Source organism: Tachypleus tridentatus, chromosome 10 (genome assembly GCF_004210375.1).
Source record: "Tachypleus tridentatus isolate NWPU-2018 chromosome 10, ASM421037v1, whole genome shotgun sequence".
Taxonomy (NCBI): domain Eukaryota; kingdom Metazoa; phylum Arthropoda; class Merostomata; order Xiphosura; family Limulidae; genus Tachypleus; species Tachypleus tridentatus.
The window spans coordinates 46,159,179-46,303,357 of NC_134834.1; the positions used below are offsets into that span (position 1 = coordinate 46,159,179).

Genomic DNA, 144,179 nt, shown 5'->3' on the forward strand with positions numbered 1-144,179 from the left:
AATTATGTTACATGTGGAAAATAATAACTATAAACTAAAAACTATAGAATTAGCATATATAAAGTAAATATTTTATGACAAAATGTGATATGTGAGAATAGTGAGTAACAGTTAACATCAGTTCTTGTATCTCATCCGATGATGCTAGATAACCCTGATAAAATGTTATGAATAAAATAAACAAAAGTTTTACTGTGTACAACCAATAAAAACTGATTGAATTCTAAAAAATATAATTATAATATTCAATCTTTCCAAACTAAATATACATACCAACACTGTTATCAGTATTGTCATCCCTGTTAGAATCCAATGCTGCAGAATTCACATAGACAGAACACTCTTTGTACCTAACTCCTAACATGCAGTATAGTGGAATTAGGAATGAAAAACCACAACAGCTTTAACAAAGCATATGGTAAATGTTTTGAAAAACATGTGAATAGCGGTAAAAATATCAGGTGCAACAGACTTTAATATATTTTATATGCTAAATGAGAGTGAATGCTTTAACCTGACTCAACTAACCAAGTCTCAGTTTGATAACCTATCTTTCAAAATTCCTCAATACATTTTGTATTGGATTATCAAATGCAATTCTATCTATAGTAAAGAAAAAAAAAGAATGAATGAGTTCTGTTCCTGCACACCAACTTTAAAAGATAATCAAAATACCCATCTTAAGTTCTGACAAGCTCCCAAACTCTATTACTGAAAAGTTTGTTTTTTTTTATTTTCTCTAAAATCATACACTGTGTCTGTTGAATTACTGCCTTCAGCCTTCAGAGGTCTTTATTCAACTGATCCACCTGGATAATTTTCTGAACTTCATTAAGATCACCTCTTAACCTCCTTTTCCTTAAAGAAACTAGTTGAGATCTTAACCTATCCTTATACGACAACACTTTCATCCTCAGACTCATCCTAGTAGTTCTCCCACGAGTCACTCTAAGTTAATAGTTTTTTAGATCACACAAAAATTACACATTATTTGAAATGATGCTTAAAACATTACTTGTAAGAGTTATAACTGATGTATGATAATACACTCTTAAAATTTTGTTAGTTTTATTATTAACAACAGAGCATTGTGTGAATGACTTAAATTTCGAAGTCTTATCTATCACAATGACAAATTTTTTTTTCCATAATGGAAGTCTGATGTAACAAATTCTTTTCAGCATTTATAATAACTGAAATGTTAATAAAATAATGTCTCAAAATAAGTCTGATAATTTATTTTAAGTTATGATTAATAAAACATAATATGCTAAAAACTAAAAAATGTTGGGCCTGAACCTTTTACTAACACGTCAACTAATGTTCAAATAAACACAATTTCAAAACTTCTAATACAACAATATAATGTAATCACAAAAATTTGGGGAAAAGAACCAAAAAAGACAAACTTAAATCCTTATTAAAAATTAATTAGATATCTGTTTGATAATACAATATTTACCAACTTCCCCAACAACCAATTATAAATCAACATTCCTAACAGTGACAAGTTCCAAGGAATATCAAATATTATTTCCATATTCTTTAGCTTCTGGCACATCACTCTCTAGTTCTCATTTCTTTCATATTCATATCTCCTACTAAGTTACAGAATGACAATTCAATAGAGAATGATTACTGCCTAATGACAAAAACTCATCAACTCCCTTGCATGTGACCATGTATAACACCACTATAGATATTGCTGTAAAAATATCAGTGCCATTCAATGTTACTTATTTATTCTTACCATAAATTTAGTTTTACTTTACTTAATCAAAAAAGCTCAACTAACAGTAAAAGACAAGGGAAAAGTACGTAAATATTAACATAATTATATTTTTTAAAGTTAAGATGTACCCTCTCATAATTTATTGACATAATTGAGTCCTCATTTATACTAAACGTAACACTCAAATAATAATCCAAATGCATTACAATTTACATTGTACTTAATATAATTAAAAATAAGGTCAAAACCGATCTACGACATTCTGGAAGAGTAAATGCATACTCATAATCATAACACTAATTCAGAAACTGTAACAATATTAGGCCGTGCCCAGCTTTCCTTCGAATATTAGTTTCAACTTTCATGGGAGAGAATAAGATGAAATTCACTACAGACAAGGTGCAACTTTATTCATGATAACGAGAAACCCACTGAAAATAACCTAAGAAGGTCGAAACGTTATTCCCTACTTTATTTTAATAAAAGTTTTATTAGCTATACCAGCCGTCTTGAGATATAAAGTGCAACTTTAATCATACAAACCGAGACTGAAGTTTTATTTTTAGCATTAGGATCCTGTATATATTAAAACGTAATTACCTTGCTCTCAAATATAGATCCGCCTTTATATACTTGATCAAAATAACAACCTATCGTAACATTTAATCTCTGATTTATACAATGCAATTTTTTCGTACAATGCTAATAATTTAGAAATGCAGCGTCCCCTCATGGAATCACGAAGTAACTTACATTGGTTATGGAGTCAATATGCGAATAATGTTTTAGTATTTATTGTGATTTTTGCAAATTCTAATTTGCTAAAAAAAATGAAAAATAAAACAATTTATATTATATGTAGTTAAATATCTGTTGTGCTCCATGCTGAAATATTAAGCAAAATTGTCATTAGAATATTCGTAGCTCGATAATCGGACCACTTGCAAGGCCCGACGTGGCTAGATGATCAAAGTACTGGACTCGTAATATGAGGGTCTCGGGTTCGAATCCCTGTCATACCAAACATGCTCGCCATTTCAGCCATGAGGGCGTTATAATGTGTCGGTCAATCCCACTATTCGTTGGTAAATGAATAGCCCAAGAGTTGGCAGTGGGTGGTGATGACTAGCTGCCTTCCCTCTAGTCTTACACTGCTAAATTACGAACGGCTAGTGAAAATAGCCCTCGAGTAACTTCGCTTAAAATTCAAATCAAACCAACTGCAAATCCTTAGAAAAATTATATTATTTTTTAATATTTTGCCAGGCATCGTATGGTATGTGATTAAAGCATCTGACTTGGAATCTACTGCTCCTATGTTAGAATACTGTCACTGAACATGCTCACCCTTTCACCGTGATGGTTTTATAATGTTTTCGTTAAGTACACTATCCGTTGGCAAAAGTATAGACCAAGAGTTGGTAATACATGATATTGACTAGCGGGATGCCCTTCCTTTAATATTTCACTTCAAATGTAATGCTGGTCAGTAAACCACAAGAGATTCTACAAATTAACTGAACAAGACTACTTCAAGAAAATACAGATATTTTCTTTCTCAATAATAGAGAGAATAATATTAATTTTTGTTTTCTTGTTTGAAATCAAGCACAAAGCTACACAATGCGCTATCTGTGTTCTTCTTACCACAAGTATCAAAACCCAGTTTCTAGCGGTGTGAGTCCCCAGACATACTGCTTTGTCAGTAAGGGGCGAATATTAATATCAGTTTGGATCTATTCTTATTACACTTTAGTAAAGTCTAATTAAATGAAATGAAATGAAGAAAAAAGTTAGTGTTACATGATTCGTAAAGTCAAAACTGGATTCTACCCAAGTTAGTAATTCTGCAATAAGATAAAGAACAAATAAGTCAGTTTCTTTATGATACATATCTCTAGCTTAATGAAACAAGACATTCTACCAAATAAATAGTAAGGACACAGACGGTAATTTTAAAATAAATACAGATATATATATATACGAGGTCTGTTCAAAAAATACGCGGACTGTTTGAATTGCGCGGCTCCAGTTGGTTCCAGGGGAATCCGCTTGGTGTCGCTAGGTTCGCACAGATCAGCTGACTACGACGCCATTTCCCGATTGCAGATATCTTCATTTGTGTATTAGCTACGCGGTTTTAAGTGAAGTGCGATTTTTTCGTTTGGCGGATTTCAGAATGAATGACCTGAAGGAGCAACGACTTGCTGTGAAATTTTGTGTTAAACTTGGAAAATCTGCGACTGAAACTTTTGCTATGCTTAACACGGCTTACGGTGATGTTGCTATGAATCGTACGGCATGTTTCAAGTGGATGAATGTTTTAAGGATGGTCGACAGTCCATTGAAGATGATAAGCGTCTTGGACATCCTTCCACGTCAACTGACGATCCACACGTCGACAAAATCAACACCCTGGTGCGGGCAAATCGACGTCTGACTGTCAGGGGAGCTTGCTGAAGAGTGTGGGATATCAGTTGGATCTTGTTACGAGATTTTGACCGAAAAATTGAAGATGCACCGCTTTGCTGCAAAATTTGTGCCACGCCTGATGACGGACGAACAAAAAGCCCATCGCGTCCAGGTTTGTCAGGAACTGCTTGATTGTTCAGAAGAAGGTGAAAACTTCTTGTCAAGGATCATAACAGGTGATGAATCATGGGTTTATGGTTATGACATTGAAACGAAGGTCCAATCGTCCCAGTGGATGGGTGAAACATCCCCCAGACCCAAAAAAACTCGCCAAGTTCCATCCAAGGTCAAGGTGATGCTGACAGTTTTATTCGATGCTAAGGGTGTTGTTTACCACGAGTACCTCCCCGAAGGTTCCACAGTGAACCAGACTTACTACATTGAAGTTCTGAAACGTCTGAGGGACGCCATCCGTCCCAAAAGGCCAGAAATGTGGAGGAGTGGCGACTGGTTTTTCCATCACGACAACGCTCCAGCCCATTCAGCCCTCAGAACTCGTGAGTTTTTGGCCAAACACTCGATCACTGTTCTTCCCCACCCCCCCCTTACTCACCTAACCTTCCTCCTTGCGATTTTTTCTTGTTCCCCAAACTCAAAAGACACTTGAAAGGAAGAAGATTTGAGACGATTCCCGAGATTAAGGCAAATGCGACGAAGGAGCTGGAGGACATTACAAAAGAAGCGTACCAGGACTGTTTCAACAAGTGGAAACACCGTTGGGATAAGTGTGTGCGTTGGGGAGGAGAGTACTTTGAAGGGGTCCCAGACCTGTAACTTCTAAATAAAGTACATTTTGTTTTATGACGTCAGTCCACGTATTTTTTGAAAAGACTTCGTATATATATACTGAAGTGCTCTTAACATAACAAACTTAGAAATAAGACGTCCTGAAAATTGAAGAGCTGTTTACAGGAGAACAACAAATAATATTCAGAAATAATAATCACGAGTAGTTATCTTTAATGGAGCTGGAATTCTTTGTCGCACACACGCACTAAAACTATTTTCAAAAATAGCACGGATGTCACATTTTTCATTCGCTGCAAAATTGGAAACAAATAAAGCTGAAATGTATGGCTAGAACAGACAAAATGAAATCGGTAATTCACAGATATATAATGTTTAATAATTATATTCCTTTCTTTTATTGACTCTACATCTCTACTCCAGTTAGAAGTAGTATATTAGTTTTTCTCTGCTAAATGTAAAACTCTCTTTATGCTCGGTCGTAGTGATGATTTCTTTACAGTGGATGAAAAAAAAGTAAAAAGTGAGAAGTGCTCTTGAATATTAATGGTTTCATCTGTTATTTTGATGTTTATATATAATGGAAATAATTATGAAAACGTACAGCTGGTACACATACAAGAGTCAAGACAATGAGTAATTGCAATAACTATTCATTAGTAATACATTTCATAACAAAAAATATAAAGAAATCAAACAACTTGCACAACATACTTGTTTTATATATTTGTTTCAAATAGAGCATTATGTTTTGTTTCGGGAGCTAACGTGAGTTAATCGACGTATACTTGTTAAAATAACTGTTACAATTATCCTGTATTACCTTTCAGTTTCAGTCAACTTGTTTGACTTTTTCACTTTTATACAGTCTTAATAACATGCATATTGAGATATTTTACAGATCAAACATGGTTGCGAGAGCTCCATCGGTCTTTTTTTCTCCCAGGAATTATTTCATCACATCGGAATGGTTGTAATCACTGTGCACTATTTCTAGGCAAACAGGTATGTTTTTAAGGGAGTAACATGATGAGAAAGAACCTGATTGCGCCTGTCAACAGTCAGGATTTCATCATTTGTTTTAATCTCCAGCATGCTTCATTGTAAACTTTGTTAGTTGACCACAATACCATCTTACTCTCTGCCATCAAACAGATTATCTTTGGTTGCTGTAAAAAAGAAATTAATATATAAATATCACTTCTTCCTTATGCTTGTTTCAACTTTTTGATCCTGTTACTCCTCGTTACCAGTGAGTTTTTGAACAACAACACATCTCCCTGCGCTAATCTGTATGTATTGATCTGAAGTGTTATACTTGTACTTGTAGATGTATCCTTAGCAAGATCAATAATGTAAAATTGTATATTCAAACATCTAACACCGCCCTCTACATTCCGACACCCAGTTACACAACCCCTTTCAAATATGTGGTCAGCTTCCAGTCAGTTACCTCTTTCTCTCTTTGTGAACCTGACGATGACCGAAGAAGGTCGAAACGTAGTTCGCTCCTCTACGTAAAATATTTTCTCGACCCAAACGAACCGTTTTTACATATAGATTTCTCTACAAGTGGGTTTTCTCAACATCACTGAGTAAAGAACTTGGTTTTAAGACACTGATGGCATTAGTGACAAAAACCATTAATTTCTTCAAATCACGAGGGCTCAATCACCGTCGGTTTCGAAGTCTTCTTGAACAGATTGAGTCAGACTATGGTGACCTTGTATATCACTGTAAAGTACGCTGGCTGAGTCGAGGGAAAATGCTCAGAAGATTCTGGGAGTTGATTAATGAGGTGATAGAATTCCTCAGAAGAAAGAACAAATACACAGAAGTGATTTCCATGATTGATCCAGCATGACAAGCTGATTTGACCTTTCTGGTAGACATGACAACACTTGAATGATCTGAATTTGAAGTTACAAGTCAAAAATCAGCTTGTCTGTCAGCTTGCAAATCATGTCTCAGCTTTCAGGACAAAGTTGCAGTTGTTCAAGTAGCAAGCAGCATTAGGAAATTTCGTGCACTTTTTCAATTTTCAATCACAGCTACAGATGAATCAGGACATTGACACACAAGTTTATGTTGGGAAGCTAGATACCTTGATTCAATACTTCAACTCACGGTTTCATGACTTTGACCAATACAGATTTTCGATGAAACTTTTTGCTGATCCGTTCAGTGTGTCAGTGGATAACTTGTCAGCAAAATATCAGCTCGAACTTACTGATCTCCAGGCATCTGATGAACTGCGTGCTATTTATCGAGAAAACAGTTTGCTTGACTTTTACAAACCGATGCCTGAAACATTTGCTAATCTGAAAGAGAACGAGCTTGTCTTCACCAGCATGTTTGGCAGCACGTACTGTTGCGAACAGGCTTTCTTGCATATGAAACACTCGCAATCAGCTGACTGATGATCGTTTGGAAGCAGTCTTGCGTCTTTCAACGTCAAACATGAAGCCGAACATTTCTAAGCTCGTAGATGACATGCAGCACCATCCATCGCACTGACTTTGTGAAAGTTGACATATCATAACATGTCTTAGAATAATGTGCAAACTCTTTGATGTAATCGTTATCTGTGTGTTCCTAAATGTTATGTCTATCTTGTATGAAACAACTGTGGGACGATTTTATCTTCACTTTTTGTGGCCCCCAACGGTTACGAGAACACTGTTTGTGGCCTCGACTCAAAAAGTTTGTGCACCACTGACCTACAAGGACTAAGATAAAGTTATGGCAGCTATAAGGAATGTAATTTTTTTTAGAGTTTTGATTTCAATATATCTGATAATAGATGTACTAAGCATGTCAGCAACCAAAAGTCTAAAACTATATTTTATATAAACTATGAAAATATCATTTGTTAGATTACAATAAATAATTGGCTAACAAAGAGGAACGTTCAAAGAAAAATGGATGAAGTCTATCGTGAATTTTATAATAAAAGCTGATCCTAAGTTTTATTATTTTAATCACGAGAAAAGTGAACATAATTCCTGTCATTCAAATGACGGTAGGTAGCATTAGGTTTCTAGTACAATTTATGCTTGATAACATTTATTTAGTGCTAAAGGAAATTCAAGTGTTAGATATGTGGTAATTTGTAGAGCTGTTTAGTAATAGCATTTAAAAATAATCGTAACTGTAATTTTTCGAATCACTTAAATGTGTACATTAGAAAGTAAATCCTTGAAAGCCAGTAGGAATAACAAACTTTTATTGTTTTGAAATAGCTAACACATAAATAAATCAATGAACACAGCTCATACAATAAATATATAAATGTACCTTATTGTACTGTAACACTCTTTTCCACGAAAACATATCAAATAAATTAATTAGTGAATAAATGTTCATCATGTTTCAGAATTACACTTAATTTCAAGATCCTTTTCACTTGGTTACTCGCTTCATCATGGCGTGAAATAACGAATAAACTGAATTTTCATAAACACCGAGAACTCCTGCATTACAACTGTGACATCAGGGAGAATTTTTAAGTGCATGGTTGAAAAATATTTGACACTTACTACAAACAAATGTTTCTTAGCCTCCTCACTTAATGAGTACGTTATCTATAGTTGATTATATACATAAAATGTATTATTATTTAGAATTAAAACACAATTATTGAGTTAACGCTTTAGATTTCAAACACCTTAAATAATGAAAACGGACATTTTGAATAAGCCTCTTCACAGTTTCCATTCTTTCTTCCATACTTCTCAGCGTTTACGTAATCTTCTAGTAATTTGTAATCGTCTGGAACTTTGGATGCTCTGAAAAAAAACAAAAAAAAACAAGGTAAACGAAATAAGAGGTCAAACAGATATGAAGTAGCAGTTGACACACTCGTCCGACAGACAGACAAAACAATTGGTCACTCTGGAATGTATGCAACACAGATTCTGTGAGCTTTAAGCGTACATGCTGGCTTTCATGATAATTGGTCTAGTAATTCTACAGTTAACAGCGGATACACACACACACATTCTTTTGTTAAATAATCATATAGGTTTAGTAAGTCATTTGACTACGCTACTTCACTATGGATTATATAATTAACCCATAGAACTGCTACGATTTTCTTCGTATATAATAAACAATTTGCTATGATAATCACCCAGATTACACTATTTATATTTACTGTACAGCTTATTGAAAAACTTTCTTAACAGTTTTATTTTATATATTTTCTTTAATTTTAAAAAAATGTAACATATAAGAATTGCTCATAAGTTTCTTTTCAGAAAATCGATTTCTAACTCAAACTACCTCTACGGGTTTCATATGTCAGCTCGTACGTTTATCTATCTATTTGCTTGTAAAGCTATTCTGTGCCTACTTGCCAGTCCGACTTCATCTATTTTTGTTTTCAACTCAATTAACATGTCTAGCAAGTTAAATGTGTCCGTTCAGTTAAGTGTGAATTATCTATATTTGAGTTAACCTGCATAGCATATCCCCAGATTTTGCATAGCAATTTTATTTATTCATATTTCGTTAAATGTATTGTTTCGCTCACTGTCCAAGTATTGTGTGCTTTTCTACTGAGGATATATATATATTCATACTTAATTACTTACGAGATAAGCAAATTCAAAACTTCTCCGAGAAGTCCGTCTTCTAATAATGGTACTTCTGCCACCTCACATATGGTCCTGAGAACACACTCTTTTCCATCAATTCCAAATCGCTTTAGCATTGTCTCAACCCCACTAAAAAATCCTAATCTGTTCTCTGCTATACTTCTTGTTTTATAGTAAGTAGCGAAAAATGTTTCAGCGGGTGGCACTGCAACAGCGACAGGAAGTTCAATGCAGACGGCGCTAGTGACTCCATTTGCTAAAGGAATAGGCAACAGCAATTCGGCAGTAATCTCAAGCGTACTGTCTGGTGGAAAGGCTATACGTCTTACCCGACTTTTAGGAACGAGGCCATTCTGATCTGGTTGTTCGGGTTCCAGACCGTTTGTTGAAAATATATAAAGGATAAAGATACAGACGAGCTTCTTTAACATCTCAAGTTAAAATTTTTCTTCAAGATTCTACCGATAGCACGAGAGTGAAAAGCAAGACGAATTCAATAATTTCGGTCTATCTTTCTGAAAAATTAGCTGTAATAAACCAACAAAGAATAATATTTAGAAAACTAAGATTACAATAAATTTAACTTTAAAACACTTCGCTTATTCAAAACACAATTATATAAGAAACAAAACCTTGTTTTTGATGAGTGGACTGGAAAAGACGGAAGGCTTTCGAAACTCGTTCTCTATAGTAGTATTTTTTACAACAGACATTTGCCATTAATTTCAGTTTACTCATCATGAATTCTGTCCCTAAACAATCTACCAAAGAATACCTTGTTTATTTGTCTCGAATATTTGCTCTAAACGATTGTTTGCGATGGTTGTTCGTATCTTTGAAATTACAGAGTACAGGGATTTTTGTTGGCTAACAGCACCCACAGCTAACTATTGGACCATGATAATCGAATACGGTGATTTGACCTTTAATCTTATAACACATACACAGCTTCAATGGAAGGGGTAAGAGTTCCTGACAACGAGACGCAAACCATGGACGTTTGGGCTCACAAACCGGTACTAGTAAATCCATATTAAGGGAAAAAATAAGATATTTTAATAAATTTCTACTATAGTAATCCTATTCTATAGATTGCTAATTTTTCATGCTCGTATTTTGTCTGTCAAATAAAAGAGAAAAGGGATAATAAGGGAATAAAACCAATTAGAAAATAAAATAAAATATCTTTGATCTAACCAGCTTTAATTCGTTACTGACTTTAATATTTTAACATTGTTAGAATTGCTTTATGATCTATTCCAAACCTGAAGTGATAATTATATTTTGTATATACCCTTCTATCCGTCTATTAATCAGTCTATATATCTAGAAAGCTATTAGAAAGTATCCAAAGCCTGGGAAACATACCTCTAACTAAAACTGTAACAATAATCACTACAATACTGAAGAAACATTCAATCACTCCTGATTTTTTGTTGTTTACATTGAATCAACAGTCTACTAAAATGTGCTTTGGGAATGCACATCTAAAGAATGAGAGGCGACCCAAGACGGAAGGATATATATTCTGTCGGGAGCTTCAGGAAGTAGGGGTTATTTAAGTGTCCGCGATGATAAATCAAAAATACAACTTGCGTTATTTTGCCTCTAGCATCAGTTAAAAGACAAATATTGTGCTTAGAGTCAATTCATATTAACGGAAGTTCTTGTAGTTAACTTATTCAAAATTGTGAAATTAGCATTCATGTCCAAATTAATCGTAAAATACACTTTTAAGAGTAACAAAATGTAGAACATATTTATCCAAAAAGAACACACACGCAAAGACGAGTATAATGCGGTAATCACATAATGGATCTTGAAGATATTCAATTATTCATTTGATTAAGTTGGGACTTTACAATCCTGTAAAACTTCCTTTCTCAGAATTACTATACTTTATGTAGGTGTATTAACAATTTATGCCAAAGTTGTCTGCTGTGCTCTATGTACAGCGGAAAATATCGTGTTTTTTGTTGAGTTTTTTTTTAGTAAAGGATCTTCCCTGGAAATGTAAGCTAATCAACGGTGTAAGATATCGTTGATTCAACTGCTCTGTACTGTTTTTATTTACGAACATTAATATCATGGAATATTATTGACTTTACTGCATTATCTATGTACATCAACAATGTAGGAAATAACAGCTATATTAACAGAAGTCAAAGCTCTGAAGTCATCAGTTAATTATTAGTTAATGTGATAACTTATTTGAAATACTAACATAGCTAAAAATCTGGAATGAAAATAAGGTAGCTCTTGACTAAAAAACACTCTAGTGCGTTAGTTAAAAATACTGGAATATAGAATAAACTTTTAGTTAATATAAGAGGTGTTGGTAAAGTAAAAATAAGAAAACAACTAGTTAATACAAGCAATTCTTTGATGTATTAATAAACAGAATATCGGACATAAAAACGTATATGTCTCTCATAAGTGTGTTATATATCACTAATACTGTCTTAAATCGCAAAAACAATACGTATTCACATAACTCTATCGACAAGGACGACTGTATACCTATAAATTATCTTAGAATAATGTGACATTAAAATGTTAGTTACTGTAAGAATACTATGCCAATTTACAGATAATTTCTTACTTTTAATTCAATATAACAGTTCACAGTAGTTAGTCTAAAACTAACTACTTTCTGCTAGTAAATCTACAGAAGTGTCAACATAAGTTTGAAATTAAAAGCTTATATGAAATTATAGCCAATATAAGTTCGTAACCGATAATTAATATTATCCATCTAAATTATTAAATAATAATACGTATGCATCTCTTAAACAGTTACATACTTTCAAAACGTTTTTACAACTTTATATTTTAAGCAAGAACGTTTTTTAAATAAATTCACAGCTGTTAAGATGTTACTGTGAAGATTTGTAAACTTATAACCAATCTGATGCATGAAACTGTGGAAGCTCCATTTATTTCAATAACAAGTAGTAGTTTTGTATTTATAATTTGCTGGTATGAACTTACAGCTAGTAACGTTTGCCATGTTTTGGTAAAAACCGCAGAAAACGGTTTTTGAGAAACGTGCTACTGAGGCCTTAGCAAATATGGAATAAACCACGTTTAACATTGATTACAAACTATAGTTTGTTACCAGTATTTGTCATTGCTTGTTGATAGATCCGGTGGGATAGACTGTCAATGTTTTGCAAATAATTTCTAATTATAGTGATATTTCAGAATCTGTCCATCATGCGGTATTTCTAAACATCAAAGAACAGTTCAGTTGATTGTTCCATGTCTGAAGTCTGAAATTTCTTGAGGCAAGTCCCAGAGGTAGAGGCTTGAAGTAAAATCCACCCTCACTGAGTTCCTATGGCGAAGCTAGTTTTAATCAGTTTTAGGTCTTGTTACTACACAGCTAACTCTTTAAAATTAAGACACAAACCATCCTACATCTTGCATTGTGTCCGTTGGTGACGGAAATCGAATAACCGGCATATCTGTATAGCATTGCATAGATTTCATGTAGGTTTAAACTGAATATCATAGTGTTAAAGTCAATGAGATGTAAAGAACTAGACAATCCGTGTGTGTATTTGCAGTGAATAACATCCTTTTTAGTTTACATTTTCCACGTTTATGACAGACAAATACATAATGTAATTGGAAGTTTACAACAAGTAATTTATGTAAAAATTAAGTAATGAGTCGTGTAACGTGTTTGTAGAGTATCAATTTTATTTTAGAGCTTGTTAATATATATGTGTATAATATTCATATTTCATCTAAGAGGAAAGTCGGTGGTGTGTGAGGAATGATCAGTTTATATTGTGAGTAACATCCTTACGTTCACCTAATATTATAACATTTGTGACTTTATGCTTCTACATGAGATTATATCCACTAATGTAAATGTATTGTGTCTATATGTCTTTAGTCTGTAATAGATGCATAGTTGTACAATACACTGATAATATTTTCCAATACATATATGATCATAAGATTTACGTTTTTAGCAGTATAGTTAATTTTACGTTTCGTCAGATAGGACTTCATTATAATTTATGTCCAATAGTTTTTTGAAGTATAAAGATTTATGTAGCTCACATTTGTATACATCATATTGTTATCGAAATATCAATACGACATCGTCGCCACCATTTTCTATATACTTTTCCTGCATTTATATCAGCATACAGTGGTACCTCGGTTCTCGAACTTGATCCGTTCCAGAGGGCTGTTCGAAAACCGATTTGTTCGAAAACGGAATCAATTTTTCCCATAAGAAATACTGTAAATTAAATTAATCCGTTACAGACCTCCAAAAATTACGCATTATGAAGCATTTTAAGTAAAAAATATTGCTTATTTATACCTGTATAATAATGCTTACATGCATAAAGTCAACCACAAAAACTATAAACACAATAAAAAACAATAAATTAAAATGTAACTGCACTTTACCTGTACTGAGAAGAGCTGATGGCGTAAGTGAAAGGTGGTGAGAAACGTGGAGAGTAGGAGGGTTATTACTGTTTGGAAGGGGAGTCACCTTCCATAAAAACGTCAGGTAACTCTCCTTCTGGGGTTCTTTCTCTTTTCTGTCTCTTTGCACCGCTTGAGACTCACTGGACCTATTTCTCACTAAAAACTTGTCTAATAAGGTTTGTTTCTGCCTGGCACCCTCCCCATGTCTCACCACACCATGTATGCCACTTCTCTTCCTAAATTTTTTAAACCACCCCCTACTATCCTTAAAGCCATCACTTATATCAGCACTCGTTCGAGGGGTGTTTTTCAGGAGGTCAGCATGCAACTGCTTTGCTCTCTCACAAATGATGGTCTCAGAAATGATATCACCAGCTAACTGTTTTTAGTTTACCCAAATCAACAACAGTTTTTCTACCTCTCCCATTGTTTGTGAACTTTGTTTCGTAAGCACTGTCACTAATTTTGCAACATCAGCTCCTTTGATGACTTCTTTATTTTTCAGTATGGTGCAGACTGTAGACTTCTCCATACCAAACTGTGTAGCAAGGTTAAACACGCGAACACCACTCTCATACTTCGCTATGAGATTTTTTTCACCTCTATTGTGTCTCTAACAACTTTTCTTTTTGGTTTGCTGCTTTTATTATCCTTCTTTGGCTCCATGGTCGCTTATTTGATCAGAATATTTAGAAAAAAAAAAGAAAAACGAGAACGTCCACAGTAGATTTTAGCGGGGGTGCGGACTGAGCGACAGGTGCGGTTAAATGTTTTGGGCAAGCTTGCGTGGGCCGAAAATGGTTGAAGGGTCGTTCGGGTCATCAGTCGGGTTATTTCGGGGGTTCGGAACACGACAGCTTGGTTCGGGAACCGAGTTTATGTTCGACAACCGAGACATTTTTTTCTCAAACAATATGTTCGAAAACCAAACTGTTCGAGAAGGAAGTCGTTCGAAAACCGAGGTATCGCTGTATATACATCTAAAGAGTAAATGCAATTTTTCAGCCTTTTTCGGAGCTGTTTTTTCCGTTTATGATAGTGGATTTTACTATTACCCCTATGTTCATTATTTCAAAGAACCAATAACATTATTTCTTAAGATTCTATTAAAAAGTTGTTGTTTTTTTGCCAGCTTAATATTTTTATATTATGTACTATCTATAATATTTTTAATCTTACTTTTTTCGGTCTAAGAAAGCAATTACTCCAAACTTAGTTTAATGTTTTGCATGTTCCATTTGTTTTGGACCATTTGTATCAGTTAGTAGCAAGATATGCTTCAAAGACAATATCTAACATGCATTAAAAATTACATCTTGTGAAAAATAAAGGGACAAACTATAGCCTGAACGCTGTTGCACATATGTAAGGAAAGTAAGAGTCGAAGTGTGCAATACAAGTTGTTGTACATATGTGAAAAAAGTCAGGGCCCAGCTATGGCATAATTCTTGTACATATGGGGGAATAAAGACCGAATTGTTCTTTTAAAGCTTTTGCCATCAAGGTTTTAAAAAGTTAATAATGAATGTAATTAGTAAACTACGTTTATAAACAATCGTTCAAATAGGACTAAACAATGAACAAGATGGAAAAGAATGATTTGGTTAACACTTTAAGAATGAATAAAACTGTAAATAACGGTTTGGGTAAGGATATAAGCAATGGCATAAGCAAAGAAAAAATGTTTAATAATGACTTTAAAAAATAAAACTCCACATAATGATTTAACATTTTTTTTGCATGAGTTAAAGTTATAAAATCTCCAACAGAAACACAAACTTTAACTCTAGAAATACTACTCTAAACTAGTCTGTGGGTGATTACACCTCTTGGGATAATTTCGCATTTTTTAAATGGTAATGGGCATTGGTTCTCATTGATTTTTTATGCAATGTGAAGAAAGTTAAGTAACATTTTCATGCTAAGTGAGTCTCCATTATTTAGCCTTAGCTTAGGTAGCCGATTTTCCTGCGTATATGTTGAGGTTAGAATGTGTGCGTTTTTTGCTGAAAGGATGAATGTCAGCTAAGTCACCGTATTATTGATGAGCGCAGTGAAATTTATTGTGCATTTGTGAAAAAAAAATTCAATTTTTTATATCAAGGTTTTTCTTCTTCATGGTCAATGTGGTAGAGAGGAAATGAGTGTGTCTTGAAGAATGTTTTCGTCATTTGGCTTCATAACTCTTATCGATAAGACTGTAGAAAACTCCTAATGTGTTCTTTGTTCCAAATAGCTCAGTTCGGAAAGCATGAAGTTTAGTAAGTTGAAAAGGCATTTTGAGCAGCTTCATAAAGAATTCAAAGACAAATACATTGACATTCTCAAAAATAAAGCAAATTCTGAAGGCAGGAAAAATAAATTCAATAGGTAATTTTTACAAAGTAATTCCATTGCATTAAAAGTGTCATACCGAGTTCTCCTTTATCATACAAAAATACTCTGTTTGTTCCGTGGTAAAGTCTTGAATCGCGTTTTAGAGCTGAAGTACCAAAAAGCAATATTTCTTGAAAGAGGTAATTCAGCAAAGGGAAAACAGTTTCTCGAAAAGCTGCAAGACAACCAGTTTATTTTTAACTTTGTGTATGTCACATACCTTTATGCAAGGTCAGCTTTCTCAATCTATCGTTTCAGCGTAAGTTGACAAACATGCTTGCAGTCTAAGATATAGTATTTGGCTTTCTTCAGACACTACAGTTATATGAGTGCAGAGTGACTGCTCGTGATATCATTGTTTCTTGAAATGGTTCTCCAGCAGTTTTTTCTTATATGGTCAAATCAAAGGACTTTTAAGTTCGGTTCATGAAACAATCTCTAGTTATTGTTTGGGTTTTGAAACCTTTCTCTGTGGGAGACGATATTTTCCTGGATGATATCGATGCAGATACTAAAATGTTTTCTTTAAAAGAGTACAATATTCTGAAAGATGAATTCAGTTAAACTGAACCAGTAATGTTTTGAATACAAATTCGACGAGAGTATCCACTTCCAGTATCAGGAGCAATAAACATTCAATCACATGCAAATGTAAAGTCGAGCTTTCAGCGCTTGTCGCTATCAAGACCTAGGCGTGAATCAAACATCAAGTGAATGGAGTCCGGAAATATACGATGTCTGTTACGGAACCAAAAATCAATCGGCTAGTTACAAACAGTAGTTTCAGCCTTTCCTCTGAACTGAACAAACATTGAATGATTTGAATGTAAGTGTATGGTAGTTAAAATATCGTCGTATTCATGTGCAACCTCTTTTGCTTTTTATTTTGCATTTTGTTTATAAAACCTTGTGTTAACACATTTGAATGTAATAAAAACAAATTTAGACTGTGAAGTATTGTTTTCCCCCACTTTTGAAAGCTTTAATCGCTATTTAGCTTCAAGAGAATCCACTAAAGTTACAATTCTGAGGCTTACTGAGTAGTCTCATATCAGGTATTTCTATTTCAAACTTTGGACTTTTGCAGGTGAGGGATAATCACTTGTTAATCTGATGGCTATAGGGTACTGTGATTGAAAAGGTAGGGAGCACTGATCTAAACATAAATAAATATTGTAAAGAATTGCTTAAATAGGTGTAAACATTAATAAATATTATAGGTTATTGCTCAATAATGTGTAAATAGTGATAAATATATATTTTAGGTAATTGTTGAATAAGCTTAAACGTGCCAACAGGGATGTTTCATCCCAACAATACATACGTTTTCTTATTATATAGTTTCAAACAGAAATGCCTACACGGATGTTTATATTGGTTTCACCATCATTTATACTTTAAATTTCAAGTCATTGCCTTAGTAGACTCTGTAAAATGCAAGTCATCATTCTGGTGTGACCAGAGTACTTGACAAAAACGTGCCCGTGACTTTGCAGGTAATGCATTTTAAAACCCATTGGTAGACCTGTATTTGTTCGCGTGAACGTATTCGTGGTTTTATTTTACATTACCTATTCAACCAGTTAATATTGGATGCATTATCTTGACTATTATCAATAGTTGTAGTTTATTTTTTAATTTGAGTTTGCATGGAATAATGCAAGTATTACAATATTATCACTATATATATATATATATATATATATCATAAAGGGTCAAATCATCAGTAGATCAATTATTGAAAAATTTCGCAAATGATGAAGGAATTTAAAGAAAATAACGAAAGCATTTTATTCACATGTATTGTCCTTTTTCCAGGGTAATAAGAATTTTATCTGCCAAAATGGTAACTTATTATATCCAGGAGAATGGCTGTGTTTTACTATTTTATTGTGTGAGGAGAAAGTTAACCAAACAGCAAAACCGGTAAATTTTGAAATTTGTTATCACAAACAAATAAAACAACTTATACTTGTTATTTCACCAGATATCAAAACGTCAAACTGTACTTATAGAAATCTCAACATTATAAATTGGTATAAAAGTAAAGAAACTTTTATTATTTTTTAAAACTGGGTGCACAATGTAACATTATTAATACCTACATGACATATAATATTAAGTAAAACTTGATTTTATTTTATGAAAGCTTGAATAAACCGAATAATCTAAATGCTATAAATTACCACAGCTTATTCTTTAGAAATTTAACTAAGTAAGATTTTTTGGGAACGAAGAACAAAAAATTATTAACCTCATAGCTTACTTCTGGATCTCAGCATTTTTCTGTGTGGCGTTAAATACACAAATATTTAATGTACGTGGAATGAAAGAATATTATTGATCGAGTGAAATCGAAACATTAATTATTTATTTGTACTTGTAAATTTATGTAAAAAAATAGTAAAAAAATTCAAATGTTGAAATTTCTGCGACATATTTGTACAAAAATGCCCCTCCACGAAAGCTTGTTAAAATGTTCTTTAAGCTTAGCCACCAATATTAAAGATGGAAAATGGGCATTTTGGATAGGTCTTCCAGCAGTTTCCGTTGCTTCGGCCAAGTTCTTCGGCTTGAATGTATTCGTATAATGTTGCATTATTATCAGCAAACTTGGAAGCACTTGAGAAAACAAAACAGAAACATATAATAGAGACTGAGCATTGCAAGACACGTTATATAATAACATAAGCAAACGCTAAATTATGAATAAAAAATATAAACCTTGCTTCCTAAAAATCTTGAAGATCCCAGGTCTAATAAACAGTCACATTACATGAGGCTTTGAAAATACATAGTTTAACAATTCACCCATGTTTAAAGCATAAACTTCTAAGTCAAATTATGTTAATGTTCCGTATATTGAACGTTTAACGTGGTTAAGAATTATTTACGAATTATCTTTAAAACGTATATTCATTACAATACTCCTCCTGCTTTGTAATGTTCTGAAAATCTCGTGTTTCTGGTAGAATTAATTAGTGGTATAGTCTCATTATATTTCGTTATAATATTCATATACGGATATGTGACTATTACTGGGTCCATTCGGTCATCTTCACAACCAAGTTTGTTCGTGATGTATGGTTATTGTTTTAAAACTTTGATCTAAACCCTACTAGGGTATATAACCAAAGGATTGTAGCAGTGAAATGTTATGATAATTTTCATTATATGACCTGTGGTGGTTCACTTAGTTATTTATTTGCTCTACAAATAGAAATAATACACGTAGATACAACAGTAAAACAGTCTACTTTTCTTTGTACTATAGTTTGAGGAAATAACAGCTGTATGGCATTTTTATTTTTATAAGCTGTAGTGAGCTTTAAATTCTAACGATTACTTACTTATATTTTGGTTTTAACCATCCATTAACTGAGTGTCTCTAGTCTATATTTTTGGGAGTATATATATATATATAAATAAATGTTTTAACAAAATTCAGTGACTAACCATACTTACGAAAGAATGAAACTAATCAGCTCTCCCAGAAAACCGTCCTCATGGAAAGGATTTTCAGCTATTTCACAGATAGCTCTTTTTAGACACATTTTACCATTTAACCCCATTCTGTACATGGACGTCTGAAGGCTTCGGTAAAAACTAAGGACACCTGAGGCCTTGCTGTTGCGATAGTTGGTGTAGTATAGTGAGTTTAATCTAGCAGTGGTTGGTAAATTTATATCAATATTAAATTGGAGTGCAAGGTTAGTTTTAACTCCATCTGTCACCTCAGATGGTAATTTTAACTCAACTGTTAATTTCAACACACTACCTTTCGGGTAAGCCAATCGACGAACACGATGTTTAAGCTGCAATTCTGTCGTGCTGTTTCCTTCTAACGGATGAACAGGTGCCCAAGAAAATAGTACAAATAAAAAAAGGTATTTTTTAGATAGGATGTTGTTGAATAGCTTCATACTCATAGTGAACAACAACCTCACACAATAGGTACACTGTTTGGGAAACTAAACGTTACCGTTCCTCAGTAGCCTTGGTCTTCGAAAAGAAGAAAACACCTTTCTTACTTTCTAGAGCCTCTGTTGTTTTCTGAGTACAGTATTTTTTTGTTTATGTGTACAATATAAAATACCACTGACGACACACATTGCCAAACATTGTAGTCATGATTACCAATGACAAACCTGACATTTCATGTTGTTGAACAACGTAATTCGTAAGCTTTAAGTGAGATAACGAATCATTACATTGTTCCTGTCGGGAGATTTGTCATTCAAAATACTTTTCTCAATGACATAAAGTTTCTTACCTATGCACATATGTGTATACATATCTTTAGATGATATATAGATATATGTTTTTAACATTTCTGTTTTCTCTTGCTTCTTCAGAATTCTGTCTATAAAAAATTTTTACTCTGAATAAATCTGTACCGATGGTTATGAAAACTTCCTTTGAATATCACCTTTACTACAAAAAAATCGACATTAACATTGCACATCAGCTAAAAAAAATCAGTTAGTAGTATTTATCATTTATGACTACTTTTTTAAACAGGAGGTAACTTCAAGTCCATACAAGGAATACTGTATTTAACGAAATAATTGTAAAAAGGCCAGAAATACTTCCACAGATTATGGATTGTACGGCACATTTAACACATTCTAGTATATTTCAACAGGTGGAGAAATGTTTAACAGAGAAATATGGGATACATATATGTATATCAGTTATACTGTTTTACTTCCCTAAATATACACTTTCTCTGCTTAATGTGTTGTCACATTTGTTGACAACATTTTCGACACTCATATTTTGAAAGTAATATCATGATCAGGAGAGGTTCATCTGTATCCAGAATATCACTGACTTTTTTTTTTTTTATCAAGTAAGTCATAATGAGTTTAAAACAAACTTATTATATGATCATGAAGAAACCTACCTTCGCGTCAGGGTTAACACATTGAGGGTTTTACTTTTACTTATGTCTACTATGAAAGTATTTTATGTTTATAACTTATATAACTGAGAAACACATTCAATAGTGGCATACTCCATTGCACTTTGTGTCATATAATCCGATGATATAGCTCCAAGCGTGACATTAGTGGTTAGCTTATTGGACTGTAAATCCAAATGTTTCGAGTTTGAAAACTATTGACACCGAACATGCTTTGTACTTTCTGTTGTAGGCACATACTAAAAATGATAGATTATTCTGTTCGGTTAAAATAGCTCGTAAAGACAGAAGAGTAATATAAACTTATGTATGAATTATTATTCATTTTATCAGATTTTATGCTCATCATTCATATTTTCAACTTCAATAGCACCGTACACTCACAACTACTTAATGATCAGGCTAGAGACACTGTGGTTCCAGTTATTGATCAGAAAAAGTTGCTCAGATTTTGACCAAATAACAATATTAATTGTCACCTACAATTTAAAATACGTACAATGTTTAGGAGTTTTGCAGCACAAATATTGAATAATCTCATGCGTATCCCAGACAATGTCTGGCCAGCAACTTCAGAGATAATTTACTCAAATTTCATTTAATGCAATTTTATTAAGTGATGATATAACTTCTCTACAGAGAACGTATTGTTTAAGCGATCCTTTCAGTATATTCTGCAAAGATACAACTTATTATTTTGTGTAACATTAGAATCAGGCATAGAAAATAAGCGTCAATGAAGATAACAAAGAGACAACTTATTATTTAAGCTAATATATATATATATACGTGTGCGTGCGTCCATCAGTGTGTGTATTTAGAACACACACATTATTTGACTTACAGTATATTTTATTTATACGTAATACTCTGCTTTGGGAACAAGTTTCCAGTGGTGTTGGTGTCTATCAGTGCTTCTATATATTAGGTTGTCCAGAAATAAATGGCGTTTTTCAAATAAAAAGTTTCGAAAAGTGTAAACCAGCGTTGCAAAACATGCTTTAATCAAAGTAAGCAGTATCTGCTTCAACACTCTTTTGCCAACGTGTAACGAAGCTGTTTATGCCCCTGCTGTAGAAATAAGAGTTTCTATGGTTAGTGAACTCCCTGAAAGCTTCTTCTGCAGCTGCCTGATTTTGAAAGCGTTTATCTAAAGGTTGTCAAAGTGCTTAAAAATGAAAATCTGTAGGGAAAAGGTCTGGGGAATAAGGTGGATGAGGCAGAACCTCAATTCCCAATTCGTTCATGTTTTGGAGCGTCATCTTTGATAGGTCTCATAACGCCGAATTTGTTGATCTTCAGTCAGCTCACGCGAAACCCACTTATCTAATTTTTTGCTTGATTTGCTTGTGCCTAGCTTTTCTGCAAGCTCATGTGTGTTGTGCGAGGGTCTGTCTCAAATGCTTTCTTTAATGTGTTTTCATCTAAGGATGGCTTCTTTCCACGACCTTCGTAGTCTTCCAGACTTTCATCTTCATGTCGAAATCTTTGAAACCGACGCTGAACTGTACGTTCAGTTACATATCCATGACTGAATGTCTGGTTGATGTTCTGTGTAGTTTGGTAGATTTTCTTCCAAGTTTATAGCTGTGGAGGAAAAATCAGATGAGTAGAGTTGAAAGAGCAGACAATTAAGGCACCTTGTAAGCGACAAGCGTTGGATTAAACCAACCAACTAACAATAAGTTACTCAATATTCAGCTTTTATATGTCATCGTGAGAATGCGGACATTTATTTCTGGACATTCTAATAAAAAGGAACTTAGGAATATCCTTGAATGTTATTGTTGTATAGGGGGGTTTACAATAAACTACACAAAATGATGGATTTTTCCAAAAGTAATTAGGTTTTATTATAGAAGTACAAGTTTTAAGATATTATTCTGTCGAAACTTATAAATGTTTAAAACATTCGCTAGTTATATCAAGTCATAGCAAGAATCCCGAGGCTTCTCTAACATATGATAATGCCCAGCAGGCATCAAAGAGTATGAATAAAAACAACAAAAAATGAAAATTTCAAATTTACCGTGAAGTGTGCGATAGAAAACAAATAGGTAATAATATGATCTGAGTTGAGGTAAAATCTAATATGTAACAATGATGTGTTCTCTAGAATGTTCAAAAGTGTTACATCACTGTATACGAATAATGCAAATATTATTAACTAAAAAAAAATTAGTTAATCACGTGAGAGCGTAAAAGAATAAGTGGAAATTAGTAGTGAAATTCAGTATGTTAGACTCGTTTAACTTCTAAGGTCAAAACCATCATAGCAAATCCGAAACTAATTTCATGAGTCACTGTTGACACTTCTAAATCTTTCTAAGAACTCAGGGTAATGACCTGCATTGCCCCCACCAGGAAGGATGACTAAGTTACACAAGAAATGTTGTTATCGTAGATTATACTTCGCTACAATATACAATTACCTACACATCTTTATGTTATAGTCTCAAACTACATGGAAAAGAAACGTTGACAAGTTCAGATATAAAATAACCTAAATATTAACATATCAGATTATTCTTAAACGTTGGTTTCTGCTGTGTACAAACTGGCTATTTCAAAGTTACTTTTCTATGTACTTAAATCAGGATTTACAGCAAATTACTGAAAGAGATAGTAATTAAATTACAGGATTGAAATAAAAAAACATTATTCTTATAGTGCATGAACAACCTCAAAGTGCGGAATGTGTTCTTTATGCCATGATTCATCATTACTCTCATGGCCACGACTGATCCCTCCTAAAGGCGATTTTATTTCCAGAGGTGTTTGTCATAGCTAAATTTGCTCTAAACGAGACATCTTCAAGACATGTATTATGTTCTTCTGTAAAGTGGGTGCGGGTTGGTCCTGTATTTGCTATAAAACATAAAAAAATCTGTGATATTTAATCACTGACAAATACATTCCAAATTCAGTTTACTGATATTTTATTTTGATGATAACACGATGTTATTTTCTTATAAACGTTTTTTATTATTATTAATCGTTTCAAAAATAATGTAAATGTATGAACAAATTTATGTTAAACTCAGGGAAAATTATTGTTCTTTTCAGTGTTTAAATATCTAAGATATTTTATAAATTCTGACAATTAAAAAAATATTTGGTGTGTGTGTGTATGTTTTTTATAACAAAGTCACATCCCGCAATCTGCTGAGTCAACCGAGGGAAATATTTGGTACTTTTAAAAAATAGAAAAATATCCATTAAGTTGTATTAAAAAATCAATAACAACCATAATTCCCGAATTTCAATATTGCAAAATACTTTACAAGAAAATAAAAACTTACGTCAAAGTAAATTTAACCAAACTTCCCAGAAAACTTTCTTCTGGCAGAAGTCCCACTGCTATCTTACATACAATCTTTAACACACAACTTCTTCCATCGATTCCAGCTTTGGATAAAACGTCATCAAGACTCTGGAGAATAGTCTCCTGTTGTTTATTTGCTTTACGATGTAACCTGCTTTTTTTATCGGAAAACTGTATTTCACATGACCATTCAATCAATATGTGGCTGGATTGGTCATACGGTAAAGGCACAGGTACTTTCAACTGTGTTAAAAACGTCAAACTTGTGTCCTTTGTTAAAATAAGTTGACGGGCACGATGTTTAACTCTTTCTCTAGATAGTTTCAATTGACTGAAAGATAGAACACTCATTATTAAACAGGGTAGCAAATATACAGAATATTTTATTCTTGTTCAGGATTTCTCGAACTACAACGGAGAGAAAATTAACGCATAATCAAAACACAGATACTGAAAGCTATTGCAGGTCGTTACACATTTTTGTATAATAACAATTTTAATTTTTTTATTTCAATTATTTAAGGGTAATACTAAAATTGTGGTATAATTAAATATTTTTAATGTAAAAGTTACACTTCTAACTAGAAGACCGATAAATGAAAAAAAAATATTATTTTAGCATTTAAAACCAAAACTGAAACATATTTAAGAAGAACAATTCAAATTATGATCTTACTTTACTTGGAACTCTTTCTGATTGTGAAAACTCTTTGTCGCTGCTTTCTTCAAGTATATTGAAATTATTAACTTAAAGGTCTTCTAACAGTTTCTAACAAAACAGGAAAAAACAAAAAATGATCAGGCTGGACTTTAAATAATACCTAATAATACTATTTCTGAAGAAACGCTCTTCAAAATAAACTGTAGTCGATGTAAAATTTTATATTTTGAGATATCAACGACTGATTTTCAGAAAATATCTTTACGGTTGTTTTAAGTGCTCTTCGTAGATAATTTAATTACAATTTATGTTTAATTTTCACATTTCACTAGAATATCTTTAAAGTTAAGGATATGGATAAGGTAGAGAAATTTTAAAATAAAGGGACACGAAAAGAATATACTTAATGACAAAAAGGGTAAACAAAACAAGTAGTTCGTACGTATCGAATGAAAACATTAACACAACAAAAACGTGCTGTGAGAACGGCTCATTTTCCAATAAAACAGGAAAACATACAAAATATTTCAAGTTAACTGTCACTGTTTAAAATTTCTATTTAAATACACTATATGAGCAATCTAGGCAGGAAGAACAATTATGATAATCTACATTTGTACATTGTGTGTAACTCTAAGATATTTATAAAATATTTAAGATAATTTCAAAAACTTCTAGAAATGTTGTATTAGGTTTATGAGAAAGCATGAACATATTTTTAAAAGAAACTTAGAAGACCTTAAAATAGATTCATTGGATGTTGTTTGTAATCAAGCACAAAGCTAAACAAAGGCTATCTGTGTTCTGCCAACTACGGGTATTCAGAAGTATAAGTCCACAGACATACCACTGTGTCAGCAATATTTAGAGAATATTCAGGTCATTCTTAGAGAAAGTTCATCAAGTTTATCTCAACAGAGATTTCAGTAAACAGGGATTTAAAGGAAGTTGTTGAAAGCATTCGGTTTATTTTAACAAGGATTTCAGAAAGTTACAGAAACATTCAGTTTACTTTCACGGAGATTTCAAGAAGGCTATTGTAAACATTCAATTTATCTTAACAAAGATTTCAGTCTATGTAAACAGAAATTTCAATAAACCTATAGAAAATAACCAAATTGTCTCAACAGGTTTTAAGAAACCTGTAAGAAACGTCAATATTATTCTAACAGAGAATTCAGCAAACCTGTAGAAAACCTTAGTTTTATTCCTTTAAAGGTGTAATAAAATTCTCATTATTTATTTTATACATTTCAATGAATTTCGAAAACTACGACGTAATTGTTATAAAATGTTCAATATATTTTAAGGGAAACTTCTAGTTTAAATTAACAGATATTATAAAGAATGTGTATTAAACATTCTTCTCATTTTTAGATAATGATTGTAGCATATTTAAGAAATCATCACATTTGTTCTGCAGCGATTTCATATAATTTTGTAGAGAATCATATGAAATTAGATTGTGTTTACTCAAGTTCTAGAAATCGTCTTCTTTACTTTGTGTAAATTTCTAAAAATATCAAGCAGCCTTTAAGGAATTTTAATAAAATGTTGAGATACATTTTATATATTGTAGGAAGCATCAGGTTTACTGTTAGATAGTATTTTGTATTTTAGAGAACATTATATAATGGTATTCTAGACACTTTTATAACGGTCCTACTTGCTAAATGGTTGTCGACTACAAAAGGTTTTCGCTGCCTAATATACGACTTATGTTTCATAAAATTAGGATAAAGAGCTGCTCCCAGTGAAATTAACTTTACTGGGAAGTAAATGTTTTCTCCTAATTATTGAATCATAACAAATTCTGTCTTGTTTGCATCAAATCTTTTCGAGTTATGTTTTATATCATTATCGTAAAATTCAAGTTAATGTAACTTTTGTTTAGCTTAAAATCATAATTTAAAAATGCACTTTAGTGATAATATGACGATATTTCTGTAAATAAATATTTTTTCTGCATTAGAAATATTACAAGTTTTATACCTATTACATAAAACGTGGAGGAAGCAATTGGTATTTTGTTTTGTCTCAACAAACCTAAAACAATATCTGTAATATAGAAGATGGGTTCTGGCATAACCAGGTGGTTAGGTTCAAATCCCCATCACACCAAACATGCTCGCCCCTTCAGCCGTAGGGGCGTTATAATGAGACGGTCATTACCACTATTTCTTGTTAAAAGAGTAGTCCAAGATATGGCGGTGAGTGGTGATGACTAGCTGCTTTTCCTTTAGTCTTACATTGTTAAATTAGGGACGGCTAGCGCAGATAGCCCTAGTATCTTTGTGTGAAATGAAAAACAACCAAATAGAAGATAAGAACTTTTTTTTTCGTTTAGTATCAGTAGATATTAGGAAGATCTACTTATGCATAATTTACTCAGTTTATATTCGGTACTTTTATTTGGTGATTCTCAAACGTTTGTGTCTGATTCGACAAAAGACCATCTACTGATCCTCCCCACTCCCTTTCACTTGCCATCGCAGAAGACAAAACAAAGAAAAATACCATTAGAATTAATTTGTCTCACTACTTTTATTGTGACGTTTGGACCATCCTGCGGGCTACGCTTTGAGAAGCTTTACTTTGATAAATATACTTTTATAAATTATTTTCAAACCATACAAAAGCCACATAACGTTACATAATGTAATTTACATCCGTGAAATTACAATATAATTGAATAATCATGTGAGCAACAAAATATTTTTGTTTTACTATTTATTTCATTAAAGCTCACGTTATAAAAGCATCGGATATGTGAACAGGCGCTATTTTCAGGTCGAATAACACACAATGTAGAGGTTCAAGTGTATTTAATTAGTATACCATCTCTTCAACATTACTTAGTCACACTACATCTTTCTTTCTTTTTTACTGTGTATTAGATATTTCGTATTGTCATGTATTTATTTTTTTGAAGCTAAACAACATGCTGCAAAATAAACTACCAGTGCTCTACCAACCGAATGGATCAATATCTGTTGTAGACCGTCAAGTTTGCCACTGAACTACCATTTTTTTAAATTTTTACGTTATTTACATGGGAACTAACAAAGCTTGAGAAGACATTATAAATACAACGTTTTTTTCGTTAAAGTTTACTGCCTTATGGAAAAGTTTTATGTTCGCAAAACCATGTCCACGTTTATCGAGTTTCGTCAGTGTATTCTAAATCATGTTAATGTTTACTGATTATATTTCATGTGTTCTAAACTATGCCAGTGGTTGCTGTATCTCACTCTGCATGATGACTAGAAATCCACTTGAAGTAAAAATGTATTCTAAAGACGGATGGTATGGGTATTAAAACATTAATTAAAATAAAGTATAGAAACAATATTTCGGCTTTCTTTGGCCATCTTAAGACTAACAAAGAGAGTAAATTGAGCCAATATAAAGGAACACCTTTATACTTATATTAATTAACAACCTAACATCTAACTGCAGCACTACCTACACTTCGTATGGTACTCCATACCAGCCGTCGTGATTCTTACCCTCCTGTTTCAGATCATGCTTGGCTTATTGAAATTTGACTACGTTTCTGAATTAACGTCACCATTCTATGATGTGCTTCAAATCATGTTGTCATTCACTAAATTAAATATGTATTTTCATTTCTTTTGTCTATATGTATCACATCATAAACAATATTAAACGTCATATGTTCGAAATTATGTGACATTCAGTTGGTATTGCTAACATACCAGGTTAAATAGAGGATAAGATCGAAAGGCGGAAGACTTTCGAAACGTCGTCCTTTACACTTGTGTCTCCACAACAGTCAGTCGCCGTTCATTCTACAAAGTTTCATCACAAACACTCTGCCTAAACAATATGTCAAAGTGGATAAGATCGTTTCAATATCTATAATTAGCGGTGCATTTTTCTTCGTGTGTTTATTCCAATCATAACTACTACTTTTAATTGTATATCAAAAACGTGCACGATAAAATAAATATCCGTATTTGATAGGTTTTATCAGCTATAATATGTAAGTGATTTTTAAGTAAATACTTATTTTATATTTTTATTATAGTTCACTGAGATAAGAAATGTACAAGTGAATGTTTTTGATATTTAAAGATTTGGTTAATTTTACCATGAGCACTAAATCATGTTCTCTTTCGCTTGACCCTGAACTTGCGTAACGAATCATGTCTAAATATGCTTCACCTTTTCCATGTTTAACACATTATGCTGGAGTTGACTTGGCCTTAACTATGTGCTCTGATATCGAGGTTCATCTAGCTATAGTCAGAGGTACAAAGTTATGTCAGTATTGACAATGTGTTTCGTATCTTGAAGGAATTTGTTTGACTCTATAAGGGCATTGAAATATTTTAAAGTTAATTAGCCCTTGAGGTTGACTTGGGTTTTCCAAGTGGACAAAAGTACGTGAGCTATAAAATATATTGAGGTTTCCATACCCTTTAACAAAAGGTGCACAAAATACTCAAGGTTTTTTTTATCCTTAAACATGAGCATTAAATATGTTGGAACTTACTTAACCAACAAAAAGTGCACTGAATAAGTCGAGGTTCATTGACTCTTCACCCTGTGTTTAGTTTATTATGTCTTACTCGTAAATATGTATTACAAAACACAATCTTTGGTTTTAGTGTCTGTTGGTAACTATAAATGTTGAAATACCAACTTTGTATTACTTGTTGTGCGTTGGAGTAGTGTTTGTTTGTCAAATTGATAGTTTTTTGTTTATTTCGGTTCTCTAAACATTCCTAACATTGTATAATAGCAACTGAATAATATACAGTGGCTATAAAGAATAACATTTATTATATTTAAATTCTGTAACCAAGAATTACATTCTATAACAGCCATCTTTATCCTCACGTTATACCCTGAGAACCTTTGAATAAAATTTTATTGAAATGATGCTAATAGCTATTTACAACATTGACAGCCATTGCATAATATAAAGTTTAGTTAACATAGAATAATGTTTAGAGACAACAGAAAGTTACTCCATCTCGGCTATCCCATTCTCCGAGCCAAACTATAACTATTAAATAATATACAAAATTTAAAGTCAGCTCTTATCATTCATATATCTTTGAAGCTTTCTATACAGCTCACTCAAATTTACTTCCTCCACAACATCCGACGGCAATCCATTTCATACTCCAACCACACTATTTGAAAAATAAAATTTTTCTTAGATGAAGACGGCTTATACCATGACTAAATCTACATTTGAGTTCCCTAGTTCTATAACTTTCCTTGTTATGTATTAAAATTATTGATACATCAACATTATTAGTTCCTTTTACAATCTTAAAAACTTCAATCATATCCCTTTTAACTCTTCTTTTCTTCAAGAGAAAACAATTTTAAAGGTCTCAGTATCTCTTCATATGACAGCCCCCTCATCCCAGGTACCTCCTCTGAAATCCTTTCTAACAATTCAATGTCTGTCTTAAGGCAAATAGTCAAAATTAAATACTCCAAATTTGGCCTAACCATTGACTTATACGATTAAATTATAACCTCTTTAGACTTGTATTCAATATTTCTTTTTATATAACTTCAAACCCCATTTGCTGTACTTAGCAACAGCACACTGTTTGTATGGCGTGAGAGATAAATCAACAAAGCCCTTTTCTTTCATGACACTCTTATAGTTATTCTGATCCAAATTATAATTAAAATTATGATAATCTACATGCATATCTTGAATTTATCATAATTAAATCCCATCTCTCATTTATTAGCCCAACTCACTAAATGATCTAAATCCTTTTATAAAACAGCAACATCCAAGACATTTATATCATTAGCAAATTTGAATAATTTATTTACCATTCATTTATCTATGTCATTAACGTAAATCAAAAAGGGAAATGGTCCTAAGATGATGGAGCCCTGAGGTACACCGCATACAACATTAATCCAGTTTGACTGAATTCCGTTTATAACAACTACTTTCTTACATTAAGTCACTTTTATATCAATTAGTTAACTTACCCCCTTACATACATAGAGATAAGTATTTATATAAGCCTTTAAGAGGCATCTTCTCAAATGCTTTTTGAAATTGCAGATACACCAAATCTCAAATCTACAACCTTGCACTCATCTACATACGATGTAACATTTTCAAAGCACATCAAAAGATTTGTTAGGAAAGATTTCCCTTAGTGTAATCATGTTGACTATTCGATAAAATCCCAAACTTTATCGAATGACTTTCCAAAGTACATCTTATCAGACTTTCCAAAATGTTTTTCACAACTGATATAACACTAATAGGTCTATAATTTCTGGGACAACATCTATTACCTTCTTTGAAGCTAAGAGTAACATTAATTAATTTTCAATTTATTGGTACTTGTCCATTTTTATTTTAAAACCATCCGAGAAATATTGTGACCCAGGAGCCTTATAATTCGTTAATTTTCCAAATTTTATTTTAGCAAGCTCAGAAATTATGCAAATGTCTTGTTCAATTTTGTTACGATCTTTTAAAACGAGGAATATTGCTTAAGTCTTCATTAGTAAAACTGAAGAAAAAACAGAATTTAATAACCTATCCACTTTATAATCACCAGATACAAGCCTTTCTTTGGCATTGCTCAGTGGTCCTATACCCATATTAAGATTTTATTTACCATTAATAAACTTTTAAAAATCCTTGTTGTTAATTTGTATGTTTCAGCCACATTCTTTTTCATACACCCTTTTGGATGTCCTGATTTCCTATTTGACCAACTTTTCTAATCTTTCATAAACGCAAGTCAGTTTCAATTTTTTAAAGTTATGATATTTTTCTTTAATTTTATCTCTCATACCAGTTGTGAATGAACCTGTTTTTTATTTGCAGTTACCCTTTTCTTTCTGTGAAGAATATATTTGTTTTTAATATTGAAAAATTGTTTTCTAAAATTTCCACATTTTCTTAGTGCCTCCAAATAACTTAGCTGCCCAATTCATAAAAGATAATTTTTGTTGCGTCCCTTCAAAATTCCCTTTTTTGGAATTTGAAATAAAAATATTATTATTCATGATTTCCATATGAAGTAAAACATCAAACCGAACGCAGCAAATCTCATTGCTACCTAAATGTTCCAGAGTTTCCACCATCTCAACCATTTCAATATTATAAGTTAACAATAAATATAAAATAGCATTATCTACAGCAGGTTGCTTGGTGAAAAAATCTATCTTGAAACGCTTCTCCTTCATGGTTTGACTCTAGCATTTACTAATTGATATGACTGAAATTAAAATCACCTATAATGAACCAACTTGAATTCAGTTTCCTTGCTATTATCATTAATATTCTCAACATGGTGTAACTCACATTTTACATACAGAGCCACTCTTTTCTCTGTCTTCACTATTCTGTCCCTATTAAATAACCTGTCTCCAATAATTTATTGTCTAGATATACTCAAAATAATAGTTTTTACAATTACTTCCACTACTTTTAATCCTTAAACTACCCTTTCTAACTTCCTCAATATAAAAAAAAAAAATTAGCTGATGTCTCCCTTGCATGTAAAAGCTTAAACTCCTCTTGAAGTCATATTGTCATTTTCCACACTTTATACTTTTTTATTTATTTCATCAATTTTATTTAGGATAAGCTCTAACTTACAAACTCTAGCCTCAGTACCTTGTTACAGAGTCCGCAAACTGAGACATTACGAAACTGTCAGTGGACCGTGATAAATACACAATATATACAATAATATTAAGATCTCAGTATCTATAGATTCATTACATGACTGCCTCAGGTAGGATGAGAAATGTTGGGTGGTCTTGTGCAGAGACAGTTTAGGAACGTCTGGCTTAGTACATTCACTGAGCGCTTTATTACAGTGTACTTAACAAAAAGTGGTACTACCTTTCACCACAGTAGTTATCTGCACTTTGCATGAAATTCCAAAATGGGTATTGATAAATTGCAGCCATTAACTTTACTATTATGATTTACCTATACCTAAAGGATTTTGGCAGGTGAGTACTGTGACTTTCATATTAAATGGTGATTATAATGGAAAGAAAACCTATTGGAGTCACCATCATGCATTTTGAATCAATTTTGGACAATAAGAGACTGATGGAGTGTTGCAATAGTGACAGAAATAAATGTGGTGTGGAGGTAATTCAGAACACTCCCATGCAGATTTTTACTGCTATTTTCGTTTTCTGAAATATTTAACGACGCAATCCCTGTCATGGAATGTTTTTATTGCTGTTATGTTATTTCAACTAGCTTTCACTTTAAGATCACTGTTGTAGTTTTCAAACAAATGTATTCAACCACCAGTATAGAAAATAGTCAAATATGATATATCAGACCTCAACACAGGTTTCTAGAGATCCCTTTCTCTAGTTTAGACTTTAAATGACACACTGTATATGTGAAAAATGGTTTTTAACTTATTTTAAACTACCATAGAGTTGTTGTCTTTCCTTAATATAGTTGTTTATAATCATACCTTTACCATCAGGACAAAATATGACGTCTACTGATCTTTGAAGAACTGTCACCAACCATTGATATATATAATTCTTCTGGAGGCAAACATTTTTCCTTCAAGTTATTGCTGATAACAAATGTCTTTCAAAATCTAGTGAAAGGAACAACTTTTAAAGCAATGATATTTTTCAAATGAGGATCAAAGTAGTTTCTGTTCCCACTCATTGTATTACAGACTATTTGTTACATAGCTATAACTGTGCATATGTAATGCTTATGAAAATCCTGAAGTATATTTCAGTGTGTATTTCAAGTGTTTAACTCATTGAAATAGCTAGCCAATATATAAGAACCTGTTTCATAATCACCTGTTGTGCTCTAAAATAAATAACCCTATACTATGTTTGTAGAAAACCGTTTTATGAAATCCTAATATAATTTGTGTAGCATTGGAATAACATATTCAAACAGTCTTTGAATTACACCAACTCAACAGATAAGATATAGTACAATGTATATATATATATTGTCGAAAGTATCCGGCTTCCTGCAGATTATTAAGTTGGTATATTTTAAATGACTATGCCAGTGTGTGTATTCTAAAAATATACATAATCTTCAACCCGGAACTTCTTTTGGTTTATGTAAACGAATCGCAGTCTTTCTGTTTCAGTTTTGAAATACATTACAATTTGCCTATTGCGATTTTAATGACGGGGGTGCTAGAGGAATGTGAAGGGGATTTTTACGAAACCTTGTAAGTTTAGTGAATGTTTACATGATTTAAAATAATAATAAATGAATAAAAAGTAGAAAATTGTGTGGGATAATTTACCATAGAGCCATGTGCGTAAATATTATGAAAATAAAAGTATATATCCAATTTTAAACTGAAATCGTTTCTAAATTAAGGTATTTACTGTTATGTCACCAATGTTTTCAATAAAAAACAAACCTCTTTAAGTAACGAAGACTCTAAATTAAGAGATCAACAAATATTTTTGAGGTTTGTTCTTTATACATTTCATTTTATACTTTCAATACATAGAAACAACAATATTATGTTATACTTTTTTGCTTAGCAACATGACATAAAAGCCATCGTCGGGACACATTATTACCAAAACGTAATGACTTTTCTATATATTAGAAGTTATTAATACAATTGATATGTTAAAGGATGCACTGTGAGGTGGTAGTACTTGTCATTTTTGACGGGATATACATCTATAATAAAAGAACGTATCTGTCTGTGATTTGTATTTGTAATATAAAAAACGACTTCTTTTTTATGTATTATGCGTTTTTTTATTAGCTTACCTCGTTAAAAAGATGCGCATGCGTATGCATGTAGATAAGATAAGTAATAAGATCTAGGTGCACACCCTCAGTGTTCATTTAGTATATGTTTCTAGTTCTTTACTCTTGGAACTATGGCTGCCATAGACACACACACAGATTATTACATTATATTTATTATTATATACATATATTTACTCTTATATCGAGGTCATATATGGGTGGTTGTAATAAATGCAGGTTATTAATCAACAAACAAAAGTAAGCATATTGTCGATGCAAAGATATTGCTTCTTGGTTAATGGGAAACGTCAGTTTTTCATAGTTCCACCAAAAATAATTTTTAAAACAAGTAAATTTACACTCACATCATAGTTTAAGAATCTTTAACTTCATCTCGCCTTTGTAAACACAAACACACACACACACGCCCTACGTAGATTATACAACTATTAGATAAAGACCTACTTCACAAAATCAAAAACGCTTTAACAAATATCACAATTTTGCATGCTCACATCATGGAAAGAATATCGAATATCTTTTAACAGAGGAAATTAGCTTTACTGAAATAAATAAAACATTCAAATCAATATTATATGTTTAATCATACAACAAAAAATTCCTTAAAATTGATTATAACTTCATTTATTATACACATAATCATACATTAAACATAGAATGCAACTTTTTAACAACCAAATATATATAATACAATAGTGCGAAGATTATCAACTGAATTTAATATAGAACAATACCATTTCACAAAATAATAAAACTGAAATCACACCCAAACTCAAAAAGAGCTTAGCAAAATAAACTTTCCACATTTGGAAGTAATAACATGAAATATAAAAAAAACGGAAGAAATACCCTATAAATAATACAAATGCAACTAATATCCTTTAAAACAAATTCAATACTGGTTGACTACAAGCAATAAGTAATAAATAAGTGCAGTAGTTAACATTGAAATGCAGAACTACATACTTAATACACAATATTTTAAAATTAAGTCAAAATGTACGAAAATATACAATTGCCATGGGTCCTTAAAGGTAGTTATGGTCCTATGGTCGATCACAGTGGAGACCCATAAAGTGTTCTGAGTTTTTACCAACACCCTCATAATATACACCAGCCTGGCTCACAAGCAGAAACCTTTCTCCTTTAGCTGCAATGGAGACTTAGGTCTTTGTTGCAGTTGGTACTCTTCTTAATAGAAGAAGGTTTAAATTTCTATCTACATAGCAGCCATTTTCTGGCAGTATCACTTGTAAAGAGCGATCTGATCTAACGTAAGTCAATTAGTTGTTATTGTAATTAGTTGTGTAACGTGTTTGCTGGTGATGCCTTAATAGCTGCTGATATGGTATTGATGGTGGTGTTGAACTTGACAATCAGAACCTGGAATCTATCCAACTTCACTTTCCCAGAGTCTGGTCGACTTCTGAGAGAATCTAGACTTCAGAAAGGTTTTTGAGTTTCATAATATAACCCACGAATAGCGAGAACAAATTTGACAGAACATCGTTTGATTAGTTCATATTTTTTCCTCGATGACACTGGCTTGCCACTAGGTGGTGTCAGAAAGATCAGCATAGTTAATAGTTTGCTACTTGATGGTTTATTTCCTCCTTAGTTGATGAGAACGATGAAACATCCATTAGAGTCTTGAACTTTCTAGGACGTAAATATACTAACAGGATCGACTCAGCCTCAGACGATGCCAGATTGAACAATAGATATGACGTGTTTTTCTAAGTCTGAAGCATCAGCCAGCAGTGCATCTTAGTTCCATGAGCTCTACCATCGTAAATGCTATTCATGCTCTACGAGTCTGTACATTGTCAGCAAGTTCACTCCCTTGCTATGGTAGTAGTCTTGGGCATACTGGTCATCATCGACCAAATTGTCCATCATAATAAGGTTCTTGTGAATAAGCAATAAAATATGATTATGACTGGCTGGTTGAAAAAAGACAGGAAAAGTGGTTAAATTAATCTTGAATAGCAAGATTCTGGCTTGGAGATGAATTCACATTGGTCAAAACATCAGTTAGATTTCAAGCTTAAAAAGGGTGACAGTTGTTTGATTAAAACCATGATTTGTTCTAAAAACATGCAGTAATACTGTCATAACATTGTACAGTTTTCGCCAAAATGTTTGAATACTGTTCTAAACAGTTGTTATTGTCTACATGCAGTTATTGAGGAAATGCTCGAGTAGTAATAGACAAGGTAGTATATGATCTAAAACATTTACAAGCTGTTATTTTGGCCTGTGTAAGTTGTTTTGATAATTTTTCATCAAACCACATATGCACACCTTTTTTATACAAAATAGGTATGCTCTTGGTAGAATATTTTTCTAAACAGATCAATGCTTTGTTCAGACAATTTTCTGCTATTCGTGTAAAGTCATACCTTGTCACATACGAGAATCAATAGGACATTAAATTGTTCAACTGTCCAAACACATTATGATGCAGAAAAATATGCCAAAATAGTAAGGCGCTCCGAATGTGACCAGATTAACACATCAAGGTTGAGAAAAGTTTTGCAACGCCTCATGAAAGGAATGGCGTGAATGCAATCATTCTAGGGTATCCAGAAGAACAGCTAATAGAAGACTAACCAAATAAGGACATCTTGCAAGAAGGAATATCTGCAAACCAATATTAACCAAAATTCACCGCCGACACTGTGTTACTTGGGCAAAATATCATAACAAGTAATAGTTAGAACACTGTTAACATGACATCTGTTCAAAGGAGTCCTATTTTATGCTTATTAAAGCTAGTGGTAGGATGAGAAAAAGACTACCTTTCCCACAGAAAACTTACTGGAGGTTGTGCAGTACAGGTTTGGGCAGCAATTCATCGTGGTAGAAAAACTGCTATAGAATTTCTCCATGGAAATGTCATTGGTAACTCCTGCAGGTATAACATGGAGACGATATTTCTGCTGTATGCTAGGAAGAGGTTTAGCAATAGCTTTGTGTTCCAAGATGATAATGCCACTTCTCACAGTGCATGTATTGTGCAGGATTATCTCGACTAAGACGACATTACAAGACTGCCATGGCCAGCAAAGTTTTCATACTGTAATCTCATTGAGAACTGTAGGGCATAACTGAGCTAGAAAATTGCTACACACGATAATAAAGCATCTACTGCAGTTGAATTACAGCTTTTTCTGGTGAGGACTTTGGTTGAAATTATGGTGGATTACATCAATCATCTCAGCGACAGTATGCTATGTCATCTTGCGAATGTTATTAGAGTTTGTTTTAAAAAGTTACACAAGGACTATCTGCGTTAGCCATTCCTAATTTAGCAGTGCAAGATCAGAGGAAAGGCAGCTAGTCATCATCATCCATCGCCAACTCTTGGGCTACTCTTTTATCAACAAATAGTGGAATTGACCGTCACATTATAATGCCCCCTCCGGCTGAAGGGGCGAGCATGTTTGATGTGATGGGCATTCGAACCCGCGACCCTCAGATTACAAGTCGAGCACCTTAATCATCTGGCTATTGGTTATTAGAGTACGAGGAGGATCAACCAAGTACTGAATGCTTAATACGAACTTATAGAAGGTTAGACGATATTTATAATAATTTGATGTTATACTTTATCCTTATTTATGTTTTGGTAAGGCTATGTTGTAGTAAATGAAGTGCTGAATTACACATCCTTTTAAAATTGTCTTATAAAAGTTTCTAATAAATTATTTGTAATGTCCATAGAAGCTATCTCATTATACAAATTACATAAGTAGATGTTTAATATAATATTAATTTTGAGTTTGACAACACCAAGTGTATTTGTATTGCATCTTAGTAATAATGATCTTATTTGTTACAAAATATGCAAACATTTTCCCCTTGATTTTAATTAAAAAGAAAATACTAATAAAAGTAGTAGTAATATCCTAAAAAAAGAACTACAACATCAATAAAACAATGAAGAAAAGTCCTATAAGCCAATTTGAAAATAAAAAAAACAAACAAATTAGTGTGTGTGTAAATGTTTCTAGTAAAGTTTTGGCCACACAGAAATATTTTACTTTTAACTTGTCATAATTCCTGATTGAAAAATTATCACCGTATGGATTGTATATTTGATTGTTAGCTGTAATTAAGCATAAAGTTATACAAAGTGCTATCTATACTCTGCCCACCACGGGTATCGAAATCAGGTTTTTAACTGTATATTTGGATACAGCTATTTCCAAACTTTATAATTGTGAATACAATAACTTAAAAAATAATTAACGGAATTTATATTCCTTGCCCTATCACCAAAAATACTACTTTACCTCTAGATCAGGGAGATATCATGTTTTACGTATAGACTGTGTATAAAGGGTATTATCAACATATTATTTCATTTTACAATAACAACAAGTAAATACTACTTAAACTGTTTTTCGTATTTTTAATAATGGTGCAAATGTTTGGCTTCTATGAGTAAATCAAAATAATCAGTATATGTCATCTTTACTTCCTTGATATTCACATTTGGGTGAGGAAAAGAAATTCATAAGTAATTAAAAAAAAGAAAAGTCTCGATATGTTGTTATTTCAACCTAATCCACTAGGTGGTGGTTTAACATCATTTCTTATAAAGAATATTTGGTGACAATATAGTAAAACCTTTAGAAGTGAAAAGCCATAACGGTTATTGTACATTACTCAAGTGCAGAAACACTCTTATTATCTTACATTATAATGATTCATCCTGTAATGTGAGAAAGTATGAAAAAATTTCTTATCTTGACGGATGAATATAATAAATAAAAAAGCAACCTTCATACTGCGAAAATAATAAAGAAATATTTACATAAACGTGTGAGAACTTTGTGTATTCAACGTAATGGAGAAAACATTTATATATGACTTCTTATAATTAATAATTATTGAGTTACAGTAAAAAATTAAAACTCAACATATTACTCTCCTAGATATTAAAATCCATGAGCTATAGTTCATAAACATAAAACTTTTCACTCTATGCTCAACACAGTTATCTGAGACTGTGAGTGAATGAATAAAAGGCAGTGTGACAAGTAATTGAAAGAGGAATCGTTTCAACAAGAGTCCAACACATCTGAACAAAACATTTCTCCATCAATTAATGGCGCTGGATGGCAGGGATTATACACAAAAAGTTCGAAAGTTAATTGATTTTGTTGAAACTTATATAAAGTTTGGCATACATTGTGATACAAATATAACAACTACGCTTTCAGTTACGAAATCGAAAGAAAACTGAATAAGTTGTAACTAGCACCATCATCATCACACATTTTCATTATGCCACCTTTAATTAAAAACATTTAAATCGTCTTTAGTAAATTCTATCAAAAAGGGAAAAAGCAGTCAATGTTTAACTAAACACAAAAAAAGCGAAAATTATACTACATCAAAACCACAAATAAATTTTCATTGCGAAAATATGTTTTGTCAGAAAAGAATATGATACTAGAAGTTCCTGTAATTACTGGTAGGGATAATATGTTGATAGGAGTTTTATTTTAATTTTATAACATTCCTCTTTGCTTTCAGCTGTGTCAAAAATATCTACAATTACTATATAGGCTCATAAAGTAAATATATATCTAATTTTAGTTTAACATAATCATGTTGTCGTCCGCTAGTACAGCGGTATGTCTACGGATTTACCACGTAAAATCAGGGATTCAATTCCCCTTGGTGGGCTCAGCAGATAGCCCGATGTGGCTTTGCTTTTAGAAAACACCCACACGTTATCATGTAAAAAGTTCGTATTTAGTTAAATTACATTTGTTAGTAATGAAAACCGGGTTAAAAGTGCACGATCTTTAGTGCAAAAAATATTTTTTCCGGTTTTAAAGTTTATGTTTATTTATGAAATAAAATTTTATATTATGTTATATACAATGGAAAGTTTTCAGAAAACGTAATTTTATATTAAAAAAACTGTTTTTAGATATCAAATTTACATTTTCATTACACCATCTTGTAAACCAACAAACAAATTTACTTTATTGATATGATAGTTTTACTAAACTTTTCGTTACTTGCTAAATATATCGCACGTTTTTCCAATCTTTCACATTCATTATACTTAGGTATATAAGAATTGCTGACTTGCTTGTAACAAAAGATAACCAATTATCAAGTATCATAAAAGGTATTTATAGAGGATATTTATAAGTGTTTCCTTTCTTGAAAGTCCCAATTGAAAAATTCATGAATGACGTAAGTTGGAATATGAACTTAATATTGGAAGGGGTACGTAAATTCATATAAAATAAAATGTCGGAACGGAAAGTCGGGATACACCGCTAAACATACTTTGCATTTTCAGCTAAGATAATGGTATGATTGACACAGCTAATTCCATTATTCGGTTAGAGATAGCAGTGTAGGCAGGCGATTAATGGTGCTGACAAACAGCTAACCTAGTTATGGTAAGTTTCCTTAAATGAATGGTGATTATAATCTAAGAACTCTAACTTAACTATTTAGCTCTTGTGCTTTATACAATGTCGTTCAAGGCTGAGACCAAAAGTACTAAGCTTCATATTTAAAAATGGATTACAGGTTTGTTGAGAAATGTTTCAATGACTACCTCATGAATTATACTCAATGATACTTTACTGAATGCGTAATAAAGTTCTTTTTCAGTATAATAGCATAAAGTATTAACTATGGCAAGATTGGTTGGGTGGAGTTAAACACAAAGATAAACAATATGCTATCTGTACTTTACCCACTACGGGTACCGAAATTTGATTTCTAGCGTGTGAGTCCGCGGACATAGTGCTGTGTCACTGGGAAGTAATTGTGCTAAAAATAATATAATCATTGAAAGGTAAGCACCATGATGAACTATATATATGTATGTGTGTGTGTATGTATTCAGGTGTATCTTACAAAAATAGTAGATGTCTCAAATGACTTTATATATATATGTGTGTGTGTGTATAATGCTTATGCGTTTTTCTTCGGTTGGTACCATTTTCGTGGCTTAGTACGGTTCAGTTTTGTGAACCAAACCTTAATGTAGAGAACACCGTCCATTTAGATATATATATAAATAAGAATAAAACATTTAAAATATCATTAGTTACAATGGGCAATAACATCAAAAGTTCCCTTCTAGGTCGGCGGTAAGTACAGAATTACAACGGTAAAACCCAGAATTCCTTTCCCCACACACTCAAAGACAGAGCGCAGGTAGCCTACTGTGGCTTAGCGCTCAAACAAATAAACAAACATAACACAGCGATAAAAGCAATCGTAACTCTAAAAATTGTACTGAGTAAAATAAACTATAATGTTAATTGAAGTTATACCAACTGCAGGAAAAACTTTAAAAGGTACAACACCCAAGACAGCTGGGGGTAATAACCTCCCAGAAATATTAGACATGTTCCAATTAATGAGATCAGTATCGACGGTACGAAGCGAATATCCAAAATATTATCATCATTCAATGTCCACGATCGGTATTAACCTATCTATGGTATCCAATACTGGTTTATATGTGACAAGTATAATGTCGGTATATAAATGTTATGAAACGTTTCCATAAATAAATACAATTAGTTAAACCTTTTAGACAGTTCTCTTTTGTGCATCATAAAATATTTAAGTTCATATATATATATATATATATATGTATATAACAATATGAAATTTTCAAATTTTCACCATGCAAAAGTGACCTTATTTTCATAACATCTAACAATGCTGTTAGCATGCACGTTGCTTCAATTTTTACTTAAACAATTCGGTGCTTGCAACCAACCTGCATTAGATCCTGATTAGACAGGTTGTTGTTTTTTCAATGATTTTTTTGTGTTATTACCACAACTACATTTATTCGGGTTTAAACTTTTTTTGCAGTGTTTCGCTGCAACTGCTGTAATTTGTTATTTACCCTTTCTCAATTTCATGTTTCTTAATTTGTAAGTCTATATACTACTCTTCTAAGACGTATCTTGTAGTATCCAAAAGTGCGAACTGGGATAATGTGAACTGTGATGGAAACGCGCAATATCGATATAAACTATCTTTTGTGCACGAGATCGTTAAATTGTATGGGAATTTAATATCATAATATCTATAAAACTTCCAAGTTGACCAGTAGTGTTGTCATAGGATGGCAAACATTCATTTATTTATATTAAAGCAATTGAAATACATCGGCTTAGCTAACAAATTACCCAGTAACTTTTTTGCACCTAAAGAGGTCACATAAGAGGGACTCTTTGTCTGTTCACTTCGGGAATCGTGCTTTTTTGTAAACACTGCATAGTGAGCTTCTGTAAATAATACAGGAAAATAAACATAACCCAGTCTTTATATATATATATATTAAAATGAACATAGTTTTACTACATTTAATAACACGTTGCTGTTATAGTTTAGCCAGAGGACTAGACATGTTGTGTAGTCAATAATGCATAATGCAGCCGTCATTCACTTTCTCTCACACAACGGTTCTTACTGGACTTAATAGTTTTATTTCTGAGATATGCATAGCTACAGAATATGAATTAGTTGGTTAGTCAACACTATTGACATATTTAGAAACCATAACAAATTTTGCTTATCATAGACCACGTTTTGGGGTAAATTACGTGTATCATTTTTTATTACTACGGAAGAACACGTATCTTTATGGCCACCGTTATTTCGCTATTTTAGTCGACTAGCATTCTAGAAGAGGACGGTGATATACATTGTTATTTCTTCTTATTCTGTTAACCAATAGTTTTGAACATCTTGCTGTCCATGAAGTAAGCAGTTAAGTCTCGCGACACAGCTACACGTCAAGAAAACTGAAAGTAAGTTAGTGGAATGTCCTAGAGTTCCTTGTGAATGGTTATAGTCTCAAAAACTAATTTTGTGTCATGTACAATGAACCTCACTAATTTAACGAGGAAAAATCTAAGTGAGTTGTTAAATGTGTGTTGTGTTTATATTCGATGCTTGAAGATGTGTAACCTGATACTAGTCTGTTTTTCTGGTGATAATGATCAGCAACCTGCTAAAGTCTTGCAAGAAAAGTTTCTCTCAATCTCTCTGTATATACTTTATATTATCTCTTATTTATTGCATACTCTAGAATTTATGAAGGAGGAACATTTCCACTATCAGTTTAGGACGAAACGCCAGAGTTTAATTTTATTTTTCAAAGCTCTGGTAATCTGTACTGTTAAATAAAAATAAATTAACAGTTTTCGCTATTCTGATTGTGTCAAGCGTGGAAGGTTGTTTCATCATGTGTGCTGCTAAGAGATTGGTAAAAATGTCTCTGATCTTGGAAGAAAAGAAGGTTCAAAACGTCCAAAGTCTATATGAGGGAAACAGCTTTCAGACTTAGGACGAGGAATAGTGCTCTTGAGAGCGGCCGCAATAGTATGTTCATTCTTGCCGCCTGACACCTCACTACTGGCAAACTGATAGGACAGAAGTATAGCATTCACTGTGTTCAAGTCAGTCTGCAGATCTTCCCTCTGACTTACGATATTTGGGTTTTTACCGATCTTATTCAGCCTTTCAGCTGCGATAGACTCCATTGTTCGTCGCATCAGTGGATACATGTCCAGAACGGTGTTAAAGTGCTCCACAGAGAGAGAGAACAAGTTGCAATAAGTCTCTGCTCGGACGCTGGCTACTCTTCGGGCATTGGTGAGTAAACATATTTCTATAAACAAGTCCAGAAATAAACTTTCTATATTATTTTACAACGAAAGAAACGTCATGTTAGTCAATATCCGAGCTAACAATTTCTATAAATCATACACATTTTTACCTTCTAAATGTTATTGCATTATATTTATGTAACGTTACAGGATGCGTTTTTAAGCAGTTTTATCAAATACCTGCCGCTATTTTACTAGTAATGGTTAGGTGATCTAATATTTTAAAGAATTCTTTTATTTATTTACATCAGATGAGGATGTTGAACACAGAATAGCAATGTAAGTATAATAACGTAGCTTTGAAAACATATGTGCTAATTACATATTGTAAGGTGCCACATTAGTTTATACTAATTTATTCTATACGATTATAGTTAGATCGATCTTTTACTTCACGTTATAGCACGAATAGAAAAAATATGTAACCGACAGTTCACTTTACAGCAGTGGTAAATGAACAAACAAAAATCTGTAAATGATACTTCGTGTTGCAGCACTGGTATATGAACAAAAAGAAATCTACAACCGATACTTCATATAGTATACGAACAAACAAAAATCTGTAAATGATACTTCACGCTATAGAACCTGTATATGAATAAACAAAAATCTGCAACCTATATGTAGAGAATGCTTGCTTTCTTAAACTTTTTATTTCTAATTAATCCTGAGTTATATGTTAACTCTAAAGAGGAAGAAAATAATAAAAAACAAAAATATTTAACATAAAATATTTTGTAGCGTATTCATGCCAGTTGGGTATAAGTAAAGCAATGTGTGGTATTTATTAGAAACAAAATAACTTTACACAAATGTTAACTATTTGTGTCATACGCCGAAATTATAACACTTTCAAACTGAGAATAAAGTAAATAATAAGTTCAATACATGTTATATACTCATACAAATACATAGAATGAATATCAAACATATGTGCCTATATATATATTTATTACTACTATCGCTAGATACCAGCCTCCTCGTAAAACCTGGTTATTAGCTTTTGTACAGAAGAAAATAAACACAACGTATGACGTTCTCAATTAAAAACATGTAGATTCTTACCAGACATGTACACGAGTCAGTTTCTATTTAAGGTTCTCGATATCGAGTCTCTATGATATATTAGTCATTTAGGAGATACCTTGTTGAACGTACGTGACATAATTATAATTTTCAGTAAATCATTGTACATATGTTTAAAACTTCGATCATTCTAAGAATACATTTGTACAATATTTTATAATTTTTGTTACTGCGTCGATGATAACATTTATGTGTTTCGAGCTGTCTTGATCGTTTCGGATATTTTTTCTGTTTAGGTTTCATGTTTTGACTTTAGTGCACTTCTACAATACCTTGATTGCTTTGAAGACAACCTAAGATATCTTAACGCACTCCTTGGACATCTTGGTAGTTTTTGTTTAACATCTAGATTGATCCAGGATAATCTTAGTGTATTTCTGTGTACCTGATTCTTTTAATGACACTTTAGCTCATTTCCGTACTACCTTAAGTATTTTAATAATACCTTAGTGTATTTCTATGCTACCTTGATTCTTTTAGTAGTACTTTAATGTATTTCTGTGCTACTGTCATTCTTTTAGTAGTACTTTAATGTATTTCTGTGCTACCGTCATTCTTTTAGTGATACACAGGTGTATTTTTGCGCTATGTTTATTATTATGGTGACACCTTAGTGTATTTCTGTAACACTTTAATTCTTTTGATGATACATTGATTATTTGGGTTAAAACTTGGTGTGTTTCTGTGATACTTTGTTATATTTCTGAAATATCATTATTTTTTGAGTTATCTATTACAGAACAACTATCATCCAGCTTTTCAAATTTCATTAAATTAATAATTCTGTTGTTTTTCTTTAATGTATGAATGTGTTTTATGTTAGGTACTGGAGATGTTTATAGTCATGGTTTGTACTGTTTTCGCTTCAGATGTACTAATGTCCTCACCAAAGTGGATTGAAGCGGATCCATTATTGAGAGGATAAGTATGAAAAACCTCTGTAGTTCGGCGAAACGTATATCACACATGGTATGAATAGAAAATCGCATTGGGGTGTTAAGGGTATCACGCAGATTCAAATGCTTTAGTTGTTACATGTTGCCATAAGGGATGCCACTAAAACCTAATACCTAATAAATAACAACAAACATGCAAAATTTTCTCTGTCAGCACCCATTTAACATTACAGAAACAAGGAACATCTCATATAGTATGCTGACCACTTTCCGCACAACTGTATCATTATAGCCTGATATTGTACACGGTATCCAATGATATACAAGCAACTTGAAGTATCCTCACAACCAGAAATCCTGAAAGTGTTCCCTTAAGACGTGCTTTACATAGGTGCTATTATGAGGAGAGGCACTATCCTGCTCGACACCACATATCACGTTTCCTTGTAACAACATGGGGATAACATTGGTTATGAGTCTTGAATGGTACAATGCAGATTGATACCGCATGTTTGTAGCACAGGTGTTGATTGTTCTTCAAAAACGTACGGTCTGATAAAAAAAACAAGCTGTGAAAATACACCATACTGATACCTAATCTTGTTATAGGTGTGTAATAAAATGTAATGCGTGTATTAGGTTCCAACCAGATAATGCAATTGCGCGTGTTGACGCCTCTACATATGATGTAATGCACTTCACTTATCCATGTTATACTGATTAGCTGTTGGTAATCGATATGTCTTCTCAAACAGTTGCAACACAGAATCAACAAGTCATGTTAACTCCAACTTCTTCAATCCTTGAAAATGATGCAGTTTCTAAAAAAAAATTGCAAAGTTGACTGAAGAGCCTTACGAACATTTACAATTCGCAAATTTAGAGAGTGACGTAAAGTGAACTACTATACAAACGTACTATTTTTCTGGTGTGGTCTACTAAGACACAACAGCCATCAGCAATAGCTTCAATAAGTGTCGGTGAATTGCCTGTACATGGCATATCAAAAGTGTAACCAGTCTCTTTAATACTGAAACAAGGTCTTTCATACATGTTATATGCACATCCGGGTATTCAGTGAAAGTTGTCTCGGCCATTGCATCCTTTGATGTAATAATATTTCATTATACCACACCTCTGTACTCTTGTCAGTTTTATGTTGGTTGTATAAACTACTCTGTGAATATGTATTCTCAAGATGACTGGTATGGGCATTAGAACATTAATTAAAATAAAGTACAGAACAACGTTTCAACCTTCTTAAGTCATATTGAAGTTAACAAAGAGCCGTCTTAAGAATATATATTTACTTCAAGTGGGTTTCTCATCATCACAAACTACTCTATGTATAACAGGCCTATTTTTACCCTAGGGAAATATGCAAAAGAAACAACTGTGGCCAAGCAGCACTATTTAGCAACCGAAATATTTGTATCCGCATCATACCCTTAATATGCCTGTCTAGTATTACTTTCCTATACCATAACGTGCGTGAGATATGACGTTCTGAATTTATAATTTTTTTTATAATCTCTGTAAAATATTTTGCTGTGCACCTATAACACTATCTGTTGTTGAATACATTTATGTACCACCAAATCACTATACACCATACAAATTTGTGATTTACTTACATAATACGATCTTTCAAATTTACCTCCAAAACCCAATCCGTCAGAAATATTTATAGCTTACTTCCAATGTATGATCGCTATAACATATTTATAGTTTACTTCAAAATATCGAAGTATAAATACAGATATGAATTTCGATAAAAGGAGAATCAACTTGTAATTTGTGTTTTTTTATAATATAATGGTAACTTTCTTCCAAATACAATCCAAAAGCAAATACTTGTAACTTTCTTCCGAAATACAATCTGAAAAACGGACTTTTAATACTTTCTTAAATACAAAAATATGTTAGAAAGCTAAGTTTTTGTAATATTGTGGATTTTTGGATATTATTTGATTTTACTGTTTTTATCTTTAGAGGCTAGAATTGAATAACAAAAATAATTAGATATAGTTGGATTTTGGACTAAAACAGTAAGTGTAAGCTTTCAGTAGTGTAACGTGTAGTATAACATTAAATTAGGCTTATTACGCGTCACATTTCTTTAGGCGTAATTACAATTCACCTTGCAGTGTAAGACAAATTGAATCCATGTTTATTTAATAAATATATTCTAAAACTAGCTAATTGGCAAACTTAGGCTTAACACTTTAACAACAAGCTACTAGTACTTAATCATAGTATCAAGTGTTTATTTTGATTCTACAAATAATACAACGGTTAAAACTTGTTACGGGGTTAAGCGTTTCCAATTTGTTTGGTGCAATAAGTGAAATGAATAGGTTTTATTTGGGAACTCTGGACTACTATGCACTTTTAAGGAAACTAGTAGTGAGGTTTTCAATTTATATATATAGAGTTTGGAGGTTGAAAGAAACGTTGGACGTTACTCTAACTAAAGTTGAGAAAATAGCTAAAGAGAAGTATAAACTGCAGAAAATGACAGCAGGACTTCAAAAGCAACTTAGCTTTAACATGCAAGGAAAACGTCAGCTAAGATTAACAATGAAATTCTGGAAGTTAGAAAGGGTAGTAACAGAGTTAAAAGTCGTGAAGGTAATTATAAAGACCCTAAACTGTTTGACAACAGATTTCAGCCCTTGGCTTATGTAGATGACGAGCTGTTGGAGGGAGGGAAACCAAAAGGAATACAGAAGGATATGGATTATGAACTTAAATACGTTATATTTATAAACGACTTTTTGACATGGTGTGTGAATAGAATAGTTTGTTTAGTCCGTGATGACGAGAAAACCCACTTGTGGAGAAAATTATATATTTAAAAACGGCTGGTATGGGTAGAGAAAGCATTAATAGAGGAGTGAACAAAGTTTCAACCTTTTTCGGTCATCGCCAGGTTCAGAAGGTCGAAATGTTGTTTGCTCCTCTATTAATGCTTTCTCTATCCATACCAGCTGTAACTTTAAGAATGTCATGAAAGAAAAGGGCTTTGGTGATCAGTCTGTTAAACCATCCAAGAAATGTACTGTTGCTAGTGGTAGGGAAAATAGGACTTTTGGTTGTATCTACAGAAATATCGAATAGAAGTCTAAAGAGGTTATAATTTCATTGTACAAGTCACTAGTTAGGCCGCTGTTTTCAGTTCTGAGCCCCTTATCTCAGAAAGACATTGAACTGTTGGAAAGTATTCAGAGGAGGATTATTAAAATGTTACCTGGGATAGAGAGGCTGTCATATGATCTTTAGAATTGTTTCTATTGAAAAAAATTTAGAGAGGATATGATTGAAGTGTAGAATGTAAAATAATTAATAATGCTGATGCATCAACACTTACCACATTTAACAACGATAGTATTAGAACCACGGGGCACAAATATAGGTTTAGGTAAGGTAGAACTTCTCTTCAGCTAAGATAATTTTATTTTTCAAACAGGATGGGTGGGTTATGAAATGGGTTGTTTTTGGATGTTATGGAGGCAGTAAATTTGAATGAGGTTAAACAAAAGCTTGATAGATATATGAATCATAAGGGCTGGCTTTAATTCTTTTTATTTAATAGTTTTAGTTTGGCTTAGAGGATGACACAGCGGATGATGTTGTCCCCAAACATTATGTTAGATGTTATGTCATATGTTACTTCCAAAATACAGTCTGTAAGACAGATTATTAATATCTTCTTAAATACGATTCACCATCAAATATTTGTAAAGTTACCTCTAATATACAAATAATGAGACCTACAAGCAACTTTATTCCACAATACAATTTGTCAGACGAATTTATAATTTACCCTCAAAATTAGATCTGTCAATCAGCCTAACTTTACTTCAAAGTGCAATTAACTTTACATACGTTTACTTATACGATCTATGAGATGAAATAGCAACTTATTTCGAAAATGCATCCAACATAAAATAAGGTTGGCTTACCTCCAAAATACGATCCATCAGACAGACTTGTGGCAATTATACCATTTGACATTATAATATCTACTATTCCTTCTTGAATAAAATACATCTTTGTCCCCAGTGTCCCTTCTTTAATGATAATATCTCCCGGTTGGAAGACTTCGTATTCAAGTTTAGTAACAACGTCGTTAACAAAATTCGAGTCAGCGTTTGAAAAGAAGGGAACTGAAGCAACAAGTGACCGACAGTTGAAATTTATAACATCCTGAAGAGAGTGAGAGAGAAAGAAAGATTCACAACTATTTAATAATTTCCGTTAAATCAGGAATAAGACATCTATAGAACACTTTTATGAGATATATACTTTAGTCATTTGGGGTATTATTCATTCGAACAATTTACATGGAAATAAAAAGAAAGAGATATGAATTTCGATGAAAGGAGAACTAACTTGTAATTTGTGGTTAACATACAGAAAGTGTACATTGTTGTTTGTAGTTTTATCCTTAATTCTTAATATTTACATTTTTTCTTATAACATGGAAATACTTAATAAGCAACTGCAAATTAAATTTTATTATTTAATTATTTTATAAATTATTGTAATGTAAAAAATGTGTGTGTACTTAAAACAAACAAGTGTGATCAACTGACTGCAAAGTTGTATTATAAATATTTTATAAAGTTAAGAGCAGGAACAAACCAAATGTCTTCTTTAAGATGGAAAATATTTTTACTTTTAGTAAAAAAATAATATAATAAGATTTTCATGAAACAATAAGAGAAAATTTAAAGATAATTTTGATTATTGCCTTACCTCCCTTAATTTTTCAGAAAGTTCTCCTAAGATGGCGTTCTCATCAAAGTACTTGCCTTGATAGCGATGCTCAAAGTAATCTGTAATTCTATGACGAAGGTCACGTGGCAGTTTACGATAGGCCATATATTCTTCAACTTGTTTCAACTGTTAATGAGGCGTGAAATGAGACCAGGGAATTATGATTCCCATAGAGGTTATATATTGTCAGTAAATGGAAATGAGTTACTGACCAGTTTATATAATTACAGTTTCTTGTTCCAAAACTTATAAATTTTGGTTGTGCGAGGATCATGTAGTAGTAAAACATTAACAACGTACACTTGCTTCTCAGTCTGAAGATTACCATGTAAAATCATTGAAAGCACACAAAGATAACATATAATTATAGCTAGAAAACATAATTTCCGAATCTTTAGTCGTCTTTAAAGAAATTAGATCAATTACTTTGGAAAAAAAAAAGAGCAAACACCGATAAACAACCTTCTAATGGCTCAGCGGTAAGAATGAAGGCTTATAAGGTTAAAAACCGGGTTTTGATACCCGTGGTACTCGCAACACAGAGTGTAGTTTTGTTCTTCAACGCGTTAGTCTACCTGTTTATATGAGTCTCAGTATGTTTCAGTTTATGCTTGAATTAAGATGCTGGTTGTAAAAAATATAAAGGAAAATACCTTCTTTGCCCGAAATTTTACTTGGTTGATGAAGTTACACAAGTTTTGATTAATAAAAGTTGTAATTATTTTTTATTGCAATTCTACAAGTTAAAATCAAAATCAGCTTCTGTGAAGCACGGATATAATAGGAAAAACTAAGTTAACTACTAGTTTAATTCTTTGTGTGTATTGTATACAAATTTAATATTACCTTAATCTTCAGCTTTTTTCATATAAAGCAAATAAAATCAAATCAAGTGATATAGATACAAATGTTTAATCGAAATTTGACAAATGTTTGAGATAAAAACCCTTACTTCTATATATATTTCGTACTTCGACTGTTTTACCTAACTATTCTACAACATCACAACTAAAAAATTTTACCATTCTAATGGACTACTTCTTCCTATTCTTTATTTTTAGTTTTGTTCCTTCCTGTTAACTACTTTCAGTTGGTTCACGTTAATAGTTCTATTTATCAAGGAACTTATTAGACCTTGTACAAAATCCTTTATCTTTGTTGACAGCTAACAAACTAAAAATTCATCTATGAACAAAAAGAGAGACATATTCAATCAGAAATACCAATATCTTAACTGCATTTTTCGTTTTTTTTGTCTTAATACTACACTCACATTACATGGTACATTCCTCTTAAAGTTGTGTTGACGAGAGTCTTAATCTCAAGAGCATACAATCCATTTCTTTTAAAATAATATATTAAAACAATTCAAAGGTATTACATACGTTGGATACACTGTTGTTTATTATAGTTGTATCTATGGCAATAAAGAAACGTGTCTTTTTTCGTCAAAGTCCACACAGACTGTTTTAGTTACTTTAGAATACAGCTGATATAACGAGTTGTTCTTCTCTATTCTGTTGCAATACAGTCTGTGTTAGTTTCACATTAAAGTCACCTCTATAACTGTTGATGTTGATTAGATAAGATACAATGGTATCTAAAGCTGTTCTTACAAAATTTAGGTCACCTTCTAGAATAGTATATAAAGGCATTCCTATAAGAGGAAAGTCACCTTCTTCAATAATTTATAAAAGTGTTCTTACAACATGTAAATCATCATGTACAATAGTATATGAAGGTATGCTGACAATATGTAGGTCTCCTGGTACAATAGTATATATAGACTTTCTTAAAATACGTTCACCCTTGTGCAAGTTAATTGAAACAAATGGTCATTTTACAATATTTTCAGCATGGCGGTCGGTGTAGGCTCGCTGGATCCGCTGATTTCCTTTAATAGTTATTTTTTCACACAGGCGGCGTCAATAGATGTGTTATGCAGTATAGTCGATCTGTTTTTGGGATATATGACGAAATTTTGAGGAATATTACGTCATTCGAAATTGCGTTAGAAGGGCAAGGAGACCAGTCAAAAACAACTTCTTACCAACTCAATGAAGAAGAAACGTTATCAATGGGGTCTGAAATACGAGAACTGGACGCAAGAACAATAGAGGAAGATGTTATTCAGTAACGAGACTCATTTCTTCGTACAGGGTCAAAGAAGTTTTGCAGATCTCCAGGTGAGAAACTTCGAGAATCTCACATCAATCAGTTCGTAAAACATCCCTTGAAGAAGATGTTTTGGGGCTTTTTCAGCTACTATGGCGTCGGAGGCTTACATATCGTAGAAGGTATGATCCAAGGACCACAGTACATCGAAGTTTTGCAGAGAAGAATCGTTCCAGAATTGAAAAAAAGATTTCCAGATGGATCTGGCATTTTTCAGCAAGATCTGGCCCCGTGCCACACATCGAAACTTTTGAAGAATTTTATGACTACAACGTGAATAAAGGTGCTGGACTGGCCTGGAAACTCTCCGGACTTAAATCCTATTGAAAATGTTTGGGCGATTTGTAAAGAAAGAATTCAGGGAAAAGACTGTACCACGAAAGATAAGCTAATTGAGGCCATAATTCAGGTGTAGTATCGCGATCCAAAAATTAGTAATGATTGCAGTCAACTCGTGATCTTTTGAAAAATAAAGGCGGTCATATCATTATTAATTTGTGAGTAATTTTTGGATTCACAGAAATAAAACGCAAAAAATTGAAAAAAAATCGTAATTTGCCGTCTTGTTTCAATTAATTAGCACAAGGGTGTAGGTCACCTTCAATAACAGTATTTAAAGGTGTTCTTAAAACATGTATAACAACTTCTACCATACTATATAAAGTCGTTTTACAAAATCTTGGTCACCTACTAAAGTATTATATAAAGGCGTTCTTGCAATATGTAGGTTACCTTCAACAGTACTATCTAAATACGATCTTGCAACATGTAAATTATCTTGTACATCTTTATCTAAAAGTGTTCCAATAACATGTAGATCACCTTGCAAAATAGTAGGTAAAGGTGTTCTTACAACATGTAGTTCACCTTGTACAATAGTATCTAAAAGCGTTCTTTCGACATTTTGTTCACCTTCAACAATAATATCTGAAGGCGATTTTAAGTCACCGTGCACAATAGTATCTAAATGCGATCTTACAACATGTAGTTCACCTTCAACAATAGTATCTAAAGGAGTTCTTTCGACATTTTGTTCACCTTCAACAATTGTATCTGCAGGTTTTCTTCTAACAGTTATGTCACATCCTAGAAGAGTATCTAAAATTGATCTACAACATATAGTTCACCTTCTAAAATATATCTAAAAGCGTTCTTACAAGATTTTGGACACCTTTTACAATAGTATCTAAAGGCGTTCTTACAACATGTGTAGCAAAAAAAGGTAAATCTAAAACGTTATTTTCTGACAAGTATTATAAGTGTTATAATAAAAAATTCAAACACTTTAAAATACAAAATGTTAATTTGCTTGAAGTATCAAAATATCTATATATTCTGCATTAGTTTTTCATCAATTATAATATTTGTATTATTTGTAGTATCATATTGTTTGATTTACTCAGAAATGGATAAAGGTGTTATAAAGAGTCACACTGACGGTAAAGGAAATGTGCTGTCAATAGTTCTAAAAATAACATTAAGTGCTTAAATATTGAATAATACCTACAAAATGTATTATAGTTTTGCCTTTCGATAACCAGATATGATGCACTGGTAAATAATATTTTTTTCTATCTACAAAAATAAGTTTCAATGGAAATTAACAGAATAGCAAATAATACGAAGTGGTCAACACATTCAAGTGTCAGACGGAACTACTCGGAATGTATTGATCACTTCAAGTTACTAAGTGTATCACTTTTATTAACTTTTTACCTCCAAATAAAAAGGGCAATTGTTTTACTAACTTCCTTTTTACCTGTTAATAAAAATGAGGATTATTTATTAATATTTTCTTTAACCATTCGCAAATAAGAAAAGTTCATTTAATAACCTTTTCTGTAACTATTAATAGCCTACTGATAGCTAAGCAGAATATTCTGAAGACATACATGTGCTTCGATACGCGCGGAAGAAGAAGCATAGATAATTCATTTTTGTAGCCTTGCCTTTCAAAACAAAGAAATATACATTGATAAGTAAGACAGTTTTTGTACTAACATTTTTCTCTGCCCAGTAATAAAAAATGATATCTTTAATACTCTTTCTCCTGACTACTAATAAAAAGGACAAATTTTCACTAACCTTTTCTCTATACTGGCGCCGAGATGAATCTAGTGACTGGATGAGGTTAGTTGTGTGTCCTAAGAATAATGCATAACAGATGGCGCCGCTGATCATACTGAGCAGAGTTAACCACATATCTGTTAAACTTTGTGGAGGAAATCGGCCATAGCCAATACACAGCATATGTGACATAGCCTTGAATAACGCCCACGAGTATTGCTCGAACCAGAAAACGTTCTGAAAAGGAAGTTTTAGTTATAAGAATATTAAATAGCTACAAAAGTAGTTCGTGTTGTAGTAATGCTTATTAATATGGAACTTCAGATATTTGACCAGAAACGTTTAAAAATTTCAAACTCTAGAAACCACTTAACTTCAGCCAGTTCACATCGGGTATTAGTATCATTATGAAGATATTATAAAACTTCAGTGGTGAAAATATTGACGCGTGATCAACACTGTTAAGTGAATTGTACCTACATCAACTAGAAATTGACTCCATCAGTGTGAATTCTCGATAAAATGCCAAGGAAGTTCCAGACTAGAAAGAAGTCTCAATATTCTTTGTAAGTTTGTAAAAGTTTTGTACAGAGATCGTTATTTGTAATAACCATTGTTGTAAATTGTATTACTATTGTACATTAAATATATTTGTATTAAAAAAGAAACAGTGTACATCAATTCTGTTTTCAAGTATCATAAATATCAACGTTTGTTTAAGTTATAAATATTAATTGAAATTTAACTCAGTTTCGCCCCTCAGAGGCACAGCGGTATGGCTGCGGAAATATACCGCTAGAAATCGTGTTTCGATACCCGTGCAGAACACAGATAGCTCATTGCGTAACTTTTTTTTTATCAAAATAACAAACAAATTACCTAATTAGCCCAATTTCAGGTTATTTTAAATTGTAATACGCAATATTATAAGCTAACATTCCACTTGACGAAGCAATCAAATTATGTAACGACTTCGTATTTCCTGAAAAGACTAATGTCAATGGCTTAACTGAAATTCAGGCCCGGCATGGCCAAGCGCGTTAAGTCGTGCGACTCGTAATCTGAGGGTCGCGGGTTCGCATCCGCGTCGCACCAAACATGCTCGCCCTCCCAGCCGTGGGGGCGTTATACTGTGACGGTCAATCCCGCTATTCGTTGGTAAAAGAGTAGCCCAAGAGTTGGCGGTGGGTGGTGATGACTAGCTGCCTTCCCTAGTCTTACACTGCTAAATTAGGGACGGCTAGCACAGATAGTCCTCCAGTAGCTTCGTGCCAAATTCCAAAACAAACAAACAACTAAAATTCAATAACTGAATTACTTGAAATTACGTTCAAATAGTCTCATTTTGTGTTTAATAATAAGACATATGATCAAGCTGATGGTACAGCCATGGAGTCACCACTTATTTCCGTACTAGATAATTTGTTGTCACATTATGAATCCAATTGATTATCGTTATGCCCGTCCTAGTTTAAACCTTTAGTTCATAAGAAATACGTTGAAGGCACTTTTATTGTATTCAGAAAGCAAAACCATGTCAAAACGTTTCAAGTTTACTTCAATTCAAAGCATAGGAAAACGGCTGTAGAGCATAAAGAATCTAAGCTGTTTTTTTTTTAGACCTAAAAGCCATCAACCGGAACAACAGGCTCGAAATTGGCCTTTACTATCATTTCAGCACATACATATCTGATTGTTACTAAACTAGTTTAATAAGTATTTTAGTCCATAAAGCATATAACCTTATCGGCTCGTATGGTTATTTTCCTGATGAAGTTATCAATATTAAGAAATATTTTATTAAAAATGCTTCAATCAAGTACTCATCAACAAAAGTATTTTTGAATATATCAATAAGGTTTGCAATCACAACATTCCTGACTTCGACGTTCTTAAATATCCTGTCATTTTGGTGTTACCTTTCAATTCTTCCAACGGTATTAAAATAAAAAAAAAAGTGAAAATCAAAGCATTCTGCAATCAACTTATCCCCAAGTCAGCTTAAGAGTAATCTTTAAGCAAACAAACGGATACGCAAATTTTTCTTGTTTAAAGACAAAATACCTCCTTCAAAAATATTTGGAAATATACAAATATTTGTGTACCTTCTGCAGGCTTGTTTATATTTATTCAATGACTCAAGCCTTAGCCACCAAAATCAAGGAACATACGCATAACAGCTCTTTCAATAACTCTGGAGTTTACAACCACCTAAACAAAGACTACAGTGAAAAGCAAACAAACATTGAACACTTCAGAATAATTGACTCGGTGAAATATGAATGGAAAAAGGAAAAACTCCTAATTTGTAACCTACAACCTAATCTGAACAATCAACAAGCTACATCTCAAACTAAACTCAACTTAGCGTTTCTAAAATGGGCAAAAAGAGAAAATTTCATTCAATAAACAAGTGTCAATATATACTTAAATGAAAAGAAAACAACCAAAAAAACTCGATAATATAGATTGTTCAGCAGTCGCGAAAGCCAGGAGTGTTTATATATTACTAAACATTATGGGTTTGTGAGTAACACAAAAAGTGAATATACTGAGAGTTCAATCTATAAAATAATAATGAAATATGATTATAGAAGTATCACAAACAAGCATCAAATATCAATGGATAATAATTGGTTTAATTGTGGACTGCTTAAATTCTGTTGATAATGGTCGTCAGAACATCAAACCAAAATATATAATAGTTGCTTTAATTCTGTATTGTTTAAATCTGCTAAAGAGTCGTCAGAATATAAACTAGAGTTGCTTTAACTCTATACTGTCTAAATCCTCTTGATGGCGATGTAAAACAATTGCTTTAACTCTGGACACCTAAATTCTGTTGGTGACGGTCGTTGAAACACAACGTAAACATTTGTAACAGTTGCGTTAGCTTTGTACTGCCTAAATTCTATTGATGATAGTCGCCGGAACATAAGATAAACACGTATAACAGTTGGTTTAATTGTGGACTGCCTAATACATATTGATGGCTTTGGAGCATATTACTAACATGCGTGACAGTTACATATCATTTTCACAATACTTCACAATTAACCATTGATGGTCATCGGAACATATACATGAAAAATGTATGAAAGTTACTGGCCAGATCTATCAACACCGTATTAAGTGATAATGACTGTTGGAGAATATGACCTTTAGATATAAAAAAGTGGCAAATTTAGTCTCAAAATACTGTTATTTATAATCGGAACATATCTTAGACGTGTTACATGAAATCTAAACTTATTGTATAAGTTAAATTATTGTAGGTGAAAATTCTAGCTTCACAACGTTGTTGATAATATGTGTGTTCTAGCATATCACTATCTGTCATTAAAAAAAGTCAAATTTAGCGTCCTTAATTATCTTTATAGTTCCTCTTCCTTCCAGGAATAGTCGTATATATATATATATATATATAATAATGACAAAAATAAACAACTCTCCTGGAACAAAATAGTATAAAATTAGGAAATGTTTTAAAGTTTGCGTAAAGCTACTAGAGGGCTATCTGCGATAGCCGTTCCTAATTTAGAAGTGTAAGACTTGATGGAAGGCAGCTTGTCATCACAACCCACCGCCGACTCTTGGACTACTCTTTTACCAACAAATAGGGAGATTGACTGTCACATAATAAAGCCCTCACGGCTGAAAGGGCGATCATGTTTGCTGCAATGGGGATTCGAACCCATGACACTCGGATTACGAGACAAACGCTTTAACCACCTGCTTTCGTTAATTTAGCTAACATATAGAGTATTGTGTGTTTTACAATACATATATGTATGTATGTTGTTTTTGTTCGGGTTATCCATTTCTACACAAAAGTGACCTGCTATAGTTTGTTATTACGAATATCAACCTTAGGGGTAACGTAGATATTTCGGGTAATTTATTCTTTTTAAAGTCCTTGTGAAACCCATACTTACTTTCGAGTCTAGTTTATAATTTGTCCATATTTTGTAGCATTATCTCTAGATATTGTTGCGAATGTGAGAAAATTATAACGAAACTGCAAAGATTATTAGTTTTTATACCAATATTACTTGATTGAGATGACAGGTTGTTTCGGAGACAAGTTGTTATTTTGAATTAAGCACAAAGCTACACATTGGGCTATCTGTGCTCTGCGCACCACAGGTATCGAAACCCGGTTTTTAGCGTTGTAAGTTCGCAGAGTTTCGGAGACAACTCAACCATTGCTACTCAAAGGATATTTGCGCTAGCCGTTCCTAATTTTTAACTGATACGCTAGCTCTCGTACGACTCCAACGAAATTGTGGAATTTGAACACCACTCATATAACAGACACGACCCAATAGCGCGGAGTGCAATTCTGTGTTAACAGGACACGATCTCCTTGATTTACATGCTGGCGCGCTAATCATTAGGTCACACGTGACCCACGCTCGATAAACATCCATTGTTTTTCTATAATTACATTTCTAAAGTTCTGAATAAAGTAAGTTTTTAATCTAATTAGCTTGAATCAAATGAAAAATAACCACGTTGCCTACCTGAAGTTCATTGATAGCAACCCATGAATTGGATGGAAATTCCTGTAACATAGGCACAAGGAATTGAAGGCAACCACTCCAGTGTCCAATCAGTAACATCATACATATAAGATTGAAAATCTTCATAAAGACACTTGCCATGTTGAGGAACTGTGACAATGAAAGAAAAAGGCTAAAATTAAAGCGTGAGATTTATTATTATTATTTATACGAAAGTAAACATAAATATACGGGAGGCTGGTTTGTTAAATATTTGTTAATAAACGTACAATTCAATACAACATTTCTATTAATTTGAATCATTTTGTTACGCATCGAGAAAAATGAAGTATTTTAGTTCATATTATTTCTTAGTATACACGCCCCCCGCTAGTACAGCGGTATGTCTCCGGATTTACAACGCTAAAATCAGGGGTTCGATTCCCTTCGGTGGGCTGAGCAGATGGCTCTCTGTGGCTTTGCTATAAGAAAAACACATACACTTAGTATACAAAAGCTTAAGGTGTCGAGTATCCTGATATCGAACAAACGGTAAGTCAGGTGGGATGAGCTTTCCAACCAGCATAGGAAGCAATACTTAGTCAAACACTGATATCATATAAATGGTATCATTATTAGCAAGATTTGTTTTTTCTTTAAATTGTGAATCTAGAACTCTTCAGCCGGTGTTTAGATAATACTAAGCATTAGCGACACCAGTGGGACAAAAGCAGAAATATTGTCATACTTCCCTGATCTGCCCGGCATGGCCAAGCGTGTTAAGGCGTGCGACTAGTGATCTGAGGGTCGCGGGTTCGCATCCCCGTCGCGCCAAACATACTCGCCCTTTCAGCCGTTGGGGCGTTATAATGTGACGATCAATCCCACTATTCGTTGGTAAAAGAGTAGCCCAAGAGTTGGCGGTGGGTGGTGATGACTAGCTGCCTTCCCACTGCTAAATTAGGGACGGCTAGCACAGATAGCCCTCCAGTAGCTTTGTGCGAAATTAAAAAAACACACATGCAAACTTCACTGATCCTAATACAGTTGTTAGGTTGGGTAGTATAGTTGACTGTTTCAATATGTAGTGTCAATACCTGATTATAGGTACACTTTATGGTTAATCTATATTTGTTATTTTAATAAAGTTCATAAAATATATGAGGCACTGACATAACAGACTGTATTATATCACATTTTGTCATGTGTTGCCTGCCATATTTGCGTTTCTACGTATTGTTGCGTTTTTGCTATATTAAAGAATGATATGCAAGGAAATACTTTATATTCCAAGTACAATTTCTTTCAACGACAATTCTCGTAACCTGTTTATCTTTGATATCAGTGTTGGATGTATAGTATAGACTTTAAAGCATTCTACCTATTTTAACTTCACAATACTCTTATTTTACCTGCATGAGTAGGTATTATTTTTTGAAAATAGTCTGTTTTTGTTAAACTTGCTAAAGTGATGCTTTACACTCGAATTTTTTTCATTATGAGAATAGGCTCTTCAGTTATCTCATAAATAACATTCTTTACTATGAATATTATGTTGAGAATAACCAACGTAGGCTTCACGAAAATCACGCTTTACTTCCAACTGTTCTGATATTGAGACTGATACTTTTTCAGGGTGTTTAGTTTTAAGCCTTATAGTGTTTGAAATATCCTGAACTACCTCTTCAAGACAAATAATGTCAAATGTTGTTGCGAATAAAATGTTTATATTCAAATCAAATACATTATGAAGCGTTTGTATTTAAACAAAGTTGGAAATAATTAGGTTTAGCACACCTGGTACATTTTTAACTTAGTGGTGGTACATTTTCAACATTTAACAGATTTCAAAATAAACTATTTTGAACCTGTTTTATTCCATATAATAGTCTCGTCCCTAATTATATTTTAAAATTGTTATGTTCGTTTCTCAACCTTGTATTTCTAATACATTTCACCACAGTTTAGTATTTTATTTTCTCTCGATTTTCGAAATGCCCACAAACATTACTGCATGAACAAAATTCTCTGTGTGTAAACTACACACTCAGTAAAGTGCTTTTGAAAAGCATTCTTGGTTTCAGCATTCCATTTTTTCATTTTTTTTTATCTTGGATTTCTGCGTCTTTCTTTAAACTTTAAGTATCATTATAATGTTTGGTTTCAGACTCTATTAAAATATCCTACAGTAATTCCCACCATTCAGACGCAGGTCTCACCGCAGGCCTCAAAAATACATGTGAAGACACCAGTTCTAAAGGTCATGGACGCCAGAGTTGCCATCTGGACAAGAAAAAAAGGGACACAGTGACGGTCATCAAGTCAAAGAAAGTGGACTATTATTGTGGTACATTTTGAAATTTAAAAAGTCTCTGTGAATCTTTAAAAGTTAGATTTTCTAGAAACATTATTTGAGACAAAGTTAACAAACAATTACTAGACAATATTTGTGTCTAGATCCTAATGGCTACAAATTACGATATTCGAAATTCAAGTTAAACATTTAAACAAACATGAGATCAGAGTATTAACACAGACTGACCTATCAACGTTTTTCTTAAATATACAAATCATCAAAACAAGTACAAAGCACAAAACATTGACATTTACAGTGATATATTTGTACAGAGTACTGACAGACAAAAATAAATATTTTAATTTTTTTATTTCCCTAACTTATTTCTGTTTGAGTTATGGGATTAATATGCTTAGCTCTCAATACATTTTCTCTTCGTTTCCTTGATAAGTTGGAAACAGAACTATTTTTCAATAATTATGTTTCTGTTTCCAATGATGCTTTTATACTTCTCGGTGTTGCTGACACGAAGGAAAAAATCTTCACACATTTTGTTCGCAATTTCTAATTCCTTGAAGCAATATGATTTCATTTGGAATACAAACATTTGGATGCTTTATCTTTTTCTAATGAACGCACTGAAATTTATATAGAATATAAGTAAATCAAATTTAAGTAAAAATTCTGAATTAAACATGGCGAGGAAGTTTTACCCACAGCTAAAACACAATTAATATTCGGAATGACGAGGAACCCACTTGAAGTAAAAATGTATCTCAAGACAGTTGGTATGGGTATAAACACTTTCACTAATAAAGCAGAGAACAACGTTTCGACCTTCTTCGGTCATCTTTAGGTTAACAAAGAGAGAGTTTGCAACTCACCGTTGCAGTGCACATGACTTAGGGTCGAAAGTGTAAACGCGTACGGGATTGTAGGGGGCGTTGCATTTAGATGTTAGGTTATTAATTGTATAGGTATAAAAGAGTTCCTTCATATTGGTTTAATTTTGGTTTTAGTTGTTGTATAAGTAGGGCTTCTTTGATTTTGCGTTTGTTTATATTTGTTTCCCTACTTAGTATCTCGGTGTTTTCTATAGTTATGTTGTGTTTATTTGATTTGCAGTGTTCAAAAACATGTGAAACTATTATTTTGTGTCCTTTGAATATGGTTTCCATTTTTCTGCTTGTTTCTCCAATATAGAGGTCATGGCAATTGTTGCATTGTATTTTATAAATAATGTTGGTAAAAAACTCAGTACAATTTTTACCTAGTATGGACTTTAGTTTTGTACCTTTTTTTTTATTCTCTGCTTTATTAGTAAAAGCGTTGATACCCATACCAGCCGTCTTGAGATACAATCAATATCCATTGAAATCTCACAATACATGTGTTTTGTATGTTTGTTACGCATAATTCGGTATTATTTTGATCGATACAAAACTATATAAACAAGAACTACAAACGATTTTGTTGATCTCTTGTTACAGTTTTCGATATTTGTGCTGATAGGATAAAGTATTCACTCAACATTGTGCCAGTAGGAAAGATGATTGATACAATAATCATGGGTACCACGTTACGTTAGTATTACGGTACAGAAATACAAGGTTAGTTGACTTTAGCTTCCAAGTCAGGAGAGTCTTAAACAAAAATGTACTAAATTCAAGTATTCAGATTAGATAATTAATTTGTTTTTATTGAGCTAAATACATGTTTTCATATTGCGTTTAGAATTTATTTTCTGTGAACTAAACTTATGTCTTTAAAGCACATCATAAATTGTTTCTTCATGGCACGTGATTGCAAGTCAACACATTGTCCTTCATTTGCTGTGTCCCTCTCTTTTCCTTGTACCTGCCACCATATCTAAATGTAATTTACTCAGTTTATATATACAAAGATATTTATTAAATACAGTTCTTCCAAAACCTACATAATATCAATGTTTTACCAGATGAGGACATCCCTAAAAAGTCTAACATAAAATTTATTTTTAAATGTTTTTAAAGAAATAAAAAACAAGGGATAAGAAGGAATTTATATTTATTAAAATATTTGTAAGGCAAAAAGCCTTCTGTTACATTTCGAAACGTGTCGCTAAGCTTTATATTTGTCAGAGCTATTTTGCGATATTCATTCCAAATGCACTTTATCCAGTATATCTTACGATTTATTAATTATTTGTATCCTATAGTATTCACCAACTACGAACATAAATAAACATACATATTTATGGTTACAGTAACTTGTGAAAACTCAATCACATGTTTGTGAGTAACTTCCCTTTGAGCTTTCTGGATAATTACTCATCTGTATATGTTATATTCCAAAGTGAGAAATATTGTTATCCTAAATTCGGTAAAAAAATGTATTGAATTTTGAAAATAACATATACTGAATTTATATCCAGTTTATATTGTAAATAATTTCATTTCCCTCCTAAAACTTTGTATCCACAAACTTATCCAAATTAAATGAATGAAAGGAGCAACAGTTCATCAAAAGATTGGGAATACTGATATCACAAGCTTTTATTCATCACAATAAATTTAAATTAAATATCATGAAACAAAAATGGTTCGTCGTAATAATAATAATAATTGTAATATTAACTTTTCTTTCAAACTGTCAGTAAACACTTAACCGATATACTTTAAACAAGAGTGATAATTAATGTTAGCTACAGAGTAAAACAATTGTCAATAAGTGAAGTTTGTCATCTAATCTATAATTTAACAATCACTAACACTAATTATTTTAATCATCAAATTATTTGTTTGACTTCTACATATTGTATGATGCTGAGTAACTTTTATGCTTAAGGGTATTATAACACTCAGACTAAAAAGCAGAACAGGTAAAAATATTCCGCTTTTATGTAAAATAAATGGGAAATCCTAGCAGTAATGGGTGAATTTCAGATGCAATATTGATATTTTTCTTTAAAGTTTTGTGCAACTAATGAGTCAATAGTCATAAAGTAAAACGAATTAAGAAAGCAGTACAGGTCTATCTCTAATTCGTAAAACCAAATATTAGCTTGAATTACAATTTAATTGACTGGTTAACATGTAGATATGGTTTCAAAATTATATTAAGTCTTTTTGAAGTTTACAGTTCCCACAATAATAATTTGTATAAAATTATGAAGTTTAAGCTAAAACTATTTACTCTGCAATCATTAAACTAGTGTACACTGGGCTCTTAAATGTTCTTTTATACAAAAGGACAGTAAACATTTGATTCTATGTTGTCTGTTTTACAAATACGACAACAAAATAATAAGTCCCCCTCTGGTAGAGGGTAGGTCTACGGATTTACACCGTTAAAATCAGCAGTTCGATTCCCCTCGATTGACTCAGCAGATAGTTTAATGTGGCTTTGATATGAAAAAAAAACACACACACAAAATAATAAAAAAAAACATAAAACGTTGAATGGTAGGAGAAGTTATGCCTTGGAAAAATAAAAGCAGATAAAAATATAAAGTTTAAACAAAACTTTAAGATAAATTCTTCAAAAAAAAATCAGGCTTAATAATATACTCAGTTTTCATGCTGTGTCAAGGAAATGAAAAATAGTAGAGTGAAAAAGACAGAGAATGTGCGCATGTCGCTCTGGAACAGTGATAGAGAATGTATAGGTTCTTTCTTGTATAAATATAATACATCATATTTTCATGCTTTTTTAAGGTTATGAGCAAATAAAAATCAGTAACAAACTTATTAGCGCACTATACTAAAATACTAGGTTGCTCTTAATATTTACGGGCATGATAATGAACATAGAGAGATTAATTTTAAGATGAGAAAAAGAGAGACAAGTTTCTCAAATTTTTAATATTCAAATAGAAAATTAGGGTATAAATATCTTTACTCTTTTAAATAAAATCTATACTGAGTGTCAATGTTCAATTAACAAAAATACTGATCACAGATTTTCTTTGAACAAAAATATCATCAACATGTTTACCGTTCAGCAAAGTTTTATTTTACACAAATAACCGATTTAGATTGTTTTGTGCATTATGGCAAACAAATAATTTAGTTAATTTATTAGTAAGCCTCAAATCATAGCAACCATAAACAATCAGCCCCTACATTTTACTGTTTAGTATGGCTGGTTTGTGGCAAATTTGAGAAGTTTAATAAACATAGTTTAAACAAGCTAAATTTGCTCACAAACAAATTACTCAATTTAATGGGAATTTTATGTAAAGAGAATAAATGTTTGGTTTGGGTTTGTTTTGAATTTCGCGCAAAGCCACTCGAGGGTTATCTGTACTAGCCATTCCTAATTTAGCAGTGTAAGACTAGAGGGAAGGCAGTTTGTCATCTACAACCACAGCCAACTCTTGGGTTACTCTTTTTACCAACGAACAGTAGAATTGACCGTAATTTATAACGTCCCCACGGCTCTAAGAGCGAACATGTTTAATGTGATGGGGATTCGAACCCGCGACCCTCAGATTACGAGTCGAGTGCCTTAACCACCTGGCCATGCCGGGTCCAAAGGGAATAAAATAATAAAATAATACTAAAACATTTTTATACATTAATACTTTTAGAAATGCTCAGAAATGCTAAATATCTTTAAGAGTACATTATAAAATGTTTCTTTGTGGTATGTTCTTTCTCGGTACAAACTCGCGATACCAGTGGAACAAAGACATACATATTTTATCTTTCCTAGATCCTCATAAAGTTTTCAACTAATTATAGCAAAACTCTGTTATATTAGGTATTACTATTAATTGCTTCAATATGTAGGATACGTGCTTGTCGGTTTTAATAATAATTTGACTTATTTCTGTTTTATGATTTTGCGTACATATATTAATGTTCGAGACAGTGCATTCTAATAGTTAGTTTCTTTTGTGTGACTTCATGAAGTTGTTTATATATATGTGTATATAGTTAACCTAAAATTATTTTAACAGTTTTATTCCTTTTCCTGTTAAGAAAATCTTTATTTGTGTTTCTTTTATGATATTGACATTACTTTTATGTCCTTTACCTAAAGCTTCCTTAAACTTTCTTACGCGAAATAACGTTTTGATTTTTTGTCTCAACAGTTTTTTTAAAGACATAATTCCTAACTTCCGTTGCTCATGGGTTTTCTTTCACTTTTGGCGTAATTGAGAATCATGGATAGTTTGCTGCTTTTCCTCATGTGTAAAAGAATATTTACAATTCAGTGCTAAGAGTTCATTGCTTATTTACTCGTACTATTCTGTAGATTTTGGTGCCTTTTAACGTAAACTTTAATAATGTGTACAGTGCTACTGATCCGAATATCTTAAACATAAAAAAACAAATATTCTTACAATGTTTGACTTGAACTTGAATAATCATAATTTTAATTTACTTTTGAAAATTTGATATGAGATAAGGTAGATATATTGAAATAAGTAAGCCGTATGAGATCTAGTTTTTGAGCAACATACCTAACATACCTTTGGTGAGAGTTTAGTAAAGTCCTCAGCATGACTCGAATGTGTCAGTATCTTAAGGTGTGTCTTTTAGAACACACTGTTTATGTTTAATTTGTATTTCCTGACGGTCTAATACAAGATATATCACAACTTTTAGAAAGTCGGTTAGTTGTATTAAAAACACTAGTCTTGATATGTCATAAATGTAACGTACACATAACTCGTCAGTTTTCTAAAGAAGGTTCATTATAACATAGAGCATTGTTTCAGCTTTTTTGTATTCTGAAGAAGGTTCGTTATAACATGTAGCTCTGTTTAAATTCAACTTGTCAGTATTGTTGATTAACGAATAGTGGAACACTTATTGCTTTAACTCGTTACTGTATTAACTAATATATAATATAAAAGTTTTAACACACATCACACCTTAGAATAGTTAGTGTTTTTGTTTCTTGGGTTAGGATTACACCTATAATGATTAACAAAATATGATCATTTTTGTGATTCAAGATGTAAAGCGTTATAAGATGCTCCCTTAATAAGTCAAGGTTAGAGATTCGCTTGTAGTTATCATTGTGTTCCGAAGAATAAATTTGATGTCAAAACATTAAAAAATGATGTGCTTCCATAAATATAAATAGAATGGACCGAAAGACGAGGCTAAAATTTGACTTTTAGTGATCCAAGGATAGAGTTTCGTTTGTAAATATTACACTAATCCTGAATAGGATTATGGATAATGTTCCAATAATGATCTAAGATGCAAAATTTAGCGAAAATTAATTTACTAATCCGAAAGTTAACATTCTACTTGTAATTAACATAAATATTTCGGAGTAGATTATTACTTAGAATTACCCTTATGTCACAAGATGAGGCAATGATAAGAACGAATATTCCCCGAAAGATATATTTCAATTCTTAGTTACCGTAATAAGAAACTAACCTTTTACTTACTGTTGTCCTAGTTTTTAGGGTAAGACTTCACTTAAAATTACTCCAGTGAATGATGATTAAGGTTATATACAGCTGTAGTTATCCTAATAACTAGAAAAACAGAGTTTAGTGGAAAGATACCACCGAATTCTGAGAGATTAGGTTTGTTCTTACTCATCTCATTGCCTCAAGAATTGACTTTTACCTATGTAATGGTAACGACTAAAGGCTTAGGATTTATCTGCCGATACCATGGTGATATAAGAACAAATATTTACCTTGAGTTATTCTAATACCTCGATGGTACAATTTGACTAATAGTACCAGTAAAGACTTAAGGCTAAGAAATCGTGTGTGATATCATAGTGATGTGATATATAAAGTTTACTTTGTGTTATCCTTGTGCTTCGAGAATACAGTTTTGTTTGTTGTACCAGCAATGGTTCCAGACTAAGGATTAACCTACTGAAACGTCTGAAATTGAAATATGTCTCCGTATGAATAAACTAAAATCTTTAGTTAAATCACAAAAAAAGTAAAATTAAACTAATAAAAAATTTAAAAAATGACAGTTTATCTTCAACTACATTCTCATGTTGGGTTACTAATCAGGGTATAAATTACAATATTTGAATAACAGTTTTGAGTTAACAAAACTAAGAATATTTCTCTTAATTTTAAACTGTGAACATTTTAAAGTGCAGACCATCAGCCCCTAAAATGCTATATTGCCATTTTATATCTTCTAAAAGTTAACTTTTACAGTTCAAGTTCCTTATCTTATGTGGTTTGAAATAGCGCGAATCTTTTCGAGAGGTTTGAGATGTACTCCTATTCCTGTGTTGCACGTTTTGACATTAAATTATTACTGTGTTTTTAAAGACAATAGTTTTTTCAATAGGACTTTACCTATTTGAGACATTCAGTATACATTCATATCTTGAGAGTATAGTGAATCTAGGTTAATAGAAATAGGCAGAGTCTCTCAGTCTTGTGCCGGTTACTTATCTGAGGCATTCAATTTTATGGCACATGATTCTCCTAACCTTTATGACATTTCTGTTGATCTGCAACTGTCTGACATTTTGCTCACTGATTTAAAATAGTGACTTTCAGAACTTCCTACGTATCTAAACGAATGGTTCATACGATTCGATAATTGAACAGGCTGATTTTGCTTTTCATTTATTTATTTATGGCTATTCAAGACGCTTTTCTTCTGAGCTTTTGTAAAGTTTATGGGTATTTTCTTGTCTAGAAACTATGGTGAATGTTCCTTTAGGTTACTATTTTTAAGTTATTTGATTAGTTCACTTTGTGGTGGAGTTAATACTGGTATATGTATTCTTTTTGACAAGGACATTTTGTTCATTGCAGTTTTAAAAAATTAAAAATATATTTTATTAATCATATTTACTTTCAATGGCATATTGTATCAAATGGTAATTAATCGGAGGACAATTGTGTCTTGCCCTAACGTTCGACTTAATAAACAGTTCCCCTTAGACCAGAATACTTAACAAAAAGATTGTTTCTTCTTGGACTACATTAGGCCTTAATCTTCGGTTGGACATCTTACGCTTGTTTGGTTTGTTTGGTTTTGAATTTCGCACAAAGCTACTCGAGGGCTATCTGTGCTAGCCGTCCCTAATTTAGCAGTGTAAGACTAGAGGAAAGACAGCTAGTCATCACCACCCACCGCCAACTTTTGGGCTACTCTTTTACCAACCAATAATGGAATTGACCGTCATATTATAACGCCCCCACGACTGAAAAGGCGGGCATGTTTGGCGCGACAGGGATGCGAACCCCCGACCCTCAGATTACGAGTCGCACGCCTTAGCACGCTTGGCCATGCTGAGCCACGCTTGTTTGGAACATGGGTTAATTTTATTTCACATAAAATTGGTATGACGTTTTCTTATCTGGAAACTATTGAAAACGTTTTTCTTGTGTATCTTCGTTAGGCCAGTTTCTATGTAATTCTATGTCTCTTTTGAAGCTACCTTTCACTATTTCTTCTTTATTACGTAGTCATTAGTTGCCTTAGTTACACTGAAAATAACTCATACTAAGCTATACTTTCTTCTTTGATTGATCGCTGATAACCTTTCTGAATATAATTTCTTCATGTTTTTGATCATACATACTTATATCATTCAAAATTGCGTATACAGAACAATCACTTGAGGATGATAAAGAGTGACGGTGAGAAGTGCAAGACAACTGTGAAAGCATAGCTGTAACTTTCTGTTATAGCGCAAGTTTAATCCATACTTTATAGAGATATATATCGGTACAAACTGTTTATTTTTCACTAACTATTATTTTACAAGGAAGTTCTGGATCTTGAACTTGTAGTGAGTAATTAAAATGATTTCTTGTAAGCAACATGTAAAGTAATATCACACATATTTTTTGCTCCATTGTTCATCCCATGAAAGGATTTGACTTATATTTATCTTTAATCTCTATTTTGTTTTACGTCAAAAATATCCAAACAAATCTATCAGAAAAAAAATATAATGATTAGACTGCATGTTAAAAAAAAAAAACAATTTAAATGTAATATACAGGAATTTAGGCTCTGAGATTATATAGCATTTGAAAGATATAAAATGGTAAATTATTTGTATGTATTTGTTTAACAAAACAGATTACAGTTTATTTAGTGTAAATTTTAAGGACAAGTGAATTAAATTATCTTAAGTAAGGAAGTTTCTACCGATAAAAAACACTATAGTTTGACTTCTGTTCTCAAGAGCTTAATGTCATGGAGGATTTGAATTTAACAAAAGCAATAGTCAGCTTTAATCACACGTCAATTAATGGTAAGCTCGGACAGTAAAAAGTTTATTTGCGTGTTCGTTCTAAGTACAAAGCTATACAATGGGTTATCTTCGCTGTGCCGCATCAGGGATCGAACACCAAATATTGTCATTATAAGCCCTCCAGCTTACCATTGAGCCACCAGAAGGCTGGTAGTAATAAGGGTGTAATGTATATGCAATAATAGTAATTCCATAAAAAGGATTTATTTTGAGTGTTGCTCTTATAGCACGTTTCCAAAACATGTTTAATACTAAGTATTTAATAAAACAATTGGCCAAATGTCTTAGCTATTAGTGAAAAAAACGCAGTAAACAGAAGGAACTATAAGAAGTCTGATATCAGAGAAACTAGTAGAGACATACACATTCATGTATCCTCTACTGTCTCATGTGTGTTTCGCTATTATGCTGCCACCTTATGGCATGGATCAGAAATGTTCTTACCATCGAACGTTCGTGTCAAGTTAAACTATTGAACTTCAGCATTATGACTTGGAAAATACTAAGTTTACTTTTTAGGACGAAAATAATATTGTGGATATAATATGTGTATCTTAGTATTATTTGATAGGTTCCATCAGAGAAAGACTGAAAATATTACATTGGTAGTAGTTGAGGTAGAGCTAGCATTATTTAAAATAGTTGGCAGATTTCATTTGTCTCTACAATGAGCATTTTAGAACCAATGAAAAAAATAAAAATCTAAAACTATTTCTAATAATATTGAGCTGTAAGTGTCCTACAAGTTATTTTCATCCCACTATAATGTACAAATTACTGACAAGTTCGTATCACGTATCAAGATATGTTTTTTGCTGACAAGTCACTATGCCATAAATGATTTGAAAATTCCTCCCCTTCTTGTATGGGTTGCAAAAAATCTTCCTGTTGGTGTTCTTTTTCAAACTATAAGTGATCTACAAACTCCATTTGTTAGTGAACAACACACTCAATATGCAACCATAACAACTAAGTTTGAAGAAGACTCTTATTTTATGCCTGCTAGTTGTTTGTTTTTTTTATATTATACTAACTAACTTATCCATTCAACACATAAGGAAGACCAGGTGGTATCCGAGGGTGAAATGGAGTGTCACATACAAACACAAACAACCCTATATAATTCCGCAGAAGGCTCTAAGCGTATATATTAGGGTCGTGGCAATTCTTCCAGCGGTTAGCCAGTTATAATCGAAAATACACACAGAGACGTTGGTAAAATAATTATTTAGATGACATAAACACATGCCACCCTGTTCAAGAACATATGGTGACGTGTTAGGATAATTTTGTGAACTTAAAACAATAACGCCAACAACAAATAAAGTAGATCCAAAATAATCAAGTGGTACATTTAATACGATACTCTCCAAGTCTCACAGATTTGTGTATCTTATTCTAGTATCTCAAGAATTGTAATATTTTAACTATCGAACGACTGAACGATTTATAATATATATAAACGGTAACTCCTAAAAGAATGTCGCATTCGTTTGATAAAACAGAAAGAGTGAAGTAAAACAAGAGTTTTAATTGCGCTAACATTTATTGTTTATTATAACTGAGAGTTGAATACGTTATATTAAAAGGATTTTGGAGCCATACCATGTAGTATACAATCCACGTTGCCACGTCCGGTCATGAATTTGTCTGTAAACTGAGTATTTTTGGCAATTGTTCAGCAGTGTATTTTCCATTGTGGAAGATCCTTCATAAGTCTGTCTTATCCGAAACACTCCATTACCCTCTGTTTCTTGTTTTTCTTTCGGAATTCATCTAGAGTACGAGGACGATGACATCTCAAAGTCCATTTAATTAAGTAGTCCGATCGACTAAAATCCATACGCGCTGTTTCCGGCAATTTGATTGGTATGTTTTTGTACAAAATAGTATGAATACGCCTATCATTCTTTATCTGCTTGAGGTATGCAAAGTTGAAATGGATGTATAAGTTCAAACCTTACGTTTCCATACGGAGAACTGTGTTTATTATGTCACATACTGTTACTTTGGACATATGAAGTGCTTTTTTCTCTGAACTTTGTGATTGTCGATTCTCACCTACTGCAAGACGCTGTACATTGCTTACACAGTTAGAGTAAGACTTATTGCTAGTCTACTTCTCGATGGTCCTGGGTCCAGGTTGATCCTTTTTTTTTTTTACAAAAGGCCAAACAATGCCAATTTATTGTTATGTTTGTTTGTTTTGTTTTATTTTTGAATTTCGCACAAAGCTACTCAAGGGCTATCTGTGCTAGCCGTCCCTAATTTAGCAGCGTAAGACTAGAGGGAAGGCAGCTAGTCATCACCACCCACCGCCAACTTTTGGGCTGCTCTTTTACAAACGAATAGTGGGATTCACAGTAACATTATAACGCTACCCACGGCTGATAGGGCGAGCATATTTGGTTCGACGAGGATTCTAACCCGCGACCCTCAGATTACGAGTCGAACGCCTAAACCCACCTGGCCATACCAAGCCATATATTGTTATGATACACCACTTTTCCTCCACGACATCGGCTGCGAGTAGGCTAAAGGTTTCAATACCAGTTTATGGTTCCAAGGTTTCGTAATTCACATCAATTTACAGCCAAAAACTAATTACACTATGTAACAATTTTTTTTTCCTGGATGGTATGTGTTATCTCTTTATTGTTTATGTTGTAAAAATACAGAAAATGACCATTATTTCCTTCAAACTTTGCTTTTGAGACCTAGATAATGAAATTTAAAAAATAATCTATTTTCTATGTAAAAACTAGCAAATTTGCACATTTTCATTTAGATAAGGTCTGAATAAAACAATATATGAATAACGATTTACATGTATATATATTAAAGTTATACAAAAATGAACAAAAAATGTTTAGAAGTGAGTAGTCTCCCATCATGTTTTCGTTATACGCTCCCAGGTCACAAAAGAAAAGTTTGAAGAGAAAAATATGTCTTTTCCATTTACCTTAGGCATAAGCAATTGGGAAATAACACTATCTGCCCATGAACAAAAAAAAAGTAAAAACTTTGTTACATAGTGTTATTCCGCTAAACACTTTAGGACTCGTGCGCGTTATAAGAATCACGATCAAATCCCAATATTCTAGAAAAATAATCCACAAGTTGGCGGCGAGTGATGTTGATTAGCTGTCTTCCCTCTAGCTTATTAATTCAAATTAAGGACTGGTAGTGAAAATAGTTTTCGTATAGTTTCGCATGAAATTCACAATAAAACCACCGCGATTTTATATCGGCTGTGATTGTTATGTGAATTATTGACTTTCATATCATAACGCTTCTAATATAACGTACTCATCTCAAGATTCGAATCTCTGTATAACCTTTATTAAAATAATTTCTACTGTTTTCATTAGTATGTTTGAGATCCATCGAGCTTTTTCATTGTTTTGATTATAATTTCTCCTTTCGTGCTTCTATAGTTTTTATTTATGTTGTTTGAACGTTTTTTTTTTCTAGATGCTCTTCTCAATAAAATTGTTAATAATACCAGCTTTTTAGAAATAACAATCTAAAATATTCGAGTACTCACGTATACTTCTTCCCATTGGCTGACATATCTTACCAATCTCGATAACCGTAGCAACCTCAATAAACTAAGCATTTTGACCAAACGTAGAATTCGTAACGCACGTCCCGCATGCAACAGCTGAAAATTGTCACTGTAGTCTGGATTGAATATTAAAAAAATATAATCCAGCGGTATGGAACTAATGAGGTCAAGAAAAAACCATGTCCTTACGTAGTGTTTAGCTATCAAATTTGGGTCCAGTATCACTTGTTCAGAGCCATCCTGCTTCATTATACCTGAAAATAAAATTGGAAATGGCCTCTTCTACAGGTAGTTCACACGAAAAATGTATCTTTTTGAATAATCAAATCTCCTTTTTATGTATGTCTTCACCACAATTGTTTAGTTTTTATTTTGCTAATTTCCCGTAATATTTATTAATAATTTTTGAACCTCTTATATAAATGACAAGAAAGAGTAAAATTTCCAAAATGACAAACTACGATTAATATATGTTTGTCCGATAAACAATAAATATTGTTTCCAAAATACATTATTAACTCTACTTACCCTTTTTGTCCAGAACAACATCTGAAAATAATCGATTTTTCAAGAGAAGAATTTAAATTATTTTGTTCTTTTTATCTGTTAAAAACTATGTGTGTACACAAAACTGTCACTCATACAATGGGTAAATACATACACTGAAATCTAAATGAAATTCTAAATTAACAAAACTCTTTCCTTACAAAAAATGTACTATTTTACACATTCATTTGCACACTTAAAACAAATTATGATATAATTATATTTAATCAATATTTATACTTGTCATATGACATTATTATTAAACCTATTACATTTTTAAACAATACATTTTTTATCTGTTCTCTGAGGGATATCCACGAATCAGAACAGTGTATAACAATAGTATTCCAACCCCACTAAGTTTAATATATCCATTCTCGACGACGTAGTTCTCTCATTCGAAAGCTCTTCAAGTCGTCTGAGACATAACAAACACAGCACTGGTCAGATCACTATTTATATAAGGCATTTGATACAACAACGGTTGTTTAATGTGTAAGTATTTTACAAGATGGAGAAGAATGATTATAATTACATCTGTCATAAAACATTAATATTAAGCCTATTACATTTTTAAACACATACTCTTTTTCTAATATCCTTGGGCATTTCAAGAATTTGATAATATCTAATAATAGAAACTAAATAAGTAAACTTTGTGATTAATTTAAAACGTACTAGGCCTAATACTAATGTCTTATGACAAATATAATTGTAATGATTCTTCTTGTAAAACATTTACACAGTATAACATTCTTTAATTAATTATTTATTTACGATCAGCAAACATTTATAAATAATTTTGTAAAACCACTCAGTTAAACGTACCCGTTCTAAAGTTTACAACGATGTCTAGGAGGAAGATTGTATCAGAAAGACAATTGAAGGCAATCCATCGAGCAGACAAGTCGTCATTGAAGAAAGAAATAGCAACAGGGAGAACAATAAGATTTGCAACCAGGAATAACAGCATACACAAATCCCAGTAGAATCTAATGGATAAAAAGGAATACGAAGTATGCATTATGTGCGTTGTAGATAACACCGAGCAAATATTAAAACATAATACAGTTTATATACAGGTCCTGTTAGCAAAATATGAATCATCAAACGTTAAGTTTTAAATATATTCTGTTGACAGAAGTAAAGAAAATTCCTACTCATGTAGCACATTCAGTTAAAGTATCATGAGTGGTAATGTGACACGTCACCGTGTAATTTTTTGAGAAAAAACATTATAAACGTCGCAGGTTCTGTTATATACTAGGATAAGCAGATACGATATTAAAATAACAATGTTTAAAAATTTCGAAAATAAATTTTAGAAAAAACTAGTTGGCAGTATTTTGAAGCATATATTATATATGCGTGACATTACACTTCATGATATATTCAAAGATATCCAGTAGTTCTCTTACTAAATGCGTGCTCTTGCTGGGGCGGATTCAGAAAGGAAATGAAAGGACTGCAGCACCCCCTTCTAACGGAGTACCAAAGATTTCACCAGAAATGAAACAAAATATCGTTTTACTAGCTATGTTTAGGGTCCTCTCGTCAGACTTGAAAATATGTTGTGGATTTTTGGGAACTAAATCTGACGAGGTTCCGGAATACGCCCGAAACGTAAAAAATAAAGCTAGTTTTCATTATATACATGTATTGTGTCTTTCTCTCATATTCTTTCAATACTTTTCTCGTTTTGCAGTCTTTCTCTCTGCAGATATTTTACTTTCTACATGCCTTGCTTTTACATACATAAGGAACAAATATTTTTATAGTTATTGTACGATTAAAAAGGTACCAGTATGATCTCAAGAAATGTGTAAACAGACTAAATGCATAGTATATCTTAAATATAACTAAACCAACAATAGTGGATAATATACATTTTTTAGATGACAGTAGATTATCAGCTTCGTAATAATTTCTGTCAAATAACCATCAGCCTCTCATTGCTACTTTTCACTAGAAAGCCTTTTATGTGTGTACAAATGCACATAAAAGTGTGTGGCTTTACTTATTAGTCCGAGAGACGATGAAAAGTGATATAAACGGGCAATACTTTACCTCTTGCGGTTCTGACACAGTGAACACCCATCTAGACGTAAGCAGTTTCTATGGTAATAAACCGAAGTCTAAACCGAAACCTTTTATTCATCGGTTGAAAAGCACCAAATGCCAAGGTTGAATGAGCTATAACTTAGCTGTAATAACATCTGTATAGAACCAGGTCCTGTCTAGCGGTTCTTTACAGAGCGAGCAGTAGAACATATTTATCAATATCATAGTGAGCCTTTTGTTTGCTGTTATAATTTCAGTAGTGTATCCTTGCATTAAATATTACAAAATCATGGTGATTGGTATTATTTAAAGTAGGTATTGTTACTTAGTTAAAACTCTTAAATGATAATTATCAGATGAAAAGGTTACATATTTCAGTCAGACTATTTTCTGAGCTGATAGGGACTGATAAATTGATAATTAAGTTAGAGAATAGAAATTATAACTAGCTGGTTAAATCTTTACTGGCTTTAGCTCTGAAATTCTATTAATTAGTTTATTAGATCTAGAGATATTTTTAAATGAAATTATTCTTCGGTGCAAATCGTAATCTGTACTTTAGTTAAAAACTTATATTCATATTTATTCAAATTTACGTTGTTTATTAATTTTAAACTAAATTATTTAGGTAACATTTACAATGGTGTTTAGCTTAATCACAAGTTGAATTAAAACTCGGCCACAAGTTTAGATTTTAGTTAGCTATTGCAATTTTCTTAACTTACTTAGATAAATTATAATTAGTTACTACTACGTTCACATGTTGATAATTGGACACAATATAGGCAAAGTTTAGATTTTAAGGTATTCTTTAGCTAAAAATAGATGAATATTTATTAATAATGAGATTGTAATATTAGATTTAGTCACTATTTAAATACTGCTATTTCATTCTTGAAAATTGTGCCGACATAATTTTAAATTTGAGTTTATCAGTTGATTAATACTAGAATATTCAGTTTGCACAGATAAATATGTGAATTTCGTTCTCATTTCATTATAGCTACTTTTTATTATAAGAAATAGATAAATAATTTAATAAAAACTGAATTATTAAATGTGCATAACTATGTAAATCAGTAATGAATTACTATGCCAAATAAGTAATTTGTTATTAGTTAGACTCTCCAAAATGTAGTAATACCATTAAGTTACAACCTATTCTGTTAGTTATCACAACTGGTAAAAATTTGGTTTTTAATTATTAACATGATTATCAGTATGTTATAAGTGTATTCTTGAGGTTATAATTTGTTGTTTAATTAATAAGAATAACATGACTATTAGCATTTAACAGCAAACTTCTTCATTAATTTTTACAGTTAGACCCTTGGGTTGATAATTTAGTGTTCATATAACAAGAAGTTTTACGAAAACACTAGCATATCTTCGAATATTGTTGAAATTTCGAGAACTCGCCTAATCAGTATAAAAGCTAGCTATCATAAAACGCCAAAAGACAGTTGAAAAATATTGTTGGTTTGCTACAGTCAGTCTGCTGTAAGCCTCGGAAGCTATAACTGTGAAAAACGCTTATTAATCAGAAAACTACAAATATGTGACCAAGAATGTTTGTAGATTTCGAAAAATATAAACCGTTCAGCTAACGATAATTAATATAAGATTCTATTATTTCCACAAAAACATTACATTTCTTCCTAGGTAAAAACATGAACTTATAAACCTCGTGAGACCAGATAAGAGAAGAGCTAGCTAGCATTCCCACCAAGTGAAGTGTACTTTTGAATCAATGCAGGATGAATTCGCTTGTTGTGGACCTAGACTGTAGATAAAATATTCAGCCCTACATCAAACAGAAAACTGAATATTGTTTGTGAGTTTGTACAATGTTTGTATATAATTCTTCATTTGTAATAACCGTTAATAAAAATTGTATTGTTGAGTGTAGGCTAATAGAGATCCTGATGAGTGATAAAATCGAAGCTGGTAAATGACGCTCCACTCTTGGTAATGCTACTGCATTAAAAATAGCTAATAAAAGGGGAAGGTATCATAGATTAATTTTCTCTAATCCTGTCTAAAAGAACCTCAAGTGTGAGACTATTGAGGATTTCCTTTTGTTTGAATCTCATAAATAATAAATAAAGTATAAACACTATAAATAAGCGTGGTAACACAAATCTGAGATAACATAACAGATGAATAAACAAAGCATAAAAACTATAGGTAAAACATCGTGGCAAACATCTGAGACAAAATAACCCCAAATGATCTCAACCTTTATGTATAACACAAAATCAAATACTATATATAACGGACTTACTATAATATACTTATTTTGAAATCGATGTTTGTTCAGATATAATGTTAAATGTATATTGTGAAATTCTTGCCTATCCACTAAACTTTTAGAAGATTCTAGAATGTAAGTTTCAACAATAAACTATGTGTGTATGCAAATACTAGTAATCGTCAGCATTGTTGTTTTAGCTGAAATATCTAAAATCCCACATAACGCTTATAAACCAAAGCGGCACGCCAAGAGATAGTATATATTGTTGGTATACTATAAACCTTAAAAACTATAAATGTGATTAAAGATTATTGTTCAAAATTTGTAAACGTCAATGGTCAAATATCTGTGGTTTCCAATCAAACTATTTAACTTCGGTAGATTAACATTGAACGTCAGTATTTTTTAAGTAGACATTATATTACTTCACTTGAGAAGTCTAGCTTATAATCAGCTAGTTTCCCGTCACGTGAACTGTGCCGATATCAACTCGAAATTAATTCACTCATCGTGAATCCTCGATAGAATATCAAAGAAGTTCTGGATCAAATCGACTGATTGGTTGGTTGGTTTGGTGTTTTATAGCGCAAAGCAATTAGGCTAATTGCGCGGGATCAGAACGAAAACTCGATATTGTTTGTTATTTTGTAAATATTTTGTATATAAATCATTATTTGTAATAATTAATTATAATAACTGTTATTACAACGTACATTATTGTTTGTATATTAAAATATATATGTATTAAGAAAGGAAACTGTGTATATCAATCTTGTTAGCAAATATTATAAGTTTGATACACATCGACATTTAATCAATTCTAAATCCAAATTACAATGTATCTCAGTTTCAGGCTATTTTAAATCATAATAAGTAACATAATAAATATGAATTTAGTCCAAGATAAATTATACTGTGTAACATAATAAACTAGGGGCTCGTGTCCGAGAGCTGAATAAGAGGCAAAATTCGATGTAAATTAAAATTAATGTATTTATCAGCGCCAACAAAATTTTTTGTTATAAAGATTCTCTTGACTTACTCAAAATAGCCAAAGTTTTAGAATTATAGATTTAAAAAAAATCAATGAAATAAAACGTACTAATGAAGTGTATTATCAAAATACTAGATGATGATCATTTGTTGTTTGAGGAGGAATTAGGGGAATACTAGCCAATCAAGTGTGAGTGATAAAGACAAGTTAGAAATCTAACTGAATCTCAAGCAAATCGAGCTTGAATGAGTTCGTACCGAAGACGAAAATGAGAAGGAATAACCTCGTATCGAAGCTGAAAAGGGAAGTAAACGTCTCGAAGCCAAGAAAGAACAAGCTCACATTCAAGCCATAAAGAAATTAGGTTGAAAGAAATGAAAATTAGACTTAACTCCAATCGATCAAGACAAAATGACAACTCTGAACGTAATTAATTTGTTAAAAACCATCATTCAATAAAAATAAAGTCGATAAATATTTTGAGTAGATTGCCCAAACCATGGAATGACCCACTGAAAAATTGTCATTATTATTACACAGTGTCTTAACTGGAAAAGCAAGAGAAGCTTATGCTTCACTCTTTTTGGAAACTTATACGAATTATAATAAAGTAAAATAACTACTTTTAAAGCATATGAGTTATTACAAATGTTTTGAGGTTATCGCAAGCAATACAGCCAAACTTATATGGAATTCGCCCACGAAAGAGAGGTTTATTTTAATCGATGGTGTAATTCTATACTTATTGGCAACAGGTTCGCCATACTAAGATAATTATGTCTAATTGAGGAATTTAAACGTCGTGCAAGTGACGAACTCAAAACTTACTTGGATGGAAAGAAAGTTAAAATACGACATAAAGCAGCTATTCTTTCCGATAATTACACTTTAACTCATAAAACTACTTTTCATAAAAAGAATTGCCTGTCAGCTTAGCAAATACCTGTATCTGTCCAATACATTAAAGTTAAGTACTCTTCTACAAAATCCAGCTACTCTTGTTCGAAATCTTATATATGTATATATATTACAGACAGACAAAATTTTGTCAAAACTATTAAGGTCTGTCTGCCATTTTTGTAAAAACCTGGTTTCTTATGTTTGATTACTGGTGTTTGAAAAGGAAAAAAAGGTGGCAACACCCAATACGTTCATGTGCACATACGGACGTAGCTTCTACAGATCACTCGATGTTGATATGGACAATGATATTAAAGCTGATACAAACAGGGAAAAATTTAGACCTTTTGTGTTTGTCGGTTCTGTGTCTTTGACAAATGTTCCTCTTCATAACGTTTATTTAACATCAGAACCTAGTTTCGGTACATTTGTTGTGTGTCATTATTGTTAGGAAATGCCTTGGGTGGGGGAAAAGTTGTTACCAAACCCAAAATGGTCAGCGAGCTGATTATTGTTTCATTTAAGGATGACGTTCATCAAGATGTGTTTCCCTCGCGTACTGTGACTCTAGTTCAGGCTAAGAAATTAAGCCAAAAACAAATGACAAAAACGTCTTCAGAGGATGATATTTCAGAATTGTCTGACACTCTTTTTTTATTCCACAGTGATCTTGTGGATAATTAGTCAATTAAACATATGAATGCAGTTGCTAAAACTGAAGGTAAGTTTGTAAACTAAATAAAACAAATAAAGAAAGCCTTACTTTTATGTTTTAATACACAAGATTGATGTAATTTACATTATTATCAGTTTTACTGTGATGTAAAACAAATATTACAAATACAGAACAATATAACTGTTAAAATATTGTAAACGTTCTACAGAACAAGTGACACTTAAGTAACATTGGAGTTCTTTGGCAACAATACTAGATCCAGTTGTAGGAAGAACTTAAATGCATAATTAAGGTGGTAATAATAGAACGTGTAACAAAATTAATCTTACTGACGCTTAGAGCAGTATTATGACGATGTTCAAAGTGTTATTATTATTATTTCCGAGTTAATATGATCCACTAGCATTGACATATATTCTTCAAAGATCAGATGTACATGCACAAGTATGGGGAGTTGACATCAAGGAATATCAGTACCCATTTAAATCAGAGTTATTAACAGCAATAATGCTCTACATTTAAACAAATAACAAAAAACGTAAAGAGAAATAGAATTATTACAAGTAATGATGCTCAACATTTAAACAAATAACAAGAAAAATAAAGATAAATAGGATATTTTTGTCTTCATCCTGATTTAACAGGCAAAGATGAGTTTATATATAATTTGGTGAATATTTTGGATAAATATTCGTAAAAAACGTTTTACATCAATTATAGTATTTCTGATCAGAGTTACAAAAGTTATGAACTTTCTGTGAAAAGAAATGAGAAAGAAAGTGAAGAGTATTTTCAAAAATCGTTAAGAGAAAACCTAACATCTCCATTTGAAGTCAACTATTCAACACAAAATTTTTTTCACTGATATATAGGCTGAAAATAGATCCTTCTTGATTAACGTGATTTAAGTGTAACCAATCAGTTTCAGTATATATATATGACCTTTTGTAATGTGTTAAGTCATAAAATTCCATGTTTTTCTTTTATTAAAAAATTATTTTTGTCATTTGAATGGATAATCAACAACTGTCTTCCTCTGAAACCCTCATCAAGTGATCTAAATTAAAGGCACCCAGAAGAAAAAAAAAGATTAAAATTTTAAGAAATTATACAATAGATATATTAATTAGTAATGACGAGAAACCCACTGAAGTAAAAATGTATTCTCAAGATGGCTGGTATGAGTAATAAACTTTAACTAAATTAAAGTAGAGAACAACGTTGCTCTGTACATTGTTTTAATTAAAGTTTTAATACCCATGCCGGCCGTCTTAAGAATACAATGTATATATTAATGGAATCCAATGGATCTTCCTTTTTTTCTTTTTCTTTTGAGTGCCCGTCATAGCGACGTGGTTAGAGAACTTGACTCGTAATTTAAGGGGCGCTGGTTCGAATCCATGACACACCAAATATGCTTTTCTTCTCAGCCGTAGGAAGTTGTAATGTCCCGGTGAATTCTAAAATTCGTTGGTAAAATAATAGCCTAAGAGCTGGCGGTGGATGATGATAACTAGCTGCTTTCCCCCTAGTCTTAGAATGTAAAGTTATTGATAGTTATAGAAGATAGCCCTCGTGTAGCTTTGCGCGAAATTGAAAACTTTCTATTATTTATCTTATTGGGTTGCCACACTAAGTTCCTTTTCTAGTTTGTTGAACCAATTGACCTAAAGTTAAATTAAAGTGTATATCTTAAAATATCTCTCAATTACAACTATCATTTAAGTTTGCTTTGCTTAATTTAAAAAAAAAACTCCACCAGTGGAACAGCGGTAAGTCTACGCACTCACACTGCTAGAAACCGGGATTCGATATCAGTGGTGAGTAGAGTACAGAAATACCCATTGTGCTTAATTCCAAACAAACCAAACCTAATCTAAAGAGTAATTGAATTTTGTTTGTTTCAGAATTTTTCAAATAGAAGAAAGGCAGATAAACAACAGATCCCGCGACGAACATCTTGGGCTTTTCTTATATGAGAGAATATTGGAATTTAACAGTTACACCTACAACAAAACAACGGCTCCAATGTCCAGTGAGAGCTCATAATCAGGTCCTTGTCGGTCTAACAGATATGTAGATCAGTGATTTGCTTATTTTCCGACTTAATAATATATTTATTAAACTTCATTCCATTTATTAGCCAACTAGCTAACCAAGCATTGTATCTTCTACACATTTATAGCCTGGAATAAGTTATATTAAAAGGATTTTGAAGCGTCAACAGGTTTTAACAGTCCATTTCGTTGTGTCAAATCATGCACTATCTGACGACTGGGCACATTTACAACAGTTTTGCGGTTTAGTTTCCGTTTTAAAATAAAAGTCATTGTTAGATAATACAGCAGCACGTAGTGATAGAAAAATGCAAAGGAATAAAATGTATTACAAACTCCATTTATGTTAAAACATTAGTCGTTAACTTTCCTGGAAAATTAACATCTTATGAGCAGTACATAGGTTATTATGTCAGTAGAGAAAACCCAATAGTGTAGCTCAATCCCAGCATCATGTATGAACTTATTAAACACAATGCAAAAACATATACAAACTATTAAAAAAAATGGTTGTTTAAATTTGACTCATAAAATAATCTAAAAGCTCCTTTGCGTTATCAATAACAAAATAATCCTGAAGTTATTTATTTTTCATAAAAAGAAAATTATGCGAAGCAGTGTCAAAACGAACCGATATTTAAACTCCTAAGAGTTTAGTATTATAACAATCTTAACTCACAGGTGGATTGTTCATTAACAACTATTATACATGTGCTATTTCATCCTTGAAACAAGAGGATTTGAAATACTTGAAGCCACTTTCATTTCATCAAGCAAGCACTTGAGAATTAAGACAAACGATACATTAGACTCGAGAGCGCTGTTTGTTCGAGGGCTATCTGCGCCAGCAGTCCCTAATTTAGTAGTGTAAGACTAGAGAGAAAGCAGCTAGTCATCTCCACCCACCGCCAACTCTTGGGCTACTCTTTTACCAACGAATAGTGGGATTGACCGTGACATTATAACGCCCCACGGCTGAAAGGGCGAGCATGTTTGTTGCGACCGGGATTTGAACCCGCGACCCTCGGATTACGACTCAAACGCCTTAACCACCTGGCCATGCCGGGTCCAAAGGGAATAAAAGTAATAAAATAATTAACCCATGCCGGGCCGAGAGCACTGTTTTCAGTAAAAGACATTAACATTGAAGCCTAATAACACTCTTTATACCAATCCAATATAATTGTAATGGCCTTAAGGTTTGTAAAATCTGTCAGCAAATTTCTTATAAAACTGATCATAAAATTCAGGTTGAATCTTACGATATAAAGACTAGATAATACAGTATTCACAGAATAAGTTCAGTAAAGAGTTGTTTTGTTGCCATTGAAATATTAATGTACTGTTTGTTTGTGTATACTAATCCCATTGTTAGCTTGTTTAGCCTCACGGCGCTTATAAGTTGGCTTTTAACCAACAAAGGTATTCAATGTCCTAGTATAAATACTAACGTCCAATGTTAATTCACTGAAGTTAAAGAGTTTGTGATGTTCGAAATCTATAAACAAATTCAAATTCGGTAGTTTTCCAATTAATAAGCGTTAACAACAATTATAGCTTCTGAGACTTATAGTATACTGACTGTAATTAATCAACAATAATTTATAACTGTCTCTCGGGTAGCTTCAATACCAATTAGACGAGATTCTTGAACGTTCAATAATATTCGAAGACACTCTGTTGATTCTTGCTCTTGAGAATTTTCTACAAATTTAGAGAATACATATCCAATAATATATGTCACATGCATCAAACTGAAACAAATGTAGGTGTTAAAATAAACATATAACAGTAAATGCGTTACAGGGACGATAACCGAAACGTGTACAAATAGTTTTAGTATTAGGTGGACTTCATATTTTGCTTGAAATTAAATGTTATTTAGTGCACTTTAAAGCATATTGTAAAAAAACCCCAACTATTTCTTATTGCTAAAAAATGTTATACCTAAACATAAAAATAATTTGTCCTCAAGTTTATATACTCTTCCTATGAGGACCAATACGTAGGCTGCAGTTAGTGGGAGGCACTCAACCTGCATGAAATAACATATTCGTAGAAAGTTCAGAACTTGTCATGTTTTGTTCGACGTTTCTTAAAACGCAGTAAGATTACCACCAATTAGATACACTGTTTGTTTGTTCCTTTAGTTATATGCGTTTTGAGTAGGCCCGGCATGGCCAAGCGTGTTAAGGCGTGCGATCTCGTAATCTGAGGGTCGCGGGTTCGAATCCTCGTCGAACCAAATATGCTCGCCCTATCAGCCGTGGGTAGCGTTATAATGCTACTGTCAATCCCACTATTCGTTTGTAAATGAGCAGCCCAAAAGTTGGCGGTGGGTGGTAATGACTAGCTGCCTTCCCTCTAGTCTTACACTGCTAAATTAGGGACGGCTAGCACAGATAGCCCTCGAATAGCTTTGTGCGAAATTCAAAAACAAACAAACGCTTTGAGTATCCTACGAATTCGAATACCAAATACTGTTGTTGCAAGTTTGTTAACTTATAACTAACCCCGTGGGCGATTTATGATGAAGAATAATTAAGAATTTCAGAAAGTCAATATTGCTACTCCATTTTAAAATGTAGAATATAACATATTTTTTCAAACTTAATCTCAATGAATTTTAATTTTAAAATGTCACTTCCTCCAAATTACATTTCGTAGTTCATTTCTTATTTACCGTTTTAGCTTTATTTGTGTTGTTTTTTTTTCAAGGCGAGGTTACATATGAATCGATAGTTAGTTTAATTCACAATTTACATGTAGGAAGAAATCTTGGTGTAAACATTTAATTATTCTCATACTCACCAAAATTGTTTTCAAACGACTGTTTCAATGAGACAATATTATACATTTGGTATCTTATGTATAGCATCTGGTGATCAAGTCCTATATTCTACATAAATCGACTCTAAGTATTATACTCTGCTACTCAGTTTCTCTTGACAAGATATTTAAGTTTTGATCAGATAAGAAGCCAAATTTGATATATTCTTTTACTGTGTTTATACCAAGCGTCTTTAACTTTCTGAATTTCGCATCACACGTAGACAAGTTCGGTATATTTGTTTACTGTGTTTGTAACAAGTGTCTGACTTTCTGAGTTTCGCACTCAAATACGTCACATTAAATATATAACACTGGAATCAGTTTAAATGGAAGAAAAGTGAATTGTTTGTTGATGATATTATACTACATTAATTACTTTTTAAAAATTATCATAATATCTGTCGCACATTCTACATTTCGTTGCATAAAACTTCAAGATGTATCTTATTTTAGTTATCCCAGATGTTTTCTCTTGGTCGATACTTTATCACTGAACTTATATTGTTAAAGCTACGTGTATACAAACAAACCTATGTGAAAAGGTAAACAGTTAATAGAGTAGTATTTACTCTGTTAGAATTTATTATTAATGTAGCTGAAAAATATTGTTACGTCATATTGTTCATTCTTGTATGTTAAAATTATATCTGTCCAAGTTTACAATAAGAAGAGTACCTTTACTTATTGTTTTTTGTCTTTAACTCTCAGTTTATATTCTTACACTATTCAAAAAGTCGAAATTAGTAGTGTTACATCTCGTATTGTGTTAACATTCAGTCTTTCATCTAATTCATAAATGTCAGGTTTATATTCTTACACTTCATTAATACTTTATTACATCTCATATAACGCTAACATTAACTATATCATACTTCATAAATACAAGGTTTATTTTGCATTTCATTCTAAGACAAAATCAAAACTTAAGAGCAAATAATGACAAACACAATATTATACACTGCTAATTCATCAAAGTTTTTGAATTTGTTTGAAGAAAAAAAGAACACAACTTTTAATTAAGCGTTATGTGCTATAGTGAGGGTTAGTTTGTAAGTTAATGTACTTTACCTGAATGTGGAGCATGGGTGAATAATCCAGTGTCCTGCAGCTTTCTGCCTGATCCGTTCTTTCATAAGGGCTTTCTTACTTCCAAACAGTTTCATAGCGAGCTTGTTATCGGAGGGCTGAAAAAGGGCCTCCAATTGATTTCGCATAAACGAGGCCTTAGCTTCCGCCAGCACTGGGGCCAGTTCTTCCTTGGGTGTTCCATATAGACTATCATCGTCCTTTTCATTACTGCCATCCTTATTTGTGCCTCCTCTCCCAGTGCTGGATCGCCCATCTTTAAAATTCGTTTCAGACATTATAATGTCGTTAACAAGAGCTGAATCATCATCTCCGGCGGCAGTTGTCAGCGAGTCTGTGTTTTCAACACTGATTTTGATAGATTCTTCTTTGTGCAGTCTACTTGGTGAACGAATCTCTTCTTCTGAGGGTGTCCCACAGCTAATACGGCCGTTAACTAGCCGAAGACTCGGCAACCGTTGTGCTCTTCGTCCCTTTGTATCTGCATCCATTGTTCCTGAGCCCCTTTACGTGAATGAAAGAAAAAAGGAAGTCAACAATGATAGCTCAACTTAGAGCACGGGACGTGTGACAGTGAAATGTGCTCTATCAATGGAAAAGGAAAATTATATCCTCGTGGATGACGTAGGTAAGTCGTGTCAAGGACATATAATATTCTTATAATAAAAACCTGTGAAATTTTGCAGTATTTTGGATTGAGTTTGGATTGTGCCGAAATATTCCTAATATATTTGAAATGCTACGTCTTAATGTATTTTACAAAAAATAATTATTCACGTTATGTATTAGTAATAATGCGTATAATTATTATAAGTTAACGTTCACTAAAACAACGTTGATTTTATTATCACATTAAACATATTTTTAATCTGTTATCAAATGTTACGTCACTAAATTTAAAATTAATTTTCGATGATCGAAAAATGCGTACGTTTAAAAAATCAGTAAAGGTAAACATTAAACTCCATAACCCGAGCGTTTTTCAAAGGCGAACATTGTCTTCAAGAATAAACAATCTTTCAAACAATTATTTCCGATGCGGAACTTAAGCTTATTAGATAAGATCACATCTTCTGTCCGAACAATAACTTTGTTAACGAACCTTCACTTCTTAAAGTGTAATCGAGGTATTCTTATATTTGGTTTACAAAAAGTATGGTACGGTCAGCCTGTCTCTCTGAACATTCTCTTTCTTTTATTTTCTGGAACTTCCGAGAATTCGTAACACTACTGTTTATAAATCAAACTAATTAAGAATGGGATTAAAGGGAAAATATTGCGACTATTTACACTGAAACGATCCAACTTTTCTTTTAGCCATATTTTTATCTGTATTTTTGTAGTTTATTGTATAGAGTACGTATTGAATTTAAAATTATCTTAAAGTTTGTTTTCTCTCACAGTACAGGTTAAAATTAGTTATGGAGTCATATTTGTTTTTGAGCTCAATCAAATTCATGAAAACAATCATAACCCAAATGAATAACGCAATGTTACATAACCGGATATTTAGGTTTCGTCAACTTCAGAAAATTAAACAATGGATTTTATGTTGAAAGTCCATAAACTTAATATACACTTCAGTACAGTTTATATGGTAATAAAACCACGTTGTCCAACACGTTTGCCACTCACCACATGTGGCGAAAGTTATTGACCCGTGGCGAATTCTACCATCTATTTTTTAAAATATAATTAATTCTACCAATAATTAATTTAAAACATTATTGTGTGTTTTCTACTCCTTTATATCTAAAAAACACAGTTAATGTTTATCTTATGGTGAAAATGTTAACACATTATCCACAATTTTGGCGTTTATGAAAAACTGTTGGACACCGCTGTAACATAATATTAACTTATTTGAAATCATTAGTAAAGGTTAAAAGTCGTAGATCTTCTCTCTCTCTCTCTCTATATATATATATATATACATGTATATGTGTATGTACATGTAGGAAATAATACTTTTTATAATGTTATTTGACATGGCCATTACGAATTGTTTCACCTCACTTTCAAAATGCACGAGATACTTAATATGATGTTCTACTTCACGCTACATGCAAAAAGTAATGTATTAACCTCAAAGTATAAAGTCAGAAAAGAGGTAACTATTTTTAAAACAATATTACGAACGTGAGCTCTTACGTACAACGGTTACTCTTTACATTTGAAAAAGGAAAATATTCTTTGGCTTTTGTATGATACTCTGTCAACATTGAACAAGCCTGTTATTATATGTACATAATGCTCACTGTGACTAACAAACGGCAATATTTATCGTCACAACAACAAAGTCTCGTGTTTTATTAAACGACAATAAATCAATACTTCGCAATTATTTTTTCTATAAGTAAAATCATGTATATGAGCAAAAACTAAATGACAGGTGTATCTTATTTTTATATTTACCACATGTGGCTATATTGTGCTAGTTTCGGGGAATTCAGCTACTTACCGGTAATTTCCGAACATAGGCGAATCAAAGAACATGACAAGTCATTTAATTATGTGGAAAGTAAATAATACAAAAAATGCCATGCGTATTTCCTGGAAATAACATATAGAAGCCATGAAGAGTGGTTGTAAATAGCCGCTTGACGATTTTAACAAATATATTTGACTTCTGTACAATAAAAGTTATATTTTAACTTTTTATTTCATTTTAAAATTATAAACGTGCCCATCAATCATACATTGAAATAATACAGATAAATTAAACTTAAATATTTTAATGTAGGAGAACATCTTATTTTGCATAAATTATCACTAAAGTCAGTTTTGTAATTGGCTGTATAGTATACGATTTCTTTACTTATCCGACAGTATCTTACTTGAAATATTCTGGTTGGATCTTTAAAAATAATATAAAACTAGATATTTGAGATATATGTTCATAAAGACTTACAGCATCTTTAGTTAGTTTGTTTGTTTGTTTTAATTTTGCACAAAGCTACTCGAGGGCTATCTGTGCTAGCCGTCCCTAATTTAGTAGTGTAAGACTAGAGGGAAGTCATCACCACCCACCGCCAACTCTTGGGCTACTCTTTTACCAACGAATAGTGGGATTGACCGTCACATTATAACGCCCCCACGGCTGAAAGGGCTAGCATGTTTGGCGCGACGGGGATGCGAACCCGCGACCCTCAGATTACGAGTCGCACGCCTTAACACGCTTGGCCATGCCGGGCCCCAGCATCGTTAGAATTTGATAATTAACGAGACTGTTAGCTCTATTGAATTTTGGAGTTTAGTATTGGTTAGACTGAAGTCTCTTCAGAATCTTCGGTTTGATATTAAGTTGTACTGAACTTTGGATATCCAACTGAAGTAATAGTTTGCCTGAATATTTGAGCTAGACAGTCACAGAAATTCGCACTTTAATTGGTTGTTTCAACATAGATAACAGTTTGAATGGATATATGAAATAAGTAAATAGCTAAACTGAGAGTTTGACTGGGTGTATGAATTATAGATTACCAGATGTAGTTTGAATTAATATGTAAATTAAATAATATCAACCAGCTGAACTGGTAGTTCGATTGGATATTTGAGCTACAAATAACCAGATGTAATATTACTGAATGTTTGAGCTATATATAACCAGTTTCAGTGGTAGTTTGACTGAAAATTTGAGATATACATAACCGATTGAAGTTTGAATGAATGTTTTGAGATACAAATAACTAGTTGTTATTTGACTGGACATTTGGGCTAACTAACTAACTGGCCTGGTAGTTGGATTGGATGTTTGAGCTACAGATAACCAACTGGTCTGGTCATTTGGTTCAATATTTGAACTAAACATCATTTATTGCAGGATAAAGATGTACGTTTAAATTAATTTAGTTGAAACGTTAGTTAAGTTGTATGGTAAACATCTTCCCTGTGATAACCTTGTATTTATGGATTGCACTTTGTGAAAGTAATTTTTCTTTAAACATTATTAATGTCCGTGTTATATCGATAATGAAAACATGTAGATAACGTTATGACTAAGGCAACTTGTAAATTTATAGCTCTTTACGTGAAAATAATAAAAGTAATTTGAATTTTCATCTATTATAGTCAGAAGTGAAATGTAAACTTCGTTTCTTAATGTACCTAACTTACTTATTTATCGCTGTATACCATCAGCTAAGAAAACGTTCATCCAAGCACGTGATATAGTTAGACGAAGATCAAAATAGAAACAAAAATCAGTGTTTGATCAAAGGATGTCACTAACAACAGGTTTAGAATATTATCACCCAAAGTCAAAAAGGCCTAAATAATTTGTGCTGTGCTTAAACATTACTTAATGGATGTTAGTGTACATGCAAGAAAAAAGTAATGAATTCTCCAGTAAAGATAAAAACAATTTTCCTGAAATACTAAACAATATTTTATAAACGACACAACTATAAAAAATACTCATTTACCGTGAGAAGAAACACCTCAGAGTTTACACTTAAGTAAAAATGTAAAACAGAACGACGACAGTTTTTTTTTTTTTTTCAGTCAGTGGTTTAAACTAGGGTGTTAAATATAACAGGTACATTTAGACATATTTGGATATAAAAAAAAGTAACGGAAAGAAACTATATAAAGAAAGTATTACACAAAACAGATATTCTTTCGTCGATGTGTATTTTAAACAATATGCTTCTATAAATAGTCAGACATTATGTGTGAAATATACCAACCATCATAATTATCTTACTTGTATGATAACTAAGTGCAAGCAATAATATAAAAAGTTGTAGAATATCTGAAGTCTCTCCACCGCGGGAAATTCAATACTGAATTTTTAAGCCATAAAACCTATTTTTACTTCTAGTACAGCGGTATATCTACGGATTTACAACGTTAAAATCAGATGTGTGATTACCCTCGGTGGGCTCAATGTGGTTTTGCTATAAGAAAACATGCACACAAGACATACTCTTGAGTTTTGTTTTTCTAAAATTCAGTTGGAACGCAAAGGTTGATCGTTTTAAGTACATATTCTTTGTTTAGAATTATTAGGTGTATTTTTAGGTTTCAAAAAATAGCCTTTTCAATGTGGTCTACAAGTTGGTGTACGTCATTGTGTTTACTCACCATCTTCAGACATTTAAAAGATTCAATCTTAAACACAGTAACGTACATCAACTCGTAGACCACATTGAAGAAGGCTATTTTTTAAAAAAGTAAAAATACCCCCATTAATTCTAAACAGAAAATATGTACTTAAAATAATGAACTTTTACGTTCTAGCTGAATTTGTTGTTAACCAAATTCTAAGATATATCTGAAAAATATTTTCCGAGCGTGTCATGAGAAGATGAACTTTCTGACCTAATGCTAAGGCTTCACATTCACGGGTTTTATCTTCAGAAGAACATAGTATTATAAATATTTTGAAAAACAAGACTCCAGTGAATAACAAAAAACATTATATAAATCAAGATAATTAAGTCACTGGAACGCATAATATGAAAAGCTTAGATATGAAAGAGATATTACTGATTAACAAAGTTAAACAATAGCTGAACGATACGAGTTCATCTGTTAAACATCTAATTTTAATTTCACTTAACAGTCTATAATGTTAGATGTTAATGTCGTAATGAAGTTATTTCGAAGTGCCTAATAATGAATTTTGCCGAAGTTTGGGAGCTTGCCCGGTATATTCAAATGGCTAAGTTATCCAAGTTATTGAAGTTCTGAGACGGCACAGTTATCTTTAAATCCACTGAATATTATTTACTTTGTGTCTTTTAAACAAATACTAGATTTAGTGTAGTGTCTTAAGTTTAATATTAATTCAAAAAAGTATAGTTTAGGTCTTGGGGTTGCGGATGCTTCATGTGTCTCGTGTAATAAGAGGGAGAACTTATACTTTATATTTTGTTTTCTAAACATTAACTATATTCTATCCTTTATGATATTACTTTATTTTATTTGTATGTTGAATTTCTTTAACACAAAACAGTAAAGAAGTAATTAAAAGAAATAGGAGAATGATATCCTTTGATACATTTTTTAGGCAGAGTATTCATGATGAAACGTTGTAGAATGGACGGTAACTACCTGTTGTGGAGACATAAGTGTAGAGCACGACGTATGGAAAGTGTTTGTGTAAACGCAAACAAACTTGGCAGGGGTTTAGTTTAGAGAGAGAGAAGTCTGAAGAATTAACTGGGGTGGTCAGGAACGTTATGGTTCCTCTTCGTCCCCTCACGTGAAAGATTATTTCTTACCTTATTAAGTATTCAATTTTAATGTAATATCTTCCATTCCAGTGAAGTTGGTCTGAACTTGAACTATCAGAGAGCACAGTAGCGATACCTATGTGGAGATGAGTTCGGGTGGGACTTGTAATCTGTATATTTTGAACACGGTAGAGACATAGGACATCGATAAAGCCTAGCCAAAGGGGCAGCAGAAAGCTATTCACTAATTACGTCAACTGTAATTCAAAAACCACTGTGTGTCCACTTCCAGCTTGCACTCCCAAGGATGTGTCTTTCAAACCTTGAGCCCCAAGTAATCCACGATAGATTTATTACAGCTCAAAATATACGCAATGATTGTTTAAAATTGCTTAATGTGTATATTAAAAAATACATTGCACTTTTCTTAGGTATGAAAGTGGTACAGAAACTGCAGTATTTTGACATGACTAGAACTGTATTGTCACCCTACTCATTGTGGTTAGCAGTATCAAAAGTGATATATAACGTTAAATATTACATATGAAACAAGACTAAACCAACATCAGGAAGACTTAAATATTATACGTCAGACAAGAGTAAACCAACTTCAGGAAAAGTTAAATATTACATATCAGACAAGTAAAGCAACTTCAGGAAGCGTAAAATATTACTTACCACAAAAGTAAAGCAATTTTCTAAAGCGTTAAATATTACATATCAGACAAATAAAAAACTGCTGAAAGCCTTACATATTACATATCAGAAGAGAGTAAAGCAACTTCAGGAATATTTAAATATTGCATATCACACAAAAGTAAATTAACTTCAAAATTAATTAAATATTACAAATCTGATAAGAGTAAAGCAACTTCAGGAAGAATTAAATATCACATGTGAGACAGGTAAAGCCAGGAAGAGTTAAATACTACATACCAAAGAAGTAAAGGAACTGCTAAAAGCGTTAAATATTACATATCGGAAAAGGAAGCAACTTTAGGAAGTGTTAAATATTACATATCAAATAAATAAAGCCACTTCAGGAAGCGTTAAATATTACAGATCTGATAAGAGTAAAGCAACTTCAGGAAGAATTAAATATCACATGTGAGACAGGTAAAGCCAGGAAGAGTTAAATACTACATACCAAAGAAGTAAAGGAACTGCTAAAAGCGTTAAATATCACATATCGGAAAAGGAAGCAACTTTAGGAAGTGTTAAATATTACATATCAAATAAATAAAGCCACTTCAGGAAGCGTTAAATATTACATATCAGACTAGACTAAAGTAATTCCAGGAAGAGTTGAATATTACATATCAGACGAGAGCAAAGCAACGTCGAAATGAGAAAAAAAATATTACATAAAGCATCTCAAGGAAGTGTTAAAAATTATATATCAGACAAGTAAAGAAACTTTAGGAAGCGTTAATATTACATATTAGAAAAATAAAGCAACTTTGGTAAGCGTTAAATATTATATATCAAACAAATAAATCACCTCAGACACATCAGACAAGTAGAGCCAGAAATCGTTAAATATTATATATCAGAGAAATAAAGGAACTGCGGGAAGAAGAGAGTAAAGCATCTTCACGAAGTGCTATATATTACATATTAGACAACTAAAGGCAGAAAGAGTTTCATATAACATATCAGATAGGTAAAGCAACTGAGGCAAGCTTTAAATATTAAATACCATACAAGTAAAGCAACTTCAGGAAGAGTTATGTATTACGTATCAGACTAGAGTAAAGCAAGTTGAGAAAGATCTAAATATTACATATCAGACAACGAAAGCAACTTTAGGAAGCGTTAAATATTATATATCAGACAAATGAAGGAAGTGTAGCAAGCTTTATATATTACATATCGGAAAAGTAAAAACAAAAACAAACTTCGGGAAGCGTTAAATATAACATATCAGACAAATAAAGAAACTTCAGGTATCGTTAAATAATGCATATCAGAAAAGTAAAGCCAGGGAGCGTTAAATATTACGTATCACTCAAGTAAAGAAACTGCCAGAAGCGTCAAATAATACATGTCAGACAAGAGTAGAGGAAGTTCAGGAAGTGTTAAATACTACATATTAGAGAAGTAAAGCAATTTTAAAAACGTTAAATATTACATATCAGACGAGTAAAGGATCTTAGGAAGAGTTACGTAATACATATCAGACAAGTTAAGCAACTTCAGGAAGCTTAAAATGTCACATACCAGACAAGTGAAGCAGCTTCAAGAAACGTTAAATATCACATATCAGAGAAGACAAAATCAACTTCAAAAAGGGTTAAATATTATATATCATACAAGAGTAAGGCACTTCCAGAAAGAGTTAAATATTACATACCAGACAAGACAAAGGCAACTTCAGGATGAGTTAATATTACATATGAGAAAAGTAAAGGAACTTTAGAAATATTTAGATATTGCTCTACTCTTATGTGATATCTGATATTTGACGCTTTCCGCAGTTGCTTTACTTTCTGATGTGTAACACTTACAGCTTCCTCAAGATCCTTTACTTCTCTGAGATGTAATATTTAACGCTTTTTTAGTTTGCTTTACTTGTCTGATATTTAAAATTTAACGCTTTTTAAAGTTGCTTTACTTTTCTGATGTATAATATTCAACGCTTCCTAAATTTCAAGTTCAGGAAGAGTTAAATATTAGATATAAGACAAGTAAAGGAACTTTAAAAAGTGTTAAATATTACATATTAGACAAGTAAATCAATTCTTGGAAGAGTTAAATGTTACATATAAGAAAAGTAACACAACTTCATGAAGCATTAAACATTACACATCAGAGAAGAGTAAATCAACTTCAAGAAGCGTTAAATACTACATATCAGACAGGTGAAGCAAGTGTACCAAACTTTAAATATCAAGTATCGGACAAGTAAAGCAACTTCAGGAAGCGTTAGATATTACATTTCAGACAAGAAAGTTAACTTCACGAAGTATTAAATATTACATATCAGAGAAAAGTAAAGCAATTCCAGGAAGAGTTAAATATTACATATCAGACAAGTAAACCAACTTCACGAAGTATTAAATATTACACATCATAGAAGAGTAATGTGATAAAATAAACAAATAATAGAAATTTAGAAAGCGTTAAAATTACATATTTCATAAATAAAAAACTTCAGGAATCGTTAAATATTACATATCATACAAGTGTAAAGTAACTTTAGGAAGAGTTAAATATTGCATATTAGAGAAGAGAAAACCAACTTCAGGAAGTGTTAGATATTACACATCAAACTAGTAAAGAAACTTTAGGAAGTGTTAAATATTAAATATCAGACATGTAAAGTAACTTTAGGAAGCGTTAAGTATTACGTATCACAAAAGTAAAGCAACTTCAGTCAGCGTAAAATATTACTTTTCAGACAATTAAAACCACGAATGTTATATATTAGATATCAGACAAGTAACGCAATTTCAGGATCAGTTAAATATTACGTATCAGACAAGTAAAGCATCTTCAAAAAGCGTTAAATATTAAATATCAAACAAATAAAGCAACTTTAGGAAACGTTATATATTAGATATCAGACAAGTAAAGCAACTTTAGAAAGCTTTGAATATTACGTATCAGACAAGTACAGCAACTTCGGGAAGCGTTAAATATTACATAACAGACAAGTAAAGCAACTTCAGGAAGAGTTAAGTCTTACATATAACACAAGAGTAAAGCAGCTTGATAAAGCGTTAAATATTAAATATCACACATTTAAAGCAACTTCAGGTGTTGAAATATAATGCTCACAGTTTCATTTGGGAAGTCGGTGTTCAACAAAACAAATGATACGTAAGTTTGTATGTTAAAGATTGACTTCAAATATTTTAAAATGCCTTAAAATTTGGAGAATCTTTTTATACTTGAGAGAACATGAAATAAACTTTTTCTCGGAAAATAGCTTTCGATCTTAAAACCAGAAGTGACATTTTTGTACATTGTAGTATGAAATGCTTCCTCAAAATTTTTAATGATGTTTAATCTTGAATGTTGAAAAATGACGTACATCTTTACATTTTAGAGAATTACATGCAATTTCACATATTGGCAAATGGTGTGTAATGATAATTGTTGAATAGTTAACCATACAAAAGCATCTTTTCATTGACGTTCGCTTTCAGTCTGCGTGACTGGCCACGTGACGTCACGAAACCCAGCTCGTATTGATCTCAGTGTGAACTGAAACAGTTCTGGTCATTTTGTCAGTAAAGGAAGACGTGAGAAGAGTATTATTATATCTGTTCCATTGACAACTAAGAAATACTCTTTCGCATATAGCTACAAGATGAATTGTCCATACGTCTAGTCACGTTGTAGATAAAAATGTTTTTCTCTGTTCTGTAAATCTTATATTTTGTTCTGTAAAATCTCTGGCATTAATGTAATATGGCTGTACAGCTCCATTATCTTATCCAAGAAAATATATAAATTACAACAGTAAATATCTATCTCTGTAGTGATTGTAATCTACATGATGTACAAACGTTCAATGCTAGAAACAAGAAATTCACTTTGAATATATATCTGCTGATATACAGTAATTATTTGCTTTATAATAGACACTATATTTGGTAATATGATCATTCATAATTGGTAATTGACGTCTCTTAGGTGATCATTTTTCGTATAGAATCATCATTATACTGTAATTACAACTTGAAATAAACTGAATGATTGTTCTGTACACATAGCGTGGCCAGATACAATCAGGATATTCTTTGATAGATTGTTTTAGCAGAGCATTCATGATAAAACTTGGCTTACCATTTCTACTAAGTTTCATAATCAAGATATGTTGATAAATACAATGGTAAACAGGTTGTTGAAAGAAAACTGGCTTCGAAGTAGATTAGTTCTTCAATAACAATTGCTACTGAATTTAATTTTTCAATAAAGAATCTGTTTTTACAATACTCAAATGATTTTACCCAAAGAAAAAATAATAAAAAATACTGTATTTCCCGGCGTCTAATACGCTATTTTTTCCCAAAAATAAGTCTAAAAAATTCACCCTTCGTCTTCCAGGCCGAAGGTTATGTTACTCATAGGCCTAAACCTAAGCCCAGAGGAAGCGTTTCGACACAACAGTAATCCAAGCTCCTTTATACGACCCCGAATGAAATGTATAAGTTACTTAGCAGTAAATAACAATTAAATAAACAAGAACAGGTCACTGTACATATGATGCTATAATACCGGTACACTCTTTGACTCCACAGGCTTAGAATAACGATATTATTGGTATTAACACAGATATTCCAGTGTTAATATAAGGTATACATTTTTCGAAGGTAGATATGATAAGCATACAGCTAACAAAAAACGAAAAGGTAAACAATCCATGAAACAGCTTGGTAAGACTGATGGAAGTGCTGCGATCTTATTCTTATATTTCTTTTTCTTTATTCAAAATTTAGCTAATGAAAAAGGGCGTGCGTCTTCGACGGTACTTAATTTACGAACACACCATATAGATAACAGCTCTTTTAATAAATCACATAAGGTAATTTATGTTTGTCGCAAACCTTTCAACTTTTTCTAATAAAACAATGAGTAGTAGTTAAGAAAAGACTAAAGCTTTTAAGTATGTAGTCATCTTATCTTGGACCCGGTGTGGATAGACTAGCTATAAAATGTCTATAGTCTCAACTAGTAAGTCATTACTATTTACTAGTTAATGTAAATGGAGTTTATGTAAAAATCAACTGCTTCACTAAAAATATATCTCGGAAATTTCAATCACTATAACGTATTTGTAAAACCTTACATAAACAGAGCTGTAAAATCGGTTGCTTCTTCACTGTTAAGTTCAAAGGAACGCAATAAAGAATGGATATCTCTTCACGCATTAGAAGCATTTATATTTGTGGTTATACCGATTTCATAATGAGTAATATGTCATCCACTAAGCTCACCAGCAGTAATATAATATATATATATATCATCACACAAGGTTCACCAGCAGTAATATATATTATGACAGAATCACTAACATATATCATCACTCTGGGTTAGCCATCACTAATATATACATAGTGACAAAGACTTCACTACCAGTAATATATATATATATATACAATCACATTAGGTTCACAAGCAATAATATATATATATTATCACATTAGGTTCATCAGCAGTAATATATATATCGTTATATTAGGTTCACCAGTGGTAATATATACATAGTGACAGAGTTCACCATCCAAGATACGTATCATGGCTCCATATTAAACAGAAATACTATATATTATCAAATCGAGTTAATTATCACTAATTTATACGTATATGATTATATCGAGTTTACAAGCAGGAATTCGTATCATAACACTGGATTCCCAATCAGCTTCAAATCTAATCACTTTGATTTTATCACAGTTGCTTATTCTGAAGCTAAGTTACCAGCATTAATATTTATCGTCCAACCGGTTACCTAACACTAACACAGAGAGTTATGTGTGTATTTTAGGCAAAATACATAATGATCTATCTGCGCTCTGTCTACCACGCGGAATCGAACCCCGAATTTTAAAATTGTAAGTCTAAAATTTACTGTTGACCCACTCACACAGAATCAAGTATGTTATACTTGAATGATTTTGGAGCATCACTACGTCATTACAGTCAATTTTACGATATTTGATCATTCTCTCGTTCATGACCGTGCACCATAACAATAGATTTGAAATGTAGGCCAACGTTGCATGTCATGTTCAAAACATATTCCTTCCTGCGAAATTTTCACAATGCATCTAGTATATAAAGATGAAAGTTTTCCCGGCTACTAGTTTAAACGTCCATAGGCTCTGCGTTTGGCTACATGACAGGTATGTTTTCATGTGGAATGTCATACATATCGTTTCATTATGATTATCAGATGCTTTGAAGTATCCAGTAGTTTAATAGGTTTTGTTTCCTTGTTCAATTTTTCGAAAACCTACGCAATGTCTATCTGCACAATCCACCACTGACACAAAAATATTTAACCAGAAAGAAGACAGCTGATCAATGCCTCCAACCGCCAACTCGCTTGAAAGAGCGAGCACGTCCGGTAACAGAATTCGAACTGCAGCTCTCTGATTGCAAATCAAATGCCCTAACTACGAGGATCAGCTTCATAATAGAGCTATGAAAATAATTCTTGTGTTGAGGAACAATAACCTGTTTATCAGCACTGTTGTTATCAGATCTGGTTTATAAACAATGTTATCGTCACATCTGATTTATAAATAGTGTTATGGTACCAACAGTATTATCATCAGCTTAGGTTTGACAACAGTGTTGTTATCACAAGTGGTTCATCAGGAATTTTATCATCATAACTGATTTATAAACAGTATTATTATAAGCAATACAACACAACTGATATTTTGACTTTCTCATCACATCTATCTTATCAACAATAAGATTTATGAAAGAAATGAGATATCACAATCATATTTAGTTCATAACTATTTTAATACTGACGTTAATTATAATCAGTGTTATTATTATACTGGGCTTATGAGCAGTGTTATTATCACAATTGGTTTATCAGCAGTTTTATAACAACTGTATTGACTCTTAGTTTTGAAAGTTTATTTTTAAATTAAAGAATGTATTCAATTCATACAATCTATAAATAAACCAATTTTAATACTATCATTAAGTATTTCTGGAAGATCAAAATATTTACTTCTATGGCGTTCAAAGTAAATGTTTTCAAAAATATATTGTTAAACCTTAAGAAAACGAAAAAAATGTATTTTCTAAAGTGACCATTTGACGAATGTTTAGCATAATATTTCTTGTTTCACCACCTTCCTTAGAATCGTTCCTAATTGCCCACTCTAATCTAAAGGTTAATAGAAGCTTATACAAGTAATTTCATACTGTGAACAACTATTCAGTTCTGAGTTTTCAAGCAGCAATTTATTCAACATTATTTAATTTTTATTAGTAGTGATAGAGCTACGTGGCCATAGTAACCATTGCTTTGTGGGGTTCTGCAGCTACTACATTACCTCAAGTCGATTGATTAGTTATTATTTTAACTAAGCTCTCTGTATCCGAATTAAATGGAGTACCTACCCGTACACCTTCCTGACGGACATGTTGTTTCTATTCAAATCAGGAATTCTGTCACAAGTAAAAATGTGACTTTTCTTCAGAATTAACTAACAAGGTTCTGAAAGCATGTCGACGCAGTCAATACCACCTTTTCTTGTCAGCTTCGTAGCGTAAACCAAGCTAGACACATAATCGTAGCTAAATGGTGCTGATGGAGACGTGAACGCCTGTCGTCCCACTGACAACTAAATAACCGCTAGATGGCGATACTATACTAAATTAGACGAACAAAAGTGACGTTTGAAATATTACTTTCTCCCTTCATGTAATGGCTCATGCGAAAACCAATTCCTACTTTTTAAAAGAAAGTTGTACTTACAACTCTCAACAAACAAACTAGCACAAAGTATTAATTTTATATAAATTTTACTTTATTAATTGAATAACGACATCGTGATTAAAATTATTAAGATATAGGTAAGTACTTCACTGATACTGACACGTTTTATAAAAATGTTTTAAATGTTATAATCTTTATCTTTCACCGACTAACCTAGCGATTTAACATCATGTATCACTCCACAAAGTAGAAATTTAGCACAGATATGTCATTACTCGTATGATTTCAGTATTCGAAGCATGATGTGTCGAAAAAACTGAGGCTGGGGCATGACCATAACGAGTGGCAAATATTAGAATGTAGTAGAGTATATCACGAACATAGTGATTTCAGCATCATACAAACAGATAAACAGAGCAAAAGTGTTAAAATTTAATATAGACAAAACAAAAACCGAATCACACTTCAGCATAGACGGGACGAATAGAAGATCAAACTAATCACATACAGGGTAGATAAAAGTGTCATGCTTCAACATCAACAGAACGACACATTGTCAAACTTCAGCATCAACAGAACTGCACAAAATGTCAAACTTCAACAAAAATAAAGTACGCGTTTCAGCGCTGGTAGAAGAGATCAATGCCACATATAAACATAAGCAGAATAAAAATAAGTACCACACCTTAGCATGGACAGTTTGTTTGTTTATTTTGAATTTCGCTCAAATATACGCCGTGGGGTCGTATAATGTGACGGTCAATCCCACTATTCGTTGGTAAAAGAGTAGCCCAAGAGTTGGCGGTGGGTGGTGATGACTAGCTGCCTTCCCTCTAGTCTTACACTGCAAAATTAGGGACGGCTAGCACAGATAGCCCTCGAGTAGCTTTGTGCGAAATTCCACAAACAAACAAACAGTTTAGCTATTTTATTTTATTTTGTAGTTAATGGAAAGTTTGTCATTTATATTTAATACTAGTTTGTATAAGAGTAGCGTGATTTCTGACAGCTGTTATTAAACTATATTTTCACATTTATTTTTAGGTTATTAAAATTTTCTCATGGTTATTCCCTTAGTTTTATTAGAGGAATATATTCTGGCAGCTCAAATTAACCAGTATATTTGGCACCTCAGTCAGAGTTTTGTCAACGTTATATATACATATATGTATATTACACTACACTACCATGTAGTGTAGTTACTTGCACTTAACTACAATATATATATATATATATTGACGGGATATAAATATGACATTTTCTAATCTGTCTTGTTAGCTTTTATTATTTTAGACTGGTAAAATACGACATTGCATATAAAAACATGTTAGACTGGAAGTACTCGTGTTTTTTTCATCTTTGTAAACAAGTCGCTGTAGGACTGATTTATATTTGCGTTGTAACAATGACTATAGTATTGCATGTAAGCTCATACACATTTGGTTCATTTTATTAAAGAATCTTCTATAAAACTTCCAATCTGACAGTAACATAACAAAGACGATTTAATATAAGAACGACTTTTTTATTCGTTAGGAACAACACCAGGACGAGCAATTCAATAATCCATACTTTACGGTAAACCATAATGCAAAGTAAATTGTGTTAATTTTTCTATTCAAAATTTACATTTCATTTGGTCTTGTAAAACAAAACAGCCGTACGGTAAATAAAAATTAATTTGCATGCTTTCGATTAGTATGTAATCGATGTGAAATATCGTATTGCGATTGTGTAAATCGCAGTATAATCGATATTAACAAGAAGAAAGAAAGTGTAAAACATCGTTTCAAGGAACACCTAGAGGCTGTACAACCACTATTTGTTATACAAAGCATGCGATAAAAGTTATAAACTTAAGATAAACATTAAGTTAGACATTAGGTATCGAATCCCAATTTTAGCATTATAATCCATCAAGCTTATAGCTGAGATAATAAAATCAGAAACAAATACTTTTTCATGATATCTGATTTCATTATACGGGTTTTAAATGTTAACGATGATGTTTCTTTACATAAAGACACTAACCTACCTCGATGTGAAGTGTGTGACGATTTATTTTTACATCAAGAGACTAACATATCTTGATGTGAGGTGTATGATATTTTAATTTTGCATGGTGACACCAACCTTCCTCGATGTGAGGTATCTAACGTTATGTTTTCACATAAATACACTAACTTACCTTGATGCAAGGTTTGTGACGTTTTATTTTTACGTAAAGGCACTAACCCACCTTGATGAGAGGTGTGTGTCGTTTTATTTTTACATGAAGACACTAACCAATCTAGATGTCAGGTATGCGAAGTTTTAGTTTTTAATGATGATCCTGTCCTATTTTGATGTGAGGTGTCTTACGCTTTAATTTTACCTGAGGAAACTAACTTTCCTTATCTGAGGTGTGTGACGTTTTATTTTTAAATGAAAACATAACCTACCTTGAAATGTGGTGTCTGACGTTTTAATTTTTACATAAATATACTGACATACCTTGATGTGAAGTGTGTGACGTTTTAATTTTACAAGAAGACACTAACCTATCCTTAGGTGAGGTGTTTGTCTCTTAATTTTTCATAAACACTCTGACCTACCTTGTTGTGAAATGTATCTCGTCTTATTTTTTCGTGAACACACTAACAGACCGTGATGTGATTTGTGTGAAACTTTTGTTTTACATGATAATAACCCACCTTGATGTCAAGTGTGTGAAGTTTTAACTTTACACGAAAACACCGACTTACCTTCATGTGAGGTGTGTCATGTTTTAATTTTACATGAAGACCCTAGCCTACCTTAATGTGAGGTTGATGACGTTTAAATTTTACATGATGATCCTAATCTATCTTTATGTGAGGGGTGTGACGTTTTAATTTTCCATGAAGACACTAATCTACATTGATATAAGGTGTGTCACGTTTTAATTTTATATTAAAACACTGACCTACCTTTATGTGAGATATCTGACGTTATATTTTTTACATGGATACACTAACCTTTCTTCATGTGACGTAAGTGGTGTTTTATTTTTACATCAATACACTGATCCGTATTGTTTTTACATGAAGACGCTATCTTACCGTGATGTGAGGTGTGTCACGTTTTAATTTTACATGAAGTCACTAACCCACCTTGATGTCAGTTGTGTGTTGTTTGATTTTTTTATGAAGACACAATCCTAACTTGATGTGAGGTATGTGACGTTTGATTTTTAAATGATGATTCTAATCTATCTTCATGAAAGGTGTGTGGCGTTTTCATTCTACATCAAGACACTAACCTAACTTCATATGAGATGTGTGACTTTTTATTTTTACATGAAGACACTAACCTATCTTGATATCTGGTGTGTGACATTTTAATTTGACATAAAACCCTAACCTACCTTGATGTGAGGTGTGTTGCGTTTTCTTTTTATACGAAGACACAAACCAACCATGAAGTAAGGTGTGTGACGTTTTAATCTAAATGAAGATCCTATCCTACCTTTACTTGCAGTTGCTTGAAATTTCAAGCTGAATATTACAGCAATCAATGATAGGTAGGTGTAGATGCTGATGCTTAGAGAGACTAGAGTCAGTCTGAAATAGAATGTCTACACTATTGTTACTTGGGTATGCATTTTTAAAAACTATTAATATGGATTTTGTAAAATGTCGTTATTAAGAGTAATGATTTTTAATTAGGATAAAAGTATTCCATACAGTGAACACTAAAATAACTATTCGTGATGACGAGAAATTCACTTGAAGTAAAAATGTGTTCTCAAGACGGCTGGTATGGGTAGTAGAACTTTGATTAAAATAAAGTACAGAACAACGCTTAGACCTACTTCGGTCATCTTCAAGTTAACGTGAAGATGACTTGAACATTATTACTAATAATAACTAATTTAGGCAGCGGAAGCATATTATAAATGTTGATATTAAATAAAGTTTCGTGTTTGTAAAACCAACTGAATGCTTTCAGTTTAAAGAAAATGTAATAAAATTTATTACCTCTATGTCTTGCGCAGCGAAATATGCATGTTGTCTCGAACGTTCTGTTTATTTATTTAAATCTCAAATAATCTCATTTATCACATTCATGTAACATGGAGTCCAAGATAGGTTTTGGGAATCGAAACAACATGGCATTAAAAATAAAGCTAACTGTGATTAGGCAGAGTTTAATAGTTCGTTCTTAACCCCAGTAAATATTTTGTTACAAGAACATTAAAATTTTCATTAACCAATAATCTTGTTTTTGGCTTGAAAAAGAGTGTTTACTCGTAACGTCACAAAACTGATAAATTATTACCTTAGTCTTGAACGATGAATTTTTTACAGCAATCTAATTTATTTTATCTTATCCCCTTCGCATTTTGTACTTATTCATTTACTATATATAAAAGTAACTTTACTTCTAATTTTTATGTATTTTCAGATCTTTCCATGAATAAATATATATGCATTCATTTTTTATTTTATTTTATATTTATATCTAAAGCTGTTCATGAAAGTATCTACTGAAATTTATTTTACTTTTTTTTTTGTCTGAACAAGTCGACAAACACCATAGAAAAGCAAACATTCAGAACGTCACTTTGGAAGACACTTCTGGGACTGTTTCACCCTCTTGTATACCTTCTTTGAACTTCCAAGAATATCTATGTTTTCTCATTTACCTTTGTTTTAGATTTACTTTAACTTTTCCCCCTTCTTATCTATCTAATATTAAAGCTTTATTTACAAAATAGTTTTAATTCTTTAGTTAATTTTTATAGTCCTGTAATTAAAAACATTTTTGCTGATACATCAAATTTTAAAAATGTTTCTTTACCTCTTTTTTTTTTTTACATTATATAATTTTATTGCTCTGTGTTTTCGAGTTTGGGACATCTGCCTAAATAATAAGCATACGGTTAAGAACGATTGTGTTAATTTTAACCTTCTTGCAGGCTAAAGCTTTATTTACAAATTAATAAGTCTCTATACTCTAGTTGATCTGGATTCATGAGTGATTTTCTGCCTCTCGAGCACATTCGAATAATTCACTATTCTTCTTAAGAAGAATAAACTTCAACCATGTACTATTCTCTGTACTATGGGTGTTTCTTCTCTCCATACAAACATTACCCACGACGAAGACCTAAAAGTACTAGAAGCTTCTCTGACAAAACTAGATAAATTCTTCACTCAAATCATTACAGACGTCTCTGAATTGTTACTTGCACTTAACGGTTTTGAATTTAATAGCGAATTCTATATTCAAACAACCATTATTTATTCTCCTGAACAAGAATAATGGATTATTCGAAAGCGCTTGAGTTTTGGGTCTTTATTAAAAAAACATTGAAACCTTTGTATGGAATTCTGTGTGCTAATTTCTTAATCAGAATACTGATATATGAATCACTACAACTAACATACTTCTCATAAGATTGCAATTAAAATACAGCAATATGTATCGGTACAGCTAACTTAAGAATGGTTGTATTCTAGATATAGTTAGACCAAGTGTAGAAGCTTTACAACTATTGTATTGGCTATGACGAATTACATCACGTGGTTTTAGTTTAGTTCTTTGTTGCCTGGCTAAATTTAAATCAAAACTTTTCAATGATATTCAATAATCAATGTCAAATTGTGTGCACAAAAATAGATGCTAGCTTGCTGATAATACCATATCCAAATAATTACTTTACTACTTCTCTCCAATACATATTAAAAGAATAATTACATTAAATTATAAAAGAAAATTAGTGCTAAAACAACAGTACATTTACTGTAATTCATCTTTCTTTATACGCTAGACTAAACCAATATCAATCAGTCGGTGCAGGTAGACGTATGTTTTTTCAAGATAAAGCCATCTGATGGCGTGATAATTATCTACAAGAACTGACTTCGTATTTAGTTTAAAGTAATAAAGAACTGTACTTTGAAGGGTCAGTATAATGATCAGAGTTAGTTGGGATGGCTAACTGCGAAAGGGTTAAAAAGGTACCAGATTTTATCATCGTGAGAACAAATACTGTGGTAAAGGAGTTGCTCCAAACTGTTTTATGATTTGTTAGTTTTACAACATATATTTAAACTTTGACTTTAATGTTAGTTTGACGTTTCACGGAGAAACATCGATCTAAAAGTATATAATGCCAATTGTAAAATGTATAATGTTCAAGTTTTATAAACGAATAGCACGACAGTGATATAAGTTACTTTGCTTGTTTGGTAAAAAGTTGAATTTTTATGAACCCGAAGATAGCCTGATCTAAAAGGCTAACGTCCAATCCAAGATTGTTATTTAAACAAAGTCACTATAATCAGCCAATTATTTTTCTCATTTTAAGCTGTCAGTGTAATATTCCACTTCAATAAATTTTCCAAACGTACGGAAAATAGACAATTACAAATTGGAAATTATTAAAAATATATACCGAAGAACAAAGTTCGTAAATTAAGATGAAAATAAGTATAGTAACAATTACCGAGATAAATAATACAAGATTAAAATGTAGTTGAATATCGATTCTAAGTAACAGAATTCAATCGTCTGAGGTCAGCTCAAAGCTTGTATAAATACAAGTTGCAAGTTTTCTGCAACTCTCACAAATACTTTATGATATACGACATGAAAAATGTCAGTAGTGTCAGCTATACATAGTTGCTATTGGATAATACCAAACAGTAAATGTGTAGTAAATTCAAGATTATAATTGGTTTTGAGATATCCTTTTCGTCAAAATACATATCTCTGTTGTAAAGTAAGAAGGACTTACCTCAGTATGGTCATGTTTTCGCGTACTTAGCCAACCGGCAAGAAGATGTATGTAAATTAATAATTGGTTTATTTAGATATTGAGCTTTTGATACCATTTAAAACAGCTTTCTCATTGGTTTCAGTAGAAACTGAACACAAATATAGAAAAGTAAAAATCTTTACAGGTTTCAAACCAATTTCAGTAATATGTTAATAGAGCTTGTGAGACAACATATGCAAGCTTTCTGAAAAATAAAAACGACTTCATTTTCTAAATTTTACCAACAATATAACATATTTCATGGTATATTCGTGTTATTCACAGAAGGCTATCTAATGAAAGCCAGTTATTTCTTATGTTTCTTACTTATAACGTAGACGCCCATATAACAAGCAGCACGTAATTATTTATTGCACAATCTCATTATAGGCTGCACAGCAAACCATGACATTATAAAACAAGAACTGAGGGGGTTCATATTTTAAACTACGGCAATATTAGCACAAAACAACACATAAAGAAACTATTCATTCATTTTAAGCCTATCCCATATTTATAATTAAGCCTTAAAACCTTCTAACTTGTAGAGACTTAAGCATAGAACAGAAACTAAGTAAAATAACTTAATAGTAACAACAAATAATGTAACTTCTAATACACTTTTAAACATTCGTTCTCGAGAAATGATAGAAATTGTATACTTAGTAGATACATGAAAAAAAGACTATTCTTATTAATTACATATTTACGTTATTTATTTTTAGACAATATAACTGCTATTTTACATATCTTGTTGCCTAAAATTATAACTTAAAATCACCTGACACAACTATTCCCTTGAATATAATGCCAATAATAATTAAGTGGAAAGTCAGAAAGCTTATATCGCTAAAACTCGAGTTTTATTAACCACCGTGGGAAAAGCATGAATATTCCTTTATGTAGCTTTAGACTTAACAACAAAGAAATAAAATCTTAATTTGATACTTTCGCTAAAATATTTTGTCTCGATAGCAAATGTCTCGTTTGGGCAATGTTACATGACTTTTCCGGATACACTTATTTTTCGATGTAACAAAATCAGTTATTCTACTTCAGTTAGGGATGGTTTTTGTATTGTAAAATAGATTGATGACGACTGTTATGAGTTTATAAAAAGTTAAGTTTATTCGTTTCTTGGCGTAAAGCTACACAATTGGATATTTGTACTCTGTTCACAACGGTATATCGAACCTATAACTTCAGAATTGCAATTCATAAACTTATCGCTGATCTACTAGAATACTTTATAAATTGTAATTTATGCAATTCAAATATCATTTTACTTTTGTAAACCTTCATTAAACTATACATGGTTAAAGATAATCTACAGCATAAGCATTTATCTATGTAATACCATCCGAATAGCACAAGTAATATCATGTATAACTTTACTCTGTTCAGAAAACTAATTTTATAACATTTATCTGATTAACAATACCTGTGTAACATTATTATGTATAACAAATACTACTGTCACGCTTATTTCTATAATTTCACTCTGTGTAACATGAAGACAGAGTTTTTTAGTACATTTCATTAATGTTTCGACTTTTTGTTTTTCTTGATCAATTGAAGATATATTGGAAACTACTTAAAGTTTTCTGCTATAAACTGAAACATATATCGAAGAATTTGCCAACTATAGAATATTTCGTACTAACGTTTACTTATATTAACATTATCATTTGCACTGAAGAAAGATTTTTGCAGCTGTGACGATTTCAATTTCACCAACTACACGTTTCTGTACTTCCCATATTTTATGGTATCTTATGAAAACATAAACCTGGCAGATAATATTACAACTGTCTGGCATTTCTTATGTAAGCTGATACATTAAAACATAAATCTTGTAGATAATATAATGCCATCAAATATTTCTTATGCAAATTGAAACATCACAATGTATATAATTATATATTGCCTGCCGATTCATATGTAGCTTCTTAGATGAAAACTTAAACCTGATAAATAATTATATATTTATCTGACATTTCTTACGTCGTTTGATTCATCATAATGTAAAACTTAAAGATGGTATTAATTTCTGTCATGCTTTCATACAATGTGGTTCTATCCTCTTCACTTTTGTATCCAGAAGTGAAAATGCAAAAGATTGTCTCAGATAGTATCTCTTACACTAAGGCATCTTTATTTGAATAACATTTTCTTAAAAAAAAGAAAAAAGAAATCTTGGAAGCTTGAATTTTATGTTTATATCAAGACTGGTAAAAACTATGATCTTTGTTATAAGCTAATTTATACTAAAATCTAATATACTCGTAATATAGGTATACGTTTTTCTGACATGAGATAAAATCCTTCTGGTATCAATAGAGTAATAGATATACAGAAAAAGGAAGATAAATTTCGATAAATAAATCAGTGGAAGTTAAATAAACATCATAAATTGGAACAACGAAATGTCTTATGCATTGACAGTCAAGCCAATAAACATGAGATAATAAATAGGTACGTAAATAGATATAGATATAAACTTTAAATAGAGTGAAAAGAAAACCCGTAAATCCTGTTTGTTTTGTACCACTTTCATGTGAATATTTAATAAAAAGATGAAACTCACACGTTAAAACAACTCCCCCCTGACCGTGTGGATCTTCTGTTATTCCTCCCTCTTGTCACCAGCTCATATCTCGTACCTTCTTGAGTTGAATGCCACCGCCTGTTTAAACTGGCTCGACGAAGCAGGGCGATGGGTGATCCCCATTTCTGTTTCATAGTGATGAAGAGATTTAGCTAGTGATGAATCGGTTTATTTTTTTCTGTGGAGACATTTAAATAAAACAAATGGACCTAAGAAGAGTTGTCTGCTACCTCCAAAAAAGAGACGTCTATTTGATTATGCAGAGGTTGTTACACGCACTCATTTACTGTTGTCCTAGCAACGGAACCAGAATATACGATTCGCGGCGCTTCGATCGCGGTTCAGTTGGAAAAATCACATACGCTTCCTCTTGCGTCAGGTTCCACGTATTATTCATGGCGCCCAAAATTTATAAACAAAATATCGTACTGTTATTTAGATCTGGACGAGTGAAGGTGCTCACTTGTTGTATTAGACCTAGCTAAAAATATAGAAGTCTTGCTCTAGATTCTAAATATTAGAAATCAGTTATGTTTGGTCTTTATATATATATTATATTCGTACATTTTTATACCTAGGTAATATTCTGTTTCAATCCATGTGTATCATTTCGATTACTTCTGTAGCTAAACTTTCTATCTACTTGTTTATATATATGTGATTTTACTTCATTTGTACGTATTTTTATGAATCTTTTTCTCGCTTCTGTGATGAAATCATTTCTCAGGCAAAGCTTAAATGATCTAATCTTAAACACCTGTATCAGCATGAAATTTTTAAGCAGTACAGTTTCATTCACTCTACACGCATAAATTAGAATTATCTGTACTTTATTGATGAACTTACTGTTTTATGTCACTTAATACAAGTGTTAACCGTCCTTGGTTATAAGGTTAGAAAACTGTCCTTTAAAAACCTCAAATCCATATTATGTATCAAAATTCATAGTCGTCGAATCGATCATACGATTTTCTGTTGTAGATGAAGAATAGTTCATCTTGAATTGTTCATACAGAGGATACAGACAAAAACAAGAAACGTTACACAGACAATGTGTTTCTTTTATGGTTTTAGGAAATTTTATACTATTATTTCCGTATAATGAATCCACCTATCTAAATGTACATTCACCATACCAAATGAGATGCTGTAACAATACTATTTACTATATAATACATTACCGGATACCACCCCGACACTTGTCAGGTCAGTGGTAAATTTGCTTGTTTTAGAATAAATCCCCATTGAGCTATCTTCTGTGTTTACCCGCTAGAAAGTGGATCATAGATTTTAGTGTTCTAAGTCCGTATACTTATTGCTGTCCCGCACGGAACTCAGCAGTATGTAAACGAACTTGCAACACTAAAATCTTCCTACAGTGGACAGAGCTCAAGTAGTTTACTGGGCGTTTTTGAACTAAAACAAATCACACAGACACCGTCGCTCATGTTTGTTAGAGTAGCCTAATCTAACAGAACTCAAGTGTTAAAGAATTATAAGTTGCGCGTGTTCACAGAATGGAAAAAAATTCTGAGTCTTACTTAATCAAGATAATTACCATGTACCATTTTTATTTACTTCTTTTCACTTGGCTGATAAATAATTAGATATTGTCTTTCTAACTATGATACGGATACTCTTGTACTAAATGCAAATGAATGACTTCGATTTTGAAGAATAAAATCAATATAAATATTTTTAATTTTATGTCAGAATTACTAGGTCATTGAAACAAACTGAAACTATTCTATTTGTATATTGTAAATAGTAATAAATGATCGTAATAATACTATATCGTGTTCTTTGTATCTAAAATATCCGAATAATGAGAATAATGTTGTTCCATACGTCATATATATTATATATCAATCTGAAATTATGTACTCATAAATCATAAATATCTGAATAATCATACAATATATTATACTCGTAATCCGAGGGTCGCGGGTTCGCGCCCGCGTCGCGCTAAACATGCTAGCCCTCCCAGCCGTGGGGGTGTATAATGTGACGGTCAATCCCACTATTCGTTGGTAAAGAGTAGCCCAAGAGTTGGCGGTGGGTGGTGATGACTAGCTGCCTTCCCTCTAGTCTTACACTGCTAAATTAGGGACGGCTAGCACAGATAGCCCTCGAGTAGCTTTGTGCGAAATTTCCAAACAAACAAACAAACAAACAATGTTACATGTTATACAATATCTTATGAGCGTAGTAGCTTAAGCACAGGAAATAATTTTATTTCAGGAACTAACACAACATTTGTGTTTTGTAAATGAAACGAAATAATAGTTTTTGCTAACAAGAAGAAAACGACCAGTGATATATAAAACTAATATTGTAAAAATAACACCTTTTTACTACTTTCAAATGAATTAAAATTGTCTTTTTTCACAATTATCTCATAAATTTGTAAAAAAAATACCACCTGCAAGGTTTTGGTATTTAAGATTAATCTTGTTGTAAAATACTTCCCTAAAAGATACTAAAGCATACATTGTACGATAAGTTTGTTTAGGTTTGTATTATTTCAGCTCTCTAGCCATTTAACACTTGCTTAATCAAAAATAATTTTATAAAATCTATAATATTTATATGGTAATCTATGTATCAAATTCTCATTATCTGTCAGGCCTAACTAAGTTAAATCTATTTAATAATTATTGAATTTTTCTTACATTGGTGTCACAGCAAACAACTGCTGTTGTGACGTCAGTTAAAAGGGTGGTGCTTTTACAAACACGTTATGTGAAGAAGCGTGGAATTCCCAACACTAATTAAACGAAAGTGCTCATGATGTAGTTCTTTGACACGCACATTTTTCACCTGAAAGACACTCTTGAAACAAAATATTTGCAGAAAATTTACGCATATTTTCTTCTACGATCGTTTCGTGGGATATCCAACTTATTTTTTTCGATTTCAAGTAATAATATTTAAATATGAATACAATTGACGTACTGCTTGTTCATGACAGAATCGCACAAATCATTTTTAGTTCAATAAAATACATGAACATGTTTACTGCAGTGTGCCAAATTCTTGTAAAATATTACATTTACATTTACGAAAATTGTTTGTTTCTTGTTAAGCTGAAACTGCAGAATGGGATAAATATACTGTGTTTTTGGCGCAATAGTACGTTTGATAATTCTCGATAGAGAACTTTAAAACCATTCCACAGACCGCGTAAGACTGGGATTGCTCGCTGATGACATTTGGAAATGAACGTCATTAGAAATGGTGCTCTGAATGATGTGCATTATAAAGACAAAAAATCTAACAATCACTGTAAACGCTTTCTCATCATAATTTGCCTTTTTTAGTTCTATAGGGTTATAGGTATTCGCCATCACAGTGTATATATCTCATAGTTTGTTTGTTTTTGTAAATTTCGCACAAAGCTACTCGAGGGCTATCTGTGCTAGCCGTCCCTAATTTAGCAGTGTAAGACTAGAAGGAAGGCAGCTAGTCATCACCACCCACCGCCAACTCTTGGGCTACTCTTTACCAACGAATAGTGGGATTGACCGTCACATTATACACCCCCACGGCTGGGAGGGCGAGCATGTTTAGCGCGACGCGGGCGCGAACCCGCGACCCCCGGATTACGAGTCGCACGCCTTACGCGCTAGGCCATCTCATAGTTAACAACAATTAAGTATTTATTGTGAGAATGAATTTCTAACATTATCTCAGGACTCAAATCCGTGAAATACAACTGGGATCAACTTTAAAAGACGTTTCCCGTATATCCCACATACCAGACATATGGACAAGGATTTGTAAAACGAATATCTAGAACTAAATCTAAGAAACATTCAGATAGTGAGTCATGACGTTATAGCAGGTAGTCTCAAACAATTGTTTGTTTTGATCTCGCATAAAGCTACACGAGCACTTTCTGTAGTAGCCACCGAGGTGATACACAAGAGGAAATGAAGCTAATCAGCTCTTGTTAAACTGAATAGTGGTATTAAACCGTCACATTTATAATGTAACCAAGGAATCCAAGCTCCACGAGGTTGCTCTCGACCAATCTGAGACAAGAAGTGTGACATCACAGGGGAGTAATTTCAAACTCACGGCTTGATGTTTTGTAATTTATATTGTGAAAAATTCCACTGGTATTAATAATTTAAGAAATATACTCTAAATAATCGGAAGTAACATTTAAATTGATTGACATACGTGCATATGTAAAACTGAACTTTAAAATATGGAAAGTGGAAAACTGCTAAAGGTTCGATCGTGTGTGTATTTTCATATAGCAAAGCCACATCGGGCTATCTGCTGAGTCTACCGAGGGGAATAAAATCCCTGGTTTTAGCGTTGTAAATCCGTAGACTTACTGCTCTACCAGCGGGGGAAAGGGGTTCGATCGTAAAAAATATAAAATAAAACTTTATACAAATATATATAGGAGTGTGTGTGTGATTTGTCTTTTTTTCCCATCGAGGCTTATTTTTCTACTTTAAGATACTTTTTCAAAGCTACTCAAGAGTTATTTACGCTTTCAGTTTCTACTTTTGGATTGGTGGGCTACTAGTCAAATGCACCCATTCAACTGGTGAACTACTCTTCTCTGAACGTTTAATGGGATTTGGCTGTTACCCTAATAATGCATTCTTGGCCTGAAGTGCGAAACGTGATCTTTTCCTGCTAAGCAGGAAAAGAAAAATGAACCTGCAGATCTATAGTCCAGCCCGTTAAATAAGGAAACACAATCAGCCCTCAGATCAACGAATGAGTGCTTTCTCTCTATATATGTACGTTAACTTTTCCAAAGATGCTATAAATGAAAGGATTCCAGCCACACCCTCAGATTTTTTCAAACTGTCTACATCCTACTAATAAATATTATAGGTTTAAATTCTGTCCTAGTTTTCATAGTTTGACACAGAAAGTTTTAAACCAAGCTAAACAATAAGGTTTCAGTTCGCAAAGTTTAATAGATTGTACTAAAAAGAGTGAATCTGATTTAAATCTGTAGTTAAATTGAGAAAATAATAAGTTAACTGGAAGTTAGATAGCCTTGTTGTTTAACTATTTTTATTGTCACGTTCTTGAAATCTGGTACACTAACAATGTTATTAGGTTGATTATTTACACACAGACTACTAGGTACATGATATAGTGAAATGTAAGCTGACTTATACAAGTATATACTTTTCTAACAAAATGTATCGCCCAACTTACTTTCAGAATTATATAAACAATACGTTTGTGACATTTTGTAAATAACATTTTTTCTTATTCAGAACAGATATCGAATAAATGGAATAATTTATGTAATCGACCCATTATCTATTGTAACACTTTTAATGGTATTATACGAAGCTTTACTATTACTGATTATTTGAAACTTAATCATACTTATACAACACAAAAGATAAATAGCCTTAAGAAGTACTAAATTACGTTAATAAAATCAGTCATATTAAACATTTATTAGTACTCTATAGACTCCGTGTACGTGTGAAAGTATAACTTATTTTGTAAAAGATCCTCAACGTTTATATAAAATCATTGTATATACTAAAACTTGTAGTTATATCTATGTTTAAATACTAACAACTTGTGCGCAAATCCATGTGTTATATGAAAAAATATGTATATACATATATAGAGAGAAACTAGTGAGTTATGTAATATTTTCGTTATCAAGGATAAGAAATTATAAAGAATATTAAATATAATGGTTTAATAATTTCATGATAATATCATTTTGATATCTTGATCTAAAACTTAATTATTATTTTATTTTCTTGCCTTCATTTTGTTTACTGTTTATTTGTGAAGACACAGTTTTAACCCTACCTCACGTCTTGTTTTGGCTTTCATAGTGTTTTTTGCTTTGTTTGTGTGATTGTGTGCTCACAACTTTAAAGTATTTGCTGTTTGTTTGCACGGACGCTACAACTTTAGATAAAAGATTATGAGATTTTTTTTTTTCTCCTGTATAGTGTAGGTGATGAAAATGGACAGCCTAGCGTGTCGTATTTGAAGTTTCTGTATAAAAAAGTAAACAACAAAGTGTAAATCTACGTAATGGGCTGTCTGTATTATCTCCAACGGATAAACATAGAATCCCAGATTTTTGCGTTGTGGGCAAGGTTGCCGATGACCTTCCTGAAGACATTTAATGCTTCTAGTAACAATCTGTTGCATAATTGATAGCTTTCCGACATTGCCTGTCATGGCTACGTAAGTACATATCTGACACCTTTTTACAAAAGTATATCAGATATAAAAAAAAAAATATTATAAGCTATTTTGGTATTTTTGTTACATGTTTTCCTTAAGCTACGAGTTTTCTATCCTGTGAAATTTACAAAAGCCGAGAAGGACTACTTGATGGGTGTGGCATGTCACTCAGAATAAATGCAGGAATTCTCATGATATTCCTTGAGGTTTTATCCATACATCTTTGTTAAATGCTTGCTACCAACAGGCTGACAGTATTATCAGGAGACTGGCATCGTTAATAAACTTCTACAAATAATCGCTACCACCAACAGTTTGTTCTTGTGGTTTTTTTATGGTGTTAATTACTGGTCTCATATTTCCGAAGAGTTTTGTGTTTTTCTTATTACAGTTTTTTTATTATGCTGTTGCTTTTTATATATATTTTTCATTGTCATTGGTCTATAGTGTTCACTGTTTGTTAGATTTATCAGTATGCAGATATATCGTCGAGATAACTAATTTCCGTATCAAAACTTTTTATTTAAAATATAAAACAAGTAACAGCATTTCGACCGTCTTAGATAATCATGGTTTTTATAACTTCAATAGGACACTCTCAATAGAACTGATATCATCCAAAAGTAGTTAAATTGAACATATATATATTTTTTTTACTTATAGGACTGAAGCTAGAAAAGGATTAACTTGATAACAGGACTAAGTCGAAGCAGCATGCGCTACAGTAAGTTGTGAATTTATCAGTATATGTTAAGGTACACAAGATATGTCATTAGTATTGGTAAATGTATGAAATGTCAAGTGAAGAGTTAATAAAAGCGAGTTTGTTATAATAACTTATCGCTAATGTGGATAAGTCGTTCACTTTATGTTAACGATTTTAACAAGAAAGTCATATTAAAATAAACATATTTAAACATGTATTAATCATTTCGTTATCGCCGATCTGTCTAAAATGTTACTATCTTAATAATCTCAGGTATCAGTGGTTCCTATACAAAATGAAATATGTACTTAGGATAGGTAATGATTCTATTCCATAAGTATCTTTCCGAAATAGTTTATAAGAAACTATTAACAATTATTGGAGTGAAATAATTGAGGATTTATGAAAATAAATTTTAGCATTATATAGTAAAACAAGCTTATTAAATACATCGCCCAATGGTGGCTTAATGGTTCCAATTCCAATGGAATTTTGGGATACTCCTTCTTTCGAAGTCTGGAGTGCTATCTGTCAACACGTTTCATGTTTCTTAATATGCCTACTAAAGTTTGTTTTTCTCAAAAAAATGTTTTCACCTTCCACTTTTATAATGTCACACTGAAACTTAACATTGATAATTTATTAAATTTTTCTTGTGGAACAGTTCGAACACACTAAAATAGTTATGAAATAGGAGACATTTTTTACATACACTCATTAACAAAAAATCTCCGATTAAAATTTTTATAGTTTCTCAGTAAGCCAAACGTTTCTTTAGATCCTAAGTTATTTTTTCATATTTTTTGTAAAATTTTAACTTTGTGAGTTTGTTTCAATGTGTCGAAAGCTAACTAAAATATTACGCTTTTTATTTATCAAAATTCACAGTTGAATTACCAGACTTTTGAACTCAGTATCACGGTTTAAACTTTTCAGTAGGTCAACAGTAAGTCTTTGGATTTACACGCTAAAATTAAAGATGCGATTCCCCTTGGTGTACACAGCAGATATCCCAGTATGATTTTGCTATAAAAGAAAATCACACACATTGAAACGAAAATACTTAAGTGATAATACTAAATAAATTAAACAGAGAAATCTATACGCGATAGGATTTAAGCCAGAATATATCTTTTTTTCTCTTTCTCATTCCCAGCTTGTTTCATCTGCGCAGGATACCTATTAGTGTATTATAATAATACTACTGGACACTTCACCAACACATACAGTTACGACAGAAAGTGTTCGTACCTCTGCGTCGTGAGTAGTTTTTTCCTTATAACTTAAAAAAATATCACGATTAGGATAATGAAAGTACAGTATATTATAAATATTATACTAACACATATCTACATAAATTTTTATGTAAATTGAACGACAAATAAACTGTTTATAAACAAATAACCAAACATGGAAGGGACAGAAAGTGTTCGTGCGTCTACTTTAATGGTCAGTTGTGCGCCTTACAGATGAATTACTTGGCGCAATCTCTCCTCATTGCCCTTTATGATCGTTTGACAGTACTCAACTGGAATTTTCTTCCATTCTTCTTTACAGAAGGCTTACAACTCTTGCAAGTTTTTCGGATGACGGTGATGAACCCTGGTCTTCAACTCATGCCAAACGTTTTCAACTGGGTTGAGATCGGGTAACTGCGATGGCCACTACAAAACGCTTATATGGTTCCTCTGCAACCAGGATTGCACATATTTCGATGTGTTCTTTAGGTCATTGTCGTGCTCGAAGATCCAACGACGCCCAAGCCGCAAGTTCCATCATCATTCTTGATATAAGTGTCTAATATATCAACGTACTCTTCTTTTTTCATGATTCCGTTGACGCGGTGAAGGCTGTCTACACCAGAAGAGCTGAAGAAACCCCATAGCATGTACGAGCTACCTCCATGTAAGGGCCCAGCATGGCCAAGCGTGTTAAGGCGTGCGACTCGTAATCTGAGGGTCGCGGGTTCGCATCCCCGTCGCGCCGAACATGCTCGCCCTCCCAGCCGTGGGGGCGTTATAATGTGACGGTCAATCCCGCTATACGTTGTTAAAGAGTAGCTCAAGAGTTGGCGGTGGGTGGTGATGACTAGCTGCCTTCCCACTGCTAAATTAGGGACGGCTAGCACAGATAACCCTCGAGTAGCTTTGTGCGAGATTCAAAAAAACAAACAAACAAACAATCCATGTAAGATTTCATTCTCTCTTCTTACGGAAAATATTGCGAACATCATTCTCGCCGAAAAGCTCGATTTTAGTCTCGTCTGACCAAAGAATACTCTTCCAATAGGTAAAGGGTTTATCTACATGCTTTCTTGCATATCTCAATCATGCTTCTAAATGAACAGGCTTTAAATATGGAGTTCTACGAGGACGGCATGCTTTGAACCCAGAAGAGCGTAATATGTTTGTAACTGTAGAGGTGCTTACTTCAACTCCAGTTTCCCTTTCCAGTTTCTGTATGTCATTACGTGTTAAACGAGGGTTCCTACGAAGTTCTCTGAGAACCTTCCTCTTGGTTTTCTCTGAAATTTTGGTGGGGCGTCCGGAACGAGGAAGGTTAGCAGTTGATCCTGTAAGCTTAAACTTGGCAATTATGCTTTGAACAGTAGATTTCGGCACATTATGTTGCGTAGCAATACCGGAAAGAGACACACGAGACTTGTATTTTACAATAATTCGTTTTTTTAAATAACTGGACAGTTGTTTCCTGTTCGCCATGATGACCATGCAGATAATGACGGAGACGGCGCTAAATTGTCGGAAGTACATTTTTTGCTGGCTAAATTCCATTAATTATGAACCCAGTGTCTAGTTCTGGAATGATATAATATAGTCTATTCGCCAAATTAAACAAATTTTTTACGGGAATATCAGTTTTTTCACACGTTCTAAAATGTACGAACACTTTATGCTCCTCCTATTTTTGGTTATTTGTTTATAAACAGTTTATTTTCGTTTAATTTGTATAAAAATTTATGTAGATATGTGTTTTATAATATATATTATATAACACACGTGTATTAGCCTAATCATGATACTTTTTAAGTTATGAGCAATAAACTACTCGGGACGCAGGGGTACGAATACTTTCTGTTGTACCTGTACGTTTACTGGTTGTTTATATACTCTTCTTTAATTGATAAACAAAATCTCTTTATAATGCACTGTTTCATAGTTCAAAAAAGGCATATATCTTTATTCGGGTATTTTCTTCTTAAATGTTAGCTCAGGTTGTCTGCACTTCTACGTTAACAAGATGTACTTAGCAGTTTTTTGAAGTCAGAGCAGAGCTTCAATTTTGAATACAGTTCTGAGCATTAACTGTTAATGAAATTAATTTGTATTTTACATTTGATGGAAAAACTCAGTTAATTCTCTAATCACCTGAAACACAGATCTCGGTTTCAACTGCCCAAGAAAAGCTTAAGTATTTTCAGAAATAAGTGATTATTCAATGCAGTTGTTCAAACTTCGCCTTGCCGTTTTAAAAATTGGAGAAATCACACACATACACTTTTAGTTATTCCTGTTTGACTGAAATAAAGTTTTTAGAAACAGTTTAATCTAGTTTGTTTTCTTTTGATCAAGTGTAAAGTATTCATGTTCTTCAGCTTACCTCTACTTGAGAATACCACACATCTGCCGAAATAAACCTGAAATAATTTTTAAAATATACAGAACTTAAAGCAGGTAATTATTTCAAGCAAATGACATTATTAATTTAAGTCTTCATGTAGCTTATACTGGAAAATGCACGTACGTTTCAAAAGTAAAACAGCACAGTGACCTTGGATTAATTTTGTGCTTTAAAATGAAATAAACACACGGCACTCGAAGTATCTAGTAAAAAAATCAGCATTTCCGACACTAAAAAAATATTGTCGTTCTATGTTAAATAGTGATCTATTTTTCTTTAACTTTCTCCAAATATCGTTTCTTCTGATAAAGAAATAACTACGTGATTGGTTTGATGAAATGAAAGATAAAAAATTTGGGAGATCACACGAAACAACAGACAAAATCACAGCACTTTGGACATGTCCATCTACATTCATATGTTAAATACTCTTATGTGAATAATTCTTTCAAACAACTACATCCATGGTTTTGTGTCATTCCAAAGTTTTACATCACAATGAAGCCTCCCAATTTCACAGCGATATGTCTGCGGGCTTATACTTTTGAAAACCGGGTTTCGATACCTGTAGTGGGCAGACTACAGAGAGGCCTTAGTGTAACTTTGTGCTTAATAACAATAACACCAATAATAACAATTCACGATGGAAAAAATTCATTACAGGTAAAATAAAGACTGGAAATAGAAAAACATTGAATTTCATGTTTGATTTCAATGACAATTTTATCAAGAACATCATCACAAAAAAATATATAAAAATGACTTGATTTAATTCCACTCTCAATTCAAATACAGAAATCAAATAATTTTATACTCTCAATATATATTTTTTTTACATATTTCAGTCATTCGTTTGAAAATTATAAACTATTTTAAGCACGTTCGAGCAAAGACAGGCAACAATCCAAACCCGCCATTATAACTGATTGTTGATTATATTATAATTCTGAGGTAAAAGCCTAGTACATTGTGTTATATATTGCCAAATACATAGCTTGTTTTATTTGATAAATTTATTCTGCAACAAATACTTGATAAACTTTACGTTATTTAAGCAGCTGCTATTTATCCCGGAAAAGCATTCTTTTTCCACATACAAATAAAAAAAACAACTAAAACGATAAAAATGCATGTTTGCTCATTTCCTGTAATAAAGATTTGTTTTGGAATTTCGCACAAAGCTACTCGAGGGCTATCTGTGCTAGCCGTCCCTAATTTTGCAGTGTAAGACTAGAGGGAAGGCAGCTAGTCATCACCACCCACCGCCAACTTTTAGGCTACTCTTTTACCAACGAATAGTGGGATTGACCGTCACATTATACGCCCTCACGGCTGGGAGGGCGAGCATGTTTAGCGCTACGCGGGCGCGAACCCGCGACCCTCAGATTACATATCGTAAGCCTTACGCGCTTGGCCATGCCAGGCCCCTGAAATAAAGAGCTCCACGTATTGATTTCGTTTTTTTTCATATATGGATTATGAATAGTGTATTATGAATGTGGTAAATTAACTTCTATCAGTTTTTTCTCTATCATATACAGTCATGTGAAAAAGTTAGGACACCCTATGAAAGCCTGTGTATTTTTGTAACATTTTTGGATATATAAATATTTAATCTCAATTTTAACAATACTGAGAGATTATAGGAATATAACTAAACAATTAAAACTGAAGAAAATACTTTTCAGGATCTTCTGTAAATGTAATTCTACAATAATGGATATTCTAACTGAGGAAAAAGTTGGGACACCCGCACATTTTCGCCCCCCGCTAATACAGCTGTATGTCTCCGGACTTACATCGCTAAAATCAGGGGTTCGATTCCCCTCGGTGGGTTGCGCAGATAGCCCTTTGTGGCTTTGCTATAAGAAAACACACACCCACCCACATTTATTCCCACTTAAAATGGCTCAACTCACACACAGGTGTATCACACCAGGTGCACGCGATTAAAAGATTGTTACTCAACATTTTGAATGAGATTTGCCCTATTTAAACCTCAGACATGTAGTTTGGTGTGCTCCTTCCCGTCGAAGTGCTCGCTCGTGCCACTTTCTCGCTCTGGGATTTTGCGTGGATTAGCGTGTCGTTCTTTGCCGTGCCAGTTCCGGGTGTGTGTGTTGTGTTTATTACAGTGTGCTGTATCGTGTTCGGCCGTGACTCTTAGTCGAGTGTCGCGTTAGTGCCTTTTGTGTGTGTGTGTGTGTGTGTATCAGTACTCGTAGGTCGGTATAGCTTCGGCCCTCCGGCCATACTCTGTTCGACCGCGGTCTATCTGCTTTGTGGTGCCCGCGGCCTCACTACCCTCGGCGATCATTGACGCCTTGAACGCTGCTGTCGGGGATAGCAATACTGAATGTTTCCAACATTTTGAAAACTGCCAGTATGCGGCAACGTTCGCGTCGGCCGCCGACGCCCGTCGCTTGCTGAACCAGGGGGACTTTCCCTTGGAGGACTAGCGTGTGTTCGTGGAGCCGGCCGGACTGAACATTAAGTGGATAACACTCCGGTCTGCCCCATTCGAAATGCCTCGTGACGTCGTCAAGGAAATGTTGACGGCATATGGGACTGTCAGGAAAATAGAATTTGAGGAGTACCAGTCGCGCCCTCAGGTGTGTACGGGGACCCGGCGGGTGTGTATGGACATTCGGACGCCGGTCCCAAACTTTCTTACGTGCAGGAGCATTGGGTAACATGTAATTACCCGGGTATGCGTCGCCTCTGTCGCCGTTGTGGCAAAGAGGGCCATTTAGTGGCTGCCTGCCTGACCCCGCAGTGTGGGTTATGTTAGACTTTCGGACATGTGGACAGTGCCTGCACCGTTAAGTGCGCAGTGTGTGGTGGTGGCCACGCGCCCTCGCGGTGCCCGAGGCATGTGATTACGTATGTCTTGGTGGTTGCTCGGCTGCCGCCGACACCTACGCTCCGTAAGACCAAGGCGAAACGAGCGGAGGCGGCAGCGACTCCTATTGGGTCGCCTGCAGTGGTTGTGAGTGGGGTCCACGAGGGGGCGCCTGTCCCGGAGGCTGTGGTGTCCAGGGAGGCCATGGCAAAGTCTTCTGAAGAAGGCCAGGTTTCGACTACCCAGTTAGGGGTGACCGGGTCCTGAGGGAGTGGGGATGGCGTTCCTGGTGCCATTGGGGTGGAAGGGGCCTCTAAGGAGGCTTTTGGTCCGGGTCTGGACGGGGCTCCTGTGGGGTTCACGATCCACCCGCCCCTGTTAGTGGACGTACTAGCTCCCTCCCCTCATGCACCGACCCTGACTCTGGATGAGCTGCCATCCCCTGGCTCATTCCTGAGTCTTTTGGACTTCCCCACTCTTCCCTGTTTCTAGGGTTTGAGTGAGGATAGTGGGGAGGTGCGGGAGCCTTGCAGCCCCGATGTATTACCGGACGTTTCTCGCGTGCAACAGCACTGGTCGGATGTTGGCGGCCGCTGCTGCGAGGAGGGGGTGGGGTTGGGTAGCCTGAAGAGGCCGCACGCTTCCCTGCCTATGTCGTCCAAGTAGCAGCGTCACTAAGTCCTTCCCTCTGATTGGTGGATGGGTTTTTCCTGCATCACCTTGAACATCCAGGGGATGCATAGCGTTGCCAAGCAATTCTACATGTTCTCCCTGTTCAACTGCTTTGCGGTTGACGTGATTTTCCTGTAGGAGACTCATTTTACCTCTTGGAGGGACCATTTTTCATTCTCTTCCCGTTACCCTGTCCGTGCATTCTGGTCCTTTGGCTCCACACGTTCGCGTGGGGTGGGGATCCTTTTCAACTCGCATTTTCTTGGGACCATCCTCGCATTGCATAGTGATGCAGAGGGGTGGGTGGTGTACGTTGACGTTGTCGCTGGGGGTCGTAAGATTCGGCTTGTCAATGTCTATGCTCCTGTCGAGCACGGGGAGAGGGATGCCTTCTTCTCGAGCTTGGACAGGTTTATGGTCACACAGGCCGTTATCATCCTCGGGGGCGACTTCAGTTGTCTTATGGATCCTCACCTCGACAAGATTGAGGGTGATACTAGTACTGGTGATCAGAGTACGTGGTCCCTGCGAGCAGTGCTGTCCGATTTCACTTATTGTGACGTCTGGTGTGCACTGCATAGGTCTGCTTTTGTGGCTACCTGGTCCAGTTAGGGCGTTGCTTGTCGACTTGGCCAGTTCTATGTGACACCTGTTCTGCGGCAGAGCATCAGCAGGGCTGCTGTCCATCAGGTTGAGGATGTCTCATCCTCAGTGTCTGACCATCGGGCGTTTCTCGACACATTCCGGGATTTTGTCCCCGTTTTTCGGGGCCCCGGTGTGTGGAGGCTCAACGTCTCCCTCCTTGCCGACGATGGGGTGAGAGACGCTTTGCTTGCCCTTGTTTGGGGACTCTGTTCTGTCGAGTTTGTCACTGGGTCGTAGTGGGCGGGTATCAAGGAGGCCTGTGCCTGTCTACTGAGGCAAGCGGGCATGCGGCTTTTGAGGGCCCGATACCAGGCTTTGCAGGGCAAGCAGGACATCTTGGCTGCCTTGCTTCTTGGCAGACCGTCGGATTGCTGGGTCCTTTTGAACATTGAGATGCTGCATAAGGATATAGAATTGGATTATTCCAAGCTGTTCCGAGTGGCGAGCATTTCTAGTCTGATCGAGTCACTCGATCCCAGTGCTGCCACCGGGGTTCTACTGTGCAAGGCACGGGAGAGGGCTAAGACCCGCCACATCTCCAGTCTGGTGTTGGAGAATGGTCATACATCATCTGACATCTCCAACATTCTGGACGCGTGCCACGACTATTATCGCCATTTGTTTTCAGCCTCGACCATGGACGAGGGGTTGTGGGATTATATTACGCATTTTTTGCCCTCCCTCGATTCTTCTTTTCACGACCATCTAGTGAAAACTGTCTCCTTGGGTGAGTGTTGGTCGGCCATTTGGTCCATGTCACTTAGTAAGTGTCCTGGGCCGGATGGATTGCCAGTGGAGTTTTACAGCTACATATGGCATGGCGTTGGATCCTCCTTCGTCTGCCTCTTTTAACAACTGTCTAGCTGCAGCGTCTCTGCCACCAGGAACGCTGGATGGGCTATTTACGCTTATCTGTAAGGATCCCAGCCAGTCTGAAGATCTTTTCACGTGGCGCCCCATTTCTCTCTTGAACGTGGATGTTAAGATCATCTCTAAGGTCCTGTGTGCCCGTTTGGGTGCTGTCATGCCTTCCTTGGTCCGCTGCACTCAGACATGTGACGTGCAGGGCAGGAGAATCCAACAAAATCTGGTACTTCTCAGGAACCTGTTTCATTACATCTCAGAACAAGATATCCCTGCAGTCTTTGTGTTCCTGAATCAGAGGAAAGCTTTCAATCGAGTTCACCATGGCTTTCTGTGGTTCGTTCTGGAGAGGTGTGGCCTCACTCCAGTTTTTGTCCGCTACGTGAAGGCCTTGTACACGTCCTCTTCGAGCAGGCTCTTGGTTAACGGGTACCTGACGTCCTCCTTTCCCATCTTGCAGGGGTTTTGTCAGGGCTGCCCATTGTCCCTAATACTTTGTGTTTGTAATCGAGTGCCTGCTCTCTTACCTGTTCCACTCGGTCTCGGTGCGTGGTTTCCAGCTGCCAAGGGGTTCGTGCGTGACGTATGTCGCGCATGCTGATGATGTAAACCTGTTCCTTGAGAACTTAACATCCTTAAGTTCGGCACTGGCCATCGTCCATCGTTACTCTCGGGCCAGCGCAACCCAGCTAAATGTCCCCAAGTCTCGTGCAAGGGGCTTTGGCAAGTGAGCCTCGTCTGCCGACTCCCCATTTGGTCTGGATTGGACCCCTCCCCGATCACCTGCTTCAGGGTTCGTTTTCTCGCAGACCCTGGGGCTCCTTGGGAGGTGGTGGTTCAGCTTGTCAGTTTGACTGTGCATGATTACCGCTACTGCTATATGTTTAATGTTGTACATATCTTTTTTTTTCTCAGTGTCTATATTTATTGTATATATTGATTGTTTCTTTTGTATTTATTTCATGTTATACATATTAATTGTTTTTTCTTTCCTGTCATGTTTGTTTGTACCGTATCCTGTTGTAAATAAATTTCAGATTTTGCGTGGATTAGCGTGTCGTTCTTTGCCGTGCCAGTTCCAGGTGTATATGTTCTGTTTATTACCGTGTGCTGTATCGTGTTAGATCATGACTCTAGGTAGAGTGTCGCGCTAGTGCCTTTTTTGTTTGTGTGTGTGTATCAGTACTCGTAGGTCGGTATGACTTTGGCCCTCCGGCCATACTCTGTGCGGTCGCGGTCTATCCACTGTGTGCTGCCCGCGGCCTCGCTACTTTCGTCGATCATTGACGCCTTGAACGCTGCTGTCGGGGGTAACAACACTGAATGTTTGCAACATTTTAGAAACTGGCAGTATGTGGCGACATTCGCGTCGGCCGTCAACGCCCGTCGCTTGCTGAACCAGGGGAACTTTCCCTTGAAGGGCCAGCGTGTGTCCGTGGAGCTGGCCGAACTGAACATTAAATGAATAACACTCTGGTCTGCCCCATTCTAAATGCCCCATGACGTCATCAAGGACGTTTGACGACGTATGGGACTGTCAGGAAATTAGAGTTTGAGGCACAGCAGTCGCGCCCTTAGGTGTGTACGGAGACCTGACGGGTGTGTATGGACATGCAGACACTGGTCCCAAACTTTCTTGCAGTGCAGGGGCACCGGGTAACATGTAATTATCCGGGTATGCGTTGCCTCCGTCGCCGTTGTGGCAAGGAGGGCCATTTGGTGGCTGACTGCCTGACCCTGCAGTGTGGGATATGTCAGACTTTCAGCCATGTGGACAGTGCCTGCACCGTTAAGTGTACAGTGTGTGGTGGTGGCCACGCGCCCACGCGGTGCCCGAGGCGTGTGACAACGTATGCCTCAGTGGTTGCAAGCCTGCCACCAACACCTAAGCCCCATAGGACCAGGGCGAAATGGGCAGGGGAGACTGCGACTCATACTGCGTCGACCGCAGTGAGGGGGCGCCTGTCCTGGAAGCTGTGGCATCTGGGGAGGCCATGACAGGGTCTTCTGAGAAAGGCCAGGACCCAACCACCTAGTTAAAGGTGACTGGGTCTTTGGGGAGTGTGGGTGGCGCTCCTGGTCCTGTTTGGGTAAAGGGGGCCTATGAGGTGGCTTGGGCCCCTACTTCAGGCCCGGGTCTGGACGGGGACTCTGTGGGGTCCAGGACGACCTGGGTGGCCCTGTGGTGTCGCCCGGCTTTGTGGGAGCTCAGGCCTCCCTGTCGGGTGGAGTGGGGATTGGAGCAGTGTGGGTGCTCAAGATCCACCTGCCTCCCTGTTCGGGATGGGTCAGTGGGGGCGGTCGGGGACTCGGAGGAGCTCCTGGCTCCCACTGTTGGTGGTGCTGCAGCTGGGGGCTCCGAGGAACCCTCGGCGACGGCCTTCGGGTCTGCAGACGTGCCAGCTCCCTACCCTATAGCACCAAACCTGACTCTGGATGAGCTGCTGTCACCAGGCTCGTTCCTGATTCTCTTAAACTTCCCCATTCTTTCCTGTCTCTATGTATTACCAGACTTTGGTCTGGACGTTTCTCGCGTGCAGCAGCACTGGTCGGATGTCGGCGGCCGCTGCTGCAAAGAGGGGTGGGGTCGGGTAGTCTCAAGAGGCTGCATGCTCCCCTGCCTCTGCCTTCGTCGTCAAAGCAGCAGCGTCACTAAGTCCTTCCCTTTGAGTGGTTGATGGGTTTTTCCTGCATCACTTTGAACATCTGGGGGATGCGTAACGTTGCTAAGCAATTCTACGTGTTCTCCCTGTTCAACCGCTTTGCAGTTGACGTGATTTTCTTGCAGGAGACCCATTTTGCCTCTCGGAGGGACCACTTATCGTTCTCCTCCGAACACACTGTCGGTGCCTTCTGGTCGTTTCGCACTACACGTTCGCGTGGGGTTGGGACCCTTTTCAACCCGCATTTTCTTGGGACCATCCTCGCATCACATAGTGATGATGAGGGGTGGGTGGTGTACGTTGATGTTGTCACTGGGGTCGTAAGGTTCGGCTTGTCAATGTCTATGCACCTGTCGAGCACGGGGAGCGGGATGACTTCTTCTCGGGCCTGGACAGGTTCATGGTCAAACAGGCCTGATATCATCCTTGGGGGCGACTTCAACTGTCTTTTTGGATCCTCACCTCGACAAGATTGGGTGTGGTCCTAGTACTGGTGATCGGAGTACGTGCTCCCTGCAAGCAGTGCTGTCGGATTTCGCTTTTTGTGACGTCTGGCGTGCACTGCATGAGTCTGCTTTTGTGGCTACCTCGTCCAATCAGGGCTTTTCTTCTTGCCTTGACCAGTTCTATGAGACACCTGGCCTGTGGCAGATCCTCAGCGGGGCTGCTGTTCATTGGGTTGGGGATGTCTTGTTTTGAATGTCTGACCATCGGGCGTTTCTCTCCACATTCCAAAATTTTGTCACTGTTTTTCGGGGCCCCGGTGTGTGAAGGTTCAACGTCTCCCTCTTTGCCGAGAATGGGGTGGGAGATGCTTTCTTTGCCCTTGTTTGAGTACTCTGTTCTATCGAGTCTGTTACTGAGTCTTGGTGGGCGGGTCTTGGGAGGCCTGTGTCTGTTTGCTGAGAGAAGTAGACATGCGGCTTTCAAGAGCCCGCCGCCAGGCTTTGCAGGGCAAGCAGGACATTTTGGCTGCCTTGCTTCATGGCAGACAATTGGATCGCTGGGTCCTTTTGAACATTGAGGCGCTGCGTAAGGATATTGATTTGGATTATTCCAAGCTGTTTCAAGCGGCGAGCGTCTCTAGTCTGATCGAGTCGCTCGATCCCAGTGCTGCCACCAGGGTTCCACTGTGCAAGGCATGGGAGAAAGCAAAGACCCACCACATCTCCAGTCTGGTGTTGGAGTATGGTCGTACGCCATCTGACATCTCCGACATTCTGGACGCGTGCCACGACTATTATCGCCGTTTGTTTTCGGCCTCGCTCGTGAACAAGGGGTTGTTGGGTACATTACGCAGTTTTTGCCCTCCGTCTATCCTTCTTTTCACGACCAACTGGTGAAATTTGTCTCCTTTTGTGAGTGTTGGTCGGCCATTCTGTCCATGCCACTTGGAAAGTGTCCTGGGCCAGATGGACTGCCTGTGAAATTTTACAGCTACGTGCGGCATGTTGTCGTATCCTCCTTCGTCCGCCTATTTAACAACTGTCTTGCTGTGGGGTCTCTGCCACCAGGAACGCTGGATGGGCTATTTACGCTTATCTGTAAGGATCCCAGCCCGTCTGAAGATCTTTCCTCGTGGTGCCTCATTTCTCTCTTGAATGTGGACAGTAAGATCATTTCTAAGATCCTGTGCCCCCATTTTGGTGCGGTCACGCCTTCCTTGGTCCGCTGCACTCAGACATGTGACGTGAGGGGAAGGAGTATCCAACAAAATCTGGTGCTTCCTAGGAATCTGTTCCATTACATCATGGATTGGGGATGTCCCTGCAGTCTTTGTGTCCCTCGATGAGAACAAAGCTTTCAGTCGAGTTCACCATGGCTTTTTGTGGTTCGTTCTGGGGAAGTGTGGCCTCCCTCCAGTTTTTGTCTGCTATGTGAAAGTCTTGTACGCGTTCGCTACGAGCAGGCTCTTGTTTAACGGGTACCTGACGTCTTTCTTTCCCATCTTGCAGGGGGTTCGACAGGGCTGCCATTGTTCCCAACACTATGTGTTGCTTGTCGAGTGCCTGCTCTCTTATCTGTTCCATTCGGTCTCGGTGCGTGGTCTCCAGCTGCCGGGGTTCGTGCGTGACGTATGTCGCGCATGCAGACGATGTGAACCTGTTCCTCGAGACCTTAACTTCCTTAGGTTCGCTGTTGGCCATCGTCCACCATTAATCTCAGGCCAACGCAGCACAGCTGAATGTTTCCAAGTCTCGTGCGAGGGGCTTTGGCAAATGGGCCTCGTCTGCCGACTCCCCGTTTGGTCTGGATTGGACCCCCTCCCCGATCACCTGCTTCAGGGTTCGTTTTCTCGTGGCCCTGGAGCTCCTTGGGAGGGGGTGGTTCAGCATGTTGGTTCTGCCATGCATGGCTACTGCCCTGCCAACCTGTTTGACAGGGTGGAGGTGGTGCAGAGGCTGATCCTCCCCTTGGTCTGGTACCTGGGGGCCATCCTTCCTCTGGATGACTGTACTGCTCGGGCCATCGAGCGCGATGTCTATGTCTTCCTGTGGGGATGGCAAGCCTGTGGCAGTGTCGAGACACTCCTTGACTCTGCCGCCTCGTAGGGGTGGTTTGGGCATCCCATGTGTCCAAACCCAGTGTCCTTCCCTTTTCCTGTCTGTCTCCTTTCGTAGTCTGTCTTTGGACCCTCCTCCCTGGTACGTTGACGCTGCTGCTGCATTGCGGCGGTGTCGTTCCGTGTCTGCCAATGTTCCGACGGACTCCCATTCCCTCTACTGCCTGCTGGTCCCTGCATGTACCCACATGATCGAGCGATACCATCCTGCTCTGCTGTGGGATGTTGTTTGGGGCTGCGTTGCACTGCACCATGTTGATCGCTATCTCCAGGCTTTCAACTGGCGTGTGGTGCATAACATCCTGCCAGTGAGGGAGTATACTTACCTGTGGAAATCATGTACAACTGAGTTGTGTCCAGTGTGTCACACACAGGTGGAATCTGTCTAGCACAGGTTAGTCCTCTATCCAATGTCGGCAGAGATCTGGGATAGGGTTGCGGGCCTTTTCGGGGTCCCACCGCTCTCAGCGGAGACCATCCTGTATCATGTGCCAGTCCCGGTTCCCAGCCACCTGGCCTTTTCCTTTCAGTATGCCCTCACCATCTTTAGGTATGTCATCTGGCTTACGCAAAACAAATTGGTCTTCGAGCGGGCACTGGTGTCGTACTTTTCGATACTGGGTAGGGCCAGGTACCGGCTGTTCCTCCGCCTAGAGGCAGACTACCAGTGCCTGGGTTTCGTGACGTTTTACCAAATCTGGCGGCCGGACGTCTCGCCCCTTTGAGTGTTGGTAGGGTGTCGGGTGGAGATCAGCTTCTGAGCTGCCCTGCCTCCACTCTCGCTTCTTGTGTTTTTGTTTGTATATATTTCATGTTTTTTTTATTTTTCCCATTTATACATATTACTGTTTTTTGCTTGTTTCTATTTCACGTCTTGCCTTTCTGTCTTGTTTTCTTTGTTGCAAATAAATTCAAAATGAAAGTAAAAGAGCTGTCTGAGGCCTTCAGAAAGAAAATTGAAGCAGCTTATGAGTCTGGTAAGGGATTTAAAAAGATCTCAATAGATTTTGAAATCAGCCATTCCACTGTCTGGAAAATAGTCATCAAGTGGAGGGCTTTCAAAACAACTGCCAACATGCCCAGATCTGGTCGTCCAAGCAAGTTCACCCAAGAGCAGACCGCTAGATGCTAAAAAAGGTCTCTAAACACCCTACTATGTCATCACGGGACCAACAGCAGGCTCTGGCGACTGTTGATGTGAAAGTGCATGCTTCTACAATCAGAAAGGGCCTGCACAAGTTTCACTTGCATGGGAGGTGTGCAAGGAGGAAACCTTTGCTCTCTAAGAGAAACATCAAGGTCGGACCATCACATTATAACGCCCCCACGGCTGGGAGGGCGAGCATGTTTGGCGCGACTCGGGCGCAAACCCACGACCCTCAGATTACGAAGTGCACGCCTTAACGCGCTAGGCCATGCCGGGCCCTAAATAGGTCGGACTGAGTGTTTCGAGAGAACGTACCATTATAGAACCGGAAATGACGTTTAATACAAAACTGTTTCTGACGCTATTCTTTGCTTTGTAACTCTGTAATTTGTGTAAAACAATTAGATGCCCGTGTGACGTATTCATGACATCATGTCTGCAACCTGCGTGTTTGTAAACAACTGGCACCGCTTCCAGAACATTTAACAAGTTTTTCTCAATTTTAATCACAAATGACAGCTTTTCGCTTGGCTTGAATACTCGGTAGATACTTAAAAACGGATAATACAAAACTTTCTGACGCTCTTCATTGCTTTATAACTCTGTAAATATCGAATTTGCGTTTGATCTCTTAACGTTTTGCTCCACTTCGGTAGAAAATGTAGCTGCCCAATTTTTCTGTACATTCTAATGGAGCAAAATAAAGTTCTCCGTGACGGAAAACTAAGACAAAATTGAAAAATCGTAACCCCTATTGCAAATCTACAGGCACAAAGAATAGATATTTCGCAAAGGTGGGGTTGCACATCGTGAAATAAAAAGGTTTTTCCCAGTATCATACATAAGCAAGAGTTTCATTATCTTATTGTGTTATACCAGCTGGAAACTGTTTAATTATGGAAAAGTAAACATAACAGAAAAAGCCTTAGAAAAATATAAGATTTCACAAATTTTAAATGTTTATGTTGCTTTTCCAGGTAACAAATAGGTGTGTCAAATGCAATTCAAAATTAAAGGGTATAACATTTGAGTTAAACGATATTTCACAAATTATTCCAGTTAATAAAATACTTGTTGATATATATATTATACTTTATATAATGTAAATATTTGTACACGGTTAAATAATTCCATTTTAAATGTTGTTTTTTTTCATTTTTAACCCATTGTTTGGTGAGATTCTAGAAAGTGTGTGGAACAATGTTATTGTATACAAGTTAAATGAATTTTATTTATTAAAAGTATACATTGGTTGCAACGGAAATTATAAATGAGCAAGTAACTATGATGAAACCTCAAAGAAATTCTACCCATTAAACCTCTAATTTCCCAGTTACTTGTTTTACCTCGTGTGAGTTTCACATATCGTAAAATTTAAAACAAATTGTTATTTATCAATTTTGAGGTTGCAATATCTGCTTACAAAACTTTACTTCCTTTTATTGATTGTGTCCACCAGAAATAGGGTATTATTAGTGTGGTTTTAAATACCTGCTGATGTCTTCTTCCATTTTAGAAAGAAGTTTACTTACGAAGCATGCCTAAAACTTTGGTAACTATGTTTCCAGAACTGAACAAAACTGTAAAATAGTCAGTAACTCTAACAGCACAGTGACTTATCATTATGATTATAGTTTGAGTTTAAGGTGTAGATATGTGTGTGTTGCGAAGTTGAATACATAATATTAATATGACAGGCTTTTAAGACTGCCAGGAAACTGGTCTTCCACTTTTTATTTTTGCTCGATTCACTGGTCTAGCTTTACTTTTCATTGCAAGGTTGGAAGGTTGCTTACGGTGCTAAGTTTACCAGTCACCGACATCTGTCTTACTTTATTCAATAATCACAGACAGCTTTTCGTTTTGGTTTTTGTTTTCTAATTTCGAGTCAAATAAAAAGTATAATAGGTCTGTTATTTTTCAAAACTTATTCATAATTTATTGAACTAGCAGAACATTACAATACTGTATCTCAGAAGGGCTGGTATGCGTATTAATTAACACTTTTATTGATAAGGAAAGAACAACGTTTCGACCTTTCTCAGGTAAAGAAAGAATTAAAAGACCGTCTCAAGAGTGGTGAGTTAGGTGAGAATGAGATGTCTCTTCGTGGTATGTTTTCAACAAAAGTTTGTAGAATGTTTTTTCCATATTTCAAGAATAATATTAATATTCTTCTTCTTTTATTCATCAAACGTGGATGTCTTCTTATTTTTGACAACTTATAAATCAGACACAAGCCTGTTTACTGCCTATCAATGAGCTTGATCTTTTTTCTTTCTCATTAAATTCCATATTGTTACGTGTACTTGTTGATTAACTCATCACAGATAGCGTATAAATGTTTTTATCTGATTATTAACAAGTGGCTTTCCAGTTTTATTTATCTGAAAAAATGAACATCTTTGTTCATAACACACTAATTTTTATTATTATTCAAATAAAGAATCACTGGCTAAATAATCACAGATTACTTCGCAGTTATTAAATTTTACACCGGTCGTGAATTTGGTGACACGAGTAAATCTTGAGGAAAATCATTTGCTAAATTCACTAGTCCATTGAAATGCAACTGTCTAATGATCAACTCCATTATATTCAGCCTGTTTATTTCTTAGCTGAAACTCGGCCAGTTTAATTAAACATAGTATTACTTTATGAATTATCCTACCAATCCCCCTGTTTTAGCATAGACCTAGTTCATATGCTTTGCAGAAGTCAGTTTAACCTGATAATAATACGGAATACATAAGAATGAGACATTTTGGTGCCATGAGCATAAGATTTCATTTTACAGTTTATTATTTTGCTGATGTAAGACTTTTAATTATATAAAACGGATTTCAACACTAATTGTGAGCACAGCACAAATAGACCACTGTGTAGCTTTGTGCTTGACAACAAACAAACAAACCGAATATATATATATTGCTCTTATTTGAATTATTATGTTCTCAAAGTTCAAACAATTTCTTCTTGTTTAAAGGATCACATTTTCTATAAGTAGTAGTACTTACCAGATGTGGGTTTCTTTCTAACTGCAAGCTTAGGAAAATTAATCAATGTCTGGTATGTTCAGAAAGGCACATTGGGGGTTTCTCCTCAGAATTAATTTCGGCATAAGGGAATCACAGATGACCATAGGGAACAATGTATACAGAATTTTAGGCTTGCCAGTCACAGTACCATAATTCCATCTTTGGTTAAGATCACTGAGATAAGGTGAAAAATGTGGATTTGTCTTCGGTGAGCATATTCCACCAGTTAGAATTGTTTTCCTGGCAGATGAGATAGTGGACACAAACAGGAAAATATCATGAATCATAAAGTAATCATAAGGCTACTACTTTATACTGAAGACGTCTTTGGAATCTAAATCATGCATTGGCCAAAACCAATATTACAGTGCAATAAGAATATTGTAACTATTTCTTGGAGCAATTCAAGTACATAATTGTTTGAAACAGCTCGACCCAGAAGCAGGTAGCCAAGTATCTAATCCCGAGCTTAGACAGTCTAGTACTTAATTATACTGGGCTGTCAGTTTTATAGGGGTCAAGTTCTTTACCCTAGGTGTCTGTGACTTGTGGCTATAAATTTCAAAAATAAACGGACAGCACACAATCCACTTGTTTTAAAATGATATATTCAAAATAAGTCAAATTTATGTACTATAGGATATGATAGCTGTTTATAAAACTATAAATCTGGCTATCTGCTGAGTCCACCGAGGGGAATCGAAGTCATGATTTTAGCGTTGTAAATCCGTAGACTTATCGCTTACCCCTGTACCAGCGGGCGACTTTATTTAGAGAGAAGAAGATATGGAAAGACTGGTTCAACAGATTAAATGACGAAGGGCTGCGTCAGTGTTTGGTATATTTTTTACAATGTTAGAAAGAGCTGATATGATTAACATAGCTAGGAAATGGACAATTGTGGTGTATTGGTATAGACATTGTTAACTTAGATAACAAAGAAAAAATGTTTTATTTTAGTACATTTTTTCAAATAAAATATCATATAAATAGTACTCATTTTCAAGTTTCAAATATATCCTCTGACTATTATCAATTACATAATCATTAATTGTTAAGTGCGAATATATTGGAGTTGGTATGTTTCTATGACAAAAATTTTTACTCACTTTTAGCGTTAGTCAGGTCTGTACTATCATATTGTGGTGGAGTACATCAGATATTACCTTGATTATTTTTAGTACTCTTATGAATTAAATTCCATGAAGTCTCCACCTACAGTGAAACAAAAACACTTCTGTGACGTTTTACGAAACTTGATATTTAAAGCAACTATAATACTGGTACTCATAATAAAATTGCTTGTTTTATTTATTCAAGTGTTAACTTTTATTATAATTAAATACAAATTCAGAATTATACAATAAAAAGCTGTTAAAATCATTTAATGAAGACTGGCTAAGTATAACTTAAGTGTTTGGCATTATAAATCGATTGGGATAAGTGCCATACCTAAGTTGATCTTCTTACTGGTGGGGACGTAACTGGTCATCAGCAACCACAACCTTTGTGGCTTTTCTTAATTGCCTAGTGGAACTTACTGTCACGGTAGTAATGTTCTCACACGTGAAATTAAAATATTTCTTCAGTGACATATTGCAGCTCTAACCTTGGAGTTTTTCAAAGGCCGAGCTGACTTTACGTAATTCTCATAGTCAATTATTTCAAAAAGATTCAGCTATTAACTGACATGTTTGTTTTGTTTTATTAAAATTTTATATAGAATTTTTGTTGTAGTGAATGAAAGTAATACTCCGGCTTCGGTTACCGAAATATTTTTACAAGCATAACAGAAATCAATCTTTCTGTGGGTCAGCGATAAGTCTACAAAGTAAATTTACTAAGTTCGGTCAAAGCAGTAGTCGCAATCTATAGCCCTATGTGGCATTGCTATAAAATAACCAACACTGGAATTACATACTTTACTGTGCGATAAAAAAAAGCATATCTTAATATAGTCATCAAATGACAAATACAGATATCGTAGTATCTTTATGGACTTCCCGATAATATTATAAGGTAATCAAAATAAAAGAGGGTTTTTTCTTAGTGAGTAAATAAAACGTTCTTATCTTCTAATAAACACTTTTTATTATCTTCTCAACTACGAATAAACATTTTTAAAATTAGAAATGTATTGTAATTTTAGATATCACCTAGGAAAACTCGACTTACCTTTTTAGACGTATGTTCTAGAATTACATGTGAATTCCTACATGTTTTACAGTTTCAGAAAAAGTTCACTAGCCAAGAAAAGAGTCAGCTATAACAGAAGCATGAAACAGCCTGATAAATCGAAAAAAAACTCGTATATTTTATATGAAAAGCATCATTGTGGTAACAATATACAAAGCATGTTATATCATATGGAAATTTGTCCTACCTCTTGTCCAGTAAGATAAGATGAAAACTTCTTGGAAAAGTTGCTCTTTAATTACTGGGTCTAGCATTAGCCTATTAGTACTGTTGCTTTTTTTTGTTTTGGGATATTAAGGTGTTATAACAGAATTTATTTGATTAAAATACAATTTGTTGATTTATGGATTATTGTTACTAATCGAGACTTGGAATTTTGTTAATGAAGCCAAAATTAACAGAAATAGGAAGCGAAGGAGAACACAAATATACAACACCCTGAGCTTATAAAGCAGCACATTGTACTTGGAACTCCGTGCAAACTATAAGTGCATAGGATGTTATAAAATAAAAAGAGTAATTTAATTATCAGTTCGTCATATCTTTTTTTGAAAGTTTAATATAATGAAAAAATATATAAATTAATAACTCGGCAAAAAAATGAGATCAGTTAAAAGTGAGAAGGCGATAACATTGTTGCCACACTACACTAATAGAAACAATTGAACTGTTTCATTGTGTTCAAGAGAAGAAAACCCTCAAAACAGTGAAAATGCGTAAAACAACAGGCAAAGTATTACACTTGAAGGAAAACAATTAAGTAAACGTTCCATACTCATCTTAATTAGGACTTATCCATCAAACCAACCATTAAAATTAGTAGAACCTGAGCACCTTTTAGAAACTGTAACAAGTATAAGACATATTACAATTTAAAAATCACTGTAACTGGCACCTTGATCTATTTTTGTTCGAAAAAATAAAAAATATGTGATTTTCACGAAATTTTGCTTTTTCTTTTGTTAAAGTTTAAGTAGTTATGTTAATCGAGATACATGAATAACACATAAAAACCACAAAACATAAGTGTCACAAAAGGCTTCTGGGACTTATTCTTGCTACAATACCACACACAACTATTTCTGTAATTTATCGATATATATATATTTTTTTTTATTTTATATACCTTACAGTCACACACAAAAAGTTGTTTCTGTGACATATAATGTTCTACAATAACACAAAAAGTAATTTCTGTGTTATATTTGTTTTACAATAACATACAAAGCATTTCTATAATTTATCCTCAATACAATAATACACAAAGCATTTCTATAATTTATCCTCAATACAATAATACACAAAGCACTTATGTGGCTTTGAATTTCGAGCTTTATCTTGGAATGTGAGAGTTTTAAATACTCAATAGATTAAAATCAATTCTAAGTAAAATCTTTGATTTCAACGTAAATGCATAATCTCAAATTTGTCCTGTTTATTCATAATTAGTTTATTTTTATAGATCGTTTTGAAACACGTATGAATATTGTAAAAATAAAGAAATTAGGTTATTTAAAAGAATTAGACAAACTAAAATAAAAGCATATATCAAGTTATTCCTTAAGTAATGTCCGATTTTAGGCTCAGAAAAAGAGAAAGGATTTCAAACGTTTTTAATGTTATTAAATCAATAATGTATGTTCCATTATTATTAATTACTTTCTGCCGACGATTCACAAGCTTCTGAATTCCACTTCTATAAAATTCTTGGGGTTGGGAGGAAAAGAATCTAGAGAGGGTAGTTTTAACATCTTCATATGTTTCAAGTTCTTTTCCCTCAATATAGTTCTGCAAACTTCGGAATAGATGATAATCAGATCGGGCAAGGCCTGGAAAATAAGGTGTATGTGAAAGTTTTTCTCAGCCTAGCTGTTTAATCTTTGCAGATGTGATCTTGCTGTATAGGGCCGTGCATTATCCTGGTGTTACACAACACCTTTACGATTAATCAAAGCAGGCCTCTTTCCTTTCAGTGTAACATTCAAGCTTTCTAACTGTTGACAATAGAAGTCTGATGTAATCGTTACGTTTAGTGGCAGTAACTTTCCTATGGTGGAGGTCCATTTTGGGCTATGCTTTAACCAATTTACCTCCATTGAGCTGTTGTCTGCGGCACTTAGAATTTTTACAATATATATCTATTTTTCATCTCCAGTAACTAACATGTTTAAAAAAGGTAAATTACGTTCACGAGAGTAGAGAGAAGTGCAAATCTCCACTCTTGCTTTAAGGTTGACTTCTGTCAAATCATGTGAAACCCATTTTTCAAGGTTTGACACCTTTCGAAGCTGTTGCAGATGACAATTAATTGTTGAATTGGTTGAATCAAGTTTCTGTGCCACTTCTTCAACTGTTACAGCACAATCTTCATCAAGTGCAGCCAGCAGTAATTCATCATTAAACTCAACAGGGCGACCTGAACGTGTCACATCACGTAAACTGTAGTCACCTGATCTTAACTTCTGAAACCATCTTCGAAATTTTCTTACATTGAGAGACTCCGCACCATAAACACCTTGAATGTTTCGTGTAGTTTCTGCTGCACCATTGCCTTTTTTAAACTCATAAAGCACAATATGCCTAATGTGTTCCTCAGACACATCCATCTTCATAAGGGTTTATTTGATTAATGATCTGAAAACGTGAAGTTGGGTTAGTTTCTTTTATATGTCTGAACGTTTTTATACACGCCCTACTACATATTTTTGTCACCAGCTCTATCCAACATTTTTATGACACAGATTGTATTTAGTTATTCATATTTATTGGAGAAACAAGTAGAAAAATGGAAACCAGATCCAAATAACACGAGAAACACCTTCATACGTTTTTGAACACTGCAAATCAAACAAACACAATATAATCATAGAAAACACCCGGATACTAAGTAGGAAAACAATTTTAAACAAACCCAAAATAAAGGAAGCCCTACTTATACAACAACTAAAATCAAAATCAAACCAATATCTTTACACTTATACTAATTAATAACCTAACATCTAACTGCAACGCCCCCTACAATCCCGTATATATTTATACTCTCGTCCCTAAGACATGTGTCCAGCAACGGTCAATTGCAAACTCTCTCTTTGTTAATTTGAAGGTGACCCAAAAAGATAGAAATGTTTACTTTGCTTTATTAGTAAAAATGTTAAAACCGGTACAAGCCGTTCTGACACACAAAGATTAATTGATTTTTTTTTGCGATACTTTGTGCAAAAATAAGCAGTGAAACCGAAAGCCCTTCCCCCAATTTTTGACCGTATCAAAATATTCCTTTAAACAGGGAACAAAGAATTATGTATAAATGTCAGGGAAGGCCGCTGTTTCAAACTTGATTTAAATTGTTACAATTAACATAACATATAGGATGTCCTCAATCTTTAGCCCCCCTCAATTCTAATATCTTCTGTTGCTTGTGTGTGATAATTCTTTCGTCATCACAGTCGTAAATACTTTTACTACCAAGTATTAGCAAGTTTCAGGTTCCGATTATAACCACATTTGTTTTATATTAAACTAAGCTAAAAACAGTTCTTTAAAAAACAAAAACTATAGTACTGTAGAGATTCAAAGTTATAATTGGTATTATCAGAATAATAATAAAACTTGAAATACAAGCTATTCAGATGGTTAATGTTTTATAACTATTAATTTTAATGAAAATTGAAGTAAACTATTATAAATACATGTTATTATCATGTTTGTAAGTTTGACTTACACAGTTGATTCTGTACACTTTTTCATAGCATTTGAAATAAGTTTGTATGTTTTGCTTTTTCTCCTAACAATAGAATATTATTGTACAACTCATAATGTATCTTTCATCTCTCAGTAGAAAACTCAGTAAAATTAGATTGTCAAAATTTTGTCTGTATTCAGATTTGCTTTACAGTTTATACTGATTATTTAAGAAATGAAACTACCATTTTATATGAAACTTCCTCTGGACAGCCCAGCAATAGCGCAGTGGTATATCTACGGACTTACAACGCTAAAAAGCAGGTTTCGATACCTGTGGTGGGCAGAGCACAGAGAGCTCACTGTGTAGCTTTGTGCTTAATTACAGACAAACAATTCTGTTGACAAAAAGCGAATACAAGATTTTCAAAGGAAACATAAAAACCACAAGTTAATCTACATTTAAATTACAAACTCGAATTCAAAAGATAATTATAAAGATAAAATCAATTTCAATACTATTCAAACGATTTGATATATCTTGTTCATCCTAAAGAGTTCTCTACTGTTAAATAACTGTCAGTAAAATATCACACAATTCA

General features: G+C 33.7%; 3 protein-coding genes and 2 long non-coding RNA genes across 8 annotated transcripts in view; 2 read left to right on the forward strand and 3 right to left on the reverse strand.

Moving 5' to 3' along the window:
- The window catches only part of Mat1 (CDK-activating kinase assembly factor), a 20,312-nt gene extending 17,844 nt beyond the window's left edge, over positions 1-2,468 (reverse strand). The window contains exons 1-2 of one of the 2 annotated variants that reach the window (XM_076461151.1): positions 2,333-2,440; positions 274-357 (exon numbers count right to left, since the gene is read on the reverse strand). In XM_076461151.1, the coding sequence (XP_076317266.1) occupies positions 274-297 (24 nt within the window). In that variant the 5' untranslated portion in view covers positions 298-357; positions 2,333-2,440. Of the gene's footprint in view, positions 1-273; positions 358-2,332 lie in introns of both variants that reach the window. The other variant, XM_076461152.1, reaches the window with a different exon arrangement.
- A 5,785-nt stretch (positions 2,469-8,253) lies between these two features.
- LOC143228056 (uncharacterized) lies at positions 8,254-10,065 on the reverse strand. The gene is made up of 2 exons (XM_076459395.1): positions 9,547-10,065; positions 8,254-8,739 (listed from the first exon to the last, which is right to left on the reverse strand). Exons 1-2 carry the CDS (start codon positions 9,978-9,980, stop codon positions 8,604-8,606), a joined length of 570 nt encoding a protein of 189 aa, XP_076315510.1. The 5' UTR covers positions 9,981-10,065; the 3' UTR covers positions 8,254-8,603.
- A 32,918-nt stretch (positions 10,066-42,983) lies between these two features.
- On the reverse strand, positions 42,984-113,033 carry LOC143229191 (potassium/sodium hyperpolarization-activated cyclic nucleotide-gated channel 2-like). 3 transcript variants are annotated; one of them, XM_076461155.1, is made up of 9 exons: positions 112,700-113,033; positions 88,716-89,237; positions 76,702-76,865; positions 75,517-75,581; positions 60,281-60,430; positions 55,776-55,994; positions 51,495-51,641; positions 50,699-50,942; positions 42,984-44,753 (listed from the first exon to the last, which is right to left on the reverse strand). In XM_076461155.1, exons 1-9 carry the CDS (start codon positions 112,852-112,854, stop codon positions 44,338-44,340), a joined length of 2,082 nt encoding a protein of 693 aa, XP_076317270.1. In that variant the 5' UTR covers positions 112,855-113,033; the 3' UTR covers positions 42,984-44,337. The 3 variants fall into 3 exon arrangements, with proteins under 3 accessions (XP_076317270.1, XP_076317268.1, XP_076317269.1); XM_076461153.1 differs by having other exon boundaries at positions 75,307-75,581; positions 112,700-113,008; XM_076461154.1 differs by lacking the exon at positions 112,700-113,033 and adding an exon at positions 103,010-103,212 and having other exon boundaries at positions 75,307-75,581.
- On the forward strand, positions 106,346-119,751 carry LOC143229192 (uncharacterized). The gene is made up of 3 exons (XR_013015727.1): positions 106,346-106,521; positions 118,681-118,921; positions 119,585-119,751. It is a non-coding gene; the product is annotated as an uncharacterized LOC143229192 (long non-coding RNA).
- Positions 106,533-108,671, forward strand: LOC143229193 (uncharacterized). The gene is made up of 2 exons (XR_013015728.1): positions 106,533-106,869; positions 107,873-108,671. It is a non-coding gene; the product is annotated as an uncharacterized LOC143229193 (long non-coding RNA).
- Positions 119,752-144,179: the final 24,428 nt, after the last annotated feature.

Excerpts from the sequence above, each read along its gene's own strand:
- LOC143229191 (XM_076461153.1), bottom strand. The coding sequence starts at position 112,854 with ATGAAACAGAAATGGGGATCACCCATCGCCCTGCTTCGTCGAGCCAGT. Across the intron at positions 50,943-51,494 it reads TTTCTGAAAAATTAAGGGAG|GATGTTATAAATTTCAACTG; the intron begins GTAAGGCAATAA and ends CACTCTCTTCAG. Across the intron at positions 44,754-50,698 it reads TGATGGATCGTATTTTGGAG|AAATATGTTTACTCACCAAT; the intron begins GTAAGCCAACCT and ends ACTTGTTTATAG.
- LOC143228056 (XM_076459395.1), bottom strand. The coding sequence starts at position 9,980 with ATGTTAAAGAAGCTCGTCTGTATCTTTATCCTTTATATATTTTCAACA. Across the intron at positions 8,740-9,546 it reads GTTTTGAATTTGCTTATCTC|AGCATCCAAAGTTCCAGACG; the intron begins GTAAGTAATTAA and ends GTTTTTTTTCAG.